General features: G+C 49.3%; 5 protein-coding genes, 1 long non-coding RNA gene and 1 pseudogene across 16 annotated transcripts; 4 read left to right on the forward strand and 3 right to left on the reverse strand.

Moving 5' to 3' along the window:
• Positions 1 to 24,426: 24,426 nt before the first annotated feature.
• Positions 24,427 to 33,027, forward strand: ZNF629 (zinc finger protein 629). 2 transcript variants are annotated; one of them, XM_079782110.1, is made up of 3 exons: positions 24,427 to 24,621; positions 27,034 to 27,141; positions 27,296 to 33,027. In XM_079782110.1, exons 2-3 carry the CDS (start codon positions 27,069 to 27,071, stop codon positions 29,833 to 29,835), a joined length of 2,613 nt encoding a protein of 870 aa, XP_079638236.1. In that variant the 5' UTR covers positions 24,427 to 24,621; positions 27,034 to 27,068; the 3' UTR covers positions 29,836 to 33,027. The 2 variants fall into 2 exon arrangements, with proteins under 2 accessions (XP_079638236.1, XP_079638237.1); XM_079782111.1 differs by lacking the exon at positions 24,427 to 24,621 and adding an exon at positions 24,878 to 26,175.
• Positions 33,028 to 36,226: 3,199 nt separating this feature from the next.
• RNF40 (ring finger protein 40) lies at positions 36,227 to 48,350 on the reverse strand. The gene is made up of 20 exons (XM_079782097.1): positions 48,205 to 48,350; positions 47,897 to 48,096; positions 47,348 to 47,515; positions 47,074 to 47,215; positions 46,077 to 46,283; positions 45,413 to 45,534; positions 45,143 to 45,289; positions 44,952 to 45,026; positions 44,087 to 44,206; positions 43,819 to 43,998; positions 43,502 to 43,637; positions 42,492 to 42,613; positions 41,978 to 42,405; positions 41,777 to 41,894; positions 41,505 to 41,654; positions 41,099 to 41,311; positions 40,896 to 41,021; positions 39,625 to 39,765; positions 39,427 to 39,528; positions 36,227 to 37,284 (listed from the first exon to the last, which is right to left on the reverse strand). The coding sequence occupies exons 2-20, from the start codon at positions 48,023 to 48,025 to the stop codon at positions 37,108 to 37,110; spliced, it is 3,003 nt and encodes a 1,000-aa protein (XP_079638223.1). The 5' UTR covers positions 48,026 to 48,096; positions 48,205 to 48,350; the 3' UTR covers positions 36,227 to 37,107.
• Positions 48,351 to 48,719: 369 nt separating this feature from the next.
• Positions 48,720 to 52,942, forward strand: CFAP119 (cilia and flagella associated protein 119). 2 transcript variants are annotated; one of them, XM_079782163.1, is made up of 9 exons: positions 48,720 to 48,948; positions 49,232 to 49,263; positions 50,047 to 50,112; positions 50,277 to 50,446; positions 51,232 to 51,302; positions 51,497 to 51,613; positions 51,696 to 51,765; positions 51,839 to 51,928; positions 52,752 to 52,942. In XM_079782163.1, exons 1-9 carry the CDS (start codon positions 48,745 to 48,747, stop codon positions 52,928 to 52,930), a joined length of 999 nt encoding a protein of 332 aa, XP_079638289.1. In that variant the 5' UTR covers positions 48,720 to 48,744; the 3' UTR covers positions 52,931 to 52,942. The 2 variants fall into 2 exon arrangements, with proteins under 2 accessions (XP_079638289.1, XP_079638288.1); XM_079782162.1 differs by lacking the exon at positions 51,232 to 51,302 and having other exon boundaries at positions 51,396 to 51,613.
• Positions 52,943 to 53,039: 97 nt separating this feature from the next.
• On the reverse strand, positions 53,040 to 71,425 carry LOC307106052 (phosphorylase b kinase gamma catalytic chain, liver/testis isoform). 6 transcript variants are annotated; one of them, XM_079782148.1, is made up of 11 exons: positions 70,914 to 71,425; positions 69,746 to 69,916; positions 61,800 to 61,912; positions 57,740 to 57,915; positions 57,414 to 57,468; positions 56,036 to 56,101; positions 55,789 to 55,952; positions 54,134 to 54,224; positions 53,899 to 54,052; positions 53,702 to 53,827; positions 53,040 to 53,612 (listed from the first exon to the last, which is right to left on the reverse strand). In XM_079782148.1, exons 2-11 carry the CDS (start codon positions 69,911 to 69,913, stop codon positions 53,319 to 53,321), a joined length of 1,407 nt encoding a protein of 468 aa, XP_079638274.1. In that variant the 5' UTR covers positions 69,914 to 69,916; positions 70,914 to 71,425; the 3' UTR covers positions 53,040 to 53,318. The 6 variants fall into 6 exon arrangements, with proteins under 6 accessions (XP_079638274.1, XP_079638270.1, XP_079638269.1 ...); XM_079782144.1 differs by lacking the exons at positions 69,746 to 69,916; positions 70,914 to 71,425 and adding an exon at positions 62,416 to 62,793 and having other exon boundaries at positions 53,049 to 53,612; XM_079782143.1 differs by lacking the exons at positions 69,746 to 69,916; positions 70,914 to 71,425 and adding an exon at positions 62,215 to 62,348 and having other exon boundaries at positions 53,053 to 53,612.
• A 73-nt stretch (positions 71,426 to 71,498) lies between these two features.
• On the reverse strand, positions 71,499 to 108,279 carry SRCAP (Snf2 related CREBBP activator protein). 3 transcript variants are annotated; one of them, XM_079782074.1, is made up of 33 exons: positions 108,210 to 108,279; positions 106,765 to 106,838; positions 105,915 to 106,177; positions 104,465 to 104,716; positions 101,855 to 102,040; positions 101,463 to 101,603; positions 98,977 to 99,199; positions 98,584 to 98,861; positions 97,865 to 97,958; positions 97,638 to 97,727; positions 96,732 to 96,920; positions 96,301 to 96,635; positions 96,016 to 96,193; positions 95,173 to 95,309; positions 94,770 to 94,939; positions 94,461 to 94,653; positions 93,164 to 93,300; positions 92,881 to 93,067; positions 89,615 to 89,784; positions 88,988 to 89,253; positions 88,489 to 88,782; positions 87,771 to 87,935; positions 86,591 to 86,857; positions 84,546 to 86,020; positions 80,682 to 80,944; positions 80,340 to 80,542; positions 78,632 to 78,801; positions 78,285 to 78,481; positions 78,076 to 78,190; positions 77,748 to 77,867; positions 74,875 to 75,069; positions 74,654 to 74,737; positions 71,499 to 74,546 (listed from the first exon to the last, which is right to left on the reverse strand). In XM_079782074.1, the coding sequence occupies exons 3-33, from the start codon at positions 105,966 to 105,968 to the stop codon at positions 71,895 to 71,897; spliced, it is 9,480 nt and encodes a 3,159-aa protein (XP_079638200.1). In that variant the 5' UTR covers positions 105,969 to 106,177; positions 106,765 to 106,838; positions 108,210 to 108,279; the 3' UTR covers positions 71,499 to 71,894. The 3 variants fall into 3 exon arrangements, with proteins under 3 accessions (XP_079638200.1, XP_079638201.1, XP_079638199.1); XM_079782075.1 differs by lacking the exons at positions 106,765 to 106,838; positions 108,210 to 108,279 and adding an exon at positions 87,072 to 87,257 and having other exon boundaries at positions 105,915 to 106,113; XM_079782073.1 differs by lacking the exons at positions 106,765 to 106,838; positions 108,210 to 108,279 and having other exon boundaries at positions 97,865 to 97,928; positions 105,915 to 106,113.
• A 175-nt stretch (positions 108,280 to 108,454) lies between these two features.
• Positions 108,455 to 115,724, forward strand: LOC307106098. The gene is made up of 3 exons (XR_013814088.1): positions 108,455 to 108,537; positions 114,791 to 114,940; positions 115,556 to 115,724. It is a non-coding gene; the product is annotated as an uncharacterized lncRNA (long non-coding RNA).
• Positions 115,725 to 117,902: 2,178 nt separating this feature from the next.
• LOC307116676 (histone H3.3A-like) lies at positions 117,903 to 118,320 on the forward strand (annotated as a pseudogene). The gene has a single exon. The product of its transcript is annotated as a histone H3.3A-like (transcript).
• Positions 118,321 to 121,896: the final 3,576 nt, after the last annotated feature.

The following is a 121,896-nucleotide window of genomic DNA, read 5'->3' on the forward strand; positions in this document are numbered from 1 at the left end:
CCGGCTTCGTAGCCGCTTTTTGCCTTTGAATGGCAAGACCCAGAGCTCTGGCTAAGACTCAGTACAGGTGGGGGCTTGCCCAGGGTGGGAGTGGCTGGGGCGGTGTGTGTGTGTGGGGGGGGACATATGTAAAACTTTAGACAATAAATTTTTAAAAAAAGACTCAGTACAGTTGGACAGTCCTTCCCCAGGGGTTCAAGAACTCCCCCACCATTTTCGGGGAGACGCTAAGCAAGGACCTGGAAAGGCTGTGGTTTCCGAAGGGAGTCTCGTTACAATATGTGGACGATCTGCGGCCACAGGGCCCACGGTGAGCACTGTCTGACAAGCATCACGGACTCCTCGATCGCCTAGCGAGCTGTGGCCATAAGGTCTCGGCCCCCAAAGCTCAGATTTTGCGAGCAGGCCGTCAAATTCCTGGGGTTTCTCCTGGGCCCTGGCAACCGGAGTTGAACAGGGGACCATACGGACACTGTCATTCGGGTGCAGCCCCCGGAGACCAGGAGGCAGTTGAGAGGATTTGGGGGGATGCTGGGTGCTGCCACATTTGGACTCACACCGAGACCCTGTATGAGGCTCTAAAGGGGCCAGAGGAGACCCCTGGAGTGGGATAAGGAATGTGAACGAGCCTTTGAGACCTCAAAGGCCCTGCTTTGGGCCTCCCAAATCTGTTGAAACCTTTCCATCTGTATGTACATGAGAGGAAAGGAATTGGACGTGGGGTTCTCAGATTCTAAGGGCCACCCACTGCAACATGCAGCCCGGAGACCACAGGCCTCAGGGAAGGCTGAGAAAATGAACCAGGCCTTAAAGAAGAATATAGCCAAACTATGTCAGAAGACAGGTCTGCATTGGGATTGGTGTTGCCCATTGCCCTGCTCAAGATTAGAGTAGCTCCCCGAAGCGGGATTGATTTGAGTCCCTAAAATATAGTATATGGGTGACCCTTCCAGGCTGCTATAGGAACAGGAGATGTATCTGTAGATCATGATGTTAAAATTAAGAATGATATGCAGCATCTTAAACACTGAGTGTAATGAATGATTTGGCATGTGCAAGGATTTTTCTGTCACAAGCCCGCTACATCCCTTTGAAGCAGGAGACAGAGTTCTACTCAAGACATGGAAAACTGGCCCTAACCGGTTTGGCTCAGTGGATAGACCGTTGGCCTGCGGACTGAAGGGTCCCAGGTTCGATTCTGGTCAAGGGCATGTAGCTTGGTTGCAGGCATATCCCCAGTAGGGGGTGTGCAGGAGGCAGTTGATCAATGTTTCTCTCTCATTGACGTTTCTAACTCTATCCCTCTCCCTTCCTCTCTGTAAAAAATCAATAAAATATATTTTTAAAAAAGACATGGAAAACTGGATGGCCAGACGATCAGCTGAAGGAAAAATGGATGGGACCCTGGGGCATGCTTCTCACCACTCCAACTGCTCTGAAGCTGGCAAGGATCCATCACTCCCGAGTAAGAAGGTGCAAAGGGGAAGAATGGGTGACCGAACCTCAAGATCATCTTTCGAAGGCAGCATTCATTATCATTGCACTCTTGACCACAGCTGGTCTGGCTGAAGGAAAACTAATTCTGTTCAGAAGAGATGAAAATATTTGGGTGGATCTAGCAAAAAAAAAATGTTCTTAACATCTCTGACTTTTGCCTTTCACAAGGAACCTATGCAGAACAGACCTTTACGTCTTGCCTAGTAGGAGTTGGGACACTGATTGTATTATACAGAATTGTACTCATTCTATTCTCTTTGGGAAGAGAGTCACAGATGGGACCTTTATACACTGGGACCCATTGTCTGAGAAAAGGATGCAGGGATGTTGTCTCTGAAGGTTGCTGCAGTAGCTTCCTGTGGTGAGTGTCTGGCTTTGACCGGGTGTTCTGGTTATTGTCTTTCAGAATCTAATAACTACAGTATGTATTGTTCTGGCAGTTTCACCCTTCCTTATAGTAATGGACACACTAAGCTGCTAGCTGATTGGTTTCTGATATGTGAGGTACCTGCTTAGTCATATGTCCCTGCCAACAGCGCTGGGGCCTTGTTCCTTAGGACAACTGACCGTCCTTATGCCCCCACAGCATCACAGGACCGGGACCAGAAGAGGCCTTCTCATGGCCGTGGCATCAGACTGCAACGATGATCGCCACCTGTGGGGCCCTGCTGACTATGCTGCTCAGTTAACTGCCACGCGTCCAAACGGAAACCACCCCCACATGCCACGATATTTTGAATTTAATTTAAAAAAATAAATTTGCAATGGATATTATAAAAATAAATATGTTACAATTTGGGGGTTCTTGAATGTTTTCAGTTGAAAATTCTCACGAAAAATGATTTTTTAAAGTGTCTATAGATGCTTATGGCGAACAAAGGGTTAACCTTTTTGTTATGCTGGTAATGGTAGGCTCTCTCCTTTCAGAGTTACAGAAAGCTGGATACAGCTTAGGTGAGCCATGGGAGTTGCTGAAGCTAGGCCAGGACTCAGATCAGGAATAAGAATGGGTACAATGGTTACAGATTACAGGTAATGTGGGCTGAGGGTTGCAAAGATCGGCACCTGGGGGCGCCATTGTTTCAGCAACAAGGCTAATTTTCCATGATGATAGGCAGTTCTAGTCTATTGCTCCCTCCTACCCTTAACATAAGCTCTATCTTCAAAGTATATCCAGAATCTGACCACTTCCATCACCACCACCCAGTACAAATTACCATCATCTCCTACACATTGTGCCATGCATTATTGCAATAAACTAGCAGGCCTCCCTTCTTCTATTCTTGCCCTTCATCACCGCGCCCCCCCCCCACACACACACACACACACCATTGATTCTCAACACAGCAGACAGCATGGTTATTTTAAAATATAAGTCATGCCCTAGCTGGTTTGGCTCAGTGGATAGAGCATCAGCCTTTGGACTGAAGGGTCCCGGGTTTGATTCCAGTCAAGGGCACATGCCCGGGTTTCGGGGTCCACCCCCAGTAGGGGGCATGCAGGAGGCAGCCAATCAATGATTCTCATCATTGATGTTTCTCTCTCTCTCCCTCCACCTTAACTTGCTCTACTTTCCCTCACCCCCGTGGCCTACACGTAATGTATTTTCTCCTCCTGTTAGAATACAAACTTCCAAGAAGGCAGGAATCTTTGTTTTGTTCACGGAGCCCAAACACTTAGAACCGTGTCTGGCACACAAAAGCCACTCAATAAATGTTAAATTTAAACATTAAATGCCCATATTCCCCACAATATTACTTTGGATAAAGTATAACAATATCGGATGGTGGGACCCAGGGCTTCTTGGAGTCCCACTACCTTCACCCACACCTAGGAGAACCGTTATTTTGAACTGGAAACACCGAATTGTCAGTCACCGAAGTCCTTTCTCTGCTCAGCTTCTCAAAAGTGTGCATCCCGCCCTCACCGTGTCCAACCTGGGCGAGGTCGCCTTTCTCTCAGCGCAGACACTCCAGTGACTGTACTTGACTCATCCAACCAGCCAATCAAAATCTCCGTCCTTTTTGCCCCTTAAAGGACTCCACTTTCCGTGTAGTTATGCCCAGAGGGGCGGAACGCAGCAAATCCAGCCAGTGGAAGTGACGCTGGACACGTTGCCTAGGTCACCGCACAGCTTTTCAGTTGCCGGGAGGAAAGTGGGCGGAGCGAGGACGCGGACGTCCCGCCCCTATCACGGCGCGGCCCAGGATTGGCTCTCCGCGGGCTGCGCCAGGTAGCGAGCACCTGGCGGTTTCTGTCTGGGGAAGGGATCTCAAAGGCCGGGACCCCTGAGCCCTGCCCGAGTCACCCCCACGGCCCGGCGCAGGGAGAGCTGTCTCTGACCCTGCTCCCTGTGATCACAGGCCCCGGTTACGCATGCAGGCTGCCGTGCGAGTCTGGAGGTCTGGTAAATTCTGAAAAACCTCGGCCCGGGGCTGGCAACTTGTCTAAGTCCCTGTTAAAAGAGGGATTGGACTCAATAGACGATCTCCAATGGCTTCCTCCGGATCAAGTGTGATGGGTAGGATCAGAAAGCCCAGAGCCAGCCGGGCTCGGGCACTCACGTGCTGCGAGGCCTTGGCAAGTCACATCCTATTTTTAGTCTGTGTTCCTCCTCTCAGTGTGAAGGGATTGGGCTAGATGTCATCTTAGGTCCCTTCTAGTTCTTCCTATGGAACAGCCTTGACAGCATGTGAAAAGGCTCTGTAAATGTATGACATGTTATACAAACGGTCAGCAATCCATATTGCTACCTTCTCATCCTCCTTCACTTTCTTTACCCAGAAGTCCCAGGAATGGCAGGAAAAGTCTAGAAGGGCACCCAAAGATAAAATAGGGACTCTCACCAGATACTGGAAAGGTTAATTGCCTGCAACTCAGGAGATGATGCTGGAGAGTGGACTAATCCTCTACCCTTTAACCCCCTCCCCCTCATTTTATGGAAAGTTTTGAAAGCAGCTAAGTCAGGCTGCTTCTATAAGGGGGAAACCCAGGTTTTCTGACTTGATACAAGGATCAGTCATTTACACATAGTGTTGGCCAACAGGAGGCATAAATATGAAAGAGCAGGTAAAGAAATCTTCCAGAGACAAAAACAGATCATTTCCTTTGTAACATTTCCCACTTCATTTACTTAGTATTCCTATGCTATGGACATTTGGAGTAACTTCCAAAGCAGGAACAGAGCAATAAAAAAACAAAACAGAAGCAAGTTATCTCCCTCTCTTGCTTTTTCTGATACCCTTATCTTCCCAGAAGAGCTTCTCAACTTTATTGATTGATTGATTGATTGATTGAGAAACAGAGAGAGAGGAAGGGAGAAACATTGCTTTGTTGTTCCACTTATTTATGCATTCATTGGTTGTTTCTTGTATGTGCCTTGACCAGGGATTGAACCCACAACCTTGGTGTATCAGGATGTCGCTCTAACCAACTGAGCTAGCTGGTCAAGGCAAGCTTCTCAATTTCTGATATTTCAATCCCCTTTTGTAATATTCTTCAGTGGTCACCCACCTTCCAAAAAAAGAAAAAAAAGGAAAGTGAAAAACCAAATGTGCCATTTATATGACCTGTCCAGAATAGGCAAATCTACAGAGACAGAAAGAACATTAGTGGTGACCTAGATTTGGGGTGGGAATGGGGGGTAGAGATTGGGGAGAATTAAAAAGTGACTTTTAAATATTTTTCATTGATATCAGAGAGAGCAAGGGAGAGGGAGAGATAGAAACATCAATGAGAGAGAGAAACATCAATCAGCTGCCTCCTGCACACCCCTATTGGAGATGGAGCCCGCAACCCTGGCCCATGTGCCCTGACTGGGAATCCAATTGTAGCTCATAGGTCAATGCTCAAACACTGAGCTACACCAACCTGGAAAGAAGTGACTTCTTACAGATACAAAGTTTATTTTGGGGTGTGATGAAAATGTTTGAAAATTATGATGATTGTACAGCTCTGTGAATAGACTAGTACAGTATGTGAATTTTACCACAAAGGAGACATGCCCAAAACAAACAAAGAAGTCCTATGTGTTTACATCTCACTTGTAGGAGACCTGGGTGGCAGTCCGGCCGTCTGCCCCTGAGGACGCTTCCTAAATCTCCAGGTGTGTCAGCCCCAGGCTGCCCACCGCCGGCTCCGGCCACCACTTCACACTCTGCCTGGATCCCTGCAACTGAAGGACGCATGCTAGTTCCCCTGCTCACCTGCTCAGCTGCCACAGCTGCCACCTCATTTCCTGGCCACCCTGGACGGCGCTGGGCTGAAGCCGGGAAGGACAGACTTGGCAGAACAGAGGTGAGTCTTGTGGGAGATTGGAGAAGTGAGCCACTGTCTAGAGCAGAGTCAGAAAGAACAAAAGGAACGGTTGAGAAGGCAAAGAATCACCTTCAATCTCTGATTTTTCCCCCTCCTGAACTATTTCCATAGTGTTTGAGTAGCTTTCCTCACGGTCTAGGTTGTCTTCCTGCTGAAGTTCTTTTTTTATGTTTTTTTTAATTTAATTTTTTAGATAGAGAGGAGAGGGAGAGACATAAACATTGATGAGAGAGACACATCAATTGGCTGCCTCCTGCACATCCCCTACTGGGGATTGAGCCGCAACCCGGACATGTGCCATGACCGGGAATCGAACCCGGGACCTCCACTGAGCCATACCAGCCGGGCTGGAGTTCTTGGAGGGAGCAGCCTGCAGTTGACTGTTACACATCTACTTCAAGTCTTTTCAAATTCACCTTCCCAGAATCTCCTCTGGCCTCCCTAGCCAAAATACCAACCCCTTTCCCACTTTTGTCTTATTTTGTTTCTCTGTTTTCCTTTGAATTTAACCTCTGTAAGGACAGGAATTTTTATTTTGGGGTTTTAATTTTTATGTTTTGTTCACAACTATTGCCTTGAGTGCCTAGAAGAGCCCAGAGTAAGCACTCATATGTATTTACTGAAGGAAGAAGGAAGGAAGGAAAGAACCTACTATGTAAAAAAACCCACTTTTGTAATAAAAAGGGAGTCTTAAAGGAGTATTTTGTAAACCTGACAAATTCATAGCTAGGAGGCAAGGAAGATAAAGAGGCTTTTTTTTTTTCCTCATATGGACCCATCTAAAAAAAAATCTGGAATACAAGGAGGAGGAGGCCTAGAAGGACATCTGGGCTGTGAGGGACTAGGGTGAGATGGACCCATAACTCCTGTCAGCAGCGTCTTTGACCCAGAAGGGAGGCTGGATGCAGACACCTTCCTGACAGCCTGGGCGCGCTCCTGATCCGAGCACCAGCCCTCCGTATCCTTCTGCGAAGTTGTACAACACGTTAAGGCCTCGCTCCCCTCCTCTGCACCACAGAACAAGACTACCTTCGTGTTTGTGAGATTCCGCGAGATAAAATCTGAACGCCTGTGGGTCCCGCCCGGCACAGGGGGGCTCCGCTCTGCTGCTCCCCCTCTGCCCGTCCTCCTGTGAGCACCGGCTTGTCAGTCAAGAGTTTGAAGTTACAATGTCAGTTTGATTTTTTAAAATCTGACCTTTTCCCTGGGCCCCTGGATCCGGGTGAGCCTGGGTCCCGGGTCCGGGCGGGGCCCTGGGCCCCTGGATCCGGGTGAGCCTGGGCCCCGGGTCCGGGCGGGGCCCTGGGCCCCTGGATCCGGGTGAGCCTGGGCCCCGGGTCCGGGCGGGGCCCTGGGCCCCTGGATCCGGGTGAGCCTGGCCCCGGGTCCGGGCGAGGCCGTGGGCCCCTGGATCCGGGTGAGCCTGGCCCCGGGTCCGGGTGAGGCCGTGGGCCCATGGATCCGGGTGAGCCTGGGCCCCGGGTCCGGGTGAGGCCGTGGGCCCCTGGATCCGGGTGAGGCCACGCAACCCTGGGTCTGGGAGAGGCCATGCGCCCCTGGGTCCGGGTGAGGCCATGCGCCCCTGGGTCCGGATGAAGCTGAATCCTGGGTCTGGGCGAGGCTGTGTGCCCCTAGATCCGAGTGAGACTGGATCCCGGGTCCGGGTGAGGCCGTGGGCCCCTGGATCCGGGTGAAGCCGTGCCCCTGGATCCGGCCGAGACCAAACCAGAGGGAGTCGGACCTGCATTACCACCATTTGTCCACCATCCAGAGCTGAGGGGTCAGTGCCGACATGTACTCATAAGGAACTGGTGGACATTGATATTGGGTCTCAAAAGAACTGTTGGACCAGAAAGAAACTCACTACAGACTGATTCATTTGCCTGTCAGCATAACTATTATTGCTCGTCGCACATTCAATTCTTATAAGTATATCTCTAGGGACACATGATTTCGCTCATCTAGGGGAAATGATGAACAACATAGACTGATGAACAAGAACAGAACCAGAAACAAGGAGGCATCGATCGGACTATCGGGCCTCAGAGGGAGGATAGGGGAGGGTGGGGGGAGGGGGGAGAGATCAACCAAAGGTCTTGTGTGCATGCATATGAGCCTAACCAATGCTTAAGTTCAACAGAGGGTTGGGGCATCCATGGGGAGGGGGGTGGGATGGGAATGGGGGGATGAGGACAAATATATGACACCTTAATCAATAAAGAAATTTAAAAAAAAAAAAAAAAAAAATCTGACCTTTTCTTTTTGGACTTTTTAGTTTCTTGGTTCTGAAGATACACATTTTAATGCCTTAGGTAGGGAGTTAAAGAAGAATGTAAGAAAAAATGAGTGAAAAGGCACTGAGGGTTGGCATCTGCATGAGGTTTACTACTTGGCGCGTAACCTAGAGCCCAAATTGGCTGACGGCTGAGTCTCTGGGTCCTGCCCAGCATCCCTCTTCAGCCTCAGATGTTCGGAAGGAACACAGTACTCAGCACAGGGGCCCTGGAATCAGCCCACGGGGACTTGACCTCCTGGTTCAGCCTGTTACTACTGGCCTTAGGCAAGCTACGCAGGCACTGGAGCCTCCGCCTTCTCGTCTGCCAAGAGGAGATACAACACTGACGCCAGGGCGATGGTGAGGATGGAAGGAGGCCATGGATACAAAGCATTTGGCAGTGCGTGGCTCCGAGAGTGCCTCAGTGCACGTGAACTGTTATTGTTCTAGAGCTTGGAATTTAGAACCAGAATCAGGTTGGGTTTCCGCTCACAAGGTCACGCGGCCATAGCTGGGTCCCGAATGTGCCTTCGGCTGAATCCTGAACAGAGCCTCCAGGTCAAGGTGCTGCGAAGTGCTCCCCACTTTTAACACTGAGTAAGGCCTCTGCTCTCTGGGGCTGCCTCTCCCTTCCTTTGCACCTCGAAGGCTTCGGGGATGAGATGGGGGGCGGTGATGCTCCCAGCTGTGGGGCAGGATTGAACCTCCGTATCTGTTGCTGGTCTGAGCCCCCCCCCCCCCCCCCATGGCACGTATTTTCTCAGACATTACCAAGTGTCAGCTATGTGCCAGGCACTGTGCTGGTTGCTAGGGCAGCGCAGAGAGATACAATTTGAACCCTGCTCTCAAAGGTCTTACAATCTAACTAGGGGGCTAATGTTTTGTGACTGTGCCACTTACCCAGTTGATAATTATTTACTGATCACCCACCACGTGTAAGACATCGATTCAGGCACAGCCATAGAAACCCAGAGGGAGAGATGGTGGTGGCTTGGTCATACCCATCTAACCCAGTACGTGGCCTCCAAAAATGCCGAGATGAATGGGTGGAGTTGGTCGGACGGCTGGTTGTCAGGGAAGGTTTCAGAGTAGGACTGGCGTGGACCTTGTTGAATAGAATTTACTCTGCGGCGATGGTGCAAAGATATGGCCCTCCGGTTCACTGAGGCTGCGAGGCAGTCACTTAGCCGCATGGAAGGGTTCCTCTAGGGCAGGCGTCCTCAAACTACGGCCCGCGGGCCACATGCGGGTGTTTTTGCCGTTTTGTTTTTTTACTTCAAAATAAGATATGTGCAGTGTGCATAGGAATTTGTTCATAGTTTTTTTGAAACCATAGTCCGGCCCTCCAATGGTCTGAGGGACAGTGAACTGGCCCCCTGTTTAAAAAGTTTGAGGACCCCTGCTCTAGGGCCTGAGTAGAAAATTCCAATGGCTGTGGAGTCAGAGCAAGGAAGTCAAGGAGGCTGCGTGCTTGCTCTCTGTTGTCTTCACACATGCCTCCCTCTTGGTCTGCTCTCCATTTGTGCACTTTTGATAGAGATACGAAAGCCAAAGATCTTCCTCTATTTTATGAAAAGCATCAGTGCAAGCACAGCCGCTGATCCTCAGGCTCAGAGACAGGAGTGTGTGGAAGAGACGGAGGCGAACTGGGGACACAGCCGTCGGTCAGGGCAGCCACTTCTCAGTGTAAACCAGGTTCTGGATGCAAGAACGCTGGCCCACTGCTGCCAGCTCCGCGGATGCTTCAAAAGAAGCTGGAAACATGGGCTTTTTAAATGAAATCGCCCCATTTTAAAATAAGCACCAACTCGAATTTTACGAAGACACTTTGTGGAGCAGTTGAGACACATTTTCCAGCTGTAGCTACTTAGGGAACCAAGGGAAATCAGCTTAGAAAGGTGGGCTGAAGCCAAGTTTCAAATGGCCCTAAATGCCACGTTCAAGAGTGACGTGAGCTCCCAGTTTTCGTTTTAAGGATCAAATATGGTTTGTGGAACAGGGGAGTGGGTGTGAGACAAAGGCAGGCGGGTTGTAGGCTCCTGCAATAGCGCGGGTCTGTCACCATGAGGTTGAAAGATGGTGGCAGCAGGACTAGAAGGATGGGTTGTGTCCAAGACGAAGACTAAGCAGAGGGTGAGAGATGAGGGAAGGGAAGTGAGGGCAGGAGAACGAGAACTGAGGCTCCAACGTGCCGAGGAGGAGCCATCTCCCGGGTGTTAGGCCTGCGAGCTGGGAGAGGTTGGCCTGGGGTCAAGCCCTCACCCCAACCCCTGCGCCCTGCAGCCTGGCCCGCCTCCAGGGGGCGGGCGTCCCCGAGAGCCGGTGTGACGGGCTTTCTGAGCAAGAAGCCCACACAGTGGGGACGAGGCCGCGGGCTCCGCAAGGCGGCTGAGGGGAATGAAGAGCCGGCGGCCCGGCGGCCCTGGGGACGGGGAGGGGAGCGAGGGCGCTCTTACCCGGGCTCGGGAAGGCCCGAGGGCCGCGGAGGGCCCGGCGGAGCGCCTGCTTCGGCGGCACGGACCACCCGCCCGGCCCGGAGACCCGCCGCCGCCACGTGCCTCCCGGCTCGGCCGGCGGGTGGAGGCCCAGAATGCACTGCGGCGGCCAAGTTCAGGGACGCGCCCCTCCCGCGCCCCGCGCGCTCCGGGTCTGCGCGGGCCGGCCCGCCCCTCCCCGCCGGAGCCCTCCCCTCCCCGCCCGGAGTCCTCCCTCTCCCCGCCCGGAGCCCTCCCTCTCGGGACCGGGAGGGCCGGGTGCCTGGGCCAGGGCCCCGCCCCGCCCTCCGCGCCTTGCAGGGGACGGGCCCCCGCGGGGAGGCCGGGAGCCGAGCGCCGCGAGCGGGGCCGAGCCGGCCGGGTTCCCGGAGCCGCGCGCGGGCCGGAAGTGCGCTTGCTCCCGCCCACGCGGCGCCTCTCTAGGAGCGGGGTGCGGCGTCTCAGTGGGAATAACCCCTTCGGCCCTGCAGGCGGCGGGGCCGGGAGGACGGGTGGGTGCGGGCGGTGGGGCCCCGCGCGGTCAGCAGGCCGGCCGCCGGGGTTTAGTCCCAGCTCGGCTGAGGTGCTGAGCAGCCCCGGACGGGTCGCCCACCCTCTCTGGGCCTCGGCTTTCATGTCTGTAAAATAACGTATCAACCGCAAAGGCTGCTGTAAGTGCCCAGTGAATTAACACACGTGCAGCATGAGAACCGTGCCTGTCTCATACGTGCCTAATACAGGCCAGCTGGTATTTTACTGCGACCTTTAAGAAAGGCCTTTAGGGAGAGAGGCCCTTCTGTGACATGAAGACGGAACAGGGTAGAAACGACAGTGAGCGCTGCTATGTTTGAGGGCCTTCTTTGTGCCCGAGGAAGCTTGCAGCAGGTGGTGCCTGGCGGGCTAACTAGCCATCTCAGACGGGGAACAGAGAAAAACTGAATGCATTTAAGGAGAGGGGACTGGGAAATCCAAAGGAGAGGGCGACACAGCACCGAGCCAAAGGGTGTTGGGCCCAGGATGGCAGCAGAAGCACACTTAGGGCAGTGACACAAGGAAGGGCCTAGGAGAAGCAGCAGGAGCGCCCAGGCGGGCCGCTTTGGCTCACTGGGAGGTCAGAGAAAAGGGGCCTTGGAGACAGGGTCAGGGGTTAGCCCGGGATGAGCTGCCACCACCCATTGCTCCCCTGGTTGTGGATCCCTGAGAGGTTGGGGGTTTGCCTCTGGGAGGAGGAGAGACGGGAATGGCACGGGAGTGCTCCTTGGAGGGAGGGCAGGCACTGGTCCTTTGTCCTGAGCATATTTACCGCTTTCCTGCAGGTGGAAATCTTAGGGAAGGTCCAGGGGAGGGTCTTGTTAGAATTCCATCAGCTTCCAGCTGTGCTCTCTCAGGGTCCGGGTCTCCACTGACTGGTCGGTGCCAGGGGGTCATTAGTCAGTGCAGCTGGCGCCCAGGCAGCCTGGCATCACTTGTCTGGTTTTTGCTGCTTTTCTGGGGCCTGGAGCTGAAACACGACTGAGGCCTAGGTGTTATCTTAGGGAGGAAAAGGTCAGGGGGTTAAGCCGCCTGATCAGATAAGATAAGGGAGGGCAGGTCACCCTGGAAGCAAGGTCCTTGTTTTCCCCGGTTAGCCACTTGCTAGGCATCCGGAGTTTTCTGCCCTGGTGAGTTTCTGTACCTGTCCATCATCCTTCTCTGTTCATGTCTACCAGCTACATACCTTATCTCTATGTCCTCAGGGCAGTTCTGTGAGAGGAGTGTTGTTATTGTCCCCATTTTATGAAGAAACAGGTTAAGACTGAATGTATGTCAGAGTCTGAACACAAGGCTCTCTGGTCCTCGGGTGCAGCTGTTTCCTCTCCACACGGCACCTCTGGTTTTGGAAACTGTTTCTGGGAATTCCAAACTAAACTGTCAAAACCCACGAGGATGCCAGAGACGTCCTAAGCTGAGGAGGCTGTGCGAAATCACCTGATTCCTCCAGCAGGAAAAATCAACAGTGAATAGCGCTGCCCCAGAATGAACACCATCCTTGCTTAAGAGGATCTTGTGACCTTAAAAAGAAGCCAGTTGCAGACATCCAAAGGATAAAATAAAACCACATTTTAATGTGCAAAAACAATTACCATCCAGCCCAACCTTTCACACCACGGGTGGAAACTTCAGAGGCCAGTCCGACTGGCCATTTTTTCAATACTCACCTGATGATATGTTTTTATTGATTTTAGAGAGGAAGAGAGAGGGAGGGAGGGAGGGAGGGAGGGAGGGAGGGAGGGAGGGAGAGAGAGAGAGAGAGAGAGAGAGAGAGAGAGAGAGAGAGGGAGAGGGAGAGAGAGAGAGAGAAGAGAGAGAGAAGAGAGAGAGAGAGGAACATTGATATGAGAGAGACATATCGATTGATTGCCTCCTGCACATGCCCGATCGGGGCCAGGGATTGAGCCTATAACCGAGGTACATTCCCTTGACAAGAATCAACCCGAGACACTTCAGTCCTAGGGGCAATGTTCTAACCACTGAGCGCCTGGCTAGGGCAAGCATCACTTTTTAGAAAAACACAAAATGATAGTTACTTGCTTTCCCCCTTGCATTTTTCACCAACATACTTTGGAGAATGTTTCTTATCAGTTTGTATGTATCTGCTTTGTTTATTTTCACAGTTGATGAGTATTCCATTATGTGGATATGCCATAACTTATTTAATCCACTCCCCTATTGATGGACATGTAGGTTATTTCAGTCTTTTGCTACTGGAAGAAAATTTCTTTTTTTTTAATTTATCTTTATTGTTGAAAATATTACAGGTGTCCCTTTGTTTTTTTCTTGTTGGCTTTTTTTCCCGATTGACCCCCTCCTCCCCACACCCACCCCTCCCAAGCCTGCTCCACGCTATTGTCTGTGTCCATGGGCTATGCATATATGCATATAAGTTCCCCGGTTAATCTCTCCGCTGATCCCCGCCCCCAGAAGAACATTTCAGTGCAATCACTGTACCTGTAGGATCTACAAGTGGACTTGTTGGGTCAAAGGGTGTGGGCATTTTGAAATTTGACCGGTGTAGCCAAATTTTCCTTCCTCCAAAGAGGCAGTGAAGATGTACATTCTTTTTTTAAAAAATATATATTTTTATTGATTTCAGAAAGTAAGGGAGAGGGAGACAGAGATAGAAACATCAGTGGTGATGACAGAGAATCATTGACCGCCTGCCTCCTGCATGTCCCCTACTGGGGATGGAGCCCGAAACCCAGGCATGTGACCTTGACCAGAATTGAACCTGGAACCCTTTAGTCCGCAGGCCAACGCTCTATCCACTGAGCCAAACCGGCTATGGCCAGATGTGTATTCTTACTAATAATGTTTGAGAGTGCCTGTTTCTGTACATAGTATATATCCAACTCTTTATATTCGATAGCCTTAGATTTGAAATATTTCATGGTTGTTTTTATTTGCATTATGAGATTTGTTTTATAACAAACACTGGTAAGAGGGAATTGAAACCTAACATTGGAGGTGTGAAATTTTAAGAAAGCCTTGTGCTGCTTTGAGTTAGTCCACGTCTCCTGATCTTACGGGGAGAAATAAAGTGAGATAATTTGCCAGTGAGCGCTCCAAGCCACCTGACTCCTTGGAGAAGAGACACAGAAACTGGAGACAGACAAAGGACATCCCAATTTCCAAAAAAGGGGGGGGGGGTATTAATGACACAAACCAAAGGGGATTCGCAGGAGAGCTTTCTCCCAAGCCTCACGTGAATTAGGTAACAAATATTTACGTGGGCCTCTAGAAATGTCCGCAGATCTGTACCCCACTTTCAGCAGCTGTAAAACAGAGCTTTGTCACGTTTTGTGTCCCAACCCTGGATTCCTGTTATCGTTTTCCCCATGTTTTCCCTTTACCATTTGATTTCCTGTCCTGTTAATACTTTATTCCTGCCCTATCCAGTTTGGCTCAGTGGATAGAGTGTTGGCCTGTAGACTGAAGGGTCCCTGGTTCAATTCCAGTCAAGGGCATATGCCCACGTTGTGGGCTTGATCCCCAGTGGGGGGGTGCAGGAGGCAGCCAATCAATGATTCTCTCTCACCATTGATGTTTCGCTCTCTCTCTCCCTCTCCCTTCCTCTCTGAAATCAATAAAGATATGTTTTTAAAAAATACTTTATTCCCCCTGCTATCAGTAATGATAGCCAGCATTTAGTGGCACCTGTTGTATACGTAGCTCTATAAATGCCTCAAGTCCTTCTCGAAACAAGCAAGGTACTAGTATAAGTAAACAAACGCAACTGCCAAATTCCCTCGTCTCCTTTTGTGTTTTTTTTTAAGGGTAGAATGATGGGTAAGCACACAGACTTCTTTTTTTTTTTTTTTTAATTGATTTCAGAGAGAGGAAGGGAGAAGGAGAGAGATAGAAACATCAATGATGAAAGAGAATCATTGATCGGCTGCTTCTGGGCATGTGCCCTTGACCGGAATCGAACCCTGGCCCCTTCAGTCTGGAGGCCGATGCTCTATCCACTTGAGCCAAACCAGCTAGGGCCCTTGTCTCCTTTCTGTTACCCACCCACAGGTGTCTTTTTAACATCTGAGGCCGTAGTATCAGAGAAAGACTCCACATCTTTCTCTTCATACTTCTCCTTATGGCCCTGTATTTGAAAAGAAACAAACCTACAAAACAGACAAGAATCTCTTAGCAGTGAAAAGCCGTTAGTCACGTGATAGTCACCTTACAAACCTAACCCTGAGCCCCAGCAAGGAAAGTGGCGATCACTAGGGCCCCACAAAGAGCCCCAGCACCAGACGACTCCGTGTCGTTTATTCAGTGAAAACAAGGACGGGGGTTGACAGCGACCGAGTGCTCACTCAGGCTAGACCCTGTCTAAGCTGTTGTGCATGAATATGCTGCATCCTCACATCCACCCTATGAAGTGGGAAACATTTATATGGATTTCTAATTTTTTGGTTCATTTTCAATTGAATTTATTGGGGTGACACTGGTTAATAAAATTATATAGGTTTCAGGTGTACAATTCATAACACATTATCTGTATATTGTATCGTGTGTTCACCACCCCAAGTGGGAAGTATTTTCTACAGTTACAAGGTTACGAGGTTCATAGGCCAAGGAACCTGTATTTAGTTTATATGGATTTCAGCAAGGATGTACTAAAATCTCTGCTCCCATCCTTTAGATAAGATGGGCAGATATTAGCGGAATATCCTGCATTTAGAGTCACAAGTAATGACAAGAGAATGCACCACAAAGCCAGGGGAATGGTCACAGATTTGACCCAAAAGGGAAGGGTCACATGGAGAAAAGGGGGCCTTGGAGACAGGGTCAGGGTTAGCCCGGGACGAGCTGCCACTGCCCACTGCTCCCCTGGTTGTGGATCCCTGAGAGGTTGGGGGGCCGTGCCTGTGGGGGAATGGCACGGGAGTGCTCCTTGGAGGGAGAGCAGGCACTGGGTCCTTTGTCCTGAGCATATTTACCGCTTTCCTGCGGGTGGAAATCTTAGGGAAGGTCCGGGGGAGGGTCTTGTTAGAATTCCATCAGCTCCCAGCTGTGCTCTCTCAGGGTCCGGGTCTCCACTGACTGGTCGGTGCCAGGGGGTCATTAGTCAGTGCAGCTGGCGCCCAGGCAGCCTGGCATCACTTGTCTGGTTTTGCTGCTTTTCTGGGCCTGGAGCTGAAACACGACTGAGGCCTAGATGTTATCTTAGGGAGGAAAAGGTCAGGGGTCTAACCCGCATGTCCGGTGATAAGCTAGGGGAGGGCAGGTTACCCTGGGGGCGAGGTCCTTGTTTTCCCAGTTTTGCCCCTGGCTGGGCACCCCGAGTTTTCTGCCCTGTGAGTTTCTGTACCTGCCCATCGTCCTCGCTCTGGGGGTCCATCAGGAGTTAATTTATTATACTTTCTTTTGTATGGTTATCTTACTTTTCTAGGGCATAAAACCCAGGTATTTAAGCCAAAATGGAAGTTGAAGTTAATTAATGGGAAAAGCAGGGGAAGAAGGGAACCACACTCATAGTCAGGGGGCGCCTGTACCTCATTAACCTTCACACTCTCCTGAGACGGTTCCCATTGGACAGGTGAGCAAACGGAGATGCGGAGAAGGCCTAGCAATGAGGACAAGGCCACAGCTGGAATGTGGTGGAAACAATTGTGACAAAGTCTTATTTGTTTCCAAGTTCACACCCTTTGCACTAGCAGGTGTCCCCAAATATAGAGAGGGCTCAGGAGGCGCCCCTCGGGGCGGACACACACAGGAAGGCCCCTTCCTGGCAGAAGCAGGCCCTGCCCCACAGCCTCTGGCTTTGGGTTAAGCCTGGGTTGAAATGCAACCACATCTGTCCCCGTGGCCAGCACCTTTGTGCCGGAAATGAACTGTCGTAGCGCTCACACAGCCCACGTGGGCACTGGTGGTGCCCAGGTGATCTTGGGTGGTCTCTGCCGGCGTGCGGAGACAGCACCCTGAGAAAGTGACCCGTGGCTCTCCTTCAGGCCCTCTGGTCCCACCCAGGGGGAAGCCTCGGGTGGTGCTAAGCCTTGACCATCTCTCAACTCTCGGTCTCTCTCACTCTCTTTCTCTTTCTCACACATACACACAAGACAAGCCCCTTAGATCCAGAGCCTCACCTTAATTAGACAACAATATACAGGTGGCGTTTATTAACATAATTTAATATCAATTGTAGTTTTTGCCATGGGAAAATTCACATAACATTCATAATTTCAACATTTTTAAATATATATATTTTTTATTGATTTCAGAGAGGAAGGGAGAGGGAGCAAGAGATAGAAACATCAATGATGAGAGAGAATCATTGATCGGCTGCCTCGAGCAGGCCCCCTACTGGGGATCAAGCCCACAACCTGGGCATGTGCTCTGACTGGGAATCGAACCCTGACCTCCTGGCTCATAGGTCAGTGCTCAACCTTTGAGCCACACCAGCCGGGCTCAACTTTTTTAAAGTATACAATTCAGTGACATCTAGTATCAAACCATCACCATTATCTAGTTCCAAAACATTTCATCGCACCAAAGGACTCTTTACCCATCAGCAGCACTCCCGCCCCCGAGCCCCTGCTTTCTGTCTATGGATTCGTCTGTTCTGGATCCTGCATATAAACAGAATCATAAATATGCAGCCTTTTGTATCTAGTTTCTTTCACTTAGTATGTTTTCAAGGTTCATCCATGTTTTAGCATGTGTCCCTGCTTTATTCCTTTTGGCCGAATTGTATGGTACACCACATTTTGTTTTTCTGTTTATACGTTGATGGACAGTGGGTTATCCCCAGTTTTTGGCTGTTATGAATAGTGCTGCTATGAGCATTGTGTACCGTTTTTGTGTGGACATATGTTTTCATTGCTCTTGGGTGTATTTCTGGAATTGCTGGGTTTATGATAATTCCATGTTTAACTCTGAGGAATTGCTAAATTGTTTTCCACAGTGGCAATTCCATTTTACATTCCCACCAGCAGTATACAAATGTTCTAATTTCTATACATCCTCACCAACATTGACTATTTTCATGTTTTTAAAAAAAATTATTGCTCTAGCGATTTGGTTCAGTGGATAAAGCACAGGCCCATGGACTGAAGGGGCCCAGGTTCGATTCCGGTCCAGGGCACATGCCTGGATTGCAGGCTCAATCCCCAGCCCTGGTTGGGGCGTGTGCGGGAGGCAACCAATCAGCATGTCTCTCTCACATCTGCTGTCTCCCCCTCCCTTCTACTCTCTCTCAAAAAAAAAGAAAAGGGGAAAATATCCTCAGGTGAGGATTAACAAAATATGATGATGATGATGATGATGATGATGATGACCATTCTAATGGGTGTGAAGTACTCTGTAACAGGGAACACGTGACCCAACCTGTCCGAAGTCTGTTTTCTCGTGAGTAAAGCGAGGATGCTAGCACATACCCTTGGGGGTGTCGGGGGAACCAGGCCTTCTTGGGCAGGAAAGTGTAAACTGAAATGCTAACCAATGTGAGTTAATATCAGGGCCTAGACTTGCGTAGTCTGGAATTTGCACAGGATGCTGAAGACAGACAAGACGTGCCTCAGTGGAGGGAAGGAGAAATGTGCCAGAGGGGGTGGAGGAGGCCCAGCTGGTGAAAGCCCAGAGCAGCACAGTCCTTGCTGTGTTGGGGGCGGGGCGGGGCGGAGCACGTGGTGCTGCCTGAGAGCGGGGTGACCTAGGAGAGCACTTCGGGGAGAGAGGCTGGTTTCAGATGGGCCGGGCCCGCCAGGAGTTTGGACTCACTGTTCTACAAGCACATTCTGGTTCCTTGGGATATGCCAGTGGTAGAATGAGACTTCAAATGTCTCCAGAGTTTACTGATTTTTTTAAAGCATTTTAATGTGTGTGATAACATCATCCTCTCCTCCCTCTAGCTTCAGTCCCCTGTCCCACGCTTAGGCCACAGGAGAGCATTTGTTTTTAGGGGTCATGGGGCTTCTTTAGAAGGTTACTCCATGGTTCACATTGGGTAGGAAATCAGTTGAATTTGACTTAACATGATTCAGGTCAGTACAAACCTGAAAAGGAAATCAACATGTTTTAATTCCATAATCTCCACCCCCAACTTTATAATCTAAATAGTTACCATTTTAAAAGTGTTGTTTTCTTGCCCTAGCCAGTTTAGCTCAGCAGATAAAGCGTTGGCCTGTGGACCAAAGGATCCCAGGTTCGATTCCGGTCAAGGGCACGTACCTTGGTTGCAGGCTCCTCCCCAGCCAGGGCCCTGGTCGGGGCTTGTGCAGGAGGCAACCAATCGATGTGTTTCTCTCACATTGAAGTTTCTCTCTGTCTTTCCCTCTCTTCCACTCTCCCTAAAAATTGGGCATTTATGTATCCTCCCACAAATAATCAAATACACAAGTTATTCACAAAGAGTCAGACTTAATGGGTGGAGAGCATCTGACTAGACCCTGTCATTTTGCACATGAAGAAACTGAAGCCCTGCCCTAAACACTTTGGCTCAGTGGGTAGAGCGTTGGCCCGAGGACTAGAGTCCCGGGTTGGATTCAGGCTTGATCCCCAGCCCTGATCGGGATGCGTGCAGGAGGCAACCAATCAATATGTCTGTCTTGCATCAATGTTTCTCTCTCTCTCCTCTCTGTCTCTCTCCTTCTTCCACTCTCTCTAAAATAATCAATGGAAAAATATCCTCAGGTGAAAATTAACAAAAATAAATTAAATCAAATTTTTAAAGAAATTTTAAAAAAAGAAACTGAAGCCCAGAAATGTTAGTGACTTAGAGTTTATTCAGATCACACCTTCATTAAATATTTGGTTACAACAGTATACATATATTTTATTAGTATTTAATATGTACACACACTTAATATGTGCTTATTTTATTTACCCAATTACATATGGTTTCTATAGTTATTTTGACTTTTCAAAAATATAAAAATTCTGTAACTTCCACGCATTACAAAGCAAACAGCCCTGTCTTGGATAGTGAGGACCATGGAGGCACTCTGACGGCGAGCGGGTGCTTGAGGGGCGGGTGGGAGAAGTGCGGGGCTGCCGTGGCCCGGGCAGGGAGACGAGAGGTGGGCAGACTCAGCAGGGTCCCGACAGGCCTGCGGACTTACTGGCTAAGGGGGTGTCGAGGAGGGCACCCCCAGGCCTTGGGGCGCGGCGTGGCCAGGTATCGTAGGGAAATGGAGCTGGGGAATCGGGGTGACGGCGGCGTGGACGGGCTGTGAGCAGGGGGAGAGGAAGAGCAAGGCCCCGAGGGCAGGCGGCGGCCAGCAGCCAAGGGTGTTGGAACTGACCACATGGAGCAGGAGAGTGTTGAGGGAGGAACGTGAAGGACTTGGTTCTGCGCCTTCGAGAACACGGTAGCGAGGAGGCGCCGGGGGTGGGACGGGGTCTGAGAAGCCTTGGGAGCCTCTCGAGGTTCTTGAGCAGAGGAGTGACTGACCCTGGAACCCCAGACTCTCAGAGGCAGACGGGAACTCCCCGGTCCTCGGAGCCAGCTCTTGGCCCCCTTCTGAGGACCACAGTCCTGGAAAGCAGCCCCCACACACCTTATGGGCGTGGACCTCCCCAGGAAAGGGGACCCCACCCTGTCCTGTGCGCCTGCCCTGAGCGTCCCCTCTGCAGCGCGGAGGAGGCCTCTGGTGGTGGCCCCGGTCCGCCCCGTTTACTCCGCACGTGGGTCAGACTCCCGCCCGGCTCAGCAGGCAGGGCTGTGCGCTCTGACAGAGTGAGGCAGAGAGTGGGTCAGCTCAGAATTGTGCATCAATTCCTTTAACCCTCCTGCTTCTTGCGGGGTGAGGACCAGGGTCCGCCTCCAGCACCCCACGGCTCCCACAGCCGCCTGGGCCTCCAGCACCCACTGCTCCCACAGCCCCTGGGCCTCCAGCACCCCACTGCTGCCACACACCAGGCCTGTATGGAGGGGGCCAGGCGCGAGGCTGGGGAGACCAGGTGTGGGTTTTACATGAAATACGTGGTGTGGGAGGCCATCCTTCCTTCCAGGGGCGCCCCTGCAGGAGAGTCCCCTTCGTGCCGCTGCGCCACGTAGTCAGAGCGCCCTTCCTCCCTCGGACAGAGCGCACAGATTGGCCTGGAGAATGCCTGGCCCCAGCGGGGTGCCCTGCCTTTCCAGACCCCCCTCTCCAGCTCCTGAGCAGGATGAGGGAGAGACTGTCGGGCTGCGGGGCTCACCTGTGCGCCCAGACCCAGGCGAGCCAACCAGGGAGCCGTGGTCAGGAACGTGCAGGCTCTGGAGTCAGCACGCCGGGGTGAGTCCAGCTCTGGCCCTGTGGGCTGTTCACAGTGAGCACTCCAGCCTCGGGATTACAGTAATACTGCGGCCGCGAGTTGTGAGTTTCAAGGAATTACAGTCCTTCGCCACTTACCGACAGGGATGCAGTGTGAGGAGGGCGTGGGCCGTTGTGGGAACGGCACACGGTGCCCTCACACCCCCAGGGCCCAGCCGCTCATGCTGCGCTCTGTGGGCCACCGCTGCTCCTGGGCTGCAGCCGGCTCGGCGGCACCAAAGCCGGCGCAGGAGGAACGGGCGCCGTGAGCGCCAGACGCAGGAGGCTGCCGCCCGCCGAACACGGCACGCTGGTACTCAGCACACTTTGTTCACAAGCAGAACGAGTCCACTCTAGAATCAGATAGAAGCAGAGTATAGTAAGTGCATACACTTGTAATATAGTCATTATTATCATTATTAAACATCACGCACAGTACATGACAGTATGTGCTATACTTTTTAAAAAAATGTATTTTTATTGATTTCAGAGAGGAAGGGGGAGAGAGAGAGAGAGAGAGAGAGAGAGAGAGAGAGAGAGAAACATCAATGATGAGAGAGAATCATTGATTGGCTGCCTCCTGCACGCCCCATACTGGGGATCGAGCCCACAATCCGGGCATGTGCCCTTGGCCAGAATCAAACCCGGGACCCTTCAGTCTGCAGGCTGACACTATCCTCTGAGCCAAACCGGCTAGGGCTGTATGTGCTATACTATTACGACTGGAGAGGCAGTACGTTTGTTTACACCAGCATCACCACACACGTAAGTAATGCGTGCCCATGACGTTACCACAGCTACAACGTCACTAGGCAACAGGAATTTTTCAGCTCCATTATAATCTCATGGGACCTCCGTCACACGCGGTCCATCATTGAATGAAACGTTATGTGGCGCATGACTGTGCATGTAAACCTTGGATCAGAGCCTGGCACATAGTGTAACTGTCAGAAGACATCAGCCCCATTGTCACTCTGCACCTGGGGGACACAAACCAAGGGGTGCAGAACCCAGACCTGTAGTTAAAGCGTGTTGGAGCCCCACCAGGGCACGGTCATTGGTAGACCGAGACCACCTCCCGGCCCATGCGTGGGGACACGGTGTGATGCACGGCAAAGCAGTGGCCTCTAACGGAAGCGCTGCCCTGTGAAACACGGTCATGTGCTCACCTGTTGCCATGTGAAAAGCCGGTTTGGCTCAGTGGATAGAGCATCGACCTGCGGACCAAAGGGTCCCGGGTTCGATTCCGGTCAAGGGCACGTACCTTGGTTGCAGGCTCCTCCCTGGTCAGGGCGTGTGCAGGAAGCAACCAATCGATGTATCTCTCTCACATCGATGTTTCTCTCTGTCTTTCCCTCTCTCTTCCACTCTCCCTAAAAATCAGTGGAAAACTATCCTCAGGTGAGGATTAAAAAAAAAAAAAAAGTGGGTCATGTTGCCACATTTTTGTATTTTTCCAAAGAAGTAGGGCGTGTGGGTTTGTATGAAATGTACTGATTTTAAAATGTGGCAATTAACTCAGTTTAAAACAAAATAAAACTGCGAAGGCCACATTAAACTCCTGTGTGAGCCCGCAAGGCACAGCCCTCCTATGGACCACTGTCCCAATCTCCCCGGTTCCCCGCTGTCCGGCTCCCACCTGCCTCTCAGGGGGAGCGGTGAGAGCGGGTGCCTGGGAGGGAAGGGGATTGTGCAGTGGAGGCCCATCCGTCCTGCCGGGGACTGACCCGGAGACAGACGACGGGGCAATGCTGACGACAGTGACCGGCGCCGCTCCGTGCACGGAGCACCTACTAACCGCGCCAGCCACTGTCCTAGGTGCTGGGAGACAGCAGCGAGGACAGAGGCCACGTCCCTGCCCTGGGGAGCCGATACGAACGTGAGTGCGCAGCAGGGCCAGGCAGAGGCAGGTGGGGACAGACCCTCCGCCAGGGGTGCTGCGTGCTGTGGGGAACAGGCGGGTCAGGGGTCCAGGAGGGCAAAGGCCCTGAGGTGAGGGTGAGGCGGCGGGGCGATGGGACCAGGGATAAGATGGAGACAGGCAGGCGAGGAGGTGAGGCAGGCAGCACTGGGGCGGCCCAGCCGGGCCTCTCCTGCTGGTGGCCACGCTCTGAGCCCGGGCGGAGGCCCAGAGGAGCTACGTCTGAGGAACAGCTCCTTCCTCCCCCGGCCTCACACCGGACGGACAGCCCTTCGCCCGTTCACCTGCAATCCCTGTGTGTCTATAACTCACACCTTCACGCTCCCTGAGGGTAGAAAGCCTGACTCTTGTCAAGTCCAAGGTGTCCCCACCTGGTGCCCCACGTGCCCAGGAATAACAGGACTCAAGAGACAAACGTGTCCACTGGGAACGATGTCACGGCCCTCAGCACCTTACCTCGCTTCTCGCCGGGGCTTCCGCTCCTGTGAAACGGGGATCAGTGCGGTCCTACCTCAGGGGGTTGTGGTGAGGAAATGAGGTGAAGGATATGAAATGGGAGCCCAGATCACCTGGGCCTTGGGCGGCCGCCCGTGTTCCCAGGCTCTGAAAGATTCCTTTTGTTCTGAGCTGAGTGTCCCCTGAGCTGCGGAGAGCGGCTCCTGCCCTCCTGGGTCAGGGACTCCCGAGGACTCCCTCCTCCCCAGGGTCCTCCTCTGCGGGGAGCAAATGGCAGCAGAGGGGGCCAGGGGCACAGACTCCTGCCGGCTGCTTGTTCCCAACTCTGTCGCCATGACTCACTATTTCATTTAAACCATTTAGTCTGTGGGGGTTCTCCCTCCGATCCTCCCCGCCAGCCCCTGCACCCACCCCGCGGCCCAGGAATCGGGCCCATCTCTGGGTCCGAGTCCCAACAAAGGCAGGCCCCGGGGGACCCGCAGCCACCAATCCGCTTCCTCGGCGGCTGGCAGAGCCCCTGCGAGATGGCGAGTGGCCAGAACCCCGGGGGCCCTCCCCGGCCCCGGGCCTCCCGAGAGCCTGCTCCCGCCGGAGACGGAGAACCGGGCCTCGTCTCCGCCGCCGCCCCGCTCCCAGGCCTCGCTTGCTCCCAGGCCGCGGGAGGCAAAGGGTTAAATCCCATAGAGCTGATGCTCTGACTCCAGGCTAGAGGGACCCGGGAAGCTGGGGTCACTTCCTGCTCCGTCCCAGTCACCCTGAACTGGTCCCCGGGTCCTCAGCCCGGATCGCCCCTGGAGGAGGACCCCGGAGTCCCCGGCGTCTAGCCCGCCGCCCCCCGGGCAGGGCGCTCAAGGGGTTAAGTCCCCTGGGGCCGGATTCCGCCTTCCGCCTTTCCCAGACCCCCGAGCCGTGAGTTGGGGACGCCTGGGTTCCCGAGGGGTGGCCCGCGGCCCGGGAAGGCGGCGGGAACAATGGGGCAGGAGGCGGTGGCCGGCCGAGCCCCCCGGGGCCCCTGGTCGCAGGGTGCGGGCGGGCGGGCGGGCGGGCAGGGGGGCAGGGGCCGGGGATTCTGGGAAGAGCGAGGGTCTGGCCGTGGGGGAGGGGAGGCGTGGGCATTCTGGGAGGGAGCTCACCGCCCGCCGGGCTGGGGGCTGCGAGCCAGCGGGGAGCCCTGGGGGCCCGGGGGGCGAGGATGCCCAGGCCCGGAGCTGGGAGCCGGGAGCCGAAAGAGGGTGGCGGGGACCAGCTGGAGCAGAAGTCCAGGGTCGGGGCTGGCGCGGCCGTGGGGGGGCCGGAGACCGGGATGGCTACGTGCCCACTGCCGCCTCCACTTAAGGGTCACCCTGGGCCGCTCTCCACTCCTCTCTGCAAGGCAGCCTCCCTCCCTCCGCCCGCCCGCCCTCCGCAGTGGGACCAGTCGAGGTCCGAGGTCAGGGGCCTGGGCCTAGGTCCGCTCCCAGCACTTCTGGCCTCCCTGGGCCTTCCCACTTCCACACTCCATGGCGGCCTTGTCGCTCACCCCTTCCCTCGCCTCTGCACCGCGGAGTGTGAATGTCTGGGAATAGTCAAGGTGCACCAGGTCTTACCTGCCCGCCGCAAACACCCCTGCAGGCCTCCTGAGCAGGCAGCCCCGCTTCCACCTCCCAGGACATGTGCAATGGGGGAGGGGGGCTGTTCCTCGCCTAAGGAGCTGGAGATGAAGAAATTAATTTACTTCCTAAAATCCAACTCCGGTCTCCCCTGCTGCTCTTTAACAGGGCTCCTCGAGCTCCTGCTTCCCTGGGGTTACCACCCCGCTGCCTCCTCCTGAGTCCTAGCATGGCTGTCTGTACCGCTGCCCCCACGCACAGTACCCAGCCCAGGCTCCCCAGGGACTCTCCGGAGGGTCTCAACGTTGTGGGAAGTGAGAACAGCTCTGGGGTCCTGCTCCCTCGTGCGGAAATCACATCACCCTTTTTGGAGTGAGCTGCCATGTTTTCCCAGGAGGCCACTCTCAACTGCTTCTTTGCTGTGGGGCCCCCTTGCAGACTGACCTGTACAGGCATCGGACACACAGGTGTTGCAGGAGCAAGGGCATCTCATTCATTTTCGATCCTTGAACAGAATGTATTGAGCACCTGCTCTGTGTCGGGCATCGTCCGAGGCACAGCGTACAGGAGCGACAAGGCAGAACAAGCCGTGTAGAAGGGGTCCCAGGATGGGACTGACAGGGAGGGCGTCGCTGGGGAGCACTGTTTTGAGTTTATAGGCGCGAATGGTCAGGCTAGTCACTGGACCCAACCCCTCCTGTTACAGCCAAGGACCTCTCTGTCCCAGGAATTTCTCCATCCCATCATGCAGGCTGCCTCCGAGCTCCCCATCACCGTCCCTGCCAGCAGCCCACGTTCAGGAGTTTCACATGACTCCCAAGGTCATCTTCCTCTCAGAGCCGGGGCCAGCCAGGCACGGAACCTTGCATTTCTGGTCTGTGCCTCTTCCCAGCCTGTGGTCTTGGAGAATCTCCCCGAGGGTTGGTTTCCTAATCTGTAAAATGGACGATCTGATTCCTGGGTCTCCTCACGGGCTGGAGGGGAAGATCGGGCGAGATAATGAGGACACCACCCAGGCACTGTGGCAGCTCTGGTGGTCCTCACACACGTCTCCCTTCTCGCTGTCCATTTCCCTCTCAAGGTCATTCCCGCACAAGCCACCAGTGGCTCTAAAATGCCCCCTCCCCGCAACCGGCCTGGCCTTCTTTCTGAGCTTGGATAACGGGGAATGTGCCCCAGCTCTCCTTTCCTGTCGCCTCAGGAAAGTCAGGGTGGTTTCTTTTTTTTAACTCCTTAAGTGTTCCGGGCGCCTCAGTTCTCTGCGAGGCTCTTAAGGAAAGTTTATTGGTCCCAATTAGCAGCCCCATTAAGGAGGGAAATTAGAGTCTTAATGAGCTTCTTCTGATTAGCAAAATAACAGGTTTCCCAGCCGCTGGGCATCAGAGGGGTGGGGTGAGAGCCACTTGCCCTGTGGGTGTCAGACACCTCTCCAGCCCCCAGTCTGGGTTCAAAGGGTTATGACTGATGAGCTTTTAATTACACGCTTACATTCATCGACTTGCTTAGTTGTGATCTTAAGATCTGGATCAGGAATCGGGCCTGTGGGGGTGGTGTGGGTAGGGACAGTGAAGACGAATGCCCAGAAAAATGGCTTGGTAGGAAACTGAAGTTTACATAAGGAGGAATGCGAGCTGGGGGGATGGGCAAGTCGGGAGTAAAAAAAAAAGCGGGAGATAGCTCCCATTGTGTGCTCCTCTCTCTCTCTCTCTCCCTCCCCGCTCCCCCTCCCCAGGGTCCCTGGAACACTGGGCAGCCCTGAGCTCTGGGATGGAGCCTGAAGCAGTGCTGTGGGGCCCAGATCTGCAAGGTCCTGAGCAGAGCCCTAACGATGCTCACAGAGGTGAGGGGCACAAGAAGGGACTGCAGTCCTGACAAGACAATGGCCCCCATCCAGGGAGGGGCCCAGACTCCGGGGGAAACGCAGGGGAGGGGAGAGAGACGTACCCCGTGTTCTGAAAGGAGATGGGGGCTGGAGACTCCCTTTCTCTCTGTAGGTGCCGAGAGTGGGAACGAAGAGGAGAGCCCTCGGCAGGAAAGTTCTGGGGAGGAGATCATCTTGGGCGATCCAGCTCAGAGCCCAGAATTCAAGGACCCACCAGAGATGCCCCCGGAGAGACCCTCCCAGGATCCCTCGGTCCCCCAGGACCCCCCATCTCCACTGGGTCACCCCAACCCCCTGGACCACCAGACTCCTCTTGACCCCCCGACCCCCGAGGCAGTCCCTACCCCGTCGGACTGGACCAAGGCCTGTGAGGCCAGTTGGCAGTGGGGGACTCTGACCACATGGAACAGCCCCCCGGTGGTCCCTGCCAATGAGTCCAGCCTGCGGGAGCTGGTGCAAGGCCGCCCCGCCGGGGCCGAGAAGCCCTATATCTGCAACGAGTGCGGCAAGAGCTTCAGCCAGTGGTCCAAGCTGCTGCGGCACCAGCGCATCCACACGGGCGAGCGCCCCAACACCTGCTCCGAGTGCGGCAAGAGCTTCACGCAGAGCTCGCACCTGGTGCAGCACCAGCGCACGCACACGGGCGAGAAGCCCTACAAGTGCCCGGACTGCGGCAAGTGCTTCAGCTGGAGCTCCAACCTGGTGCAGCACCAGCGCACGCACACGGGCGAGAAGCCCTACAAGTGCACCGAGTGCGAGAAGGCCTTCACCCAGAGCACCAACCTCATCAAGCACCAGCGCTCGCACACGGGCGAGAAGCCCTACAAGTGCGGCGAGTGCCGGCGCGCCTTCTACCGCAGCTCTGACCTCATCCAGCACCAGGCCACGCACACCGGCGAGAAGCCCTACAAGTGCCCCGAGTGCGGCAAGCGCTTCGGCCAGAACCACAACCTCCTCAAGCACCAGAAGATCCACGCGGGCGAGAAGCCGTACCGCTGCACGGAGTGCGGCAAGAGCTTCATCCAGAGCTCGGAGCTGACCCAGCACCAGCGCACGCACACCGGCGAGAAGCCCTACGAGTGCCTCGAGTGCGGCAAGAGCTTCGGCCACAGCTCCACCCTCATCAAGCACCAGCGGACCCACCTGCGCGAGGACCCCTTCAAGTGCCCCGTTTGTGGCAAGACCTTCACGCTGAGCGCCACGCTGCTGCGGCACCAGCGCACGCACACGGGCGAGCGGCCCTACAAGTGCCCCGAGTGCGGCAAGAGCTTCAGCGTCAGCTCCAACCTCATCAACCACCAGCGCATCCACCGCGGAGAGCGGCCCTACATCTGCGCCGACTGCGGCAAGAGCTTCATCATGAGCTCCACGCTCATCCGCCACCAGCGTATCCACACGGGCGAGAAGCCCTACAAGTGCTCCGACTGCGGGAAGAGTTTTATCCGCAGCTCCCACCTCATCCAGCACCGTCGCACCCACACGGGCGAGAAGCCCTACAAGTGCCCCGAGTGCGGCAAGAGCTTCAGCCAGAGCTCGAACCTCATTACGCACGTGCGCACCCACATGGATGAGAACCTGTTCGTGTGCTCCGACTGCGGGAAGGCCTTCCTGGAGGCCCACGAGCTGGAACAGCACCGGGCGATCCACGAAAGAGGGAAGACGCCGGCGCGGAGGGCTCAGGGCGACCCTCTGCTGGGGCTCGGGGACCCCGCCCTGCTGACCCCGCCCCCTGGAGCCAAACCACACAAGTGTCTTGTCTGCGGAAAGGGGTTCAACGACGAGGGCATTTTCATGCAGCACCAGAGGATCCACATTGGAGAAAACCCCTACAAAAATGCAGATGGCCTCCTCGCACACCCAGCCCCCAGGCCTCCTCAGCTCCGACCGCCCCGGCTCCCTTTCGGAGGCAATTCCTATCCAGGTGCTTCCGAGGGCAGAGCTGACGCCCTGGGACAGCCCTTCAAAATGCCCGAGGGGCAGGAGAGCTTCAGCCAGAGGCTGGGCCTGCTCTCCTCCAAGTCCTACATTTGTTCCCACTGTGGAGAGAGCTTTCTGGATCGGGCCGTGCTCCTCCAACACCAGCTCAGCCACGGCAACGAGAAGCCCTTTCTCTTTCCCGATTACAGGATCGGTCCAGCAGAAGGGGCGGGGCCCAGTCCCTTCCTCGGTGGGAAGCCCTTTAAATGCCCCGAGTGCAAAAAAAGCTTCGGGCTCAGCTCCGAGCTGCTGATGCACCAGAAAGTCCACGCAGGAGGGAAGCGGCAGAAGAGCCCGGAGCTGGGGAAGAGCTCCTCGGTCCTCCTGGAGCACCTCCGGAGCCCCCTGGGGGCCAGACCCTACAGCTGCTCCGATTGTGGGGCCTCCTTCCTGGATCGCCTGGCCCTCAGCCGGCACCAGGAGACACACACCCAGGAAAAGTCCCCCACACCCGAAGACCCCCTTCCAGAGCCAGTCACCCCATCCCCAAGTCAGGAAGGTGAAAGCGAGGCCCCCGCCCCCACACCCGCAGGGAGCAGCAGCCATGGGGAAGGGGAAACCCCCAAAACTCTCTTGGAAGAAAAGCCCTATTTGTGCCCCGAGTGTGGAGACGGCTTCACAGAGGTCGCAGCCCTCCTCCTCCACAGGAGCTGCCACCCAGGGGCTGCCCTGTGAAGTGGGTCTGGAGGCCGGGCCTCTCTCTCCTGAGAGGAGACTGGATCTCCCCAAATATTGTACGAGAAAAGAAAGAAAACCCTGTCAGACTGTAGACGTGTGGAGGATAAAGGACCCTGGGTAAAAATAGTGCTTTTATATCAGTGGTAAGAAACCCTATACATTGTTGGTGGGAACCACTTATAATGCAGTAGAGAAAAACCGTTGGGTTAGAAACCCTATAAATACGTAGGAAAAAAAGCCCTTTAAGTCTGTAGCAGAAAATTCCTATAAACCATAGTGGATAAAAGCCCTATTAATTGTAGGATGAGGTCCCGTATGTCTCTAGGACAACCCTAGAAAACTGTACTGAAATCCTTGTGAAACTGTAGGGTCGGGGAAATGCAGGGACTATAGCAATGGCGTTGGCTTCGGAGCAGTGGCCCTCAGAAGGTGTGAAAGGACCTCCCATGAACTTGCTCCGCAGTGTTCTCCTCTCCTGGCATGTGGGAGGGAGCGCATTCCCAGAAGCCTTGGGCAGTTACACTGAGTAACGTGGGAATTGGAAAAGGAGAAAACCAAGGACGAAGTAGGTGGTGAAGAACCCTCAGGCCCGCAGAGGAGAAAAGCCCGGGACGAGGAGGAGAAAGCCCAGCTCACCGCACTGGGCTTCCTGGGGCGCACGGCCAATCCCAGGTAAAGTGTGTGAAGAGGAAGACGCCCTGGGATTCCTTATCAGAAAGAAGCCAAAAATGGGGGAGGAAAAAAATATGACATTGAGCCTTTTAAAGGCTGAAGTTTGAGGTGCATATAACTTGAAGTGTAAGAATACTGGGGAACCACCACAAAAATTTAGGGGGAAGAGGCAGGATTCTTTGAGGGAAGGAAACCAAGTGGAGAAACTGTTCAGATGGAACCCAGCTGACTCCAGGCTGTCGTCCCTGCTCCTGGGAGCTTGTTAAACTGCAAGTGCAAGCAGATCCCAGCCAGGCCGCCAGGGTCGTCCCCCCCCCCCCCCCCCCCCCAGCCAGGCAGGACGACCCTTTCCTGGGGACTTCCGTGCTGAGGCCTCCAGGAACGGGGGCCCCTCCTGCTGACATCTCAGGTCTCACTGACAGGAGGTTCCTCCTGAACTCTAGCTGCCGCCCGCGTCGCTGCAGTGGCAGCCGTTTCCTTGAATTCTGTGCTCAGTGAAGGGAGATCTGCTGCTAGTTGACCTCCAAAGAACGAAGCCCTTCGGAGACTCGAGGCCTGTGTGTGCCCAAATCCTCTCCAGCGTGCTCTTCTGCAAGTCGGCAGGAGCCGTGCGTGGGTTCCCTGTGGCAACCAGAGACAGCAATAGAGAGATCTGATTGGTCAGCAATCTGCTCTTAAACCTCACTCTCTCCTCTGAGCTGAGAGCAAGGCTGCTGGCAGGATAAGCCAGCCTGCACAGTGATGGGTGCCCACACACCCCACAGAAGAGAATATGGAGGCCTGACCACCTTCCTCGCCCCACACCTGGAGCCCTCTAAAGTGACCACCCAGCCTGATTGTGGTCTTGGGAAGGGATGGATTGCACCTACTTGACTCCTCGCCTCCTTAATCAGAAACCTTCAGAGGGAAACGGAAAGATGAGAACCACACCCCTGCCAGACCCATCTCCTGTTCTCACACACCACACAGTTGCACACGTTCATGAACCCAGGCAGACCTGCTAATATGACTGGATGTATGCGGCAGGGGAGAGACTGTTGCCCTCTGAAATGGCTGGAGAAAACTCTTGAAACATCCGTAACAAGAACCCATCCCCTCACCCTGGAGACACCATCCAGTGCTGGGTCCAAAGGAAGTGCCCACTCGCCCCAGTAACGCACTGTGGTCCTGGAGTGAGAACCAACATGCCGGAGAGGTGGCCCCTTCGGGACTCACGTCCCTGAGAGGGTGACCTGGAACCCTACGAAGCTGTGGAAGAGACCTCTCATTTCATTACCTGAAGTTCAAAACGTGAAAGTCCTTCACCTTTCATCTACCCTGCCCCCAAAAGGATACCCCTCAAATTCAAAGGATCAAAATCTAGAACACTGTAGGAGGAAAAAGCCAGGCCTGCTGGGGAGGAGAAGGCAGGCATTGCATGATTGTGGGGAGACCCTTTCTACCATCTGCATTCAAGTCCCACCCGACCCAAGTGCAAGGTCGGAAAGCACTACTGAGGGGAGGAGCCTGCCTGCGGAAGCCTCCACAAAGGGGGCGTCCCGGTGAGACGGGACGGGACACAGTCCTCCCTGTCTGTCAAAGCAGATTCTTTTCCCTCTAAGATGGTAGCAGGAAGAAACTCCAGTGGTAGACAAACCCCCTTTAAAGGTAGAAGCAGAACCCCCAGAAGAGTCTGAGAAATCTGTCTCCAGAAGAGTCCTGGGGAGCAGCCTTCGAAGTTCGGGGGCCAGTCCAGGGGGAGGTGGTCCGTGTGGTCAAGGCCGGCTGCGGGCCTGTTGAGGACTTGATGTAGCGTATGTAGTGGGATGCTCGCATGTTGTAGGAACGGGTTAGGGCCAGGAGTTTAGGCTCCGGTACTTCAATGGATGATGTGGATACGATGAGTTGGGGTCTGGGGTTTTGTAGCAGGAAAGGGGCAGAGTCAGAGACCTTTGGGGTATGACCTGTTCTCTGTTGCTCACTTCCCCAAACTCCTTAAGCCAGGTGCTCCTCTCCCAGAACAAGTTACATCTGGGGAGGAACTAAGCAGGGGATTGGTTGGGAGAGGTGGCAATGTCCAGAGTCCCTCTGACCAGCTCAGGCGGAGGCCCAGCTCGCCCTGGAAGGCCTCTTGTCCAACTCCACGCAGGCCTGACTCTTCAGAAGGGCCCCACTGAGGAGCCCATCAGACAGGGTCACAGAGTCGGTGGTGAAAGCAGAGGGAAGAGTAGAAACTGATCTGAGCTTAGGGTGAAACTCGAAACTGCTATGGATATGGAGGTCAGAAGGGAGCTCGAAAGAACTGGGCATGAATCCCGAATGATGGGGGAACTTGAAACTCTCACAGAGAGGGGGTTCCATGGCACCTGCCCCCGAGGTGAGCAGCCCCAAACTCCTTCGCCCTCATTAGGGAAGCCCCACTTACTTGTGCCCCCGGAGTGAAGAGAGGCCCCGCTTTTGAGTGTTGTGTGTCAATAACAGTGTTGTGTCACTGGTGGTCATGTTGATTAGTAGAAGAGAATAAAGGGAGTAAGATTTCCCAGGTGTTTTCTGTCTTCTCTTTGAACCCTAGAGCCCGCTGAAAGAGCTTGCCCTCTCGGAGAGCCAGGGTCCGGATGTAACCTCAAAAGCTCAGCCCAGCTCCAGGCTGCCCTTGCATGCTTTTCCCAAGGCCCTAAAATCCCCACCCCACGCGTGCTGGTGAAGGTTTATTGAGTTTTAAAATCCATACCCTTGGGAGAAGGGGAGAAACGTTCTGAGGTGGTGGCAGAGCTAGGCAGCTCTTGCTGATTGATGTCTGGCTTTGGCACCAGCACGTCCTGCTGACTCCTGGGTGACTGCCTGGTGACTGGCGCTGGCTGGCTCAGGTCCAGCTGTGCAGCTCCACAGAGGCCTCTCTGGCCACAATACCTGCTCCCTCCCCAGACTGCCACGTGGGAAATCTCCAAAGACCAGTGGCAGAAGCTGGAGGCCACCTTCCCTGGTTCACCTGGGTCCTGGGTCCTGGCCCAGCCCTTATCTGGACCATAGCGTCCTAGCCTCTCAGGAGACCTGGCTCGTCCTCTCACTCTCGCCCTGCAGTCCACCGCCCTCACCATGTGGAGGGGCTGAGGCTCAGAGGAGGGCAGCCAACTTGTCTAAGAGCCACACAAGGGAGGGAGGGAGACGCGAATGGCCAGGAGCACCTAACCAAGCCTCCCCCCCATGGTTGGGCCCGCCTGGGCTCCACGCTGGGCCAGGCAGGGTTGCTCTGATGAACCCTCAGTGCTGGGCTTACCTCTCCGCTCTCTCCCAGGCCTAGGCCTGGTCATGAGGTCAGCGCCTGCTCTAACCCATCGCCTGCCTCTGCCCCGGTCTGCCGGGGGTCTCCTGCTCCAGCCAGGAAGCTGTCTCCCCACCTTCCTTGTGCTTCTCTGACCCAGACTCCCAGGAAAGGCTCACTGCCTCTCCGACCCCTTCCCCTACCCCTTCCCCATCTGGAAAGCAAGGGGTGAAGTGGGGGAAAGGAAGGAGGGACTTGCCTTTCGTGGAGCGGTAATGAAGGCCTTCCCCCAGTCCCCGTGCCCAGTCCGGGGACGGCCTCGGCACAGGAGTCCTCAGTAAAGCGAGGGGACCACAGGGAAGAACTGGCACTAGAGTGGTGATTTGTTCAGACTGAGAAGGGGCTGGGACCCAGGCATGGTGCCTGCCACCGCACAGCATCAGGAAACTGGCTGGAGGAAGTGACCTAAGGAATGAGGACTGTGGCAACAGGAAATGGTGTGGGTAGGGGCCAGGGGATAAAGGGTGCTTAACAGTTGGGTGTGGGTTTAGAACAGAGAGGGGTGGGGACTGAAGGAAGGTAGAGCAGAGGCCAGAGTGTGGGGCATCTTGTTTGAGAAGCTTCGGGACAGGGCACCGTTGGGGGATTTTAAGGAGAGTACATGACCTCACCCCCTACCCCCACCCCACGTTTGGCCTCAGGAAAGAGAACTGGGCTGGAGGAGTTGGGCCATAGCAGCTTAGCTGTAGCCGTGGCCACAGATAAACATACCCAGGAAGAGAGGCAGAGTAGAAAGAATTAGGAAGAGGACCAGCAGAAAATAGTCAATTTGAGGAAAACTAGGGGAGTGTAGCACCACAGGGCCCGAGGGAAGTTCTGGAGAGGGCAGTGCTAATGCTCCACTGGACCCTGTGTCCAGTCACAGACAGTAGCCCTAGTTCTGGCTAAAACAGGCACCTTCATCAAAAGGCCAACATCTGCTCACCCTCAAGATGCCAGGCAAGGTCAGTTCCGGCCTGGCCATCCAAGGAACCCAGGGTACACAGCCACTGAGGCCACTGGGGTTGTAAGAGGCCAAAACTCGAGGCTGGCTGGGCCTGACCAGCCCCTAAAGTAGACCCTCCCAGCACCGGGCAGCTATTGCAAACCAAAGTTTATGGAGTTTACTCTACTTCCGTGGCATCAGTGCTTGCTCCTGTCACTGAAATTCTGGCATCTTTATCCCATCCCCTTGGGTTTGGGCTTCAGAATGTGGTTTGAGGCCTACTTTATTAGATGAGGACTCACCAGCAGTGTTAAGCTCCTCCGGACATGGAAGGTATCTGGGGAGGCGATGTGTAGGAACTTGCATTTAAGGAGCCCACAGGGAGGTGGCTCCTGGGAAAGGGGTGACTCACAGATATTGGCTGACCCCGACCCACTCCCGGGCACCATGATCCTCTCAGCGCCAAGCAGCCTCACTGTGATGCAACGTGCTGCGTTTTCCCCACCCTTGCCACGGCTGCCCTGGGGCCACGCACATATTTTCGGAGGCTCGATGCCATCTCCGGCCACAGCCCGTGCCTCGGTGAGCGTGCCCGCCACCTCCAGCACAGCGCAGGAAGCCACTGCGGCCCGTGCGTCCGTCTCCAGTCCGACCTGGTCCAGCCGTTGCAGCCCCGCCGAAACCCTGGGCGCCAGGTGGGTCCCACACACAGACAAGGTTGCAAGCCCCTGTGAAGGCGCGACTGCAGGACCGCACGGAAATGGGACTGTTGCCAAGCCCGCGGCCGCTACCCTGGCCATGGCCCCGACGCCAGCGCCGGAACCGACCCCGGTCAGCACCGGCCTTGGTGTGAGCCCCAGTACAGCCTCAGTGATGGCTCTCTCCGACCCGTCAGCACGCTGAACCCAGAAGTGCCCCTCGACACTCGAAACGGTTCCGAGGGGACACGCGACACCCGGCTAGCCGCCGGCGCAAATTGCAATGAAGAAAGTCACACACCGGTGTCCGATCTGTTTGTCTGAGGGGAGGGCCCCCGCAGGACGCAGGGCCACTTCTCGCCAGCAAAACCAGGAACCCGCTCCCCACCCCCACCCCAGGACCTGGTTGCTAGGTGCCAATTGGGAACTACATTTCCCAGGATGCAGCTGGGCGCTTCCCAGCATCCCAGCAGCCAATGACTGCCAGAGGTGTGACGAGCCCCCACCCCCCCAGGGTCAGCTCTTCCCCGGGGGAGGAGGGGCCAGCTGGCTCCGAAGATCCTTTCTCCCTGCAGGCTCGTTCCTCCCTCTCGAGCTCAGCCAGGAACCTCGCAGCCCCGGCAGCCGTTAGGTCTAAGCGTGACTGCGTGTCGGGGTGGACAGGAGCAGGATCTCTCATCTGCACGGAAGCTCCAGGTTCACACGCCAGGCGGGGCAGCGGCAAGACAGGTGTAGCAGCTAAAACCAGGAACCACGTTTAGGGCATGGAACCTGGCTACTCGGACCACAGGCTGAAGGTTGGATGTTTATTCATGACATACAGCCTATATTACAAGACATCTCTAGAGCAGGGGCTGTGAGTCCGAGTGGCCCCTGGCACCTGTCAGCAGCTCCACCTTCCAGGCCAGGCCTGCTGCCCTCACAGCCCAGTTTGCGTGGGCAGGCAGCACAGCAAGCATCGTGGTACAGGCTCAGTTACAGGGTTAGGTGAAGCTCTTCTACCTGGAATGATCAGAAGTTCTGCCTCCACTGCAGTTAAGGCCACCAAGATGAAAGCAGAGTCGGGGCTGGGGACGGGTGGGGAAGCATGAGGTGGGGGTAAGAGGGCTCGGGAGAGCAGATATCCAGAGGGGCCTGATTAGAATAGAAACGGATGATCTTGGTTCAGCACTCCCAAAATAAGGGCAAGGTGACTGCAGCAACCATAGCGCTTCCCCAGGAAGAGGGTGTTACTCCCCCTCCCCCACTCCCACTCCCACTCCCACTCCCCCCCCCCACCCCCACGCACAAGAGCCAGACTAAAGAGCCCAGGAACTCCACAGGAGAAGCCCTGCCAGGGCCTGGAAGGCAGGGAGCAAGGGGCTGGAACCCGGCTCACCCTGGTCCTCACTTGTGGGTGTGTAAGCAGGCAGTGAGTGAGTCTCCTCTTCCAGGGGAGGTCACAGCCTTGGGATTTCCCCCTTAGGGCTGGGATGGACCGACCTGGGTGCTCACAGCACATCTTTCCTGCATGGTGGGTGCCTCAGCTCTGACTGGAGAAAAGGTGGAACTGAGCTTGGCTCATCCCACTCCCACTAGCATGCACTGGAGACCCCAAACCAAGTAGATGGGAAGGGGCTGGAGGCACAGCCCCCAGGGTCCACGGGTGTTCCAAAGTCCCCTGAGTTATGGGTTCAGCTGATGTAGACTCGGTGGAAGTCATGGGCACCGAAGGCTGCGTTGCACTTGGGACACTTCCTCTGACGGGCCTCATAGCGGCCCCGCACGCACTCGAAGCAGAAAACGTGGAAGCACTTGGTAAGGACTGCATCCTTCTTGCGAGTGTTACAGCAGGGGCAGGTCAGCCGTGCCTGGGGCAGCCAAAGGCATCAGGTCAGATCAGGAACCTTCCTGACGGTGCCCAGAACCCCAGCTGACAGCAGGAGGTGGTTCTGGCTATGCTATCACATACACAGCCAACTGCATCTAACTCTTCATAACCCTGGGAGGTGTGGAGGAGCACTCTACATGAGGGACTGAGACTCAGAAGAAGCTGGTCTCAAAGCTACAAAGCAGCAGTCTGGATTCTAACCTGGCAGTGATGGCTGGGGTCACATGTTCCCCTCTCCAGGCCAACAACCCACAGGCTCAGCCTGGGCTTCTCTGCCCTTGGCTTCATCTCTTTCCTCCCTGTTCTTCTCTGGAAAAACCCCAATCCTGACTTAAGCCAACTGTCCACTTCACCTGCACCCCTAGTCACAGCTGGGCATGGCAGAACCACTAGAAATATGCAGTCTCCACCCTCAACTGGGTCCAGAGATCCTGCTGTGGGTCCCTGGAAGTTTCACAAATCTCTGCTCCTATCCTGAAACCTGCCACCAAGTCTCTCCTCCAACTCCAGACAGGAATTCCCTCAACTCAGCATTCACAACAGTTCTCCTTGGCTCGGCTTGAAATCCCAGCCCAGCCACCACCACCTTCCCTAGCTCTCAGAACCCTAACATCAGCATTTGATAGGCTCCAAAGTCTGTCTGTCTCTTGAGAAATCCTTCCCTTATCCACCACAGCTGCCTGCAGTGCCTCTGACCCTTTAAGGCCAAACTGTCTAAAAGATCTATGACCCACCTTCCACTCTCTCTTCACTCCAGTTAGCGAGTGTGCAAGTAATCTGTCATCTGACCTCCACCTCCACCTCCACCTCCACCTCCACCTCCACCTCCACCCCTGTCCAAGGACCATTCCCATCAAAACTGCCAAATCCAAGGGGCATCTCTCGTCACTCACTTCATCTGCCTTCTTGGCAGCTCTGATTCACCTCACCCCCTCCTCCTCGAAGTGCTTCCCCCATCAACTCCCTCTATGATCATCACTCTCCTTCACCCCAATCCACAGGCTTCTCTCTTCTGCCCATCTTTAAAGCTTTGAGGTTCCTAAGGAGAATGACCCCGTCCCTTCTTATGCCACAGACCCTCACTTCTATTTCTGCCTCAGCTGGTAATCCCCAAGCCTCTGTTCTCCAGACCTGCCCTTTTGCTTTGAGTGCTTTCCCAGGCATGTCCCGCGAGCACCTTGTTCTCAACATCTTTGAACACTGCCCACCAACCCCTACTCCTATTCAGTCTTCCTAATCCCACTAAATGCCACTCTTCATTCACCCAGTTTCTCAAATCAGGTACCCAGGAGTTCTCAGTATTTTTGTCTCCCTCCAATCACTGAATCCAAGCATTTCTGCCTCTTAAGTATCTCCTGAGCTCCTCTACTTGTTTCTAATACCTTCGCTCAGGATCAGGTTTTGCCTCAACAATTACAATAGCTTAACAAATCCCCCTGCCTCTAGTCTTTACCCACTTTAACCCAAATCTGACAGCAAATCAGACCACAATGCTATGGTTTAAAACCCTTGCATGTCTCCACGTTGCCAACCTGGCTTACCGCACGTTTTAGGTTGACATTGCCCAATGTTCTCAGGCTCGCTGGACACCACAAAATCCACATTCTGTCCTCCAAATACAATGTCCAACTCTGTCCTCCAAGACCCCTCTCTCAATTAGGGGCCTCACCTCTACCTTCCCCTTTGCCAGAATCCTCTTGTCCCCATTCCTCACAGCCAACTCGGACTCATCCTTCATGTTTCTTTTGGATGACATTCCTTCCCGGAAGCCTGCTGACCCCCAGGGCCGGTTTAAGAGCCTCCCTTCCCCTGAGTTCCCACACTGCTGATCACTCAGATGGGAGAATTACTTGGCTGCCTCCTCCAACACACTGTCAATTTCAAGAGCTCTGAGACTAGATCTAGTTCCAAGCCCTCTCACACCTTGCCAAGCACTCTGCCTGACCTGCAGTATGTGTACAATTCGTGGTCAGTTGTCTGATTCTCCATTACAGGTCTGCCCACGTTTTGCTATGCTTATTTCTGGGGTCCCCAGACCACCCACTAGTGCTCTTACCAACCCCTCATTTAAGATTCCTAGGTTGATGGAATCTTATCCATCAACCGAGCCCCACAGCCCCACCTTGTACTCCTTGATCTCCTCCTGGAGGATTTCATCAGCATCTGCATAAACCTCCACCTTCTTCTGCTTCTCCAGCTTGCGCCGCAGTCGTGAGATGTCCTCCTGAAGCACGACAGGGGCCGGGCTAAGTACAAGGTCTGCATCCTGACCCCCTCCCCCTAGGCCACACCAGTGACCCTGTCCCCACCATGTGCACACCTGAGCCCTCTTGAGGTTGAAGCTCTCTTTCTCTCGAGCAGCCCGGCTTTCTGCCAAGCAAGGCTGAATCTCTCGCAGCCGCGTCTGCACATGCTCCAGCTGTACCTTCAGGTCCTCAGCCAGCTGGGCTGCTTCCACGGCCTGAGGTGGGGACAGGGAGGAGGGCACCGTTCTCCTGAGCCGACGGAGTAGGCGCCATGGTCCACAGAGGCCTGTGTCAGACATTCCAGTGGTTCTTGCTCTTGGGGTTAAGTCCAATTTTCTTCACTGGAGCTGGTCCCTCCTCACCTCTGGACTCATACCTGCTCCTATTCTCCCTCATTCCTGACACTTTCCTCACCTGCATAACGCTCCCTCCTGAACCTAAGCTTGCACAGGACTTGTCCCTCCGCTACAACTCCAATACATACGTCTCCCCTGCAACTCCCTCAACTTAAATGTCCCTTCCTATTTTTTCATTCAGCCACCTTAGCTATCCCTCACAAGACTCGCTATGATCTGTGATAACACTGCTTTGTCTCTGGGATTACTGGCTGGCTATGTCCCCAAAAGACTGGAATTTCCCTCTTCTAATAGGACCCTCTTGTTCCCAGGGTCTCCCCAGCACTGAGCACAGGGTCGGGTATATACAGCAAAGGCATGTATACTGTCTAAATTAGGGGTGGGGAACATTTTTTCACCAAGGGCCATTTGGAAATTTAAAACATCATTCGCTTAATGTAATTCACTTGCTATAAATTTTGTTGCTATGAAAAAAGCTCCCAGATTTATTGAATCTCGAGTCCCACCTGCAGTTGCCTTGGCAGGGCCAGACCAAATAATTTCGCAGGCCTCATACTGATGTTCCCCACCTCCGGCCTAAATGAATGAATGAAGCAGGAGGAGAAAAAAGCCCAGTGGGGAAAGAAGATGAAAATCAATATCCATCTTAAGCCTTTACCACGAGCTAGATATTTCTGTTTTAATACAACTATGTGACAGGAACCACCCTCCCCATTTTACAGGTCAGGATGTGGGTCCTAGAGCCAAGGAGACGGACCGAATCCAAGTTCTACTCTTTCCTGAGCAAGTCAGTTGACCTCCTGAGCCTCAGTTTCCTCACGGATAACAAGAAAAACTGTCATAGGATTATTATGAGACTAAAATTTGACCAAGTATGAAAAGTCCTCACTCAGCACAGGGTCTGGAACACAGTAAGAGTTTGAGACGTGAGCCTGACTTCTTCAGCTGTGAGCCAGCATCGATGTTGCCTCCCCGAGGCCCGGCCTCACCTTCCTCTTATTGAGCTCCAGGGCCTGGCTGCGCAGCGTCAGCTCCTTCTCCACACCTCCAAGGCTACCCTGCAAGGCCCGCTCTTTTTCCTCCAGCTTCTGCACAGTCAGCAGCTGGGCATCCACCTGAGGACAGGGGTAGATTCAGTGCTGGGAAGCCCCTGCCTCTCCAGCTCCACCCTACAAGCCCAGGGTGACCATACCTGAGACTTGAGGCCAAGAACCTGCTCACCCAGCTCATCCTTCTCTTCCCGCAGCAGCTTGTGAATCTGGTTGGCCTTGATCCGCTCCGACATCAGCTTAAAGTTGGCATCGTCCTTTTCCCGCAACTGCTGCAGCAGCCGCCCATTTTGCTCCTGCATGTCCTCAAAAGCCTGCCCTGTCACATCCATCTCCGACAGCAAAGCCTCCTCCTCCTGTACAGGAAAGGACAGAGGGAATGTGGTAGATGGACAGGATGACCATGGGGAAACCCCAGGAAAACACAGCTGAGCAAAGAACCACAGAGTGGAACCAGACCATCTGCTAGAAGAACCCAAGACTGGGGTGTGGGGAGAGCGGGTAAAGGGAATCCTAACATTTAGAAGCAAGAGAACAAGAGGCTCACACCTGCTTGGTGGCACCCAACTTGCGCTGCAGGTGTTCTATCTGCTCCTCTGCCTGCCGAATTCGCCTCAGGGCATCCTCATCTGCAATCTTCTTGCTCTCCCTTCGATCCCTCTCCTCCAGTTCCCGGATACGACTCCGTAGCTCATCGACCTACAGCCACCAGGAGGAGGGAGCTCTCCTGTCATGACTTCCTGTTGATCTAGGGCTCTGCTTTGGTCAGAACCCTATGGGGTAGCCTCTCTATATGCCCCACAAGCCCTACCTGACCTCACCTCGGCCTTGGCCTTGCGTTCAGCTGCCATGAGCTGCACCTTATCCCGCTGCTCCTTGGGTGCCGATTTGTACATATCCAGCAGCAGCTTCATCTCCTTCTGGCTTTCCTGGGCCTTCCTGGGGGAGGCACAGGAGGACTTGGTAAGCAGGGCTGGAGGCCACTTGGCAGGGGTGGGAAGAAGACAGGAATAGGGCCTCACTTGAGCTCTGCTCGGAGACCTTTAAGGAGTTCTGACTCCTTCCTCTTCGCCTCCTCCACCTTGGCCTTCTCCCGATCAGCTCTTGCAAGTGCTGAGGCTATAGACTGGGGTCCCAGGCCAGGCCCTTCCCGCTCCCGAAGCTCCCGTTTGGGCCTGGCCTCAGGTTCTCGGCCCCGGGAAGAGGGGCCCTGGGGCCCGGGGGTTAAGGCCTGAGCATCTTCCTCAGAGGGGACCAGCTCCTCCTTCTTTGCTGAGGAGGTGGTCATGGTGGCAACAGGCATTGAAGCTATCTCCTTCCTGGTCTCATGGGCTCCAACAGGGCCTGGCCCACCCTCTTCTTTCCCTGCGGCCGGGGCACTGAGGCCCGAGTCCTCCGAGTGGCCCAGGTTGGGGATAGAGTGCGTAGAGCCACTGGCCTGGGCCCGGAGCTGCAAAGCACAGGAGAGAACAGGGTTGCAGTGAGATGGCCCTCACTGGGCTCTAGCCAAGGTTCTCCCAGGAGCACGCTCCTCACCTTGCCAATCTCAGCCTGCACTTCCCGCAGCTTCCGCTTGTATCGCTGGGCATCCCCCTTTAGCTGGTGGTTGTGGTTTTGAAGACTGCTGATCAGGTGGCGCATCTCCCGGTTGATGGGCCCTAGGGAAGGGTCAGGGGTTAATGTCAGACTGGCCCCTAGATTAGGGGCCCAACTCTTTAGTGGGGGGAAGAGGAGCCAGAGCCATCACTCCCATTATAAAGAAGAGGAAAACTGAAGCCTTTATACAGTATGACTTCATCGAAGTAATGTAGACTTTACAATATGATCTCATCAAAGTAATGTAGACTTTACTTTGAAGAAAATTCACCCAAAAGTAACTTCACACTGTGTGTTATTTCTGCTCATGTACATTTTTAAATACTTCCAACTTTCCTTCAAAAGAACACATAACAGTAAATTCACAAAAGTGAGTTCATCTACTTCTGGATTTTTAAACAAACGTCACCTTCTCAGTAATCCATTTCTCAGTCCTTCCCATCCAAAACTGCAACACCCTTTCTCCTAATACTTCCTGTCTTCAATCCATGCTTTATTTTTCTTGGCATATTTGTCATTATCTAAAATACATATTCTATATTTTCTTTTCTATTCCTGCCTTCCCCCATTATAACAGTGCTCCACACCAGCAGGGATTCTTTGTTTTGTTCACTGGTATAATCCCAAAGCCGAGAACAGAGCCTGGCCCATAGGTGGTATTAAATAATTCTTTCCAAAATAAATTATCTATCTGAGAGAGACACCAGAAGGCCAGAGAACCACAGGTGGGGCTGACAGCTCATGCTCTCAGCCTGCTCCATCAACCACCTCAGCTGGTTGTAACTCTTACTGTGCCTTTGAGCCAGGTGGTGTGGTACCTGTTTTCCACAGGGAGACGAGGCTCTGTGACAGGAAGGGTTAAACCTCTTGCATCTGGGTGAGCAGCAGCCCCTCACTAGGGCCTAGCAATCCCAGGTAAGGCCCACCTCCACCCTGTCCTCACCACATACCCGCCTGCTCGTTGGCCGCCAGGTTCTGTTCAAACTCGATGCGCAGCATCTCGTACTCCTTGCGTACCTGGGCCAGTGTGTCCTCCAGCTGGATAACCTCTGTGCGCAGCTTCTTCTGCAGCCCCAACTCATCGCTCTGTGGGGTGAGGCATTAAGGACCCACACAATCCCTCTGCTCCCTGGCAAGCCCCCTACCTTAGGCCTCAGTGGCTTAAGAAGAATTTATTCCCAAGGGACCCCTGGCAGGCATACAGGGACTTAACCCAGGAATGCCTTACCCCACTTACCCACAGCCCCCACCCATTCCTGGGCCATACCTCCATGTGTTCAATGTGCCTCAGGTGGGAGTTCTTGGTGGCCAGCAGCAGCCCCCGGGCCTCATCCAGCTGGGTCTTCACTTGCAGGGACTCATTGTAAAGCAGCGAGAACTGGGCCTGCAGCATTCGATATTCCCCCGTCTCCCGGACCACCTCTTCAGGAAGGCTACGTAGGGCCACCTAAAGGCAGGGATGCCCAAAAGTGGTCAGTGAAAGGATTCAGCCCCCACCTTGCAGTCTTAGGCCCTCCCAGCCCCAAACAGCCCACCTTGAGGCGCTCATTGGTCCGCACAGCCCCCTGAAGTTCGGCCTGTAGCTTCTCCAGCTCTGCCATGCGGCTATTGGCCAATTCCTGGTTTTCCTCTAACTCCGCATTCAGCATCTCAAACTGTGGAATGGGAAAGGCTGTGGGAGTCAGGGCCAGGCCAGGAGGCATGTTTCCTTCACAAAAGCCTCATTCAAGCTCTCCTATGTGCAGCAATGATGTATTCTGAAGCCCCTGGGACATGCCAGACCTAAGCACTTTCCTAAGAGCTCCCAGGCAAGTGGAAGAAAATTCAATACTGCATGGTGAATGCTGGGAACCAAGGCTTGTTGTAACTGACAAGGAGTGAGCGAAATCTTCCTGGAAGCCCTGAAGAGTAAAGGAAAGGGGCTTAGGGCATGGGGATCCCCACAGCACCAAGAAAATGTGCAACTGCCAAGAGGTGAGAGAGCATCGATAGGACAAGGAATGAGACAGTGATTAAAGGCACTGTGACTAAGAGTCTCAGCAAGGCTCTTCTTCAGCCACCAACTGAGAATTCCAATCGCCTCCAGCACTTCCATTTATCTATTGCCTATACTTTCTCTGTGGTGCTTATAACCAACTGATGTACTATTTTACTTACTTCTGGCCAGTTCTCCCGACTTAAGCTCCATAAAAGCTTTGGTTTTTGTCTATTTTGTTCTCCAATATGCTTGCTGCCTAGCACTTAGTGTTTAGCAATTACTTACTGAACATATTTGTGCATGAATACAACAAAGAGCAGCATGGGTGACAGGGAAGGACCTCAGACACCATAATTCTGTGGGGAATGTCAAGGGTAGAGAAAAGATTACAGGAGGGACTGGGAAGAATGATACCTGCTCACCTTCTGCATGCTGAGTGTGATCTGGCCCCCCTGGAAGCCTGAGGAACTCCCAGACACATAGTAGCCAGAGTTGAGCTGTGGAGAGGAGAGAGAAAGAAAGAGAGACGGACAGACAGGTGAGTGTGGAGGAGAGAACCTAGGGCCCTCGGTACCCAGCCCTGGCTCCGTCTGACACGGCACCCCAGCCCCACCTGCTCCAAGGCCTCCGCCAGGTGCTTATTGAGCTTTTGCTCACGCTTGCGCAGCTTCTCAATGTCCCACTGCAGGTCCTCTACTGTCGTGTCCATCTCTAGCACTTTGGTCTCTGCTGATGTCACTTTATCCTGGAGCTCAGAGTACTGAGAACAATGAAGAGGGCAGATGCTTAAATGAGGAGACTTGGTTCCCTAAGATGCTTGGGTGTCCACCTAACCTAAACCCTGCCCTGGGTCTAATCCCACCCCCAACAATGCAACGCCCACCTCCAATGAGATACGGTGGTGCTTCTCCTGTAGCTGGGTGGCCAAGTCCTGAAGTCGCCGGTTCTCACGGCCCAGCTCCCGGGTGCGTGCCCGAGCCGCCTCACCAGGGGGCTCACTATCCCCTGGGAAGTCAGGGCTCGGGTCAGAGTCAAGTCCAGGGCAATGGGGAAAAGTGCTAACTCATTCTGGGGTCTGCTATGTGCCCAGTGTGATCCACCATGACAAAGCCAGGAGTCTTTACCCCCACTGCACAAAGGAGGAAACCAGCTCAGAGAGGAGAGCCATTTGCCCAAAATGCCAAGGCTAGAGTGACAGAACGAAGGTTTGGGGAAGCCTGTCTGCCTACAAAGCCTGGGCACTTGCTGCTATGTCTTGTGGATCAGCATCTGCCACCGAGATTTGTGCAAAGTGCTCCAAAAAAGATATCCCGCCAAAACGGGTTGGCCCCACTAGAATCAACAACTCCTCCTCTTGATCTCTTTAGAGTTCAACTCCAGAAATCAAAGTTGGAGCCCCCATCTACAACCTAACCCTTCCCTGAGAACATGACTGACTTATTCCTTGGGGAATTCTGGCTGCCTCTGGGCCAGAGGCATTGAGAAAGGGATAGCATAAAGATGCAAATTGGTATGGACATCTCTGGGGCGGGGCACAAAGCACTAACCTCCGCTGTATACTCGCTGGCAGAGTTCCTCCACCTGGCGCTGCAGGTGGTCTGAGGCCTCCACGACACGGGACACGGCTGCCTTGGAGAACTCCATTCGGCCCTGCAGCTGCAGCTCCACCTCCTCATTACTGCTGGCACCCAGTGCCACCACAAAAGCCAAGGCTGGCTCACTGAGTGGGGGCCGCAGCTGCACGGGCAGGGTCTCTAGGAGGGATGGAAACACTAATGAGGACAAGAGCAGCAGTTACAACTCTGAACCAAGTTCCAGACTGAGCCATTCAACACTCTTGGGCTCACTGAATCAACACAACCAACACCTAGAGTGCACTGTTATCCCCATCTTGAAATCAAAACAAGAGATTCAAGAGGTAATTCCCCTAAGGCCACAATGCTCCCAATTACTTCTGCAGGGAAGCCTTCTCTGCCTTCTCAAACTAAATTAGAACCCACACCAGGCCCTGGCTGGGTCACTCGGTTGGTTAGAGCATCAAGGTTGTGGGTTTGATCCCTGATCAGAGCACATACAAGAATCAACCAACGAATGCATAAAGTGGAATAACAAATCTATGATGTTCTCTCTCTCCCTAAAATCAATAAATAAAATAAAATAGAACCACACACAAGTGCACACACACTAATTCCCGTTCAGGGGCCCCTATACTTTTATGATTTACAATCACTTCCTCTCTGATGGCAGTGGTAGTATTTCTTTTTGCTTATCTGTCTCCTGCAAGTCTAGATTAGTGCCAGATACAGTCAACACTCAATATTAACACTTTGAACTGAATGAATATCAAAATATAAAATGCACTATGAACCAAGTCACTCAGATTCCAAAGCTTGTACTATGCTGCCCAAACATGAAATCAACTTTATGTGCATGTGTGGGAGGGGAGGTAGGGACTCCAGGAGCCTGATATCAAAAGTCCCTTCCTCTCCAGGACCTTTCCCAGAACATAATTAAGCTCCCCAGATCCTAGGGCTCTGGCCCTACCCCTCAGTTCTGATGTCCCTGGCTCTGTGAGAGGGGTCTCATCACGGGTCGGCCCCTCCTGGGTTCCAGGCGCCTCTGTCCCTGAAGACAGCTCCCCCTGGTTCTCATGATGCCGGAGAAGGGTTTCCACAGTTTCATCCAGCTGAAGGGAGAAAGCACCAAAAATGTTATGAATTCCTCAGGTGCTTCCATCATAACACTGCTGCCCAGCAGAGGAGTCTGAGAATTGGCAACTGGATCAAGGCCAGGTCCTGGAAAGCAGAGGGGCATCCACCTGGGCCCAGTAGCGATTGACAATGAGGAGCGTGGCATCATCTGTGGCCTGCCGTTTTTCCAGCTTCTCAATTCGTTCTCGGAGTTCATCTTCACAAGCCTGTCGCTGTTCCAACCGCTCTGCTAGTTTCTTGTTCTTGAACTGCAAAACCTTCAGGTCCATCTCCTCCTACGGAGAAAAACAGAAGGACCAAGAAGAAAGTCAAGCAGGACCCAAGATATCAATCACAGAGAGAGGCAGAAGACAGCAAATGGAATGGGTGGAAAGAGGAGTATCCCCCAAACTAACTGCTAACAGGACTGAAAGAGGCGCAGACACCCACAGAGAGCGTCTTGGTTGAGGAGGGTCTGCTTCTGTCTCCTCCGAACCCTTCCAGGAGCCTGTTTTCCTATCTGGGAAGGGAGGGCAGACGCCTTGTTCTCGGTGTCTTTCAACAGTGTCCTGTAAGGTGGATCCTGCTAAATTTGGGGAACTGGGAATAAGGTTCCGGGCGATTGGGGCGGAGAACAGAGTTGGAAGTCTGGTTAAGTTGAGAGGGCTGGAACGAACCGTAGAAGAGATGCCCCCAAGACGAATGGGTTCTATAAGTGTGGTTGTGGTCTTCTCTTCGCGGCTCAACTTCTCTGGGGGCCCCGAGCCCCCGTCGCCGGCGGCGCGTTTGTTGCCGGGCCCAGACATGGCCGCGGCGGCAGGAGCGGTGCAGGGTCTCCCCAGGAACGTCAGGCAGGAGGCGGCGGCACTTCCGTCACCTGCAGAAGACGGAGAGCACAGATGTGGACGCGACCGGTGCTCCGCAGCCCCAACCCTTCCCCGCACATACCTGCTGCATCCCGCCCTCACCGCCCCAGGCCGCTCACCTGCAGCAGGATCAGCCGAGCGCCGCCATCTTGGACTTCACCAGACGTCACCCGGCCTCCCCAGCACTGAGCGCAGGCGCCAGGGGCAATGCCGGATGTGGTGGCACTGCATTTCCTGTTTCTATTGGTTGCGCTTTGTCCCTCCTATCGGGTTTCTTCCGAACTTCTCTTTTTCTCAGTGATTGGCCAGTAGACGTTCCTATGGTAACTGACAGCACCGTCCCACGCCCAGCCTAACGACGTCGTCTGCCTCTTATTAGAAACTTTGGAGAAGCGGGGGGCACTTTGCAATTTATTACGCACGCGCATTCTCTTCTAATGGACGCGTACATTACACTTCCTTTTCTTTCCCCGAGGCGCTTAGCAACCGTCCGGGTGGCGACGCCCCCCGCGGATTGGCTGCAGCCGACCTCTCGGCTGCGAAGATTGGCTGAAGCGTGGATAGCGGGTCAGACCTAGGAAGTGCCTGAGGAGAACCGGTGGTCCCAGAGCAGAGGCAAGGTAGAGCCTGCGGTGACCGTGACCCGGAGGAGCGACGAGATGACCCATCGGAAGTCCAGCCAATTCCAGAGCCTGAGAACGCAGTCGGACCTTGAACAGCCCTCCGAACTGCGGCGGGAAAGCAAGAAGGACCGCAGCTCAGTGGATGAACTAGCCTCGCGTTTGGGAATAGGAGTGCGGTCCGAGTACGGCACCAGGGCCTCGGTGGAAGAGGATGAAGATCCTGCAGCCAACTTGTTCCCGGTAAGGACGAGTAGTCCGCTCGTGAATGTTGTAAAAGGGCTCCGGACAGGGCGCCACCCGTCGTTATGTTTACTAACTTTAAGGCGTCTCCTAGGCTGCCTTGGTGAAGCGGCGAATGGATTGTTAATATGCTCATTAATAGTACTTAGGGCCTGCTGAAGCCCTGCCCGCCCGCGTTGTTCGTTCATAGTCCTTAAGACGAGAAAGCGAGTTCTCAGGTCCCCTGGAGATTTGCCATGGACCAGGGACAAGGACTTTGGTCCAATCTGCTTTCTCTCCGCAGCCTCCTCTGCCCCAGCCCCGGATCTGCATGTGGTGAGTGTAAAGAGCCTTGGGAAAAGTTACATTTCACTCTTGCGTGATTCCCTTGCTTCCCCAAAAGCCCTGTCAAACAGCCAGGGCAGAAAAAAAGATAGGACATCCCGTTTACAGATGAGGAGACTGAGGTCCAGAGATGCGATTACCCAAGATGACTAGAAGCTGGCTCTCCTGTCTCCATAGTCCAAAGAGCAAGTGTGGGAAGTAAATAGAATATCAAAGCTGTCATGGAGCATTGTGCAAATGGGGACACTGAGGCCCACAGGGGTACTTGCCCAAAGTCATACAATTAAGGGAGTGACAGAGCAGAAACAAGAACTCAAGTTTCCTAACCGTAGGCTTTATAATGAAAATAATCATAAGAATTAATTTAGGCCATGGCCAGTGTGTTCAGTGGTTAGGCATGCACTAAAACCTTGCAGGTTCCATTCCTGGTCAAGGGCATATACCTGGGTTGCAGGTTCGATCCCTGGCCCAGTCAGGGCACAAGCGGGAGGCAACCAATTGATGGATGTCTCTCATATCAATGTTTCTCTTTCTTCCCCTACCTCTCCCTCTCCCACTCTAAAAAAAAAGTTCATTTAGATCCTATCAGTTATTTACAGATGGAAAACATGAGGCCCAGAGAGGGAAGTGGCTTGCTTAAGGTCACACGGCATGTTAGTGGAAAGGCCAAATTTCAAACTCAGGTTTCCTGGTTCCCAGTCTAGTGCTCTAGTCCTGCCATGAGACTAATGTATAATGGCCACCAACACCATTTCTCCTCTTTTCCTATGGCAGGAAGTACCTGGACATCCATTCCATGCACAGGCTGGAGAAGACGGCCAATGCTGAGGAGATGAGGGAGTATGGAGGGGGGAGAAGCAGGGAAGGGAAGAAGCAAGTGAAAGGCTGAGGGGTGTACTGGGAAGGCATGAGAAATGCCTGGCTCCAAAGCATGTTGTACACTAGTGTGGGGTAGTGAAGGGAGGCTTCCATTGTCTCTCACCCCATCCTCTCTCCCTCTCAAGGGTGCTGGCCGACCTGTTGGGGCTAGGATGGCCTGAGCAGAGCCTGCGGGATGCCATCACCCTGGATCTCTTCTCCCATGCACTCATCTTCTGCCGCCAGCAGGGCTTCTCAATGGAGCAGACATCAACGGCTTGTGCCCTGCTCCAAGATCTTCACAAGGCCTGTGTTGGTAAGAGGCGCTGCTGACCAGAAGGTTTGAGCCCAGGAAAGAGGAGGAGGCTGGATAGCATAAGTAACCATGGGAAGTAGAAATAGGGAGATCACCCCCTGGCATCTGTTGTCATTATTAGCAGTGTTACCACACATAGTTATTTCACCTATGAAATCTTCATTTCCTTATCTATAAGAATAATGACTGTTCTGCTATGGGGGGAGGGAGGCGCAAAAAAGTATACACATTGAATAATTATTAATCCCAATGGGTTAAATCTGAAAAAAGAGCCCTAGCCAACTTGGCTCAGTGGATAGAGCGTCAGCCTGCCGACTCAAGGGTCCCAGGTTCGATTCCGGCCAAGGGCACATGCCTGGGTTGTGGGCTCAATCCCCAGTGGGGGTCGTGCAGGAGGCAGCCGATCAATGATTCTCTCTCATCATTGATGTTTCTATCTCTCTCTCCTTCTCCCTTCCTCTCTGAAATCAATAAAGAAATATATATATTTTTTAAAAAGACATTGGAATTAATAATTATACAAAGTGTGTATATATTTTTTGGGACACCCTGTATATGAAATATATATATGCACAGTGCTCAGTAAAATAGCTCTTGCTTTCTCCCTTTTATTCCCAGAACTGGTTTTCTTCAGGATGTTTAACAAGAGCTAAAATGATGTATTTCTTGGTTTATTGTATGTCCCTTCCACTAACATGTCAGCCTAAGTAGTGTAGCTCTTGATTGAGTAAAATGAATGGTTATCACAGAGGTGACTCACTGGAGTATCTTGTTTTCCCTCCCAGCAACCCCCCTGGGCAATGTGGAGGAATGTTACCGCTACTTCACCAGTGTTCTTTTTTGCCATGGAGTCAGGGTCAGTTCCCCTGATGGGATCTTCGCTCCTCCCCAGACAAGGTCTAGCCCCATCGCCTGTTCTCACACTCATCCCCCTCATCTTCCTCTGAAGGCCACAGTGGGCTCTCCCTGCTCCTGGACAGCTGGGCACTAGGAGAAAAGGCCAGAGCTTCAGGAGGTGGTCAGTCCTCTAATTCCCAGTCACCCCCACAGCGGCCCCCTTTCAGTATCAACCTTTTTAAGGAGGAACAGCTGTTGGCCCTGGCTGATTATGTGGTCAACACCTACTTTCGCCACTTCAAGCTCTACAAATACGTCTTTACTCCCCAGGTATTGGGCCCTGGACCACCCCTCAGTTCCCCTTCCCCTCAGTGCAGATGCCGTCCTCTCAGCTGCCTCTTTGTCTCCCCAGGTGCGGCTGGATCTGTCTTTGACTTATTTAGGGCTGCAGCCACCCAAGCTCTGGCCAGAGGATGAGAGAGGTAAGGGAGAATGCCGGGGCTGGGGCTGGGGCTGGGGCCGGGGCTGAAGGCTCTTCCTGCTTCTGGCTTGCAGAGAAAGAAGGCGGCGAGGAGGTGGAGGAGCAGGCCGTCACCCTACAGGAGGAGGAATCAGAAACGGTGGCTGAGCCACAGCAAGAGCCAAGTGAGGACCTGGAGGAGTTTGGGTTCTCTATGACTTGGGGCAAATGTGAAATGAAGGGTTTAGACCACATCAGGACTTCAGACTTTTTTAGTCATGGTGTCCTTTCTCCAATGATTCAGCATGCAGAAGTCCAAGATGACAGATAAACACAGCTGCTAGGAGCTCCAGAAAAACTGGTGACAACAGCCAGCACATAACTGATAATACTATGTGCCAGGCAAGCCCTATTTCATTTTATTTTTTATTATTATTTTTTAAATCCTCACCCAAGGACACTTTTTCTATTGATTTTTAGAGAGAGGGAAAGACAGAGAGAAACATCGATGTAAGAGAAACTGGTTGCTTCCTGCATGCACCCTGACCAGGGCCCAGGCTAGGGAGGGGCCTACAACCGAGGTACATGCCCTTGACCAGAATCGAACCCGGGACCATTCGGTCCACACTCTCTTATCCACTGAGCCAGACCGACCAGGGCCAGGCAAGGCCTATTTAAAACATTTTATGTACATTAACCCATTTAATTCTCCCTCAATCCCAGATGCTAGGTGCTATCACTATCCACATTTTACATGGGAGGAAACCTAAGGCATAGAAAGGTGAACTCACCTGCCTAAGTTCACAAAGCTATTAAGTAGCAATCCAGAAAATCTGGCTGGCAATAGCCATTCTGCCCACTTCTCTCTCACAGAAAGGCTGGCTGATATTTTCTGAATTCAAGCAACATTTCCACCTACATTGTCCCTAGGGACACCTTGGAACTTGTTTGTCCAGCTAGGGGCAATCTTTCAGCCCCAAGCAGCATCTCTCCTTCCCTGCCCCGCAGGCCAGGTCTCCCTCCTCCGAGCCTACATCAAGACCCAGCTGAACAAGGAGCTGGAGCTGCTGCAGCAGCTGGTGGAGGAGCGGCTCAAGGCCAGCGAGGAAAGGCTCAACAGCAAGCTGACCACCCTAGAGCGGCCCTTCCAACTACCTCCAGGCAAAAGCAAGAATAAGTCCAAGTGACCCCCCGTGTTTGCCCCAATAAAGGCCTCGGCCAAAGTGGCCCCATCCGCGCCCCCACCCCCATCCTGAGCAACTTCTGGGCTTTCCTGCCAAAGCCAGACACCAGACATAGGGCATTGGCTCCCTGGTGTGTAGATTTTATTGTATACACAGCACAGGTAGCACTGACAGGGCCAGGCATGGCACTCTTGAGTGGCTCCCTTCTACCTCAGCTCTGATCTGAAAGCCCCGGCCAGTGGGGATAGACCGGACTTTATGATGTACGATGAGTGGTGGCCTGGCCAAGCAGTGGGGCCCGGGGCCTAAGGCCAGAGCCAAGAGGGGCTGGAATGATAAAAATCCTCCTCATGGAAAGTCCTGCTTTCTGGGGTCCCCCAAGGCTCTGGTGCTAGCCCAGCACCAGCATGGCCTCCTCCTCGGTGACAGCAGCTGAGTCCCCCTCCTCTTCAGGGCCCATGATGGGAAAAGGCCCCGGCGGCCGGTGCTGGAAGAGGGCTGCGCGGTTCTGCTGCTCGCCCTTCTTCACCCAGTGCCCATAGAGCCGGAAGGCACAGCCGTCAATGAGGCGCCGCACTGGCCGCAATGCATAGGGGTCCCTTAACAGTGCACTCTTGGTCAGCGGCCGTGCATGGTGGATGCTTAAGGCCACTCGTCCAGCAGCCAACACTGTCCACACTGCCACCTGGGAAGGGGGAGGGGAGTGTGAGCTCCCGTGTAGCACTGCCACAGGGGACGGAGGAACAGGCCAAGACCTGACACTCGTGGGCTTACCCGGAACCGCTGTCGGGGGGTGAGGTTCCAGGGTTGGCTGCCTTCACAACGCTCAAAGAAGGGGTGCTGTAGAGCTTGCTCAGCTGTCAGACGCTCTTCAGGATCCACTTGCAGCAGCCTTGAAATCTAGGGGAACTCCACAGCATGAGGGCTAGCTCTTGGGCCTCCCGCCTTGCACCCTCACGGTCCCAGCTCACCAGGTCTTTAACAGTGTTTGAACGGTCGTCCCATTCGGGTGAGTTAAACTGGTACTGGCCTTCCATGATCATGCGTAACATCAGGATCTGACGCCGGTGCCAGAATGGTGGTGAGCCAGCCAGGAGTGTGAACAAGATTACGCCACAGGCCCAGCTGGGAAAAAGACCAAAGTCAGGCAGGAGTAGGTGCTGGGCAAATGTACACAGGAAGCAGACAGGGGTACCAGAAACTCACAGGTCGACCTCCTTGCCGTAGCCCGGGTGGGTTTCATCCATGGAGCATTTAAGGATCTCAGGTGCTAGGTATCCTGGAGTCCCACACAACTCTGGGGAGAGAGGGCTGAGATTGGTGGGATGCCACCAGCCCCCTCATGGCCCTTAACACCAACCCTCTACTGGAGCCTCAACAAGTGTTCCCCGTTCCGCTCCTGCCAGACTGCTGGGTCTCAGTACTAGACCCTGGCCCTGCTGACCAACTCAAATACAAGGCTCCTGTGACCTTGGGGAAATCAAGAAAAGTGATTTTTAGATTGACTTCAAGGTCCTATCCAACTATCACTTGCCTCCAACCCTCTGGCCAAACCTACCCATTCCTCACACAACATGTTACCACATTTTTACATTCATAACATACATGAAAAACAGAACTTTCTGTATTCCTTTCTGCCCAAATCTACTCTTCCTATCATCTCTACTCTGGTTAGTGGAACCAGGGGAAGGAGTGGGAGTACGGGATTTCTTCAAGTCCATACTGGGTAAGCCCCTTGTTTAAAACTCTTCCCTGGATCCCCAATATGGCCTCAAGATCAAGTCTATTCTTATAGCACAGAGCCCTCCATGACTTGATCCAAACCGTTATTTTTAGTTTCTACCACTTTGTGCCCCAATTCTAACATCCCAGAAATTTCCAAACTGTATTCCATGGCACACTTCCAGGACAGCTTAATAGGCCTAAATTGAACCTGACTCTCAGGAAATTCATTCCTAAGTATTTCTTGCCTACCATGTACCATGCACTACATTGGACAGTGGTAAATTAGATGTTCTCTTGCCAAACTTAATGTCTACTAAAAAGCAAATGAGAAATAATAGAGTAAGATGGATGCCATGAAGGGAGTAAAGAACAAAAAGAAAAGGCCCTAGCTGGTTTGGCTCAGTGGATAGAATGTTGGTCTGCGGACCGAAGGGTCCCAGGTTCAATTCTAGTCAGGGGCACATGCCTGGGTTGCAGGCTCGGTCCAACATGCAGGAGGGAGCCGATCAATGATTCCCTCTCATCATATTTCTCTCTCTCTCTCTTCCTTTCCCTTCGTCTCTGAAATCAATATATATTAAAAAAAAAAAAAAAAAAAAAAAAAAGCTCTGAGGAGTCTTGCAGTTGAACTTTGTTTAGTTTTCCATTTGCACCAGAATTATTCTGTCACAACGAATGTATTAACACTGGGTGAACCTGAGTGCCAGAGTACCAGGTTCCTCATTGCACCTAAGACGCACACTGATAGACCCCAAGTGTGCAGCTGAGTCCTGTATCCCCTTCTCCCTTTTTCCTCCTGGGACAAGCCCAGCCTCCCAAGGCCCAGCTCAGAGCCCCTGCTCTGTAGGTCCCTCCAGCTAAATCAGGTGCTCCTTTCTCCTGGCTCCCCCCACATGGCCCCTAGCCACTGCTGTGTGCCACTTATCTGCTCACTTTCCTGTCTCCATCCTCCCCAGGTCAGGAAACCCATTCTGAGCTGCAAACAAGGTTCTGCACCCAGAGGGTGCTTGGCAAGTGTTAACTGACTTCCCTTTGCTTGGTAGCTGGGACTCAGGTCTCAGATCCAGCCAAGCAGACTCATGTCTGGGTCTCCTTCCCTCTCAAGCACCAGGTCTTAGGGCACCAGGTCCCCTCACCTCGAAGCTTCTCGCCAGGTTCCAAGTGGCAGGAGAACCCAAAATCGGAAAGTCGGATCTGCATATTGTCATCTAGGAGAATATTCTCGGGCTTCAGATCTCGGTGCACAATGTTGTTGGCATGGAGAAAGTTCACTGCTTCCAGCAGAGATCTCATGATGGACCTGGGGGAGGGGCAGTCTCCTCTGCTTCTCCCTGCCCCACCCCACTCCCTGCTCACCCCAGGGGCTGCAGGCTCAGCCATTACCTGGTTTCCTTTTCTGAGAGGGCCACTTTCTCTGTGAGATAGTCAAACAGCTCCCCCTTCCGCATCCTAGGAGATAGGGGTGGTAGGGAGGAAGGTGCGCCTCACAGTGAGGGCTGAGAAAATAAGCCAGTGCTCAGGGAAAATACTATAGAACAGGCCAGTAGAGAGATTTCTCTGGCCTGGCCGGTGTTGCTCAGTGGTTGAGTGTCAACCCATGGACCAAGAGGTTGTCAGTTCAATTCCCAGAGAGGACACATGCCTGGGTTGCAGGCTCGATCCCCATTGGGTGGCGTGCAAGAGGCAGCGGATTGATGATGTTTCTTTCTCATAGATGTTTCAATCTCTCTCTCCCTCTAATATCAATAAAACATTTTTTAAAAAGGAGAGGGAAATTCCTCTGTAGACAAACTAAAGGGTCTCAAGACAGAGCACTCCAAGAGTGAGAGGAATGCCGGAGGCAGTTTGGCCCAGTGGGGTGGAAGTTCAAATATCTTCATTGTGCCTGAGGGGGCTATTTTAGCAAGAATGAATACCTTCTTGTGCCAATAATTTTCAGGTGGTCCTTCTTATCTAATACTCAAAAAGGCCTTTTAAAGTTATCTATTTATAGCACCGACCAAAATTTCAATTAATAGTGGGGGGGAAAAAAGTTGTACAGGGCTTTGATTTTTGCTTATTTTGTCTTCTCTTTAAAGAGTGAGGTTATAATTGTAACTTTGTGTCAATCATCACTGAAATATAAAAAACACATCAGGTATAGTTTTGGGAGTATTATTGTTGGGCAAAGTTGCATAATGGGTAAATAAAATGGATACTTCCTATCTCCCCTCAGACTTTTGCAGAGGGTCATTTCTGTATAAAAATATTTTCCAAGGGCCTCTCTTAAATATTTAATATTCAAACCATTCTCTTTTGAAGAACCTTTGCAACTGGTTTGCATTATATGGTATAGCATGAGACATTCAGTTTACATTGACCAGAAAAAGAATTGATGAGCAGAGATAGACACCAGCATAGGGTGTTAAACAATGTGAGACTGGTGAGCAAATATCTATTTTATAAGCGGTCAGCTCCTAGAGAGACACTCTCAAATCAGTCCTTTCTTCCCTGCTAACCTTATAACCATGGGGGGTTAAGATAGTTGGGGATTTGGGTCATGAAGACCCTTTGTCTTGGACTGGTCACTATTATTACTCTTTGAAGAACGTGCCTCAATCAAGGCACCAAGGAAAGAGGCCAGAGCCATGGACTGCCAGGCAGGCTCTGGCTGGACCAGAGGAAGGTGTGAGGAGGGTGGTCTTCAGCCCACTGTGCTGTGAGTCTGGGGCTGTGCATGGAGGTGAGGCGGCTTCTCAGGTTGGGGCAGGGAGATACTCACAGGTCAAACACCAGGAACATGAAGCTAGAAGACTCGTAGGAATCGATGAGAGTGACTGGGGAAAGAGGCAGAAAGGCAGAGAGACAGAGATGGAAAGGAGCGGATGCATATTAAAGGGGCTTTCCACCCTGAGGCAACAGTGGGCTGTTACTGGGAAGGAAAATCAAAGGAGGCAGTAGGGACCCAAAGGCTGGCCACCCTTTGAGGTGGAACAGAGCCAGGAGGGAGGGAGCAGAGGGGCGGAGGCAGTGTTGGGGGGAATGGGCTCTGGGCAGGACCAGCAGGACGTGGTTGTCATCTAACAGGAACAGGGGATGCAGCCTCACTGATATGGGGGTGGCCAGCGACCTGGCGAAGGATGTGTGTCTCTCGCCGCGTGGCTTCTCGCACCTCCTCCAACTGCTCAGGACTCAGTCGCTCAGCTGTCACCTCCATGATTTTCACTGCAAACTCATGGCCAGTAGCTCGATGAACACAACGGCGGACCACAGAGCTCACTCCTCTGCCAGAGTCAGACAACACAGGAGTCAGGGCCTCCTACTCTCTCATTTCCAACAGAGTAGAGCCTCAGCATCCTCATATATACTGCACCCGATTCTGAAGACCCATCTGGACAAGGCAACCTCCCAAGAAGCTCGTCCTGGCCTACAACAGATTCACAGTGGCCTCAGCAAGCAACGCAGGTACCCAGGAAGGTGAAACACAAAGCTAACAGGGAAGGCAGGCCCGGGTCCTGGTTTCTAACCCAGCCTCTGCCATGCCTTCAATGGGTGAACCTAGACAAGTCCCTTCTACACTGAGCCCCAGAACCTGCCCCTTGCCCTGAAACCTCACAAGGAGAAAGTGAGAAGAAATTACCTAAGACTCCCTCCAAATTTTACTCACACTTCCTGATTACCCCATCCAAATCCCAAAGTTCCCCTACATTAGCTCAAGTACAGGAGGCTCTAAATAAATATTGGGCAATTGACTAGAAGACCAAAGTTGAGAATTAAAGATATAGGTTTAGGCCCAAAATTCGCCACTAATTAATCTCTAAGGAACCCACTAACATAAGGTCTCTGGGTTTCCGCTTCTCCAGCTCTGAAATGTAGCCAAAAATATCCTGAAGGGATGCTGAAAGACATTACTAAGGTAGAGACAGGAAAGCCCTCTGGCATTGTAAAGACAAAGTCCTAGACAGCGATTTCCTCGCTCGGGCTCCGTCACCAACTCTCTATGACCCTACAAGTACTTCAGGCTAAGGTGCAAATCTTTCCAGGATCACACATCTCAGATGCTGGTTCCCTGGCTGCCATTCACACAACCTCCTGCTGTGCTCTCACCGCCTCCTTGACCTTACAATACTCCCTTTTCCTGGAATGCCTGTCACCCACATCTCTGGTTCGATCAAAGGATGCAGACGATTAACCCTCTGGCTAAACAGTCCATATATGAATTACGTTTCGGTCAGTCCAATATTCTTTCCAAATCTGGATTCATATATCTTAGATGGGACAAGAATCCTCCAGCTGCCACAATACTTCTCACTTCCTACTGTCTTACTCTTAGCCACTTCAGTTTTATTTTGTGCTCAACCACTAAATGCATCTGAGTTTGAAGCCTAGTACAATTATTTTAAAGCTTCAGGCCTTTATACATGAAGAAACTGGTACTCTGGGAAAAGTAATTTAGTGAGAGTGTGCAGGAAAACAGGAGGGAAATAGAGGAGACAAGGGATCATGCTACCACAGTAACGTGGAAGGAGATGATAACACCACCACCCTCTGATCTGCCTTTTCCAAAACTGGTCTTTCTGTGCTCCCTGGCAGTGGAACCACCATTCTTCCCGAGGGTTCTTCCTAGCCTCTGTGAATCCTCCCTTACCTGGTCCTGAAACCCCGCTACTCAGGACGTGGATCTCAGCTTTCTTCTTTTCCCAATACTCTCCCCTGGTGACCTCCATCCAGTCCCAGGGGCTTTTAATACCAACTATGTGTAAATGATTCCTGCTACACTGTCCTGATCCATCATTATTTCTCTCCAGAATTCCGGATTTCTTTTTAAAAAATATATATTTTTTTATTGATTTCAGAGAGGAAGGGAGAGGGAGAGAGAGATAGAAACATCAATGATGAGAGAGAATTATTGATCAGCTGGGGATCGAGCCCGAAACCCGGGCATGTGCCCTGACTGGGAATCAAACCGTGACCTCCTGGTTCATAGGTCAATCCTCAACCACTGAGCCGCACAAGCAGGGCCTCAGCAGCACTTGTCACAGCAGACCATGCCAAGCTTGCAGAAGCACATTCTTCCTGTTGTTCTTTGTCACTCACAGATGACATCTCCTTGGTCTCCCTTGCTGGCTCCTCCTCCTCTAACCCATGATACGGCCCAGGGCCTAAGCCCATGCCACTTTCATTTCTGTCTATATTCTCTCGCCAGCTACTATCTATACACTGATGCCTCCCAAATTTATAGCTTTAGCCCAGCCCTCAAAGACCCACTTGACAGCTCCAGTTGTTTATCTCAAAGTTAACATTTCCAAAATGGTATTCTTTTAAAAATATAATATTTTGATTGATTTCAGAGAGGAAGGAAGAGGGAGAGATAGAAACATCAATGAAAAGAGAGAATCATTGATCAGCTGCTTCCTGCACCCTCCCTACGGAGATCGAGCCTGCAACCTGGGCCTGTGCCCTTGACCAGAATCGAACCCAGTACCCTTCAGTACACAGGCTGATGCTCTATCTGCTGAGCCAAACCAGCTAGGGCAAAATAATGGAATTCTTGACTTGCTCACCTGTCCCCATAATCTGATCCTCCTGTCTTCTCTGTTTCAATAAATGGTACTCAAGTGCTCAAATCCAAACCTTAAAGGTTATTCTTCTGTTTTTCTTCTATCTTCTTCTATTTCCCCCTCATGGTCATATCCAATCCTCCAGGAAACTGTATCAAGTCATCACCTAAAACTATCCGTTTCTTTTCATCTCTATCACCCCCACTGCAGTCTTAACCCACCACCATCACTAGCCTAAATGAATCAATAGCTTCATAACTGGTCTCTGTGCTTCCATTCCTGCCCCCTCCTCCTCCACTCTCTACATAAGAGCCAGAATGATCTTTTTACACTGTAATTAACACACCTGTGTTGAGCACTTACCAAGTGCCTGAAAGTGTTCTAAGAGTATCGTATTAACTCTTTTCATCCTCACAGCAACCTACAAAGTAGGATTTATTTTTATTCCCAATTTACAATGAAGAAACTGAGAGCTGGCATGGCTCAGTGGTTGAGCGTTGACCTATGAACCGGGAAATCATGGTTCAATTTCTGGTCAGGACACATACCTGGGTTTCAGGCTCAATCCCCTGTGGGGTGTGCAGGAAACAGCCAATCAATGATTATCTCTCATCATTGACGTTTATATCTCTCTCTCCCTCTCCCTTCCTCTCTGAAATCAAGAAAAATCTATTAAAAACACATACACATACACACACACACAAAAATTGAGACATAAAAAGGGTAAGTTCCTAGCTCCCAAATCACAGAAATGTAAATTAGTTCATGTTACTTCCTTGTTTGAAACGACCAGTTTCACTAAAATTTAAATTCCTTATCATGGCCTAAGACCTTACATAACCTAACCTCTATTTACCTCTCCAATTTAATTTCCTACTTTGTCTACTTCTAGCCACTATGCTCTTCTATCTATTGGTTGACGAGGCCCTTTCCTACCATGAGCCTTTGCACTCATTGTTCCCTCTGCCTGTTCATTCTCATCCTCCAAGTCTCAGCTCCATTAGTGACTCTCGTTCCATCACTTTATAGTCTCCATAGCACGATGACCTTTATCTTGTTTTTGTGTTTATTGTCTGTCTCTACAACTACAATTCCCAGAACAGAAACCTTGTGGGTCTGGTATGCCCAGTGCCCAGCACAGGGCACCCAGCACATTGCACATGCTCAGGAACCTCTGATGAGTAACTGTGTCTGCCACGGCCTCTACAGCCGAGGCCCGCCTTCCATTCTCTGCGCGCTGAACTCCTCCTCACCCTCCAAGACCCAAATGTCACCTCCGGAAGCGGTGGTTCCGAGACCCGCAGCACTTTTTACACAGCCCCACACTGGTGGAACGGTCCTGTGTCTCCCTGTTCCTTCACTTGGAGTACCCCCAGGGCACAAGCATCTCCTCTTCCCTTTCCGTTTAGCTTTGTGCCTGGCACACAGCAGGTAATTCCAACTGTTTGAACACATAAATGAGTTTGTGGGGGGAAATGGGGGTTGGCCCAGAATGAGAGTCTGGTCACCGAACTGAGCACTGACCTACCCCGTTTAGAACGACCCAGCCCGGAGATGGACCCCAGCGCTCCGGGCCTCCGGGCCTCCGCTCTCCGGCCCGGCCTCACCTGCCGATGACGTCCTTAGGGTCGTACTTCTGGTAAAACTCCTTGGCCGCGGCCCAGTCGGGCAGCTCGTCCTCGGGTCCCACGTCCAGCGTCATTTTGACGGAAGTGGGGGCCTGTGAGGAGGAAACGGAGGGCAGGGAGGCCCACAGGCTCTGAGAGGACGCACATCGCGGCTCGCGGAGGCACAGTCCCTGCGGCTGGGGCGCCAGGATCTTGGGGAGTGGGGACGGGGTTGGGGAAGGAGCGGGGCTGGGGAGGCCCAGCGAAAGGGCCTAAGGGGCGGGGAGGCCGGCAGGGAGGGGGCGGGGGGGGGAGGCTGGGAGAATGAGGGGAAGGGTACGCGGGCCGGCGGCTGTTGCTGCGCAGGCGCATTGGGCCAGCGCTGCGCGGGGTGCGGGGTCTCGCGCAGGCTCACCCGCAGAGGCGAGGAGAGGAGCCGGGGACCCAGCGGGGCCGCCCTGTCGCCGGGTTCGCCTCCAGTCCCTCACCTCACCCGGGGCGCGCCGGCAGCGACCTCCGGCCCCGCCCCGCCCGCCCGCCAATGGCGGCGCCTCCTGAGGACGGAGGCCCAAAAGCCCTTGCGATTGGAAACCGCTGTCTAACGGGGAGCCGAGACCTGAGGCTGCAGCGGGCGTGGCGCTCCGGGTTCCCCGAGGCTGCGGCGCTGAGGCTTCCCACGGAGCCAATCCGGCCCGCACCTGCCGGAGGCGGCGGAGGGCGGAACTTGTTGACCGGGGTGGTGGGAGGCCTGGAACGCGACCGGGAGGCCGGGTTTCCTGGGAAGCAGAACCTCTGGGTTGCTGGGATGCACGACTCGCTGCGCCGATTCCCGGACTCGGGCAGGGCCCGGTCTCTCAGCAGCCCTGCCGTGAGGGGCAGACCCCAGCGGGAGAACTGCCCAACTTGGCCCCGGTGCGGACTGGGACGTGCCCCGGCCCGTCAGCCGGAAGAGGCTGCCTCGTCCTGTGTCGGCTCTGCCTCTTGAATACTTCTAAAGCCCTCGCTGGGGGTTCTGTTTCCCCAACCTTCCACCACCCCTCCCCGAAGTTGGGGAGTTTTACACTCTGTTTTAAGGCTACCAGGTTATGAGATTCTGCCAGGAGCCACTTGTTCATAAGCCTTCTCTGTGCATACCTCAACCCTGGCATTCACTTACTCATTCTTTGAATATTTGTTCAACCTTTTCATCTCATGGCACACATAAACGACTAAAATTCTGGGGCACACCAAAAAATAGGTTATAATTTTTGCCGATCTGGTAAAAAAAAAAAAAGTATAATTTTGATTCATTCATACCAGCTGTCTATTGTAGTGTTGGCTGTTGTCATATTTTAATTTGACACTCTAAGGGAAAAGAGGTCAGTGCCCCTGACTAAATAGTCAGGTATTGCATGTTTTAAAAATTTTTGTGGCCACTGGTTGAAAATCACAGTGCTAGACTAACAGCAATAATAATAATAATAATAATAATAATAATGTCCCTACCCTGTGGAAGTTCTATTCCCCATGAAGGAGGCACAGAATGAATTAATATAACCTGCTAACAACTATCTTAGAAATGTCACCTTGGGATCACAACCATGTAATGAGTCCAAGTAACTTTTTAACGGAGTACTTTGACTATATCATCAATCTAAAAGACAAAATAGGCCGGGTGTATGAGCCAGGAGGTCAGGGTTGGATTCCCCAGTGGGCACATGCCTGGGTTGCTGCTAGATCCCCAGTGGGGGGCGGGGGGTGCAGAAAGCAGTCGAATCAATGATTCTTTCTCATCGTTGATGTTTCTATCTCCCTCTTCCTCTCTCTCCGAAATCTATAGAAATGTGTTTTAAATAGATAAAACAGGCACACTGTCCCTCCCAGGAGCACATCAGCATCCTTCCCTCCCCTACCCTTCTTCCCCCACAGGCATGCATCTCCTAAACTCTAAGGGACCCCATGAGACTTGCAACCAGGGGAGCAGTGGGCAGCAGCAGCTCCTCCCAGGCTACCCCCTGAACCTGTCTCCAAGGACCTTTTTTCCTGACTCTCCACTGAGCTGACAGCAGCCCCGTGTTGGCTCACTTCTTTCCCATGGTGTTGCTAGAGCCAAAGCAGCCCTGCCTGTCTCTCTCCTGCTGCTGCTTGTACCCTAAGTCCTTCCTTGTTTCACAGCCCCCAGCTTTAATAAATGTACTCTCAAAATAAAAATAAAGACAAAATCATTGTAAGAAATATTTAACTTTACTTAGTAGGCTTGTTATTTAGTACTATAATGGGAAGAGTATTCTAAAATTGAGCAAGTGAATAAACATTAGGTAGCCAAGGGTCTTACTGTGGGAATAAGGAATTTAGAATAGGGAAACAACAACCCTGACCAGTGTGGCTCCGTCCCATGCACAGAGGGGTTGCTGGTCCTATTCCTGGTCAGGGCACCAGCCCAGGTTTCAGGTTCCATCCCCGGGGGGCAGGGTGGGGGGAGCATACAGGAGGCAGCTGATCGGTATTCCCCTCTCCCATTGATGTTTCTCTCTCTCTCTCCCTTCTGCTCTCTAAAATGCAATAAAATTATTTTTTAAAAATAGAATGGGGAAAGGAGAGAACCTTATGATTAAGTCAGATGTGATTTTTAAAAAATAGATAAAGTATTTCTAGCATGAACCTCTGAAAGGGCCTAGACGCAGTAACATCTCAGTAGAATGAGCACAGCTAGTGTCTAGATTTCAAAGTAACAGTCCCCAGTAGAAGGAACCAAAGCTCATTTGAAGAAATGGCCAATTCCCAGGCTGGAGCAGAGACAGTGCAGGATGAATCTACAATAATTTGTGCCAGAAAAGTAAGTGAAAAAAGTTGGGGACGTATCAGAAGGACACAAGAACCAGGCTGAAGGCGTTTCCACTAGCCAAAATCAGGGACAAAAATAATGAGACTGAGAGGTACATGAGGGAGGCTTCTGAGGTGCTAGAAATTGTCTATTCACCTATTCAGGGGTGGGGAACCTTTTTTCTACCAAGGGCCATTTAGATATTTATAACTTCACTCAGGGACCATACAAAATTATCAACTTAAAAATGATCCTGCTATATTTGGTCAAACATTTAATTAACTCATTCCTAATGCCTTGGCAGGCCAGACATTCCACACCCCTGACTTAAGTGGTGATTACACAGATGTGTTTATATGAAAACATCAGATCTGTGAACTTTACAATATGTAAATTATACCTCAACAAAACATTTTAAGAAGGTTAATGACAGTAATGGATGTAATAAATTGAATTAAAGAACAATCCAAGACCGACCATACTGACCCTAAAAAATTGTAAATAAATAATGGAGAAAAGGACCGTCTTCATAGTAGAATGCCAATTAACTAATAAGTGTATAATGATAAACTTAAAACAGCAACATTCTGTAAGCCTCATAACTGTGTTGGGCAAACTGGGCATTAAAATGATTGGTGAAAATTTGCTGGGGAACAGGATACTTACACAGATTAGTTTTTAATTACAAAGGATAAAAGTTAGCTTTACCTTTCAGAAGTCTGACAGACACTGCCTTGACCAAGTTGTCAATATTACTACCACCAATAAGAGAGTAACTTGACATCATATGCCTCTTGATGTGATGTGCTGAGGACGCATTGACATTATGTAGTATTTCTAACCTGAATCCAATCATAAGAACCTAAATTGAGAAATTCTATAAAGACCAAAAATAAAGTGAGGATGAGCCCTAGCCAGTTTGGCTCAGTGGACGGAAGGGTCCCAGGTTCGATTCCAGTCAAGGGCACATACCTTGGTTGCAGGCTCGATCCCTGGCCCTGGTCAGGGCTTGTGTGGGAGGCAACCAATTGATGTGTCTCTCTCACATTGATGTTTCTCTCTCTCTGTCTCTCCCTCTCCCTAAAAATCAATGGAAAAATATCCTTGGGTAAGGGTTAACAAAAAAAAAAAAAAAAAAAGAGGATGAGGACCTACTAAAAATTGAAGGAGGCTAAAGAGATACGACAATTGCCCTAGCCAGTTTGGCTCAGTGGATAGAGCATCAGCCTTCGGACTAAAGGGTCCCTGGTTCAATTCCCGTGAAGGGCACATGCCTGGGTTGCTGGCTCGATCCCCAGTGTGGGGTGTGCAGGAGGCAGCTAATCAAAGATTTTCTCTCATCACTAATGTTTCTATCTCTGTCTCCCTTTTCCTTCCTCTTGGAAATCAATAAATATATATATATCCACCCACAGCAGAATGATTCATAATATCCCAAAACTGGAAACATCCCCAAAATCTACCAATATAAAATGTATAAAATGTAATATATTCATGCAATGGAATACTATACAGTAATGAAAACTATAGCTACACCAAAGATTGATAAATCTCATAAACAACATTAAGAAGCCAGGCATAAAAAGAATCCATAAGAGCCCTGGCCAGGTGGCTCCTTTGGTTGGAGTGTCATCTTGTGCAACGAAAGGTCACGGGTTTGATTCCCAGCTAGGGCACATACTTAGGTTGCAGATGTGATCTGTTTGGGGCACGTGCGGGAGACAACTGTCGATGTTTCTCTCTCACTGATGTTTCTCTCTCCCTCTCCCTCCCCCCCCCTCCCTAAAATCAATAAACATATTCTCGGGTGAGGATAAAAAATACACGAGTCCATTTATATAATGTTCAAATGTAGGCAAAATAAAACTATATTGTTTGAAGCCAGAATGATAGTTACCTGTGGGAAGAAAGGAAGCAGCAGTGATAATAAGGGATATAAAGGAGGCTCTGGAGTGCTGGCAATGTTCATTTCTTGACTTAGTGTTAGTTTTTCAGATGTTTGCTTTAACTTATTGAGCTTTGTATTTGTTTTGGATATTTTCCTGAATGTGTGATATATCTCATATTAAAAATATTAGCAGCCCTAGCCAGTTTGGCTCAGTGGAGAGTGTCAGCCTGAGGGCTGAAGAGTCATGGGTTTGATTCCGGGTCAAGGGCACATGCCCAGGTTGCGGGCTTGATCCCCAGTAGGGGGCGTGCAGGAGGCAGCAAATCAATGATTCTCTCACATCATTGATGTTTCTCTCCCTTTCCTTTCCTCTCTGAAATCAATAAAAATATAAAATAAATAAAATATTATCAATAAACCCAAGGTAAAGGCTATGCAATCAATATAATCATAGAAATGTTTATATATAAGGGATGGTTGCTGTATTCAATCCTCTCACTCCTCTCAACTCTGTAACCAAAGTATCCGAGTTCAATCCCAGCTCTGCCATTTACTAGCTGTGTGCCCTTATAATCTGTGCCTGTTTCCTCAACTATAAAGCGAGAACAATAGTACCTAGGTATTGAGTGATTGTGAGAACTGAAGAAGTTAAGAAGTATAAAGTGTCTAGAACACAGCTTGGAATATATCAAACATTCGATAAATAGTAGCTGATGCTACTACTCTTGCTCTCTGGCCTCTGGGTCTCTCTTCACGTATAAGGAAGAAGCTGGGGTCTTTCCAAGAAGAGCTTCCAGAAAAAGAAATCTTTTGTTCTCATGAAAGCAACTAGGCATGGGGAGATGCAGACTGCTGCCATCAGTCAGATGCCCACTCTGGCTCTTACCAAGGTCCCAGGGAAAAGCAGGGGAAGAACAGTAGACAGCAACAGCATTTCACCACTAAAAAAGGCTTTTATTATAAAACAAATTCTAATAAAATCAGGCCTGGTCTTCAGCCCCACCTCTGGGTAGAGGCCCCTAGAATGGGGTAGGTTGGGGGAACAGGGAATGATGAACACTGAAAGAATAGAGCAGGCTGACCTCCCCTCATCAGTCTCAGTTGCCGTTTTCTTTTATAAAGGGTTAGGAGAGCTCTTCCAAAGCCCTTTGAGAGGCGCCATCCTCCAGCCAGGAAGGACCACTGCTGGCATTTGACCCTAGCAATGCCGCATTGCAGGATTCAGGAGGTTTCGGCTGACTCTCAGCTGAGGCCACCCTCAATCACTCAGCTTGGGCGATGATGTAAGAGAGCAGCCACAGAAGCAGGGGGCCCAAAACGAGGACAGCAAGCCAGATAGCAAAGCTGATCAGGATGAACCTCCGGGCCCGGGCCCCCCAGTGCACTGCTTCCTCGGAGTGGCCTGCCTTATGCCGCTCTTCCGCCTGTGGGGGCAGGTGTTTGGTTAGGTTCTCCCTTTGCTTCTGTCCCAAAATGCCCACTGACCCACTACAATCCTCCATCCTTGTCATGGTTCAAAACCTCACATCCAAATCCTCTACCTTCCTTTCTAGTTTCTGTTTCTCATGCCTCATCTGCAAAATAAGTTACCCATTCTGCTCTGCCTACTTTTCAGAGTGGCCATTAACGCACAAGATCATATATGGTAAAATACTTTTCAATCCTTTTATTCCCTATCCTTTTCTACTTATCCCAGATTCATTCCAAATTTGGAATTCTTGGCAAGAAATAGTGAGCTAGGCCTAATTGGTTTGGCTCAGTGGATAGTGTCACCCTGCGGACTGAAGGGTCCTGTCAAGGGCACATGCCCAGGTTGTGGGCTCGATCCCCAGTGGGGGTGTGCAGGAGGCAGCCAATTGATGATTCTCTCTCATCATTGATGTTTCTATCTTTCCCTCTTCCTTCCTCTCTGAAATCAATAAAAATTTTTAAAAAAAGAATACTTAAAAAAAAGAAAGAAATAGTGAGCTATCTTGGAGTATTTTTGTATTTTTCACTCATGCCCAGTCACATAACACCCCATTCTCATTAGTCAATGGGCCTCATCTTTCCTTAAGGATTCTTTTTATGATTGTACCTTAACAAAACCCAGGAATTTTTATGACAGGAATACAGTTTTTTTTTTGTTTTGTTTATTTTTAAAGATATTTTATTGATTTTTTTACAGAGAGGAAGGGAGAGGGATAGAGTTAGAAACATTGATGAGAGAGAAACATTGATCAGCTGCCTCCTGCATACCTCCCACTGGGGATGTGCCCGCACCAAGGTACATGCCCTTGACCGGAATCGAAACTGGGACCCTTCAGTCTGCAGGCCGACGCTCTATCCACTGAGCCAAACCAGTTAGGGCAGGAATACAGTTTCTGATGGTTAAAATACAACTAGGGTTGAGAAAATTCAAGCATGGTGTTTAAGTTAGCCTGTGTGACCTTTCAAAAGGTAAATGTGCTGTTTCTGTTAGGTATTTTGAAATGGTGAAACCCTCTCAAAACCCTTATAGCTTCTCCAGGCTCCTGCAGACTGCTCTCATCACTGCTCAGCTGCCTCCAGTTTTCTAATTCATTCTCCATGTAGGACTTGAGAGTGGCTCTTACTGAAACACAAATCTGACCGTGTCACTCTCCTCTGCAAAAACCCTTGAATGGTTCCCCAGTACTTTCAAGATGAAGCCCTTGGGAATCTGGGCCCTCTGGCTTCATCTCTATTTCTCACTGGTCTATTTAGGCTGAACTAATAGCCCAGGCCTTCGTATACACTGCTTCCTTTACCTGGAATGCCTTTCACCCTAATTCACTCATCCTTGAAGGTTATTTCCCCTGCCACCTACTCTACTCTACAGACACATGTAATCACACACATAAAGGGTGGAGCAAAAGTAGGTTTACAGTTGTTTGTATGGAAAACAATACAATGAATAATACAAGAATAAATTGTTTTGGATAATTACAACTGTTAACCTACTCTTACTCCACCCTATGTGTCCTCCCCCAGCTCCCAGAATACCTTGTGCTTCCTCTACCATAGTACTGATGAGCTACATCCCATTAATAATTATCCATTTTCACAGCCATCTCTCATTAGAGTGTGGGACCTTTGATGGCAGGAACCATGTCTTCTTCTTACTTCTGGCACAAGGCCCAACACCAAGCTCTGACAGGCACTTAGTAACCGTTTGATCAATGTAGACAGATCAGATATGAAGCCATTGCCTTACTACACCCAACCTCCTGCTCCCATAGGAACTGCATTCCTCACCTTGATGGCAAACACAAGGGCCATGACTCCCAGGCAAGAGCAGCCACAGATAATGCTAGTAGCTGCCAAGTAGCGGAGGCGGAGCCAGCAGCAGCGAATGGGGGATGGAGAATGAGCAGCTTCCGTGTTGCTCACCAAGATCTCCACTGCATTCTCCTCGTCCTCCATCACCTGTGGGCGATACAGTCGAGGTACTTTTAAGCCCCAAAACTGAGCTCTTGGCCTGGCTTTCTCAGACTCCACCCCTCTCTAATCATGTCCTTGTGGCCTAGCCCAACTCTTAAGAATGCCACCTTACTAGGGAATTCCTCTAATGACTCATAGGCCAAGAGAGGAAATGTGTGACTGGAATCCTTCCTCAGACTAAGGTTTCAAGTCTTCAAAGGCATGCTAGCGTGAACATAGCATTATCTATATTATTGTTTTGACAAGTGGGGAGAAGTAGAATGACAGGCGCACACTGAGAAGCAGGAAATAGAATCTCAACAGCTGCTAGGAATCTGAGACGATCAAAGTCTGATTTTTAAACTGTTTTTCAAAGGGCACTACAATTCCCCCAAGTTCCTCAGACTGACATGCTAGGCCATTCCCTACTTCAAGCAAAACTGCCACTTCATGTGATACTAATTCTGGAGATGGGAGAAAGGAGGGAAAAAGTACCCATCTAAGCTCTTTATAGTTGAGAAAACTGAACATCAGAAAAGACCTTAAATCCCTCTCCAATAGGGCCTCCTTTGCTATGCTGACTCCCTGCCATCTCCTCTCCATTTCAACCCAGGCCACACAACACAATCAGATTAACACTGAGTTTGAATGACCTCATAACCCACACAGAAACCTGCATAATGATGCCCTACTTAACCATTTCTCATCTCCCCTAGTTCTCAGGTCCTCTGAGCTTTGAAACCAAACCATTTCCAACCATTCCCCTACATCCTAGATAAAATGAAACCATTTGCTGTTCTCTGAACACAACCCAGGATAAAAAGGGTGAAAAGAGAAGAGGCAAGATAAGCAGAAAGCAAAGACTATGTGCCACAAAGCTGCAGAAGTGGGTTTGAGAAAAGAACTCGGATGGAGTAAACAGATACAGACATGATGGGGAGAACACAAGGAGAGGGGCCAGGAAGTTGATCAGAGAAAATGTAAAATGAACAGGGGCTCTTACCTGGCTATAGGCCTTGAGGTACTGTGAGTTTCGGCTTCTGCCTCAGGTTTGATTTGGCTTGGGTAGAGATGGAGCTGACTCAGGGCTCCAAGCCAAGCCCAGGGGTGGGGTTGGGTGGCCAGCCACCACCTGAAGAGCCCCAGGAGCTCATATGGGGGTGTAGCTGACTCAAACCAGTTTGGCTAGATGGAGGAAAGCAAGGGAGGAAAAATGATGGGAGCAACCCAGGGTAGTGATGCCTGCCTTCTGGAAAAGGAAAAGCACCTGAGCAAGGAAGATAAAAGCAGGGAAAAGTCTAAGGCATCAGAGGGCTTGAGGGAAAGTCCAGGAACTGAGAGAAGAGAGGAGAGGAAAAGTGAGAGTCTGAGTGACTGAAAACTAAAACTTTAGAGAAAGGCACCCTACCAGATCAGATTTGCCAAATCTTCCCTCTTCTTGGGTGGACATTTCTACCTCCAAGATATGTAATTCTGTGTTAGAGATGAGGTACTAGGACCTTGGCAGGAGGAAGGGAAATTAAAAAGATGCCCAAGTTCCCACCCAACCCTCCACCAGACCAGAAAATCAGAAGCCTCCTTACGCGGATGCTCATACAGAAACTAAGTTTATTATTTTTTCTTCTTAAAAAAAAAAAAAAAAGAAAAAAAACCTTATTGTAGAGAAGTCCCTCCCCCTTTCCTTAAGGGTGGAGGGCTGTGAAAGACTGCTGGGGAATCAAGTACAAGGGGGTGGGGACAGAGACTATCTTGCCACCCTTAACACTGCCCAGCCATGTGGGGTGAAAGGGAAGGGAATATGTGAAGTGCCCCATTTCCATGACAACCAGTTTCCTACCCCCTACTTTGGTGGAAAGAAGGGAGAAGGCCCCTGTCTCCCTGGAGGCTTTCCCCCTCAAAAGACTTCAAGTAGTGGTTAACAGAGTCAGGCCTGGTTGTGGAGGGAGGGGCCACGGTGGAAAGCCTAGGTGGAGGGGCAGCCCACTCACGTCTTGGCCTTTCGGCCTCTGTGACTAACAGTGGGGCCAGCTGGGTGGGGCGGGGCACTGCTGCGTAGGATGCGCTGGTCCCCTTGGTTGGTTGTCCCACCAAGGCGGTGGGAGCCAGACTTGCGGCGTGGGGTCCCATCCCCTTCCTCTTCTTCACCTGAGGCTTCAGCCTCAGACTCTTCTACTGAACCCTCAGGCCCCAAGGGACTTGGGGACTGCAGGCAGCTCCGCTTTGCCGGCCCGGGACCTCTGCCAACTGGGACACCTGCCCGTTTGCGAGGCACCTTCTCAGTCTCTAGTGGGGGAACTAGAGAACCTGGACGTAGCCGGGTGGAGCGCAGTTTTGGAGCTGAGACTACGGGAGGTGTCAATTCTAACCCGCCTGGTCCATCTGCTAAATCCAGGTCATCCTGAATTACAGCCACCACCATGGACCCTTCACTTTTCCGTCCCCGCATCCCCTCTGCTTCAAGGCGCAAGCGGGCCAGGCGGGTGAGGGGGCGGCTTCCGTCCTCATCAGAAGAACTACCCTCACTCTCGCCCTGGCCCTGGGGTTGCTGCCGCCTCCCCAATCCACAGCTCTCAAGAACAGACGTGTCACGGTCCAAAACAGGGACCTGGCTGGGCCGTGGCGATGGTGGGTTTTTGGGAGGTCGGCCTCGCTTCCGCTTGGGTGGGGATGTTGAAATGGTGAGAGTGGTGACAGTGTTGGCGACAGTAGCAATGGGACAGGCTAGGAGTGGTGGAAGTGGTGGCATTGGGAGCGGCTGTGTCCGGCTCTCTAAGCTGCCATCCCCTGGAGAGGAAATGGTCCCAGGAATGGGTAAATCACGGGCCTTAGGGGGCCGCCCACGCCTTCTTTTCTCCACAGGTGATAGGATGATGGGCTCGGGTCTATGAGTTGGCTGGGGTCCAAGAGGCTGGGGCCCAGAAATAAGCTGGGGTCCCAAAACAGGCTCTGCAACAATAAGGGGGTCAGCCCCAGGGACCTGGTCAGCCCCATTGGTTTTTCCCTTTGAGGTGGATGAAGGGGCCTCATCCACCCCTCGTCCAGCATCTGCGGGAGACCTGTTCTTCTTGGGAGGCCTCCCCCTCCGACGTTTCATAGCAGGAGAGGTGATGGCAAGCAGCGCCCCTTCTCCATTCTCTGGGCTGCCCTCTCCAGTCACCCCCAGCTCAATGTGACGGCGAGCTATGAAGGGCTGCTGGGTTGGGGTGGGCAGTATGGATGGGGGAGCAGCTTCACAGGGCCCACTGGTAGGTGGTGAGGATTCTGGCCCCAACATGTTGCGGGTAGATGGGCTTCCTGGGCTGGCACCAGTCTCAGAGACCCCAGGCACTAGAATGCTGGCAGTTCCCCGCTGCTGTCGCCGTCGCCTCACCAGTTCCTTTTCCTCTACCACAGTCACTAGCCGTCCTGGCAACTTGCGAAGCACTTTGGGGCCTGGAGGCTGCCCCGGCCGACCAGCCCCCTGACCCCTAATTTCTACATCGGCACTGGTGCGACGTCGAGGGGGCCGGGCAGGTGAAGAACCCTCAGGTGAGGAGGTGGCTGAAGATGAGGTTGATGGAGCTGTAACCTCAGCTGAAGCAAGTTCCTGCAGCTTCTGTGGGCTGGATGTTGGGGTCTGGGCTTCCACTAGCTCTTCTGAGTTCTTGTCAGCCTCCAATGGCAACTGAAGTTGCTCATCAGATACTGCTGAAGGTGGGAGCACCAGACCACTGTTCTCACTCGGACACATGGGCACCTCCTCACCACCAGGCAGCACTGTGAGGATGGTCCCCTCAGCAGGCTCTGGTACCTCCTGCTCTTGACCATTGGGGAAACTGCCAGTCTCCAGGATTGGGCTAGGTGCAGAAGAGGTGAGAGAAAGGTTCTTTTCTGACATAGGCAGGATCTCAACAGCAACTGGCGACAGATCCTTAGGGGGCATATGAGTAAGCGGGGAAGTCTCAGAGGGGGCCATATCAGCCAGCTCCAGGGACTCACTAGATGCCAATGTTTGTGTACACAGCTCTGCCTCAGGCCCCAAGTCCAAGGGGAGGTTGGTGACTGGGGGGAAGATGGGCACAGAGGGTAGACCAAGCAAGAGAGGGGAGGTAGGGGTTAAGACAGAGGTTTGAGCTGGAGGTGGGGTATGAGCTGGTGGAGGGGTATAGGCAGGAGGAGGTGTGCTGGCAGAAGAACAAGGGGGAGGAATCTGCGGAGGAAGTGGGGGAGAAGGCAAGATATGGACAGGAAGCATGGTTAATGGATCTGGAGCTGAAATGGGGATTGGGGCAGGGATTGGGATGGGAACTACAGCAGCTGAAGCTGGAGTGGGTCGAGGCTTAGGCGCTGGCCTGGGAACTCGCTCCCTGGCAGGGCTACAGCGGGGGGGCGTGGAAGTGCTGCGGGTATGATGAGTGGATACGACAGGAGTGTGGTTTGCCCCTTGAGTCTCAGCCCGGGCTCCACGAAGACGCTCACTGACTCGAGTCCCTGGCCTTTCAGGGGCCTTGACCTTCTTACTGCGCCGGTGGCTGCCTCCACCAGTCCCACAGGAAACCTCATCCCCAGCCCCTGGTCCCTCCTCCTCCTCTTGGGGTAGGCGGAACACCTCCTCCTTGGCTTGGTCCAGGTCCTTGCGGGCAGCTTCCACTTGCTCCTACCAACAACAGACCCCACAGGGTGGTCAGGGAGAGGCACTCAAGGTGGTAGTGGGTAGAAAACAGTAGCCTCCCACTTCCAATCCCACCTCCTAGAACTACTCACTTCTGCCTGCTTGAGCTCCTCTCGGCTCACCTCCTCCAATGAGGCTTCCAGGAATTTCATAGCATAGCGCTCAATAGGGGTCAGCTGTGGGGAGGAAGCGTGGTGATGAAGAGAGGGACCTGGTGCCCAGGGCCCACCCATCAGCTGTGATTATTTTTACCAGGGAAGATAAGAGGGTCAGAGTCCAGAGGAAGGAGTTAACTAGTGGGTCCAACACTGACCTGTTCGACAAGGGCAGCAATTTCCTGCTCAGCTCGGGACATTTCCTCATCCTCAGCCCCAGGCCGACCGGCCTCCTCTCCCTCACCAGCAGGAAAACCATCATTCTCATTGAATTCTGCAAGCTCAGCAACCTGTTCAGCCTTGGCTTGGGTGGCTGCACGGATATCCTCTTCATCTTCTGCCCGACATAATGCCTGCAAGGGCATGTGAAAGAAAATCCATGAGAATTAACAAACTTTACATCCTGTGATTTGATTCTGGCAAAAATTTGAGGCCAAGTTTACAACAAAATAAGGAAACAAAAAAGCACTGGGCTCAAAAACCCTGGGTCCCAGTCATGGTTCTGTCTTTGCCTTTTTTTTTCATAGACAAGCCAGTTAAATTCTAAGGAGCAGTTTTCTCACCTGTAAAATGAGATCAAAGCACTTTGCCTGCTTAACCAGAGGCATTTACTGTATTTAAACATACCATATGTTTATAGTTTATTAAGTGCTATAAAAGTGATATCGCTATTGTAAGGACTGGACTAAATTGGTTCTTCACTCTACATGGTAGATTCTGGAATAAATTAAATGTTGTCTGGGTCACAGCCCAGATTTAAAACAACAACAAAAAAACATTTATACCAAACCAGGTTTATAACATTACTAGAGGTCTGTATTTTATGCACGGGTGGGGTCCGGCCGGCTTGCCCCGATGGGGGCCCATCGGGCCGGGCTGGCCAGGGGGAGGGACTGCAGGTGGTTTGCTGGCCAGCCCCGCCCCCGATCAGGGTGGAGCAGGGAGCCAATTGGGGCCTGGATCAGGCTGGTTGGCTGCCACAGTGCACGTCATAGCCATGGGTCATTCTGGTCGTTCTGCTGTTGTGGTCGCTGGGCTTTTATATATATATATAGGTAACAGAACTCAACTCTCATCTGGGCCCCCAAGTTACCAAAGCAATGCAGTTGTACACATAGGATGGAACAGCAAGGAGGGTGGGTGGATGGGAAGAGATCAACCAAAGAACTTACACACACACTAGAGCGCCAGTGCACGAATTTGTGCACAGGTGGGGTCCCTTGGCCTGGCCAATGATTGAGGCCAGCTAGGGGGAGAGGCCTTGGGAAGTTGGCTGGCTGGCCCCACCCCCAATCCGGGCCCATCAGGGCAGGGTTGGGCAAGAGAGGGAGGGGCCTTGAGAAGTTGGCTGTGGGAACACACTGACCACCAGGGGGAAGCTCCTGTGTTGAGCATCTGCCCCCTTGTGGTCAGTGCACATCACAGCAACCGGTCATTTAGTCATAAAGGTCGCTTAGGCTTTTATATATATAGATATGAATAACCCATGGACACAGACTATATGTAGTAAAAGCCTGGGGTGGGGAGGGAAGAGGTCAATGGGGGGGGGGGGAGGGAAGGGGACATATGTAATACTTCCAACAATGAAAAATTTTTTTAAAGGCAGAAAGTTTTAAAAACAAAATTCTTTTTTTATACTGAGATGTCTCATGGCAATAGACTAACGACATCTAATCTTTCCCTTGAGATATGATGGGAGCTTATACCCAAGTCACTGAAGGAAGTAGCCTAGAGTATGGTCAACCATGAGAAGGCACTAGGTAGAGAAAAACATTTCCATGACACTTTACATCTGTAGTTCCTAAACATGTTTACTTCTGAAGAGCTCTGAAAAAATACATATGATCAGACCTCACCTCCTAAAATGATTTAGATTTTTAGATGAGGTTCAGGAATCAATCCTTTTAAAAGCTTTCCAAGTGATTCTATTATGCAACAATGTTTGGAAAATGAGTTCTACCCATGTACAAAACACTTCTTTTTTATCTTTTATTTTTTAAAATATATTTTTATTGCTTTCAGAGAGGAAGGGAGAGAGAAACATCAATGATGAGATGGGAATCATTGATTGGCTGCCTCCTGCATGTTGGACTGAGCCCGCAACCCAGGCATGTGCCCTTGACCAGAATCGAACCTGGGATCCTTCAGTCCGCAGGCCGATGCTCTATCCACTGAGCCAAACCGGCTAGGGCAAAACACTTCTTTTTTAAAAAGAAATATATTTTTATCGATTTCAGAGAGGAAGGGAGAAGGAGAGAAAGATAGAAACATCAATGATGCAGAGATCCATTGCTCGGCTGCCTCCTGCACACACCCTACTGGGGATCAAGTGTACAACCTAGGCATGTGCCCTGACTGGGAATCAAACTGTGACCTCCTGGTTCATAGGTCGACACTCAACCACAGCCACACCAGAAGGGCAACAAAGCACTTCTTAATCCACAATGTCATTTAACCTTAGTTACTTCCTTGTCATTAGCATTTTAGAAAAATGGAAAGTAAGGCTCAGAAGATTAAACAGACTAAGCTTAACAAATACTATTATTAAAAAGCACTGCTGGCCCTGGCCAGTGTGGCTCAGTTAGTCATTCCATGCACTGAAGGGTCGCTGGTTTGGTCCTAGTCCAGGCACATGTCCAGGTTTTGGGCTCAATCCTGGATTGGGGTGCATGCAGGAGGCAGGTGATCCTATCAATGCTTCTCTCTCACATCAATGTTTCTCTCTTTCTCCCACCTCCCTCTCTAAAAATCAATAAAAACATATTTAAATAAATAAATATGTATATATGTTTTGTTTTTTATTTAAAAAAAAAAAGCACTGCTGCTTTTTTTTAAACTTAGAAATAAAAACTAAATCCTGTCTTTTTTCCTATGAAACCATAGAAAACGATCTATTCACAACTATCAAAGGCCAACTATAATTTGAGAAGCAGCAGAAATAGTTCTTTCCCTCTGGACAAACTCAATAGATCCAAAGACAACACACACTGTAACCATTAGCTCTCCTCTAGGGACCGTCCACTTTTTTCACCTGCTCCAGGATGTGGGTCTGCTTGCTGGCCACAGTTTCTTCCTCCTCTTCAGAGGCAGAGGGTACAGAGGAGCCAGATGACTCCTCCAGGGGCATATCAAACAATTCTCGGATGGTCTGCTTTGGAAAGAACAGGAGAAAAAACGTCAGTCAATGGAATGCTGGTCCCAGGCCTACAACTATGAATCTGATGATGGTTCTTAGAAGTATCAGGTGCCACCGGTTGAAGATGCAGGTCTGTAGAGGTCAAAGCATCCTCTTTCATAAGCAGGAGTAATGCTTACAGGCAAAGCAGTTCTATTCTCCATAGGCTGGAAGAGAGTAGTACCTGTTTAAAATATGCTGTGGTAAAGTTGCCTCCCTCAATGGCCATGTCTCCCAACATTCTCTTCTGATTTGCCTTTTTTAGGATGTTCTCCTCCACTGTCCGTTCACTGATAAGCCTAGGGGTTGATGAAAGCCATGGGTAAATAGCCAAATACATCAATAAAATCCTTCCAGCAAAGGGGAAGCAAGGTAGGGGAGACTAGGCAATACCTATAGATGTGAACATCTCGGGTCTGGCCAATTCGGTGACAGCGATCCTGGGCCTGAGCATCCATGGTGGGATTCCAGTCGCTGTCATAAAAAACAACAGTGTCTGCTCCCGTCAGGTTCACGCCCACACCCCCACTCCGAGTTGAAAGGATGAAGCAGAATATACGTTTGTCTGCATTGAATCGTTCCATCAAGGCCTAGAGGGAAAGGGAAAAAAAAAGATAACATTGGGAGAAATCCCCAAAAATAGACCCAAGGCTTAGTGGGGCTCCTTCTTGGACCCCAAGGCCTGGAAAAAGGAGACAGAAGCTGAGGTGAGTCTCTTAGGGCTGCAATGCCTGGATTACCTGTCTCTGTTCAACTCTAGTAGACCCATCCAGACGCAAGTAGAGGTGACCGTGGTAGGTTAGAAACTGCTCCAGTACATCCAGCATCCGGGTCATCTGGGTGAATATGAGTACTCGGTGGCCCTCCACCTTGAGCTGTCGCAACAGCACTGCTAACGTTTGCAACTTTCCTGAAGAGACATGAAGGGATGCAGGGAGCTAGCTATAAACAACACTGGAAGGCTGTAGTTGGATGGTAACCAAAATTTTAGGCCAGGATTTCAATTAGCACAGGATACCAAAAAATCTGAATTAACCTCTTTTCTTTCCCTAAGGGTTCTCCTCTTCAGTCTGCTTCTGTCTTGGATTTAATTTCTATAGTCTTACTAGGGGTAGGGCAATATACACCCTCGGGGGGGGGGGGGGGGGGGGGGAAGGAATCTGCAGTAGTGTTTGAGCAAGAAATTTTTAAGTACTACAATGAGTTATACCAGCTGAATCACAGGACAGATTCAGAGAATAAATTATCAACAAATCCCGATTCATGGTTAACAGACAGGGATTGAAGGTCACAGAGATCAGAACCATAAAGGCAAGATCCTAGGTTATCTTAGTTCAACGTCCCATCAAACATGGAATTCACTTCTGAAACATTTCTAGTAAGTCAGTCTGAAACACTTGACTTTGAATTCATCTATTCTGAATGATTTCAAACGGTTTTTACTAAAATATATATTACGTATAGTAATAAAAGTTCTGCTGACTTTCTTATTAAGACATTTAGGAAATCTCCAAAAACATGTTACTATAGAAATATCTGTGCAGGATTGTGACAAAAAGCCATTCTTGGTTAACAGAACCTGAATAACACTGTGGACATCTGGCAAGGCAAGCCTCAACCCAACCCAGAAGACAACTCATGAGTGATCCTAAATAAGCCAGAGTTCCTTTTTGCCATTTCCTTTTGACAGTGATTGCTCCAGGGATGGGCATATGGCCCAATTTGAGCCAATGAATTATGAAGCAAAGTCAACTGGGAGGGCTTTCTTTCCCAGGAAAGAAGATTTGCTAGGAGTCTTTTATCTCAACCCCTGGCTTCCTACTCAGAGCATTTGGTGTGCTCCCTGGAGTTATGGCAGCCATCTTCTGACCATGAAGAAATAAGCATGAGAATAAAAAGATAAAAATTAAGGATGGTAGAAAGCAAGGTAGAAAGACAAGAAGATCCTGGATCGATGAAGATACCACTAATCTGCTGAACCAACAACACAACATTATTCTCAGAATTGCTCATTAAGTCAACAATAAATGTTCACTTTTGGTTTTCTGTTACTTGCAGCCTAATGCATTGTAATCAATAGGACTCCAACCAAAAGGTAAGGATTCTTGTCTTTTCACAAAACAAAATTTACTATTTACTGTGCAGCATAAATCTGAAAACTCCATGCTGTGCTATCTTGTTCACCATCGAACCCAAAATGATTAGCAAAACAGATGTTCACAAAATAATCACTGAACAAATAAATGAGTTAACACACATTTTCAAATTCATCAAAGTCAAATTCATGAATGATGAGAATCCATCATATGTCTACAATTCTCCATCTTGCCCATAAGCATAACCTAAAAAAACTGTCTAATGTTTAATGAAATCTACCAAGACCTTATGTACAACATCCCTGAAAAGAGTAAAAGAGGTCAAGGGACCCTCATTGGTCAATGAACTCACCGCAATCGTACTGGATAAGCCTCAAGTCAGGGAACTGGGTGCGCATGTTACACACAATACGGTGCAAAGGACGAGCCCGGGGCCAGAGCTCACAGGCCAATTGCTCCTGGAAGGCTGCCTGACGTGGGGCCAGCCAAGGAGGTGGGTGGCAGGCATGCAGGGAAGGGGGAGGTGCCTCCACAGGAGGCATGACAAAGATGAACCTGCAAAAGGAAGAAGGCAAGCAGTATAAAAGATGAAACTCTGTAGAGTCCCAAGAGATAGCACCTTCAACATCCCTAACCACTACATCCACACAGAAGCCCCAAGACCCTCTTCCCATGAGCACTTAGTCCTGCCAACCTCTCAATGATTTCAGACAGCTGGTCTAGGCGTTGCTGAGGAAACAGGACAGCCCGGCGGGCAGCCTCAGTATAAGTCCAAAAGGTGGGGTGGCTGGGGCGAGAACAAGGGCCGATGGGGCTGGCAACAGGTTGGGGCAAGGTACAGAAATCCAGGACTTCAGTCCCATACACGGGTGCCAGGGCCCCATGAGCCTCACTAAGTTGGAAAATCCGTTCCAGGCGTTCAGACCGCTGTCGTTTTCGCTTTTCCTCTAGAGAGTCCTGGGGATGAGAGAGAGAAAAACAAACAAACAAACAACAACAGAAAAAGTAATCAGTGTCCTCATAGAAAACCTGACAGTTCCTCCCACAATTAAACAGAATCTATGGGAACCATAAGATTTTAAAATACATATGCTTTTAATTATCCAAGTCATCAATAAAGGGCGTTATTCCTTTCACAATTTGTAAGGGAAATAAGTTCTCTGCAAAAGAAAACTGATCTTTCCTTGTATGCCACCAAAGCAGAATGCCTGAATATTCAAATTTAAGATCTGCATTCCAAAAATCTTATAAAATAGATGGTTTGTGGAAATTTTTCTATATAACATTTAACTCCAAAACATTCAATTAATTTATCTTCTTGCAGTATATCAAAAACAAGTATTAAAAGCCTTCCTCAAATCACTGACCAGGATACAGAAAGACTAATCAAATCCACAGCAGGTTTCTGCAAAGGGCCAGACTAGAATGAACTGGGATGGGAACATAACCAGATATTTAGATATCATCACTCTAAGAGAGAAAAGGGGAGTGCCTGGCAGATAGGATATCTGTATGACTTTGACCCAATCCTTTCCTCTATCTTGTGCTTCCTGTTTCACAGGTTATAAAACCACCTCTCTCTCTATATATATGTATTTTAAGCACTTACTACACTTGCAATTTTACTTTTTAAGAAAGGGAAGGGGATACCTTTGATTAATGCCTTCGACCCACTAAATTTAAGGCCCATATATCATGGACCCTATCTGATCTTGTTAACTATAATCACCCACTACCTAGCTCAGTATCTGGCACAAAGTAGGCTCTCAATAAATCTGTTAATAGAATGGATCCCAGAAAATGGTCCTGAAAAACAGCAGTGCCCCCAAGTTTTTTTAATCCTCACCCGAGGATTTTATTTTCACTGATTTTACAGAGAGAGAAAAGGGGGGAGGGAGAGGAGAGAAACACCGATCTATTGCCTTCCGTACACACCCCAACCAGGGATCGAACCCACAACCTGGGTATGGGCCCAAACCAGGAATCAAACCCATGACCTTTCGGTGTATGGGACAATGCTCCAACTAACTGAACCACACCAGCCAGGGCCCAAATCTCCCTTTTTGATGGCTATATCAAGTTTAACCTCTTGGCTCCTTGTGATCTAAGTGAGAAAGCATCCTAGCACAGCGAAAAATCAATCCAGGCGAGTTCTCAAATAGTAGCAAAAGAGGAAAGATTTGCAAATCATGTATCTGAAAAGGGGCTTGTATCTAGAATATATAAAGGACTCTTACAGCTCGATAATAAAAATAAATAAATAACCCAATTAAAAAGGGCAAAGGATCATAGAGACATTTCTTCAAAGACTAGAGGCCCGGTACACGAATTTGTGCATGGGTGGGGTCCAGCCGGCCTTCCCTGATGGGGACGGACGACGACAACGACACAGGAGGTTGGCCAGCCGGCCCCAAGGGAGGTTGGGGGGGGTTGCAATCGGGGCCCCAATTGGCCTGGTTGGCCGCTGCAGTGTGCGTCATAGCAACCAATCGTTCTGATTGCTTGGCTTTTATATATACAGATACACAAATTGTCAACAACCACTTAAAAGATGCACAACATCATTAGCCATGAGAAAAATGCAAATCAAAACCATTAGGTTCTACTTCATACACACTAGAATGTAATAAAAAAGACAAATAGCAAGTGTTGTCAAAGATGTGGAGATCCTGGAACCACCCTTACAGGCTGTCTGTCAATGGGAATATAAAATGGTACAGCTACACTGGAAAACAGTTTGGCAGTTCCTCAAACAATTGAACATAGTTATCATATGGCCCAGCAATTCCAGTCCTAGGTATACATCCAATATAATGGAAAACATGAAAAGATACAAGATCTTATTTCATAACTGCATTATTCATAACAGCCAACAAGTTAAATAATTCAAATGTCCCTATCAACTGATGAATGTAGAAAATGTGCTATATCCATAAAATGGAATATTTAACAATAAAAAGAAATTAAGTACTGATATGTGCTATAACATGAATGAACCTCAGGAACATTAAGCCAAGTTAAAGAAGCCAATCACCAAAGGCCATATATTATGTGACTTCATAGACAAATCTATAAAGACAGAAAATAAATAAGTAAGTAGTTGCTGAAGGCTAGGAGAGATAGCGAAGTTCGGGGATGATGGCTAAGGGTGTGAAGTTTCTCTTTAAGGCCATAAAAATGTTACAAAGTACGACTGTGGTAATGGCTGCACAACTCTGTGAATATAATAAAAGCCACTGAATTTGTGTACTTTAAATGAATTAACTGTATGGTATGTGACATATTTCAAACTGTTTAAGGAAAAAATAGTATCAAAAAGCTGCTATCTACTTGCACAGCAACCAAAATTTAGCATAGACCAGGGGCTGTCACACTTGGGCTAAGATCTAGGTTCTCTTTTACTTCCAGCAAGCCAGACCAACCTGGCAGTACCAGAAAGACAAAAGGTGGAGTTAGTGGCACTGAGAGAGGGTGGGAGACTGAGGCTGAGGCAAAGAATAAGCAGCAGCTCTGTAATAGAATGAGCAAAAGATAAGAAGGCCTAGTGGGATTCACTAGATCTTTCTTCAAATTTGTTCCTGGGTTATTTACTTGAATCTGAGTTGTAAGTTTAACCTAACCACACATATACGGAACTATTTATATGATAGAAAAACAATGGCTACCAGAAAGCTAAGGAAGGGATAGGAAACAGGGAACAGTTCTATTTTTTTTAAATCATCACCCGAGGATATGTTTTTATTGATGTTTTAGAGAGAGAGGAAGGGAGAGGGAGAGAGAGAAAAACATTGATTGGTTGCCTCTTATATGTGCCTTGACCAGGGATTGAACCCATAACCGGTATGTGCCCTGACTGGGAATCAAACCCGCAACCTTTTGGTGTACGGGATGACATTCTAATTGAGCCACCCGGCCAGGGCCAGAGTTCTTTTATTGCCACTTAATCACCATGGAGGTAAAAAACTTTAAGAAATGGCCATCAAAGTCAGATGATGATCTTTGGGGAACTGCATTCCATGGTGTCATCCCTCCCTTAGAAGTTCAAATACTTGATGATGGTAATAGTTTCAGCAACTGAAGAAAGTAAGTCTTTCTGTCTCTGAGGACTGCCTCTTGTGGGGAAGAGGAGAAAGCAATGGAGTCAGCACATCTCTGTTCTCACAAGCTGTGTAACATTTATAACATCATTTAATAGGCTAGTTTCTTCATCTGTAAAATGAGGCAATTAAATGCCAACACTAACTCAAAAGAGTAAGCAAGAAGAAAGAGACCAGTGATAACAATAAGGCCTTCAACGTATCAGTGAATAGTTTTAAAAGCACCTTAGGTCCTCAATTACCCCTATAAGAAAAGTAGAACATGATTATTCCCATTTTACAGAAAAGAATACAAGCTCAGGGAAAAGGACTTGTCCAATGGCACTGAAGTATCAGGTCCACAAAACTAGACTTTGTAATTTACCAAGGTAAAAGTGACATTATTCTGTTCCATCCATTCTATCAACATTCCAAAGAAACTCAACTTCCCATTCCCTCTCTTTTGAGGCAGTAAAACTTACCAGATAGAAAGGGGAACGAGGTGGTGGTGGGGGCTGGCGTCGAGGCCTGGGACCACTGAACGAGGTAGCAGTGGAGGGAGGGCTGGGGGGACCAGAGCGCAATGTCAGTGTCTCAGGCTCATCCTTGGAAACAGGCAGCCGGGATACCATGGTGATGGGCAAGGGAGCGGCCCCAGGTGCAGAAACCACAAGGGAGGATGCCTGGGAAACTGGGACCTGTGTTGAGGCTGGGGCCAGTGCCAGAGTCTGAGCTGTGGCTGGGCCCAAGGTGGGCACTGGAACTGGGGCAGGGCTCAAGGTCAGTGTTTGCACTGAAGCTGGGGCCAGGAGTGAAGCAGATGATGATACCGGAGCCAAAGTCAAAGTGTGAGCTGGGGTTGGGCCCATCGAAGAAGCAGGAGCCAGAGAGGGTGCTGGAGCCAGGGACAGCGTCTGAGTTGGACCCAGTGGTGGTCCTGGTGCCAAAGACAGTGTCTGGGCTGGAGCTGGTACTAGGGACGATGCTGGAGTCAATGACAATGTCTGAGCTGGAAAGGGCTTCTGGGGATTCCCTGTTCCCAAAGACAGTGTCTGAGATGGAGACGAGCCGCCAAGAGTGGATGCTAAAGCTGGGGCTAAGGCCAGTGTCTGTGTAGAAGCCGGGCTTGGGAGAGGTGACGGAATCGGGGCTGGTACCATAGTTTGAGTTGATGTCGGAGCCAACACAGGAGTTGGGACTGGTACCAGTGAAGAAGCTGAGGCTAAAGGAGTTCCTGGAGTAGATGATGAAGCCAGTACTGGAACTGGAGTCTGCGATGGAGCCAGGACTGGAAGAGGAGTCAGGGAAGGAGCTGGAGGAGCCAGGATTGCTGTCTGTGGAGCCGCCATGGGAGCCATAGAGGTGGCTAGAGCCTGAGATGCAGAAGGTGTTGGAGCCAGAAGGGAAGCCTGAGCTGGAGCTGGATTTGGTGCTGCCGGAAAAGAATTAGCCAGAGCAGAAGCTGGCACCAGGACAGGTGAACATGCTGGGGCCACAGCGGAATTCAACCCTGGGACATGTGAAGAGGCTGGAGCCAACAACAGAGGGTGACCAGGTGCCTGAGATGGGGACAGGGATGAAGTTGTGGCCAAACCTAGAGTCAAGGCTGATGCTGATGGGGAAGCCCCAGCTGGTGCCAAAGAGGGAAGTCCAGGAGCCGCTGAGACAACAGGTGCCATTGTTGGAGTCACAGTGGTCAACACAGTTGGGCCTGAAGCCGAAACAGGTAAGGAAGCTGAGATTGGGATGGTGAGTGGAGCTGAGGCTGGGGCAGGAAGCGTGGTGGAGATAGAGATAGGGAGTGAAGATGACACTGGAACGGAGACTGTAGAGGACACAGGACTACCAAGGGGAGAGGAGTTGGGAACTGGCATTGGAGAAGATGCTGGCCCAGGGAGTGAGGATGGCACAGGAAGGGAAGAAGAGATGGTCAAGGGAGCAGTTCCGGTTGCTGAAGCTGTGGAGACAGAGGATGAGTTAGGCCCAAAATTCTTTTCTTGCTCCTTCTATTATCCTGTCCCACCCTTTCCCTTACTTGCAAGTTTCACCTGTTTCCCAGAAAACCTTCACTCCCACACCATGTGATCAAAGAATCAAGGAATCTGGCAACTTAACATATCCTTTCCCTCCAAGAGTCCAATAAATGTATGTTGGAATTAGGCAAGGGGTCGGCAGCCCAGTTTTGGGGCCCACTGCATAGCAAGTCAGTATGCTGGATAATGAAGGGATCCGTTGTCACAGAAACGCCTTGGGGCACCCGGCCGGGGTGGCTCAGTGGTTGAGCATCAACCTATAAACCAGGAGGTCATGGTTCAATTCCTGGTCAGGGCACATGCCCGGGTTGTGGGCTTGATCCCCAATAGGGGGCATGCAGGAGGCAGCCAATCAATGATTCTCTCATCATTGATGTTTCTCTCTCTCCCTCTCTGAAATCAATAAAAATGTATTTTAAAAAAAGAAATAAACCTTGGGGCCATTCTATCTCCAATCCTAATAAACATTGCTGGCCTTAGCCACGTTGACTCACCATTGACTTCGGGCGAAGGACTCTGGACCAGCTTGAGAAGGGGCCTCACCAGAGTGGATGTGGGTATGGGAGCCCGGGCAACACCCAGAGTAGGTGTGGGTAGCCGGCCAGGGGTTAATGTGGGCCGTGGAGTCAACACAGCTGGAATCCCAGAGCTCGGAGGCCGGGGTGCTGGGGCCAACGGAGGAACAGGAGTCAGTCCATCCCGAGGGGCCTGTCTCACTACAATCTTCACCACGCCTGTATTATTCACCATGGTTGGTGGCACTGCAAGAGGAAGCTACATTGAGGGAAAGGTAGAAAAGAAACAAGAGACCCAAAAGATGGAAGAAGTCCAGGGGCAGGAGAGGGAAGCAGACAGATATTGGAGACACCAGCAAGGGAAAACAATACTGAGGGAAGGCTGGACAGACAGTAGCCCAGGACATGCCTGGAAGGACCAAGGCCTGCAAGAGCTAAGTAGGAAGGCCAGGAGCCTCACCCTGGTTAGCAGCAAGCGGAAGGCTGAGGCCAGTGGGGGCAGGGGTGGTGCTGGGGGTCGAAGAAGGCAGCACAGAGACAGGGGTGGGGCCAGGGGTCGGGGCCACGGCCTGGATGAGGGCCACATGGGCAGGCTGACTGATGAGGTGGTGCTGCCCCCCTGCTGACACCAGGTGCACCACATTCCCTGGGTTAAGGGAAGAGAGAAAGAGAAGCAGCTATCAGCCGGAGGGAGGCAAAGAGGCAAGGGCTAGAGGAGAAAGAGAATAGAGAGAAGATAATGTCTCTAAAATGACCTCATCCGGCCCAGCCAGCACGGCTCAGTGGTTGAGCATCGACCTATGAACCAGGAGGTCACAGTTCGATTCCCAGTCAGGGCACATGCCCAGATTGCAGACTGAATCCCCAGTGTGGGGTGTGCAGGAGGCAGCTGATCAATGATTCTCTCTCATTATTAATGTTTCTATCTCTCTCTCTCCCTCTCCCTTCCCCTCTGAAATCAATAAAAATATATTTAAATAAATAAAATGACCTCATCCTTATCTTTATAAAAAACTTCTTCCAATCATTCTCTTTGGCCCCACCCACCAAATACTAGGGAAAGAAACACACAGGCTGACATTTTTAAAGAGCCATAAAAAAAAACAAGAGGATAAGAAAGAAGAGGAAAAAGGCAGGACAGGGGGTGGGTTTTACCTACTTTGCAGCGGGCGGGGTTGCCCCACGGCAAGCTGGCGCACCTGGGCACCAGTCAAAGTCAGCTTGTTGCCCTGGATTTGGAAGGTGAGAGGTTTGCTTCCCCCTGCACTAGCCACTGGACGCTGTGCCAGTGAGGCCAACTGGCCGATGCTGACCACTTCACCTGCTATAAACAAAGAAGGGGCTTAATTGAACATAGGGCTCACTCTGCTCAATGCCACTTTGCAGACCCTCATGAGGTACAAGTCTCAGTTCCTCTAACTCTTCCCCTCAATTTCTCATGTTTCAACAAGCTCAGCCTTCAACTAGTCTGAACTTTTGACATGCTACTCCTTCCAATTCTACTCATTTGCTTAACCATTTCCTTTATATCCTCTAAAGCAGCAGTCACCAACCTTTCGGACCTCATGGACCAACGGCTGGCGACTGCTGCAAAGGCCTGCCACCATACTGAGCTAATTAACCACTCAAAACCCCCCTCCTCTATGCTGCCCTTTTACCTCACATGATTTTCTACCATGAGGCTTACATGTCATCTCCCCAACTAAATTGTGAACTCTTGATTATGAGTTACCAACATCTGGCAAAATACCCTATATATGTTAGCTACCTAGAATTTGATACTCTCTCATACTCTTGAGCTTTTCTTCTCCAGCTCTGGGGCATATAAGCTTTCCTCCCATCTCAAGTCCCTCACCCTCAGAGCCCTGGGAACTTACAGGGCAGGCGAGCTTGCATATCAGGAGACAGAATGAGGCGCTGTGGTGCAGGAGTAGGAGCTGGTACTGCCGTGGTAGGAGCAGTAGCTGTGGTAGTAGAAGTGGTGGTGGCAGTGGCAGTGGCCGAAGGGAAGGTATAGCCTGGTGGCACTGTCAGGGGCTTCAACAGGCTGGAAGAGCCTGGGGGTGGGGCGGGACTCAGGCGAACAGGGGCAGGTGGGGCTGGCTTCAGGGACAGGGTTGGTGTGGGAGGCCGTGAGGTTCCACTCAGGACCCCCAGGGGGGAAGGTAACACTGTAAACACAAAGGAAACATCTGTCAAATATACCCTGACGAGAGCCTTAGCCAGCTCCCAGCAGCCTCCACACATACATACTCCCTTCCAGCCCAACAAAGACCACACCCGTCTCTAACCCAACTTCTCACTCTATTTTTATTCTTTTGACCAATCTACTTGAAGTACCCCCTAACCCAACACTCTGGCTCCCTTGCAACTCACCCTGGGGAAGAGGCCCACTGTTTGGCTGCAGTGGGGGCAACAGAACAGGGGCTGGAGGCCGGGAGGCCGGAATAAGTGGGGATCCGGTAGGCGAGGGTGACACCATCAGTGGTGCTGGCAGCAGTGGAGGGGTTGGGCAAGGGGTCGGCTGGGCTGACAGCTCCGGGCCTGGAGGGGGTCTGACTGGGGCAGGACCCAGGAGGGTCCGTGGGCTGTTCACTACCACCACTGTCCGGCCTTCTTGCTTGGGCACTGGCTGCAACATCCTATGAGGAAAAAACAAGGAGGTGAGGAGGGAGAATAAGGAGTAAGGAAAAAAAAGAACAAGAAAGACAAGGCAAAAAGACAAAGATTGTAAAAGCAAAAGGGGAAAAGGATAAAGACCCAAAAGAGAAAGGGTGCTTTTTGGTTATCTGAGGGAAGGGGGGTGGGAATCAATGACAAACACAAGGGCCCCTCCCAGGACCCTCTAGTTATTGTCTCCCCTAATACCGCCATAGTATTTTGCACCTGTCCCATATAAACGTTCTAGCCTACTCTCCAACTCTCCTTGCTATCCTAATCCCCCCAGCCAGCTGTAGTCAGTTTTTCTAGGAATCCATCCCCTTAATTCTTCAGCCCTGGTACCTGTTGACCTTCATCTTGACAGGCTTGGGCCGGGGTGGGGGGTCAGGAGCAGTAGCCACCTCTAGCAGTACCCGGCGGGACAGGCGGTGCCGGGGTAGAAATGTGTCGGCCTCATATCTAGAAATTCGACCCTCCAGGCCAATAAGATCAAAACGACCCATGTCTATCCGCTGGCACAAGAAGGAACACAAAAGCATGGTGTCAAAGGGGTGAATGTGGCAATGATTTCTTAGATACGACACCAAAAGCACAGACAATAACCAAAAAGAATTGATAAATTGAACTCCATCAAAAGACACTTTCAATAGAATGAATAGGCAACCCACAGAATGGGACAAAATATTTGCAAATCACATCTCATAAGGGGTTATATCCAGAACATATAAAGAACTCCTACAACTCAGTAACAAAAACACAAACAACCCATTTTAGAAATTAGCCAAGGCCTTTAATAGATATTTCTCCAAAAAAAAATACAAAATAAGCACAAGATGCTCATCACTATCATTAGGGATATGCAAGTCAAAATCACAGGATACTACCTTATACCCATTTAGATATTACTTAAAACAAAACAAAACAGAAAAATAACAGGGTTGGCGTCACTATGGAAAACAGTATGGTGGTTCCTCAAAAAATTAAAAATAGAATTACAAATTTCTATATAATCCAGCAATTCCATTTCTGGATATACGGTCATGTATCACATGTCAGTCAATGTAGGACTGCATATACAAGGGTGGTCCTGTAAGATTATAAAGGAGCTGAAAAACCCCTATTGTCTAGTGATGTCTAGGCATCCTAATATTGTAGTGTAATTCATTATGTGTTTATGGTAATGCTGGTGTAAAATCTACTATGCTACCAGTCATATAAAAGTATAGCACATTTTAAAAATACATTTTTATTGATTTTTTCTTGAGAGAGAGAGGGACGGGGAGAGAGAGAGTGCAACATCGACGAGAGAGAAACATAGACTGGCTGCCTCCTGCACGTCCCCGACTGGGGATTGAGCCTTAAACCCGGAAATGTGCGCTGACTGGGAATTGAACCAGTGACCTCTCAGTACATGGGATAACACTCAATCAACTGAGCCACACCAGCCAGATCTGTATAGTGCATATTTAACAATTATAATGACTATATTACAAGCTTATGTAATTACCACACTGTTTTTACCATATTTTAGAGTGTACTTTTCCTACTTTTTTTTTTTTTAAGTCTGCTATATAACAGTATGCTGTTAGGCCAGCAGCAGCCCCATACATCTTGTCTCTTGATTGTATCAGTTTCTCTTGTGCTTCACTTAATCTTGTATTGTTTTATAAATTTAACGTAGCTGAAGTGTACAGTTGTGTCCTACACCTTCACATTAACTCACCATTCACTCATCAACTTACTCAGAACCATTTCCAGTCCTACAACCTCCATTCATGGTAAGTGTCCTATACAGGTGTATCATTTTTAACTTTTATACCATATTTTTACTGTCTCTTTTCTATGTTTAGATACACAAATACTTGCCATTGTATTACTACTGCCTACAGTATTCAGTCTAATACGCTGTTCAGGCATTAAACCTAGGAGCAATATGCTACACCATATAGCCTAGGTATGTAGATTACACCAATTAGTTTGTGTAAGTGCACTCTATGTTACCACAATGATGAAATCACCTAAAGACACATTTCTCTTAACATATCCCCCTCATTAAGCAGAGCATGACTATATACCCAAGAGAGAATTGAAAGTCAAGAATAATGATTTCATTCATATGTGGGATATAAAACCGAAAGCAACAAATGAACAAACAAGACAAACAAAAACCCCTAGACACATACAACAGTATGGTGGTTACCAGAGGGAAAGGGTTAGGAAGGAGGTAGGAAGGGTAAAGGGGGTCAAATATATGGTGGCAGAACAAGACTTGACTTTGGGTGGTGAACACACAAAGCAATATACAGATGATGAATTTTAGAATTATATACTTAAAACCTGTATAATGTTATTAACCAATGTCACCCCAATAAATTTAATTTTTTAAAATGAGAGAATTGAACAGATATTTGTACACCTATGTTCACAGCAGCATTATTCAAAATAGCCAAAGGTGGAAGCAACCCAAGTGTCCAATGATGGATGAATGGATAATCAAAATGTGGTATACATGTATGAACCTTAAAAACATTCTGCTAAATGAAACAGCCACTCACAAAAGGATATTGTATGATTCCACTTATATGAAGTACTCAGAGTACTAAACTTTATAGACGCAAGTAGAATGGTGGCTAACAAGAGCTAGGGGGAGGGTGAAAATGAGGAGTTAATATTTAATATGTACAGTTTCAATTTAGAAAGTGAGAAAAGTTCTGAAGACAGATGGTGGGTAAGGGTTGTACAAATTAACTGTACTTAATGCCACTGAGTCATATGCTTAAAATGGTTCAAGTAGTAAAATTTGCTATGTATTTTACCACAAAAACAAAAATGGGCTCGGCCAGTGTGGCTCAATGGTTGAGCGTCAACCTATGAACCAGGAGGTCACAGTTCTATTCCAGGATTTCGGGCTTGATCCCAGTAGGGGGTGTGCAGGAGGCAACCGATAGATGATTCTCTCTCATCACTGATGTTTCTATCTCTCATCCCCTTCTCCCTTCTTCTCTGAAATAAAAAATATATATATTAAAAAAAAAAAATTGGGCCCTAACTGGTTTGGCTCAGTGGATAGAGGATCGGCCTGTGGACTCAAGGGTCCCAGGTTCGATTCTGGTCAAGGGCATGTACCTTGGTTGTGGGCACATCCCCAGTAGGGGGTTTGCAGGACGCAGCTGATCGATGTTTCTCTCTCATTGATGTTTCTAACTCTCTATCCCTCTCCCTTCCTGTCTATTAAAAAAAAAAAATCAATAAAATATATATTTTTTTAAAAATTGGAGGAGGCAGGTACGAAGTAGCCAAAAAGAGGAAATAGAAAAACAAAATAGTTAAATGTTAACATGCCAGGCCCTTTCAAAAAAAATTAACACAATTCTCACAAACCTACTGCAAAATAGGCCATATAATCCCTATTTTGAAGGGCAAGCAAACTTAGGGTTAGAGATTAATAATTAGCTTGCCTAAAGTAACACAACTAAAAATAATAATAAAAGCAGGGGAATAGTTTTAAAATGACAGGAGAAGGAAGGATGCAAAAGGTCAGACTTTAGCCTAAAGAAAATAAATGAAGGTTTGGGATAGGGCCAATAACCTTGGGGGCAACTACTTACCTGGAGGGGATGGATATCAGTGGCCCTTAGGACCAGAGAGGCGGTGCTGAAGCAGATGCCTGGGGTGATGAAGGGGGAGGTAACAGGTCTAGGGTCAAACAGGTTTGGATGATTACAGACTTTTCGCAGCTGCATCAAAATGTTGATGACGCTCATGAAATGGCCAGTGGCTAGTGTCTCTTTAGTTCTGAGAGAAAAGAAAAATAAATGGGGCATCCTAACTCTCACCTCTGACCTTTGCTACAATCTAGAGTCCCAGGACCCTCCCTCAGTTCTCCCTTACGTAGTTTGTGCCATGAAGTCATCATAGAGATAGCGTTGGCGCTTGGAGAGCCGGCAGCGGATAACATGCTCATACTTTTTAGGCATCTGCTTCTCAACATCCACCTTAACTCGGCGCAACAAAAAGGGCCGCAAAACCTAAAAGTAAATAATCAAGAGACTGACAGGAGAACAGCAGGAGACTGAGCCCTAGTCTAGCCCTTCTAGCTGAGTCTTGGCTTGATCAGCTGGGCACTGCCTTAGCCCTATCAGTAAATACTCATGGAGCTATGCAGCATGCCCAGAACTAATCACACAAAGATGAGTCAGATGCAAGCCCTCCTTCCTCTTAAGGAATTTACTATCTGCTGAAGGACAGACATTAAAGTTATAATACCACAACATAAAAAGTGATAAAGAGGAGTACTGAGGGCAGAGCAACTAACTACACAGGAGGGATGACTCAAATTACAGTAAATGTAAATATACAGGATTATGAAAGTAAGTCCAGGAGAGAAGCTGAGAACAAAAATTGGGGCAGTGACAGCAGCATAGAAAACAAAAGGCAAATGTGAGGATCTCAGGAGATAAAATCTGAGAAGACACAGTCATCAAGTTAACATGGAAGAAGTGAAGGGAGATGAAAAGGTATAGTAAAGGAAGACTTCTTGGTTTCTATGATTTACCAAAATGATGGTGTGATTTGACCAAAATGGAATAGAAATAATAGGTTATAAAGCTTGAGATGTTTGGGCTAAAACAGAGTTGAGTTCAACAGCAACTTTCAATTAAAGACATAAAGTCAAATTTGTAGGTCACATGGTCTACAGAATTGAGGAATTAAAAACACAAATTGGCATCTTTAAAGCCTTATGAGTGAGATATGTAAACTGGGAGACAAAAAAAGTAAAGATCAGAATGCTGAGAAATGTTATTTAAAAACTGAACAAAGAGAAGACAAAAAAAGATAAGAAAGGGAGGAGGGAGGAAGGGAGGGGGAAAGAGAAAAAGAGAGAGAAGAGAAGGAAAGGAGAGGGAGGGAGGGAGACAGGGAGAGAGAAAGGGAGGAAGAGAGAAAGGAGAGAAAAGAAACGCAATAAAAATACAAAGTTGAGGAAAGCCAGGTAGAGAAATCCAAGCAGGGACTGATGAGCAATATTATTCTATTCACAGAATATGCACAGAAATGTCCCCACTAGAGAAAACACTGAAGCTTGACAAATGGGTGAATTCAGCCTGTCTGACTTCCCTCTCCCTAAAGGTTTTCTGCCCTTAGTTCACCATTCCCAAGACCCCTGACAAACTGTTGCAGGCCCTACCTTGTGGAGGCGTTTGACTAGACCTTCATTGTACTCTTGGCTACCCTCAATCATGCCAGTTAGGGGGTTAGAGAACCACTCTTTGAACTCGCGGTGAGACTGGAAGACATGGGGCATCAAAAAGTGCATCAAGGACCACAGCTCCATGAGGCTATTCTGCAAGGGAGTTCCTGTCAGGAGCAGGCGTCTCTGGCTGCAAAGAGAGAGAGGGAATTAGAGAGAGGATGGTCAGCAAATTCTCAACCTTCCAAGCATCCCACCCTTCAGACCCAGTCACCCGTCCCAAGAATCTCCAACTCTCATTTCCACCTGTTGAAGTTGAGCAGTGACTGCCAACGCTGTGACTTGAAGTTTTTGATGTTCTGAGCCTCATCCAGAATGAGATAGCGCCAGTTTTTGCGGCGAAAGGCCTGGTGATCCTGCAGCACCAGCTTGTAAGACGTGATACACACATGGAAGGCATTGGGCTTGGTCCAGCCCTGAGGTATCGAGAGAAACAGCAGATAGTGAGGTGAGAGAGAAAAAAAAAAAGGGTAAAGGGAAGACATGCTAAGGTTCTTTGGGGACAGAAATCAGGTTGAGAAAACAGAAAGTCCCAGAAGCAGAATTAAGCAATAGAAAGGGGAGGGAAAGAAATTCATTGAAGAAAAAGGGCCTAAAAAAAATGGGGCATCAACTGGGGGGAGAGAGGTGGTCACATGGAGGAGCAAACCTGCCGCTTGAGCTTCCTCTCTTTCTGGGCTCCATAGTAAGTGAGAATTTTAAAGCTGGGGCACCAACGCTTCAGTTCCATCTCCCAGTTCAACATCACACTGGTGGGGACAATGATCAAATGAGGACCCCAGTTACCTGTTTAGCAAAAGAATGAGAGATGTATAACATGGTAACTATAGTAAGTGCTGTATTGTATTATTTGAAAGTTGCTTAGATCTTAAAAGTTCTCATCATAGAAAAGAAATGGCTTGTAGTATGTATGATGACAGATGTTTATTGTGATCATTTCACAATGTAAACAAGTACTGAATAATGTTATACACCTGAAAGTAACATGTCAATACACGATTAAAAAAATAAAATTCAGCCTGGCCAACATGGCTCAGTGGTTGAGTGTTGACTATGAACCAAGAGGATATGGTTTGATTTCCAGTCAGGGCACATGCCCGCGTTGTAGGATAAATCTCCAGGCAGTTAATCAATGATTCTCATCATGGATGTTTTTATCTCTCTCCCTCTCCCTTCCTCTCTGAAGTCAATAAAAATACAGATTTAAATAAGCAAATAAAATGCAGAAAGATTTTAAACAGATGAATTTTTAAAAATAAGAATGAGAGAAGGCAAGAAGATATACAATTTAAGGTTCTTGCTCCTCAGGCCTAACCCTGACCAGTCTGTCCTAATGGCCCTTCCTAAGAATCCTAGCACTTATGCTGGCCTTGCTATACAGTTGCTGACCAGTCAATGAAGCTATTAAGATTCTAGCAAAAGAGTATTTCACTATCCTGTAGCTGGAGTCACCCCCAAGGAGACCCAAGAGCAAGGGGCCCTGTCTAGTTACCTTTCTCACAAGCCAAGTGGGCAAGCAGGGAGATGGTCTGGATCGTCTTGCCCAGCCCCATTTCATCAGCAAGAATGCCATTAAGCTTCTTCTCATACATAGTAACCAGCCAGTCCAACCCAATATGTTGGTACTCCCGGAGCTGGCCCCGAAGGAGCAAGGGAATGGGTGTCTTCACCTGGTAGGGAAGAAGAGAGGTGTCAAGGTGAACTGAGGCATCTTGTCACTGAGAAACAGAGAAGTCAAGATATGAGAAAGCAGAAGCTGGGGGCCTGAGGATACCACCTGGGTAGTAGCCAAGGTGTAACCCTTGGGTTGGAGACTTTCAGCTGCTGCAGCAATGTCAGTAATTTCTTTCTTAGGGCCTAGAGTGGTGGTGGGCCCTGGGGTGGGAGGTCCACTGCCCCCATCTGCCTCACTCTGCTCTTCGTCCTGGGCAAGCAAGTACTCCACCCCAAAGTCATCCTCCTCCTCTTCCTCCTCTTCCTCATCTGCTTGGCTCTGTGACTGGGACTCCTCAGACTCGTCAGACTCAGATTCCTCTGATTCCGAACTCCCGCTTGTTTCTTCCTCCTCGGAATGCTCATCTTCCTCGTCCTCACTCTGCTCCTCAGAAGAGTCTAAAGCACAAGACCAAGGCTCAGTGTTAACCATACCTGCTCCTCCAGTGCCTACCCTTCCCAGCTCCTGCCTCATAACCATACATTTACATTTACCTGATTGACTGCTACTATCCTCCTGAGGAGCCTCTTCAGCTTCTGTGGCCCCCTCTGGTTCACAGTCAGAGCTGTTAGCATCAACCTCATCTTCCTCTTCCTCTTCACTACTCCCAGAACCTGGGGCAGAGGCATCAGAGGCATAGGCTCCTGCATATCGCTGCAATAGCTCCTCCACAGAGAGCTCACCTGAGGAAAAAAGAGAGTAAGTGCTTGGATGCATAGAGGGAAAGGGACAAGAGGTCTGAAGGGTGCCCGTTTGTTTTACCTAGGTCTCTATAGATACTGCTAGGCCCAGGTCCGAGGGAAGGCAAAAAAAATAGTTTACTTTCAGCACCAGCTACTAAAGCCAAGTCTTACAACATGGGCTAGAGCCATGGATGGCACTGCCTTCCACTGGGAAGGATAATATCAATGTGATGAACCTCCCTTTAAGGCGGGGGGGGGGGGGGGGGGTGCCTCGGACCGACACTTCCGGTCCACAAAATCATTTGGTCTGGCCCTGCCAAGGCATTAAGGGTGAGTTAATTAAATGTTTGACCAAATATAGCAGGCTAATTTCTAAGTTAATAATTTTCTATGGCCCATGAATGATGTTATAAATATCCAAATGGCCCTTGGCAGAAGAAAGGTTCCCCACCCCTGCTTTGAGGTTTAGGTAAAACATAACCCAAATCCTTTCACAATAGCTCTTCCCTCCATGAGCTCTCACATTACTTTGTTCAAATGCCATCATAATTAGTCATCATAATCTATTTATAGGTATTCACTTATAAATCTATCTTTGTCATCAGATCTAGGAGTTCCTCTAGGAGGATAAAACATGTCTTATTCATCTCTTTATCCCTGCCACTCTGCAGAGGAGACACCAAAGTATTGTTCATTAAAATGTCTAGTGAATGTCACCTTCTCGAGCCAACTCGCTCAGCTCCATGGCATGATCCACCTCCCCTTCCAACTGCTCCTCAGCTGCTATGGTATCCTCTTCATCCTCCGCTAGGAAAGAGAATAAAGCCAAATCAATAGGGAAGAGACACAGGCACAGTCTAAGTGGAAGAGGTAAGAAAGCCTGAAACATTAGGTCCAAACTATTCAAGGTTTAAGGGGAACAGGATAAAGAGAATAGGTCTAACCTTCATCCTCATTGGCAGTGAACTCTTCATCGTCCTCATCTGGATGCCAAGGCTGTTTGGTACGCTGTGTAACAGAGGAGGGTGGGGGGTTTACCTATGTGTCAAAGGATGAAAAGGAAGAGAGCCGAAGGTTAAAACAGGGGAAGGCACAATGAGAATGCGATGCTACAGAACAATTTCTCTGTGCCATTGAGTGACAGCTGCCACTGGCACAATCCCAGGGCAAGGATGCAATCAAGGGTTTTCTTTCAGCACCAGCTACCAAATCCCGGCCCCACTGGCTGGGGGAGGACCTGTGAAAGTGCTAGATAACAAATATAGGCCCCAACACCATTCCCATGCATTCAGACATATGGAAAAACAAAGAAATTAGGTCCAAAAGAGACTTCAACGTTACCATCCCAGCTCCAAATCTACAAACCAGTAAGGGAATATTAGGACCATATCATAGAAGTGGCAAGGGCCAGCATAAGTATTTTTTAAGGTCACACAGTAATTTAAAGAGTAGAGTACAGTATACTTCCACTACAGCATTAGAATCTCTGCCCATCTCAGATTGCAACTTGCTCCAACCCAGATTCTTCCTTAGTTACCCCCAAATGAGAGCCCAAAAATTACCTTTAAACAGGGAGAACTCCTGAAAACCACAACTAACCTTATAGACCAGAACTCTATCCCTTCTCCCACTCTGAGCCTCCCCCTATCCCTTCTGCCCATACCTTCAACACTTGAGAGGGCTCTTCTTCACCACCATCTTCAGGTTCATCTCTGGTGTCACTATCATGAGATGATGGGGTTCTTGAGGGGCTGGAAGGCCCTCCTAGCAGCTGAGGGGGAAGGGAACGGAGCAGCTCTTCCAGTGGTAGTTCTCCCTCACGTTTAAGCAGCTCAATCTCACGCCTCTGCGTCTCTGCATCATTGCCTTCCTGCTGTTCTTCAACCTCAATCGTCTCCTCATCATCCTCTTCTTCCTCCTCTTGGGGTTGGAAGTCCCCATCTATAGCAGGAGAACAAGGTCACAAAGTCCACGGGGCCCTGCAAGCCACAGGGTGGGTTTTCAGCTCTTGAAAGGGTACATGAGGAGGAGTAACAGAGCCAAAAAGGACACACACCTTCATCATCCAGCTGGGAAACTGGGGGTGGAGGACTAGAGGCAGCTGAGGAAGAGCCAAGACAAGGGGAGGAGCCAGCTTTGCTGGAGGCTACTGGCTGGTTGAGGCTCTGAGATAGAAGGTCTGAGTACTTTTCAGTTTGCCCCACAATGAAGTCCAGGTGCAGGTCCAGAGCTTTTTTGCGCTTTTCCTCCAGCCGGGACTGTTGCTTGAATTGCACCACCTGCCACAAGCATGACATGGATGGTTCACCAAGATAATCTTTAATTCATGTACTCTTTTTTTATGCAAAATTTAGGGAAGTCTCCGCCTATGCTAGGCCCTGGATGGCTTTTTAGGAGGATGAGCTAAATGTACTTAACAGGTTCTGAGGAAAACACAAAGGGAGCACAGGGGAGAGAAGAGCCAGCTTAGCTTCAGGCAACAGAGAAAGGTTTGCAAATGTATCTGGAGCTGAATCTTTTTTTTTTATTGAATGGACAGAGGGAGAGAGAGAGAAACACTGATACGAGAAACATCTATCAGCTGCCTCCACACGAGCCCTGACTGGGGAACAAACTTGTCACCTTTTGGTGTACGGGACGATAATCCAACGAGCCACACCGGCCAGGGCTGGAACTGAACCTTAAAGTCTAAGTAGCTCTTCCTTAAGTGGAATGAGGAAAAAGGCACTCCCAGCAGCAGAAATAGCCATATATTAATGGCCAGAAATGTGCAAAAGAAGGAATAGTTTGCAATGGAAAAGAGAAAAGGAGCTGGCAGAAAACAAAAGACTGACAATATAAATAGAAGCCATGTAGTGCTTGAGAAACAATGACGTAAATGTATGTGAACAATTTAGTAATGAGAACTTTGATGGGTTAAGCAACAGGCACAAATAAGTTTTAGAAAAAGCATGCTGAATGCCTTGCAAAAGACAGATGGCCTAGAGGAGTCAATAAATCCTATTAATAATCCCTAATCCAATTAAAAATTGGGCAGAGAGGACATATAAATGGCTAGTAATCATCAGAGAAGTGCAAATTAAAACCACAATAAGATATCACCTCACTCCTGTCAGAATGGCTGTCATCAATAAATCAGCAAACAAATGTTGGTGAGGATGCAGAGAAAAGGGAACACTCGTGTGCTGTCAGTGGGATTGTATATTAGTACAGCCATTATGGAAAACAGCATGGAAATTCCTCAAAATAATAAAAACAAAGAACCTCAAAAATTAAAAATAAAACTACCATATGACCCAGCAGTCAGACTTTTGGGTATATTTCTGAAGAATATTAGTAATTCCAAAATACTAATTCAAAAAGAAATATGCATCCCCATATTCACTGCAGCATTATTTACAATAGCCAAGGTAGGAAGCAACTTAAGTGTCCATGGAGAGACAGTGAATAAAGAATATGTGGTACACCCTGATCGGCGTGCCTCAGTGGTTGAGCATTGAACCATACACCGAGAGGTCACCAGTTTGATTCCTGGTCAGAACACATGCCCGGGTTGCAGGCTCGATCCCTGGTTTGGGGCATGCACGAGGCAGCTGACCAATGTTTCTCTCTCATCAATGTTTCTCTCTCTCTCTCCCCCCTTCCCCCTCTCTCTAAAATCAATAAAAACATTAAAAAAAAAAAAAAAAGATGTGGTACAGCCCTCATCAGATAGAGAGCATCATCCCAATATGCTAAGGTTGCAGGTTCAATCCCAGGTCAGGGCACATACAAAAATCAACCAATGAATGCATAAGTACACAGAACAACAAATCAGTATTTCTCTCCCTTCCTCTCTTAAAAAAAAAATAGATGTGGTACATATATTCAATGTATGTTTTACTCAGCCATAAAAAAGAATGCAATCTTGCCATTTGTGACAACATGGATGGAAAGAGACTGAATGAACTGAGACTGAAAAATACAAATATCATATGATTTCCACTTATATGTGGAATCTAAAAAAATAAGTGAACAGACAAAACAGAAACAACACTCATAGATACAGGGAACAAACTGATAGTTGCCAGAAATGGAGGAGGTTGGGGGGCTGGGTAATAAAGGTGAAGGGATTAAGAAGTACAAAATGGCAGTTAGAAATAGTCATGGGGATGTAAAGTATAGCATAAGGAATATGGCCAATAATATTGTAATAGCTATGTATGGTGTCAAGGGTGTGCTGGACTTATAAGGGGATCACTTCATAAGTTATACAGAAGTCTGACCACTATATTGCATACCTGAAACCAATATAATATTAAATGTCAGCTGTAATTAAAAATAAAAATTGAAAACTATCCCCAAAGGCAGGGCCTATTTTCCACTGTATTTCTTTCTTCTTAATAACACTTAACGCAAGAAAGACCCAATGTACAACAGGAATGTCATCAGAATTGCTTGAAATCAAAATATTCACTCTCACAAAGTTTTGATCATTCCTGCTACCACACTACCCACCAATCAAACCTAAGGCATCTACCTTTCCCAATCCCTGCTGCCTACCTTCTCCACATTGCTCCAGAACTGCCTGACATCTTTGGCCATGGTGGAGGCGATTCGGCGCAGCTTAGCCTGCTCCTCCCTCCGGGCCCGTTCCTCTTTCTGCCGTTGTTCCTCATGGTGCCGGATCACCATTCGCACTACCTGTGGAAATGAGGAACCAGCATAAAAACACTCCATGGCCAGACCCCTGCCCTCTCCTCAAGTCAAAAGCAAAGAAAATAATCAAGGCCAAAAAACCTGGGAAGTCAGCTTGCCTTTTGAGACTTGGCATTAATAAGCATCCTACACTGTTCTGGTTAGTTTCCCTCCAATCAACCCACCCATCAAAAAACAAAAAAACAAAAAGCAAACCTGAAAAAGAAATGGAAAGTAGACCCAGTTGGAAGACATACCTTACGGGCCACACCCCGCTTCCAACGGCGCTCCTGAGCAAAGTCAGCAGACAGCCACTGCATCTCCTCACACAGATAGTCCCAGTGGCCTTTGGGGCGGGGAGGCTCCGGTACTTTAGGCAGCCTCTTCAGTGACCAGAAACCCTCCTTCCGAAGCTCAGCAATCCGAGTCTCAATCTCAGCCTCCTATTGAGGGAGAGCTAGGTCAATCAAGTTATGGACATATACTTCACCTCATGACCATGTTGAACGCCTGAGCACGGACTACGCATAGAAACTGGCTGGACTGAATGTTTTATGCTGTCTTAAGTCCACATCTCAATCCTACAAGTAGGTATTAGACCATCTTCAAATAATTAAAGTAACCATCGGGCAGATTATGTGATTTACTTTAGATCAAATACCTAGGAAGTATTAACAAGCTGAGAATTAAAAATATATCTAATGACTCCAAACACCAAATTTAATGCTCCTTCCATTATTTCACACAATCTCCACTCCCCATGAATATAGGCACAACTTCAGAAAACATATCCCAAGGGTACTTCCAGAGAAGCAGGGAGCACAAGTTTCTGTATTGGCTCTAGATATAAGGGTTCTTCTCACTGTAGAATTCTGCTTATGCCGGAGCATGTTCACGATGAGAAGTATGCTATAAAGCCCAATTTACACAATCTCGTTTGTTTTAAATACTATTTTTAGAAAAATATATTTTGGTGAAAACACTGAAAAGTTATACACCAAAAAATAAAGTGCTTACCACAATAAAAAATAACATTGCTGCCCTAGCTGGTTTGGCTCAGTGGATAGAGTGTTGGCCTGTGAACCAAAGGGTCTGGGTTTGATTCCAGTCAAGGGCACGTACCTTGTTACAGGCTCTTCCCCGGCCCGGGCCCTGGTCAGGGCTCATGCAGGAGGCAACCAATCGATGTGTTTCTCTCACATCGATGTTTCTCTCTGTCTTTCCCTCTCTCTTCCACTCTACCTAAAAATCAATGAAAAAATATCCTCGGGTGAGGATTAACAAGAAAAAAAAACACCAAAAACATTGTTTCTACATGATTATACAAGGTGGAGCAAGAGTAGATTTACAGTTGTAAGTACGTGAAACATTTTATTCTTGTATTATTATTTATTGTGATATTTTACATATGAACCGTGACCATATTTTGCCCCACCCTGTATTTCATAAGGGAAAAAATAAAAACATTTTAATTTTTTTCATTTAAGAGACATGACTTAAAAACTGAAGACAACTGCCCTCATTATTCTTATGCTCTCCTGACAAAAACTAATCCAGAGGAACGAACAGCCAGACATGAATCACGAAACTAAATAATCTGATGAAGAAAATATCAGGAAGAACATGAGCATTTAGACCAACGGCTCTCAAATTAGAGCGTGCCTGAGAGTCATCTGAAGTACTTTTAAAGACAGATTGCGGGCCCACCCTTTAGTTTGAATGGGTAGGGAAGAGAGGAGTAAGAATGCATATCTAACCATTCTCCAGGTGGTGCACACTCACCACCGGGTAAATAAGCAGCAGCAACCAGTAAATCTTAAGAGCCTCACAGCTTACAAAGCACTTTGATGTCTTTAATGTTACGTCCTAACAGCCTATAGACTACTAGTGACCCGGTGCATGAAATTCGTGCACATTAAAAGGGGATTAATTAGAGGAAATAATTGCCCTTTCTCTATAATAGAAGTGTCAGAGATGAAAGAAAATTAGTAAAATGTATATGAAAACCTTCCTCCTGTCAGAGTCTGGGACACACCACGGGACCCAGAGTCAAGTCCCCGCCCACCCACATGCACCTCAAAATCGAGTGAGACCCAGACCCGGCCGGCCCCTCCCATTGGGCTAGATCCAGACCCGGCCAGTCCCACCCTTGTCAAGCCCTGCCAGGACGGGGTACACGGCCTGAGATCCCCTGTCAAGCCCCGCTGGGTGGGGGGCATGGCCTGAGGTCCCCATCAAGCCCCGCCAGGCGGGGAGGCACAGCCTCAGGTCCCCCGGCCCAGCACCAGGTCCCCCGTCAAGCCCCACTGGGCAGGGGCGTGGTCCAAGTTCCCCCAACCCAGCACTGGGGGTACACCCTGAAGTCCCCCATCAAGCCCCACTGGATGGGGGGCACGGCCTCAGGTCCCGTCAAGCCCAGCCAGGCAGGGGGGCACAGCCTCAGGTCCCCTGGCCCGGTGCTGGGGTGGGGGGCACGGCCTGAGGTCCCCTGTCAAGCCCTGCTGGGTGGGAGGCGTGGCTTGAGGTCCCCTGTCAAGCCCCACGGGGGCGGGGGAGGGTGTAGCCTCAGGTCCCTGCTAATTGCTTGTTAAGGCTCCTTATGGGAATTTGGCCTCAGCTGTGGGTGCAGCCATCTTTGTGACGGAGTGATGGTCAATTAGCATATTCCCTTTTTATTAGATAGGATTACACCAGCTCTATTTCATAGAAAAGGAAATAAGGCTCAGATTTCAAGAGACTAGCTCAAGATCATGTAAGTTAAGGCAGAATTTACACATAATGAGAAAAGTAATGTAAAATATCCATGGAACATAGCAGTTCAGGGAAGAATATTATCAAGAATCCTCATAAACCCTCCCAATACATACATGCTTGGCCTGCTCTGCGATCTCAGCATGGCTCTTCTCCCACTTTGGGCCCTTGTTAGCCAAGTCAGCGGCCTGGAGTAAGCTGAGCCCCTCCAGGGACACGGTGGCACCATCTGGGGGCCCTGGAGGTCCATCCAGAGAGGAATCTTGAGCTATATGCTGGGGGGAGATGCCACCTGCCCCACTAGAGGCTGGGGAACTGGATGAGGCAGGGGACACAGGATTGCTGCCTGTCATGCCGTCCGACACCATCTAGAAAAGGAAAAATGAAGATAAAATGAATGCTTTAAACTGTACCAGGAGTTTGAAGTACATTAGTTCACTCTATCTTTACAAGAAAAAAGCTCTGAAGTAACTATCAACCTCATCTTATAAATACAAACCTAGGTAAAGTTTTAAGGTGTTCAAGAGGGCAGACCAAGCTTATAATAGAAGTCTGGCATGCAAGAGGAGTTATAGCCTGATGGCATTAAAGAATACTATAAGCTATTCTTTCATAGCTATAGTCTTCAAGAATACTATAGCAGATGATTTCAAATTTTAATGAACTTTTCAGGACCTCAATGATTTCACTTACACAAATAAATCCCTATTTTCCCATCAAGTATGGCAGATTCACCTATGCAAATAAATTTGAGCTATCACCAAATTCAAAAGGCCTCAAAAAAACAAAAACAAAAAACACAAGATCACCTAAACCTCTTTATTACCAATCTTGGTAGTTTCCTTTACTGGTGAGGTGTAAGGGGAAAGGGATGGGGGGGTTGGTCACTGTCTTCAAACACCCACCTATTATTTTACAAGGTCTTGCACAAGCAATATGAAGTAGAGAACAAAGTCCTACTTAAATGTGGATTGTGAGAGAACTCATTAAATTCACTCCAGCACACAAGCTTCAGTGTGTTACTTACATTCCTACTCAGCTAAATGACAAAAGACAATGTCACAAAATTTTCCAGCTGCTCAGGAAAATTACAAATATCAAATCCATAACCATCAAAAGCCTACTGTAAACAAACCTAGGTCAGACTAGTTTAAAAAGAAATGACTTCCCCACATACACTCTCTTAACTTCCTTGGTATGGCAAAGGAATGAACACTACACACACACACCATCCATAACGCTTAACTTATGCCAGTTTCGAGAAAGAAACAGCTATTTGCAAAGCAGACAGTCTTGGGAGCATAATGTCCTAACCTCCATTTCCAATCTGGCCTAATTCAACCTTTTTCAGGTAACAAGGAGTTTCCAGACTCTCAGTGATCAATGATACACTAATATAAAGTACAATGTAAGTATCCAACAGGTTTACCAGTCCACCTGAAGATTCTCCTATCTCAGTATTAAGGTAGCTAGGATCATAGAAATATGGCTAAGTCCTGCTCTTCTGCCTCAGAGCCAGCAGCCCACAAAGCAGAAGCAGAGAAGGAATCCTCTCCACTTTCAAACCTGTGTCTGTAGGACTGGGAGTTGAGGGTGAGCAGGGGAGGGGCTGCTCTGCATGGTCCCACTCCCAGGCTCCTCTTTGGATGCCTGAAGTACGACTGGGTCGTTGTCACCACTGCTGCTGGCCGAGGGGTTGGCGTCCGGCTGCAGGGCATGCTGGGAGCTGGCCTCATTCTGGGCCACAGGCCACCGGGACCCGCCTTCCAGGGCCCGGGGCCCACTAGGGCGTCCCAGCCTCCGCTCAGGTCCACTGGCCTCTGGAGCACCTAAAGTAGGGTAGAAAAGAGTAGAAATGGGATTTTTAAAATATTAAAGAATCTTTTAAATAACCAAAGATAACATTAAAAAGATAAGTAAACACTGTTTATAGCCTGCATTTTTGAGCATCTACTATGTGTCAGATACTTCACTTTGTACTTGATGTATTCTATACCCGCTTATCTACCTTATGAACCAGGTACTTTTCATTTCATAATTATTTACTTAGTTCCTCCTACATACTAAGGATAGAGCCATGCAGAAAAAATCCTGACATAAATGGAGCTTACATTCTAATATTTTCTCTATTTTACAAGTTAGAAAGAAATCAGGATACAGAGGCACCAAATGACTTGTGTAAGGTCACAATAAGGAAGTGGTTGGAGGACTTAAACTTAGGTAGTCTAATGCCAAAACCATGGAGGACATGCTATTCTTGGTAGAGCCAGGGCGATCAAATCTTTCTCTATCCACAGTCCCAGGTCTATTGTTGCGATGTTATCATCAACCCAGAAGTATTAAGCTATAATTCTCTCATTATCTCAAACATCTCTCTCATTAGCATCAGTATACAAAATGGTATCTGAACACTTACCTGTGTGAGCTGAGACCACACCCCCTGTGAAAGTCTGTACTTCCACGGTGCCGCCGTACTGAGGGGAATCACAACTGAAACAGAAGAAGAAAACAGCAGTGAGGAATTAATCCACATTTACCAACATCCATCCAAGCCTTCTTTACACCAACTTTTGAAGCTTTTAAATATTCCCAAGTCAGTGCAAAGGCTGAAAAAAAAGAGTTACAGCATTAGGAAAAGTTCAAATTTCAGAAAAATCAAAGCAAATCCAAATTCTGACTAGTGGGAAGAGCAGGGAAGCCAAAAAAAAAAAAGTTGAAAAGCCCAAGGGTAAAAGGTTCCAACTGAATGGAGGGCAAATAACAAAGAAAAAAAACTTGTCACATCTAGAAGCTCAAAAAGGTGCCAGTGAGAACAGAACACTGTCACAGGAGAACAGGGCAGGGCCCCCTGACTCCCATACCTGCACTAGGAGACACTTCCCGAAACACTAGAACTACAGCAGGAAACATGAGAGGAACAATCCTATGTGAAGAAGGCCGCATAGCAAAGAAACATGGCCCGGAAACAGGCGGGTAAATCCACACAAGGCCCGGAAGTGTTTCCCCAGTGTTTAAGGAAATTCCTTAACCACGGTGCTGCCTTTGAGTCACCCCCTCCTCCACAACAGTCACAGGACCCGCGCTAACTGGAATACAAGAAGCTTGCTAGAACGCTTAACCCAAGGCTTCATTACCGTCTCACACCCCTCCCAACAGTCTAACCCAGCATGACCCCTGACCTCTACCCCAAGTTGCCACTAGCCCTGAGATAGCCCCGCCCCCTCCTGGACTAACACCCCACCCAACATGCGCGAGTGGGGGAGGGGCCCGCGCGTGCGCGGCTGGAGGCGGAGAGAGCCGGCTGCGCGCATCGCCCGGGGGCTCCCGCCAGAACCCAAGCCCACGCACACAAGGGTCGCAGGGCTGGGTAGCCTCGCATCCCTGCCCGTCCGGGAGCCCCCACTACCAGACCGCGAAAGGCTGAGATAAAGAAGGACTCGAGCAGCCAGATCCTGGTCCCTGACTGGATATGGTGGGCGCACGCCCCGACTACTCATCCCACGCCCCCCTTCCTCTTCCCGCGCCCCTGAGAGGGGCTGGGGGTGGTGGGCGGGCAGGAGCACACCTGGGTCCGTCCTCTCAGGGCTCGCTCGCTCGCTCAGGCACGCGTGCGCAGACGGGCGGGAAGGGAGAGGAGACGCGCCCAGGCCCAGTGCCGGCCGGCCTGGCCCCCCTCAGCCTGTCTCTCTATGGGCGCGCGCCGACAGCCTCGCGTACCGGCCCCGGGGCCCCGGCCGAAGGTGCGCGCGCAGCACCCCGGGAAGGAGGGAGGGAAGGCGGTGGCGGAAAGATGCGCGCGCAATCACCCGTCAGGGGAGGGGGAACTGTGGAGCGTCCGCCATCTTGTCTCCCTCTCCTTACCTGCGTCCTCGGGGGCGTACGCACCACCCCCCCTCCCGCAGCAGAGGAGGGGGGAGGACCCCCTCTTGGTCGCCGCCTTCGCGGCCTTTAAATTCCCCTGGGGCCTGCGACTACTACCACCGCCGTGCGTCCACTGCCTCCTCTCACACCACAAAGGTGCGGACGGTGGGTGGGAAAAATGAGACGGTAGCCCCAGCGAACCGCCGCCGCCGCCGCCGTTTCCGAGGCCTCACCAAAATGGCCGCTGCCGTCTCGGCCGCCACCACCTGCACCAGCACCACCACAGCTATCGCTACCGCCGGCGCGGCCCGTCCTCTCGCGAGAGACGGTAACTGGAGGTTGGAAATGCGGGGAGGCTCGCGTGCGCTTAGCGTAGGGCGCTGCCCGAAGCGCAAAGCAGGCTGGGAGGTGTAGTTGGCCTGGAGGCTCCGCGCTTGCCCCGCGGCTGAATGTCTGCCCTCCCTCACTGAAGCTGCCACTGGGCTGCGTTGCGGCTGCCAAGTCGAACCAGTTCCCGCCTTTTAATAGATTACCCAGAAAGCTGAAGCAATTTGTCAGGTACTTTCAACAAGTTAACAGTAGAGCCTGGGTCTCCGGATTCCCACTGCAATCCACTTAACATAGAGCTGCTTCGTTTTACAGAAGGGTAGTATTCCAGATAGCTCCCAAACACCTGTGCCATCTGTTCGCCAACTTCTAGGTTAATAACCCCTTTGAAAATCGATACCCTAAACCCAGAATAGAATAATAATAACAGTTAATTTCTATTAAGGCCACTTTATACATTAATTGTCTCATTTAATCTTAACAATACACCCATTTTACAAATGAATTGAGGCTTATATATTAACCAGTGACGGGCCCAAAGCCAAGATTCATAGCCAAGCAGTCTAAGTCACAAGGATGCTCACACTCACAAATTGCACCACCTGCCTGGCTGGTGTTGCTCAGTGGTTGAGCCACACCAGGGCACATACCTAGGTTGTGGGTTCGATCCCCAGTAGGGGGCATGTAGGGGGCAGCTGATTGATGATTCTCTCACATCACTGATGTTTCTATCTCCCTCTTCCTCTCTCTGAAATCAATAAATATATATTTTTAATTGCACCACCTAAAGTCCACCCTAGGAGTCAGGTTAGGAAGCCCTGATAAAGCTCTCATCTCTTCATCTACTTAGGTTAGCTCTTCCCTATTCAAATGTTGATCATTCTCTCTGTGTCATTGACTGGAAGTCCTATTTTACTTACAACAAAAACCAGGGATGAAAACTCAAAAACCTAAAAGGGCCAGGAAGTAGTGTAAATAAGGTGAAGAGAAGCAAAGGAGGAATGTGAAGAACAGGAGACCATATACTCTGTCTTAAAGAACAGCCGCCGTTAAAACCACTATTCCAGTGATCCTATAAGAATGTGGGGCAAAATACAAGTAAGCGTCAGATTCAGCCCACAGGTTTCTAGTTTGCTACCTCAGGCCTCTCCGTGAGTCTCAAGGCACATAGAAGCACCTAGGAGTAGTTGTTTGATTGAATAAATGGTGGCATGCCCAACCATTTAGACCCAGTTCAAAGTCTTTTTCCACGCCAGGCTCATATATTTATGAGCTCTCATCATAGAACCACACTGAACTTCCATGAGATTTCACACCATTTGGTCTTCCCATATACCTTTTCATCCTTTAAACCAGCGGTCGCCAACCGGTGGTCCGTGGACCACTGGTGGTCCGTGAGGTCCGAAAGGTTGGCGACTGCTGCTTTAAACTATTCCTTCTTAGAATTTAGCTCAAGGGCCACAACCCCCAGGTGATCTCTCTTGACCACCCCCAGGCTGGTATAACACCCTTCTGGCTCCCATAGCTTCCTAGGCTTCTTAAAGTACTGATTGCATTGTATGTGGATTCATGGTCTGTCTACACCACTCCAAAAGGTATTATTAACCCTTTGAGTATAGAGACATAGTTAATACATGCGAATTCATGATTCCAGGCTCAGAAAGATTCAGGAAATTAGTATGAGCTACTTGCATTATAATACTTTAAAAAATAACTGGTATTGGATACGTGATCTCAAACTCAAATCCAAACCTCCTATTTCCATGACTATTACCCTGGTCTAGTCACCATCACCTCTTGCTTGGGTTACTCCTAACTGGGCTTCCACTTCCACTCCTATTTCCCTTCACTCCATTATTCATACAGCAACCAGAGTGTCTTTTTCATGTAAATCAGATCATGTTGCTCTCAAAGTTAAGACATCCAAATGGCATCTTAGTCCACTTAAATCATCACAGGAAAGATATGATGAGCTGAAGAAGCCAAACCTCCTATATAATAAAAGCCTAATATGCAAATTACCCCCTCCGGCGGTTGTTCCACTCGACTAGGAGACCAGGAGTTCTCCCGGGTGCTGACCACCAGGGGGTGGCGACCAACCTGGGGTGATGGGATGGAGGTGTGGTGAGAATGGGGGGTGTCCGCCAAGCTCGCTCTCACTCCACCTGCTACCCTCCCAGGGACACCAGGGCTCTTGCGCCAGGGAAGGCCCCGTGCTCAGGTCCCGGCATGGCCTCTTCAAGGTGAGCCGGGCCTCAGCCGTAGGGAGCTCAGGAGCCAGTTGGGCTCCCCATGGGGGGTTCACACAGGAGCTGGCTGCGAGGCCAGCTGGGAGAGAGCACGCTGCCCACCCAGCTTTCCTGTGGCACCGAGGCGGGGGGGGGGGGAGAAGGAGGAAGGGTGCGGGCCGGGGCCCAGGTGCTGCCCAGGGCCCAGAGATCAGCTGGGACTTGCTCTTCCACGCCAGATGCTCACGCTTCAATCACCAGCCAGGCCTAGGGACCGCACCCATGCACGAATTTCATGCATCGGGCCTCTAATAAGACTATATACATATGATTCCATTTCTTTAAAGTTCCAGGGCAGGCAAAATTAATTGATGGTGACAAAATCATAGCAATAACTTTGGGGGAGAGGGATTTTACTGGGAGGAGGTACAAGGAGGATACTAAAAATGAATTATATAAGAAGTTGGTAAACTGTGGTCTGAAGGGCAAGTACTGCCTACTAAATATTTTTATACAGCCCATAAGCTAAGAATGCTTTTTACATTGTCAAGTAGTTGAGGAAAAATCACAATGAGAGTAGTATTTTGTGACGCATGAAAATTCTGTGTGATTAAAATTTCAGTGTTCACTAAAGGTTTATTGAAAAAACCGTGTGCATCCACTTACATAGCATCTATGGCTTCTTTCCGGCTGCAATAGCAGAGCTGAGCAGTTGCAACTGAAACCATAGGCCCACAAAGTCTAAACTATTTGCTATCTGACACTTTACAAAAAATGTTTCCTGACCTCTGTTCTATGTCTTGATCTGAATGAAGTTATATCCAACGGAGTGTACAGATGTAAACATTCTCTGAGCTGTGCACTTAAAATTTATGTACCTCGCAGCATGTATTTTATACTTAAAATTTTAAACTAATTTTATTTAAAAAATAAATGAAAATAACTCTATAGGCATTGACACCTGCCTGTTTTTTTTTAACTTCATTTACCCCTTGCTCACTATACTATAGCCACCATGCTCTTCTCCAAACCATATGTCAAGTTCATTTCTGCTGCTCCCAAAGCCCTCATCTTTGTTGTCTGATTTTTTTTTCTTATGGCTATTTCTCCCTTTTCATGAAGATCATAGTTCAAACATTGCCTCCTCTGAGAAGTTTCCTGGCATTAAGTATCCTTTTCACTGCCAGTCACTCTAGCACATGTTTTCCTCAGTTATCTGAAATTATTAATTTATTTATATGCTTGTTTATTGGGTATCTCCCAACCCAAGATAAACTCTCTGAGAGCAGGGACATTATTACAGAGTCTGAAGTGCTCTCTAGATAACTAATAAGTTAATGAAAAACATTTCAAACAACCTGGTGAGAAAGAGATTGTTGGTTCAACTTTACAAATGAAATTTTGGTTGGATGAAAAATGAATTATAAAGACTCAATATCATCAAGATTTCAGTTTTTCTTCTGAACTTGATCCATAGATTTAATGCAATCCCAATCAAAATCTCAGTAAGTTGTTTTGTGGATATCAATGGACTGATTCCAAAGTTTATATGGAGGGGCAAAAGAACCAGAATAGCCAACACAATATTGAAGGAGAACAAAATTGAAAACTGACATAATCTGACACCAAGACTATAAAGCTGCAGTAATCAAGACAGTGTGATTTTGGTAAAAGACTAGACAAATAGATCAGTGGAACTAAATAAAGAGCCCATAAGTCGACCCACATAAATATTGTCAACTGCTCTTTGACAAAGGAACAAAGGCAATACAATGGAGCAAAGATCGTCTTTATAACGAATGATGCTGGAACAACTGGACATCCACAAAAATATTAATCTCAACATAGACCTTACACCCTTCACAAAAATTAACTTAAAATAGAACACAGACCTAGATGTGAGGCACAAAGCTATAAAACTTCCATAAGATAACAGGATAAAATAGAAGGTAAGTGGCTGGCCGGCGTGGCTCAGTGGTTGTCAACCTATGAACCAGAATGTCACGGTTCAATTTGAGTCAGAGCATATGCCGGGGGTTGCAGGCTTGATCCGCAGTGTGGGGTGTGCAGGAAGTGGCCAATCAATTATCCTCTCTCATCATTGATGTTTCTTTTTTTTTTTTTATTTCAGAGAGGGAGGGAGAGGGAGAGAGAGATAGAAACATCAATGATGAGAATCATTGACCGGCTGCCTCCTGCATGCCCCACGCTGGGGATCAAGCCTGCAACCTGGACATGTGTCCTTGACCGGAATAAAACCCGGGACCCCTCAGTTCCCAGGCCGATGTTCTCTCTATCCACTGAGCCAAACTGGCCAGGGCTCATCATTGATGTTTCTATCTCTCCCTCTCCCTTCTCTGAAATCAATAAAAATATTTTTTTAAAGATTAAAAAAAATAGAAGGTAAGAGAAAAATAGGAGATGCCCTGACTGGTTTGGCTCAGTGGATAGAGCGTCGGCCTGTGGACTCAAGGGTCCCAGGTTCGATTCCAGTCAAGGACATGTACTTTGGTTGCGGGCACATCCCCAGTAGGGGGTGTGCGGAAGGCAGCTGATCGATGTTTCTCTCTCATCGATGTTTCTAACTCTCTATCCCTCTCCCTTCCTCTCTGCAAAAAATCAATAAAATATATTTTTTAAAAAAAGAAAAGAAAAATAGGAGAAAAACCTAGATGACCTTGGATGTGATAATGATGACTTTTTGATTCAACACCAAAGGCATGATCCATGAAAGAAATAATTGACAATCTGAACTTCACTAAATTTAAAACTTCTGCTCTGTGAAAGACAATGTCAAGCAATAAGACAAGCCACAGACTAGGAGAAAATATTTGCAAAAGACACATCTGATAAAGAACTTATCCAAAATTTACAAAGAACTCTTAAAACTCTACAATAAGAAAACAAGCAAGCTGATTAAAAATGGGCCAAAGAACTTAACAGACAACTCATCAAACAGACATACAGATGTCAAGTATGCATATAAAAAGATACTCCAAAAAAAGAGAAAAAAACAAAAAGGTGTGCTACATCATGTTATCAGGAAAATGCAAATTAAAATAACAATGAGATACCACTACATATCTATTTGAATGACCAAAATCTGAAATACTGACAGTACCAAATACTGAAGATGTGAAACAATAAGAACTCTCATTGATAGCTGGTGGGAATGCAAAATAGTGCAGCCACTTTGAAGACAGTTTGGTAGTTTCTTATAAGAGTAAGCATACCCTCACTACAGGAAGCAGCAATTACACTCTTTGTAACTTGAAACGGAGTTGAAAACATATGTCCATCCAAAAACTACACACAGGTGTTTATAGAGGTTTTATTCATGACTAGTGGCCCGGTGCATGGATTCATGCACATTGAAAGGAAATTAATTAGAAGAAATATTCCCTAGCCGGCTTGGCTCAGTGGATAGAGCGTCGGCCTGCGGACTAAAGGGTCCCGGGTTCGATTCCGGTCAAGGGCATACAGGCTCGATCCCTAGTGGGGGGCGTGCAGGAGGCAGCTGATCGATGATTCTCTCTCATCATTGATGTTTCTATCTCTTTCTCTCTCTTTCTCTCCGTCTCCCTTCCTCTCTGAAATCAATAAAAAAATATTTTTAAAAAAGAAATATTTGAATATCACTATTCGCCCTTTATAATACAAGTGTCAACCAAATTCACGATCAACAATGATAGGGGGAAACACATGCGTGCAACTGGAGCCAGTGAGAGCTTTATATGCATCCCGCATAACTTAGCCTTTTATATGAAGAGAATAAACTTACTTAATTAGACCTGTTTCTAATTTAGCTAAACTTTTCCCAGCCCAGTGAAGCACCCCAATTTCTCTTTCAGTTAATTATCAGCAACACAGCAGTAAATAGCAACTGAAGCAGATTATTATTGTAGATCATGCAGGGAGAACAAAGGGTAAAATATTTAACTACAGCAGTGTTTGACTATGTTCTGCACAGTGAGAAAACCTGAAGTCATTTTCAAGGTTCACCATTTCTTACTTCTTTTCATTCAGGTCAAGTTTCTAAACTTTCTAAATCTCTGTTTTCTGGCTAATGAAAAGAAAATAGAATTCTACCAAGTCTCCTATGTACCTACTCCAGGACTTCTGTGAGGATCAAATGAGATGAGACCCTGGAAAACGCTTCAGACATTTCGTTAAAGGGTAAAATGTTTGCACCTGGCTATAAAGCAAATCGTGTTCCTGGGCTGAAGAAGCTGCAAGGAGGCTAGTGATTGCTAGGGAGAGGAAGCCAGGCATTGCTATGTGACGTCATTACCGGCACCTACAGTGACTGTTTCAGGGCTGGGCTGGGCTGTGGGCCACATTTTGTGCCATGGGGTCTTGGCAGCATAGGCTGTGATTTGGTGGGCTGTTGCTCCGGAGTGGTGGCCTAGCCTTTGTCCCATTTGGGTAAGGTGACCAGATTTTAACATTGGTAAAGCGGGATGTTTTGACCGGGGGTGGGGGGTAGGGGGGGTTCTTTTTAAAAAAATTTTATTGATTTTTTACAGAGAGGAAGAGAGAGGAATAGAGAGTTAGAAACATTGATGAGAGAGAAACATCGATCAGCTGCCTCTTGCACACCCCCTACTGGGGATGTGCCCGCAACCCAGGTACATGCCCTTGACCGGAATCGAACCGGGGACCCTTGAGTCCGCAGACCGACGCTCTATCCACTGAGCCAAACCGGTTTCGGCCCCGGGGCGGGGGGGGGGGGGTTCTTGATTAAAAATTTGGTCTATATTGTAATCACTTTTTTTTTTTTTTTTTTTACAGAGAGGAAGAGAGAGGGATAGAGAGTCAGAAACATCGATGAAAGAGAGACATTGATCAGCTGCCTCCTGCACGCCCCTACTGGGGATGTGCCCGCAACCAACGTACGTGCCCTTGACCGGAATCGAACCTGGGACCTTTCAGTCCGCAGGCCAACGCTCTATCCACTGAGCCAAACCGGCCTCGGCCACTTTTGGTTTTTTTAATAAAAGGAAATTCACTGCTTAGATCATCGTTGAATTTGCATCTTCTTTTCTTACTCATTATGTTAAAAATCTAAAAAAAATAATTTAAAATTATATTATAAATTATTATATACATATTGCTTAAAAACACAGTAAGTAGGTACATAATTACATGAACATATTTTATTGTTAGTTTATAAGTTAAATTAATTTGATTGTTATAAAGTAACTATTTTAAAAATTATTATTATTTTTTTAATATATTTTATTGATTTTTTACAGAGAGGAAGAGAGAGGGATAGAGAGAAACATCGATCAGCTACCTCCTGCACACCCCCTACTGGGGATGTGCCCGCAACCAAGGTACATGCCCTTTGACCGGAATCGAACCTGGGACCTTTCAGTCCGCAGGCCGACGCTCTATCCACTGAGCCAAACCGGTTTCGGCTAAAAATTATTTTAATCCTATATTTCTTTCTAAATAATGACAATACTAACTTGTATTATTTTCCTCTGAATTTGCCGTAACGTAAGTCATAAGTGTCACTTTCAAGGCTGGCCACTATAAAATATAAATAATACGAGTACTGTCTGCTAAATTCAAGAAAATTTATGTATTGATGAAATAAATAAATAAATTACTTACCTAAATTATCTGAATAGCTGATTTGTAATGACATCACTTGTTTAACTAGCTTACTAGCATGCAGTACGATGTGTATCGTCTGAGAGACAGTTACAAAATGTTTTCGTCGTTGCCAATCCCCAAAAATGCCATTGTTCATTAAGTCCAAACAATGGTGGTCGAATTCTAACAACTGATCAACAATGCGAACTTTGATAAGCAGTTCTCGATAATCAGTTCTCAACAATTATTTGTTATTATTAAAGTTTAACATTATAAAATTAACAAAAATAATATAAAACTCATATCCTGGCTAAATAGCCACATGGCCGCCGAAAACAGTATATTCCCTTCCTGTTCTCCTGCCGTTCCCTAGCTTGTCGTGCATTCTTTCCAAAAATCTGGACTTTTTTTTTTTTAATATATTTTATTCATTTTTTACAGAGAGGAAGAGAGAGGGATAGAGAGTTAGAAACATCGATGAGAGAGAAACATCGATCAGCTGCCTCTTGCACACCCCCTACTGGGGATGTGCCCGCAACCAAGGTACATGCCCTTGACCGGAATCGAACCCGGGACCCTTGAGTCCGCAGGCCGACGCTCTATCCACTGAGCCAAACCGGTTTCGGCAAAAAATCTGGACTTTTTTTAAACACCGTGGGACGCGGGACAAATTGTTAAAAATCGGGACTGTCCCACCAAAAGCGGGACGTCTGGTCACCTTACATTTGGGGGAAGCTGAGTGTTGCTTTGTGGGCGCCAGGTTCGTGGTGCTATTTCTTTGTAAATGGCCAGTGCGCCTCACGGCAGCCCCTGGTGGTCAGTGCATGTCATAGCGACTAGTTGGAGGGGCACTTAGCATATTAGCCTTTTATATATATAGATTGCCAAAACTTGGAAGCAACCAAGATGTCCTTCGGTATATGAATAGATAAATAAGCTGTGGCATATATCTGATAAGGGGTTAATATCCAAAATACATAAATAACACATACAACACAATAGCAAAAAAACCACAAATAACCCAATTTAAAAATGGGCAAAGGATCTGACTAGACATTTTTTTCAAAGAAGATAAATGAACTGCTAAAATGAAAAGATGCTCAACATCATTAGTCATTAGGAAAATGCAAATTAAAACCAGAATGAGATATCACCTCATTTTTATAATGGCCATTATAAAAACAACAAGATACTATATAGAGAGAACCCTAAAGATTCCACACACACAAAAAAAAAACTTTTAAAATAAATGAATTCAGTAAAGAAGCAGAATACAAAATTAATATTCAGAAATCTATTGCATTTTTATACACTAATAATGAACTATCAGAAAGAGAACTTAAGAAAATATCATTTACAATTGCATGAAAAAAAGAATAAAATACTTAGGAATAAATTTAACTAAGGAGGTAAAGACCTGTAGTAAGAAAACTATGACATTGAAGAAAAAATTGGGTATTCGCAACGGCTCTCGAATGCCTGTGCTGCCTCCAGCTCACGGAGCTCCAGCCGAAGGAGAAGGGAGGTAAGTAAAGAGGTCTCTATACCATGGCTCCTACAAAGCAGACTGCCTGCAAATCCACTGGTGGTAAAGCACCGAGGAAGCCACTGGCTACAAAAGCCGCTGGAAAGAGTGCGCCCTCTACTGGAGGGGTGAAGAAACCTCATCGTTACAGGCCTGGTACAGGGCACTTCCTGACATGAGACGTTATCAGAAGTCCACTGAACTGATTCGCAAACTTCCCTTCCAGCGTCTGGTGCAAGAAATTGCTCTGGAGTTCAAAACAGATCTGCGCTTCCAACATGCAGCTATTGGTGCTTCGCAGGAGGCCAGTGAGGCCGATCTGGGTGGCCTTTTTGAAGACACCAACCTGTGTGCTATCCATGCCAAACGGGTAACAATTATGCCAAAAGATATCCAGCTAGCACCCCGCATAACTGGAGAACGTGCTTAAGAATCCACTATGATGGAAAACATTTCATTCTTTAAAAAAAATTTTTTTCTCTTCCCATTATTGGTAGTTCTGAACATTAGGTGTTTTTTTCCCCCCATGGGGTCAAAAGGTACCTAAGTATATGATTGCAAGTTGAAAATAGGGGACAGAAATCAGGTATTGGCAGTTTTTCCATTTTCATTTGTGTGTGAATTTTTTAAATTTAAATGCGGGGACATAAAGCATTAATGTAAGTCAAATGTTTAAGTGAAGAAGTTTCAGCAGTTCAACTTTATAACAATATAAATAAACCTGTTAAATTTTTCTGGACAATGCCAGCATTTGGATTTTCTTGAAACAAGTAAATTTCTTATTGATGGCAACTAAATGGTGTTTGTAGCATTTTCATCATACAGTTCATTCCATCCATTCACTATACTTTTCTAACTTAGTTTTCCTACGTGAAAGTACATGTTTTTAATGTTGTCTATCTTCTGTGCTGTTCCTGTAAGTTTGATATTAAAATACATTAAACTATTTTAAAAAAGAAAAATTGAAGATACAATAAATGGAAAGTTATGAATAGGAAGAATTAACATTGTTAAAATGTCCATACTACCCAAAGCAACCTACAGATTCACTATAATTCCAAACTATACTACAAGGTTATTGTAATCAAAACAGCATGGTACTGCCTGGCCGCTGTTTTTCAATGGATGAGCATCGACTTATGAACCAGGAGTACATGGTTTGATTCCTAGTCAGGGCACATACCCTGGTTGTGGGTAAATCCCCAGTAGGGGGCACGCAGGAGGCAGCTGATCTGATGTTTTTCTCTCATTCTCTCATGGATGTTTCTATCTCTCTATCCCTCTCCTTTCCTCTCTCTAAAAATCAATAAAATATGTATTTTTAAAAACAGCATGGTACTGGTATAAAAACATACATAGGTCATGGAACAAAATAGAGAGCCCAGAAATAAATTCACACCTATATGATCAATTAATCTCTGACAAAGGAGGCAAGAATATATAATGGAGCAAAGACAGTCTCTTCAGTAAATGGTGTTGGGAAAATTGGACAGATATATGCAAAAAAACTAAACTAGACCACTTTCTTACACCATAGCATATATAATAAAAGCCTAATATGCTAAGTGTCCAGTCCACTGGTCAGCCGTCCAACCAATCAAAGCGTAATATGCTAATGATATGCTAAGGCCACTCAACTGCTCGCTATGACGTGCACTGACTACCAGGGGGCAGACACTCCAACCGGTAGGTTAGCTTGCTGCTGGAGTCCGGCCCAACAGGACTGAGATAGTCTGGACACGCCCTGGAGCCCTCCCACAGTCCCTCCCTGGCTTGCCAACCTCCTGCATCTCTCCCTGGCCCCAATCATGCACTGGTAGGGTCCCTCTGCCTGGCTTGCACTCTCTTGCAATCTGGGACCCCTCAGGGGATGTCGGAGAGCTGGTTTGGCCCGATCCTGCAGGTCAGGCCGAGGGACCCCACTGGTGTACGAATTCATGCACCGGGCCTCTAGCACAAGAATAAACTCAAAATGGATTAAATACTGAAAGACTTAAAGACCTGAGCCCTGGCCAGTGGCTCAGTTGGTTGGAGCATTATCCCATACACCAAAAGGTTGTGGGTTTGGTCCCCAGTCGGGGTGCGTATGGAAGGCAACCTCTCTCTAAAATCAATAAAAACATATCCTCAGGTGAGGATTATAGAAAAATAAAAAAATACTTAGAGACCTGAAACCATAAAACTCCCAGAAGAAAATATATGCAGTAAACTCTGTGACATTGCTCTTAACAATATATTTTTTTTATATGTCTCCTCGGGTATGGGTTACAAATGAAAAAATAAATATATGGGACTACACTAAACTAAAAGGTTTTTGCACAACAAAGCAAGCCATCAACAAAATGAAAAGACAACCTATTGAATGGGAGAACATATTTGCCAATGATACATTGGCTAAGGGGTTAATATCCAAAATATGTAAAAAACAAACAAACCCAAAACTCTACAATTTAATATAAAAGAACCCTCAATCTGATTTAAAAATAGGGAGAGGACCTGAATAGACCTTCTCTAAAGAGTATATGCAGATGGCTAACATATATGAAAAGATGCTCATTAATCATCAGAGAAATACAAATTAAAACCACAATGAGGCCCTAGCCGGTTTGGCTCAGTAGATAGAGTGTCTGCCTGTGTGGACCGAAGAGCCCCGGGTTCGATTCTGGTCAAGGGCACTTACTTCGGTTGCAGGCTCCTCCCTGGCCTGGTCCCTGGTTAGGGAGCAACCAATCAATTTGTTTCTCTCACATCGATGTTTCTCTCGGCCTTTCCCTCTCTGTTCCACTCTCTCTAAAATCAATGGAAAAATATCCTCAGGTGAAGATTAAACAAAACAAAACAAACACAATAAGCCCTGGCCAGTGCGGCTCAGTGGATAGAGCGTTAGCCTGTGCACCGAAGGGTCTCAGGTTTGATTCCTGGTCAATGGCACATACTTGGGTTGCAGGTTTGACCCCAACTGGGGCACGTGCTGCAGGCAACCAATCGATATGTCTTTCTCACATGGATGTTTCTCTATCTATTTCTATCTCACCATCTCCCTTTCTTCCACTCTCTCTAAAAATCAATGGGGAAAAAATGTCCTCAGGTGAGGATTAACCAAAAAACAAAACAAAACAAAAAACCCCACAATCCACAATGAGATATGACTTCACACTTGTCAGAATGACTATCTTCAATAAATCAACAAAAAGCAAGTGTTGTCGAGGATGTGGAGAAAAGGGAATCCTTGTGCACAGTTGGTATGATTGCAAATTGGTGCAGCCACTATGGAAAACAGTATGGAGTTTTCTCAAAAAAATTAAAAAAACAGAACTACATTATGACCCAGCAATTCCACTTCTGTGTATTTAGCCAAAGAAATCCAAACATATGCATCCCTGTATTTATTGCAGCATTATTTACAATAGCCAAGATATGAAGCAACCTAAGTGTCCATTAATAGATAAATGGTTAAAGAGATGTGGTACATATATACAATAGAATATTGTTCAGCCATAAAAGAAAGAATGAAATTTTACCATTTGTGACAACATGGATGGACCTACCGGGTATTTTGCTGAGTGAATTAAGTGAGACAGAGAAAGACAAATACCATATGATTTCACTTATATGTGGAATCTAAAGAACAAAAAATGAACAAACAAAAGAGAAACAAATACACAGATACAGAGGACAAATTGATGGTTGCCAGGTGGGAGGTCAGTCAGGGGGATGGGTGAAAAGGGTAAAGGGATTACAAAGTACAAATTAGTAGTTATAAAAATAGTCATGGGGATATAAAATACAGCATATGGAATATAGTCAATAATATTGTATATAATATTTGTGTCAAGTGGGTACTAGATTTATTGGGGTGATCATTTCATAAGTATATAAGTGTCAAATCACTATGTTGTACATCTAACTAATATTATCTGTCAACTGCAATTGAAAAATTAAAAATCTTTTTTAGCCCAATAGGCATGCCACAGTGGTTGAGCATTGACCTATTAACCAGGAGGTC

This window comes from Cnephaeus nilssonii, assembly GCF_951640355.1.
Source record: "Cnephaeus nilssonii genome assembly, chromosome: 2".
Classification (NCBI taxonomy): Eukaryota; Metazoa; Chordata; class Mammalia; order Chiroptera; family Vespertilionidae; genus Cnephaeus; species Cnephaeus nilssonii.

What these genes read in the sequence shown, in the direction of transcription:
- SRCAP (XM_079782075.1), bottom strand. Translation starts at nt 105,968, where the DNA reads ATGCAGAGCAGCCCCTCCCCTGCTCACCCTCAACTCCCAGTCCTACAG. An exon ending in ACACCTTGGCTACTACCCAG is followed by an intron (nt 96,194 to 96,300) that starts GTGGTATCCTCA and finishes CTTCCCTACCAG; the next exon opens with GTGAAGACACCCATTCCCTT. An exon ending in CGAGATGTTCACATCTATAG is followed by an intron (nt 78,191 to 78,284) that starts GTATTGCCTAGT and finishes ATCAACCCCTAG; the next exon opens with GCTTATCAGTGAACGGACAG.
- ZNF629 (XM_079782110.1), top strand. Translation starts at nt 27,069, where the DNA reads ATGGAGCCTGAAGCAGTGCTGTGGGGCCCAGATCTGCAAGGTCCTGAG. An exon ending in CCCTAACGATGCTCACAGAG is followed by an intron (nt 27,142 to 27,295) that starts GTGAGGGGCACA and finishes TTCTCTCTGTAG; the next exon opens with GTGCCGAGAGTGGGAACGAA.
- LOC307106052 (XM_079782148.1), bottom strand. Translation starts at nt 69,913, where the DNA reads ATGGAGGACGAGGAGAATGCAGTGGAGATCTTGGTGAGCAACACGGAA. An exon ending in CTCTCAGAAAAGGAAACCAG is followed by an intron (nt 55,953 to 56,035) that starts GTAATGGCTGAG and finishes CCCCTCCCCCAG; the next exon opens with GTCCATCATGAGATCTCTGC. An exon ending in CAAACACTGTTAAAGACCTG is followed by an intron (nt 53,828 to 53,898) that starts GTGAGCTGGGAC and finishes GAGTTCCCCTAG; the next exon opens with ATTTCAAGGCTGCTGCAAGT.
- RNF40 (XM_079782097.1), bottom strand. Translation starts at nt 48,025, where the DNA reads ATGTCTGGGCCCGGCAACAAACGCGCCGCCGGCGACGGGGGCTCGGGG. An exon ending in TCAATCGCTACTGGGCCCAG is followed by an intron (nt 47,216 to 47,347) that starts GTGGATGCCCCT and finishes TTCTCCCTTCAG; the next exon opens with CTGGATGAAACTGTGGAAAC. An exon ending in GGCGGCCAACGAGCAGGCGG is followed by an intron (nt 42,614 to 43,501) that starts GTATGTGGTGAG and finishes ACCCTTCCCTAG; the next exon opens with GGCCCATCAACCGGGAGATG.
- CFAP119 (XM_079782162.1), top strand. Translation starts at nt 48,745, where the DNA reads ATGACCCATCGGAAGTCCAGCCAATTCCAGAGCCTGAGAACGCAGTCG. An exon ending in CAGCCCCGGATCTGCATGTG is followed by an intron (nt 49,264 to 50,046) that starts GTGAGTGTAAAG and finishes TTCCTATGGCAG; the next exon opens with GAAGTACCTGGACATCCATT. An exon ending in TGAGCCACAGCAAGAGCCAA is followed by an intron (nt 51,929 to 52,751) that starts GTGAGGACCTGG and finishes CCTGCCCCGCAG; the next exon opens with GCCAGGTCTCCCTCCTCCGA.